Source organism: Hypanus sabinus, assembly GCF_030144855.1.
Source record: "Hypanus sabinus isolate sHypSab1 chromosome X2 unlocalized genomic scaffold, sHypSab1.hap1 SUPER_X2_unloc_1, whole genome shotgun sequence".
Classification (NCBI taxonomy): Eukaryota; Metazoa; Chordata; class Chondrichthyes; order Myliobatiformes; family Dasyatidae; genus Hypanus; species Hypanus sabinus.
In genome coordinates, this window is record NW_026778979.1 from 1,176,406 (window position 1) to 1,320,584 (window position 144,179).

The following is a 144,179-nucleotide window of genomic DNA, read 5'->3' on the forward strand; positions in this document are numbered from 1 at the left end:
ACTATTTCTTATCTGAGCCTGGAAAAAATTAGAAGCACTATTTTTGACTCATCAATTAAATTTGAAGAAACTTGGAGACCGTTTATTCGACATTTTCATATGAATTAATTTGGCCCTTTCCAGACCTTCTTTCTGCTTATTCACGTTCTGGTATGGAGTTCCGGAGTTTGTTGACACTATCATATACTTATAAACTGTTATTATTGCCCATGTTAGTTTAGTTTAGAGTTTTATTTTTCTTAATATATACTTTTTTTTCACATATTTTCAAATTTTTTTTTCTCTTTTTTAATCGTTATTTTTGATTTTTTTCCATATATAATCATATGGACTTGATTGATTAAGGTATTTTCTTCTGTTGATGTTTAATAGGATATTGTTATCTTATTATCAACGTGATTTCAAGTTTATTGTATTCATAATTTACTCATTATTATGTTATGTTTTTTTGTGTATATGTGAAAATCAATAAAAAGATTGAAAAAGAAAGAAAAAGGATGCACATTCAGTGGGGTCTTCAACTTTTTTTAAGAATTGGTGAAATGGAGGCATCATAAAAAGATTGTGGTTATTTACTTACAGTTAACGCATCTTTAAAAATTTTACAAAGCCAAGGAGTGAATGTAGAAGAAAAGGATTTTAAAAATTCAGCAGTATAACAGTCTGGACCAGTGGCTTTAACTGAATTCATTGAAAAAGGGAGTGGGTTCCCTTTTCCAGACCCTGCCCGGGGACGTGCCTCTCCTCAGGGTTATATTTTGAACCTCTCGGACAGGGACAGGGACTGGGTTCCCCTTTCTAGACCCTGCCCGGGGACTTGTGCCACTCCTCAGGGTTATATGTGGAACCTCTCAGGCAGGGACAGGGAGTGGGTTCCCCTTTCTAGACCCTACCCAGGGACTCGTGCCACTCCTCAGGGGTATATATGGAACCTTTCTGACACAGACAGGGAGTGGGTTCCCCTTTCCCAGGCAGATGCCTGAAGGTGACCGGGAGCCACCAGAGGGTCTGATGTAATACAAGCCCTGGCACGGTGGGTCACTGAGGTAAGGGAACCCATTTGAATGACAGCCCGACTGCATGCGGATTTTGAGAATTTATCCGTTAGATGCAGAAAAAAGGAGAATCCCTTGCGTACTTTATAGCTCGTTTTAAGGATATGTGAGAGTCCAATGCCGGCAAACCCCTGGACAGATCAGTATGTCCAGCTGGCAGTGCAGACTTTTCTAAACTGTCTCAGGCCGAAGCTGTGTCAGACCTGGCCCCGGGTGACATAAATTCTGATGAATAGGGAGCGCAGTTGACTCTTTAAAGGGACTGTGGAAAAGCGAGAGTGTGCACAGGGAACTGGTAGTGAGGAGATGGAGTTCGGGTACTGGCGAAGAACCCAGAACGGGTGTCAGGATCGTGCGGACAGTGCAGATGAAGAGGACACTTGGCTAAGGACAGAAACGGGGTTTGTAGAAAGAGGGGACATTGGGCCAGAGATTGTCGCACTGCATTCACAGACAAGAATAATAAGCGGCAGGAAGAGAGCCTGGATGACAGTGATACTCGACAGAGTACCACATTTACTCTCCACAATCGCTTTGGTCCTGGATAGGACAGGCCAGAGGGGACAGATCACAGTGATACTCGACAGAGTACCACATTTACTCTCCACAATCCCTTAGGTCCCGGATAGGGCAGGCCAGAGGGGACGGTGATACAGGCAGCTGTGATCTGGCTCACCACACAGACAGGCTCTTTTCTTACTGCTGCAATCAGGTAGAAGGTACAAGACCCTCAGGACTCGCCCCACCAGGGTCAGGAACGGTTACTACACCTCAACCATCGGGCTGTGGAACAACACAGGATAACTGCACTCACTGGTCCATAGAGAGGCTCCCACAACAAATCATCGTACTGGGACTGTATCAAAATGAGTGAAATTGGAGGTGGTTTGACTGAGACAGATCACATTCCTGTCTCAGAATTAGAGAAATAGAATCTCACAGGATATTTACTGCGGAAGAGCTGGAATGAAGTTTCCCATAAGGTGTGGAACCAGCGCTCAGATTCTGTGACACCGGTTCCTCAGCACAGCCAAAGGAAACATCATTCCTGCCTCTACCCTGTCAATACACTGCGAGACTGTGTCTGTCTCAGTCAGACGGCCTTTTATTTCTCCAATATTGAGAGAGACCCGGTCAGTATAATCTCTCCGAGGACACTACCTCACCTCCTAAATCAATCTGGGAAATCTCTTCATTCCCTTCATCCCACAGGCTGACTCCGGGAGGGAGACCAGACCTGAGCACAGTGTTCCATGTACGCTCTCACCAGGACCCCATATACCTTCAGAGGAGATCTTTATTCTTCTATTCAACCTTCCTTCCCATTCAATGTTCTTCATTTAATATCAGACTCAAACAGTGAGCAGACAGAACACAGCCTCAGCCATGAATTTAAAGGGCAGGTGTTGCAACAGTTTGAGCTTCATACCGGAGCAAACAGGGTGTCACAAATGGAGGAATGTGGGAGTGTTGTATGTCTGAGCCCAGCCGTGTGTGTTTGTGTATCAGAATCAGTTTTAATATCAGCGGCGTATGTGGTGAAATTTGTCAGCAGCAGATTGCATTATTTAATAGTAAAACCTACGGATTACAATAAGCATGTATAAAATTATATTTAAAGTGTAGTGCAAAAAGCGAGGGAAAATCCTGAGGAAGTGTTTATCGGCTCATTGTCCATTCAGAAATCTGACAGTGGGGAAGAAGCTGTTCCTCAACCGGGGAGTGTGTCTTCAGGGTCCTGTACATACTCCTTGATAGTAGAAATGAGAAGAGGTCATGTCCTGGGTGATTGGGGTCCTTAATGATGGATGTTACCTTTTTGTGGCATCATCTTTTGAATGTGTCCTGGATGCTGTGGAATCCAGTGCCCATGAAGGAGCTGGCTGAGTTTACAACTTTCTGCAGCATTTTCCGATCCTGTGCAGTGGCCGCTCCACACCAGGCAGTGATGCAACCAGTTAGAATGCTCTCCACAGTACATCTGTAGAAATGTGCAAGTGTCTTTAGTGACAGACCGATTCCCCTCAGTCTCCGAATGAAATATAGCCGATGTTGTGCCTTCATTGTAACTACATCAATATGTTGAGCCCAGGATAGTCCCTCAGAGATGTTGACAGGCAGGAAATGGAAACTGCTCACCCTTTTCACTTCTGATCCCTCGATGAGGACTGGTGTGTGTTCCCTCGACTTCCCCTTCCTGAATCCACAATCAATTCCTTTGTCTTCATGATGCTGAGTGCAAGGTTGTTGCTGTGACACCACTCAACTTGCTGATCTATCTCACTCCTGTACTCCTCCTCGTCACCGTCTGAAATTCCAACAACAATAGTTGTGTCATCAGCAAGTTTATAGATGAGCCTAGCAACACAGACGTGGTGTTGAGAGAGTAGAGCAGTGGGCTGAGCGCGCATCGTTGAGGTGTGCCAGTGTTGATTGTCAGCAAGGAGGAGATGTTATTTCTGATTCACACAGTCTGGGGTCTCAATAGACAATAGACAATAGGTGCAGAAGTAGACCATTCGGCCCCTCGAGTCTGCACCGCCATTCTGAGATCATGGCTGATCATTCACTATCAATACCCAGTCCCTGCCTTGTCCCCATATCCCTTGATTCCCCTATCCATCAGATATCTATCTAGCTCCTTCTTGAAAGCTTCCAGAGAATTGGCCTCCACCGTCTTCCGAGGCAGTGCATTCCACACCTCCACAACTCTCTGGGAGAAGAAGCCCTTCCTCAACTCTGTTTTAAATAACTGACCTCTTATTCTCAATCCATGCCCTCTGGTACTGGATTCTCCCAACATCTGGAACATATTTCCTGCCTCAATCCTATCAAATCCTTTTATTATCTTAAATGTTTCAATCAGATCCCCTCTCAATCTCCTCAATTCCAGCATGTACAAGCCCGATCTCTCCAATCTCTCTGCGTAAGACAGCCCTGCCATCCCAGGAATCAACCTAGTGAATCAACGCTGCACTTCCTCAATTGCCAGAATGTCCTTCCTTAAACCTGGAGACAAAACTGTACACAATATTCCAGGTGTGGTCTCACCAGGGCCCTGTACAAATGCAAAAGGACATCCTTGCTCTTGTAATAAAGGCCAACATTCCATTTGCCCTCTTCACTGCCTGTTGCACTTGCTCATTCACCTTCATTGACTGATGAACTAGGACTCCTAGGTCTCTTTGCATTTCTCCCTTACCTAACTCGACACCGTTCAGACAATACTCTGCCCTCTTGTTCCTGCTTCCAAAGTGGATAACTTCACATTTACTCACATTGAATGACATCTGCCAAGTATCTGCCCACTCACCCAGCCTATCCAAGTCTCCCTGTATTCTCCTAACGTCCTCTTCTCATGTCACACTGCCACGCAGTTTAGTATCGTCTGCAAACTTGCTGATATAGTTTTCAATGCTCTCATCTAAATCGTTGACATAAATCGTAAAGAGCTGTGGTCCCAATACAGAGCCCTGTGGTACCCGACTAGTCACCTCCAGCCAGTCCGAGAAACACCCATTCACTGCTACCCTTTGCTTTCTATCTGCCAACCAGTTTTCTATCCATGTTGAAACCCTGCCCCCAATGCCATGAGCTCTGATTTTACTCACCAATCTCCTATGTGGCACCTTATCGAATGCCTTCTGAAAATCTAGGTACACAATATCCACTGGCTTACCCTCATCTAACATCCCTGTTACACCCTCAAAAAACTCCAACAGATTAGTCAAGCATGATTTGCCCTTGGTAAATCCATGCTGGCTCGGCCTAATCCTATTACTGCCATCAAGATGTGCCACTATTTTGTCCTTAATAATGGACTCAAGCATCTTCCCCACGACTGACGTTAGGCTAACAGGGCGATAGTTCTCCGTTTTCTCCTTACCTACCTTCTTGAAAAGTGGGATAACATTAACACTCTCCAATCTTCAGGAACTGATCCTGAATCTAAGGAACATTGGAAAATGATTACCAATGCATCTGCAATTTCCTGAGCCACCTCTTTTAGAGCCCTCGGATGCAGACCATCTGGACCAGGGGATTTATTAGCCTTCAGTCCTACCAGTCTACTCATCACAGTTTCTTTCCTAATGTCAATCTATCTCAATTCCTCTGATAACTTATGACCCTGGCCCATCCATACAACTGGGAGATTGCTTGTGTCCTCCCTGATGAAGACAGATCTAAAGTACGCATTAAATTCTGTTGCCATTTCCCTGTTTCCCATAACAATTTCTCCCAATTCATTCTTCAAGGGGCCAACATTGTTCTTAACTATCTTCTTTCTCTTTACATAGCTAAAAAAGCTTTTGCTATCCCCTTTTATATTCCTGGCTAGACTGAGCTCATACCTGATGTTTTCTCTCCGTATTGCTTTTTTAGTTAAGATCTGCTGTTCCTTAAAACTTTCCCAATCATCTGTATTCCCACTCATTTAGCCCTGTCATACTTCTTTTTCTTTAATGCTATACAATCTCTGACTTCCTTTCTCAACCACTGTGGCCCCTTGCACCTCTTTGAATCCTTCCTTCTCTTTGGAATGAACTGCTTTTGCATCTTTTGTATTATCCCCAAGAATATCTGCCACTGCTGATCCACTGTCTTTCCTGCCAGGGCATCCGCCCATTTAACTTTGGCCAGCTCTTCCCTCATGGCTCCGTAGTCTCCTTTATTTACTTGCAACACTGACACCTCTGATCTGCCCTTATCCCTCTCAAATTGTAGATAAAAACTTATCATGTTATGATCACTACTTTCTAATGTCTCCTTTACTTCAAGATCACTTATCAATTCCTGTTCATTACACATCACCAAGTCCAAAATAGCCTCGTTCCTGGTTGGCTCAAGCACAAGCTGTTCCAAAAATACATCCCTCAGACACTCCACAAACTCCACAAAGTCCTCCTGGTGAGGATCCAGTGGCAGAAGGAGGTACAGAGGCCCAAGTTTTGGAGCTTGTTGATTACAATTGAGGGTCTGACTGTGTTGAATGCTGAGCTGTAATCATCAGCCTATCTTGTGTATTGCTATTGTCCGGGTGATCTGATGCTGATTGTGAGCCAGTGAGAATTGTTGACCGATTGTAGCGATTGGCAAATTGCAGTGGATCCCTGCACACAGACAGGAATTGATTGACCATGACCAACCCCTCAAAGCACTTCATCACAGTAGTGAGCGTCACTGGGCGATGGTTGTTGAGGCAGGTCACCCAGGTATTTTTGGGCACTGGTATAATTGTTGACGTTCTGAAACGCGCCCGTGTGTGTGTGTGTGTATGTCTACGTGTGTTTGCATGCTTGAGCAGAGAGACAGAGTACTTGAGGCTTTCCAGTTCGATGCAGGAATATTTCCAGTAATTGGTGTGCCTTGAAAGACGGGTCACAGTGTTGGGCCGACTATTCAGATCAGAACAAAATCATTTACCCAGCAGACTGAGCTCTCAGCCCGCTCTTGTGTTTCAGAGTTATTTACAAATTGAAATGTAAAATTTAAAATGTGCAAAGTAAATTTATTATCAAAGTATAGGCACATCACCATGTATAATCCTGGGATTTGATTATGTTGTAAATTCAGTGAACTCAGGAACCATTATAAAATGAATGAAAGATCGCCCCCAACAGGACAAACAAAATAACCATGTGCAGAAGACAACAAAATTCAAATACAAAAGAAATAAAACCAAAAAATAACCCAGAAATAAACATCAAAGACATGAGATGAAGAGCTGTTGATAGTGTCCATTCGTTGTGGGAATAGCAAAGTTTAGGGATCTGGTCTCAATTTAGAATTTTTTTTGGTTTAGCGAATTTTTCATTATCATCTCCCAATCTCCTTAATTATTTTTTTTTAATCCCTTCCATGACTGACAAAGTCTTTAAGGATTGGGATGAACTAGGTATTAAGTGTTTTTGGGACTTGTTTATCTCAGGATCTCTTGCATCATTTGACCAATTGTCAAATCAATTTGCACTCCCAAAATCACATTTTTCCAGATACCTTCAAATTAGAGATTTTCTACGTTTCCAATTAGCTACTTATCCTATAGGTCCTGATAAAAATTTACTGGAAGATCTTTTAAATTTAACACCTTTTGTTAATGGTTCTATTACCAGTATCTATAACTTGTTGATTGATTCTAGACAAGACTTTTTAGATAAAATAAAAAAACGCTTGGGAGGATGACCTAAATTGTCAGATTTCTGATGATAGATGGAATAAAATTTTTAAACAGGTTAATAAATCATCTTTCTGTGCTCGTCATTCTCTTCTACAATTTAAAGTGGTTCATAGAGCTTACATTTCTAAACAGAAGCTGTCCAGTTTTTACCCGAATGTTTCCCCACTTTCTAATAAATGCAACTCTGCTGATGCCTCTTTAATTCATATGTTTTGGTTTTGCCTTACAATTGAAAAGATTTGGCGGGAAGTATTTCATACCTTCTCCCAACTTTTTAGGATCCAATTTGACCCAAATCCCCTTACTTCCTTGTTTGGTATTATTGCAAATGAAGACATAACTTTAAATACTCCTAACCTACAGGTTTTAGTTTTTACCTCTCTTTTAGCAAGAAGAGCAATCTTGCTTAAATGGAAGGAGTCAACCCGTCCTACACATCTTCAAAGGCTACGTAATATTATGTCGTATTTAAATTTAGAAAAGATCCGCTGCTCAGTCTTAAATTCGAAACAATCTTTTTATGATATTTTGGGACCTTTCCTAAATAACGTTTCCAATTTATAAAGTTTAACAGTGCAAAGACTTTGATGTATATTTTTATCTTCTCTTCTTAAGTGAATATGTTTTTTTTTTCTAATCCATTGTCATCCATCAGCTTTTTTCTTTGGTAGTTGGTAGGGGGTTGACTTTTTATATATATAACATTTATTTTATGATTTGATCTGTCTTTAAATTTTTGATTACCGAGTGCTATACCTTTATGTGTTATGCTATAACATCTTGATCAATATTATTACAATATATGAATGTACACGTTATGATGAGATGTATCTATGTGTTGCACTCTGTAAATCTTTTTTTTTCTTCTGAATAAAAATATTGTAAAAAGAAAGCAGGACCTGTTGGTTGAGTGTAATAACTGTTCCTGAACCTGGGGTTGATGCTCCTGAGACTCATGCACCTTCTTCCTGATGGCAGCATTGAGAAGAGAGCATGGCCTGGGTGGTGGGGGTCCTTGATTATGGATGCTGATTTCCTGCAACAGCACTCCACAGAGATGTGCTCAGTCGTGAGCAGAGTTTTACCTGTGATGTGCTGGGCCACATCCACTATGATGTGCTGGGCCGTACTACTGAGGACAGAGAGTTCCCGCTTTCTTGTAATTGCACTTGTGTCCCGGGCTCGGGACAGATCCTCTGAAATGTTCACACTGTGGAATTTAAAGTTGCTGAACGTCTCCACCTTTGAGCCCCGATGAGGATTGCCTCATGGGTTCCTGTTTCCTCCTCCAAAGTCCAGAACCAGCTCATTGCTCTTGCTCTCATTGAATGAGAGGCTGCTCTTGGACCATAAGAAGCAGAATTACGCCATTTGGCCCATCAAAACTGCTCTGCCGCTTCGTCATGGTAAATCCATTATTCCTCCCAGCCCCAATTTCCTGCCTTCGCCGCGTATCCTTTCATGCCCTGACCGATCGAAAGTCCTTCAACGTCTGCCTTAGCAAAAGGAAAAGCAGCATCCGTCATCAAGGCAAGATGAGATGAGGCACCTCCCACTCCATACCCATCCATTTCTGTCCCTCCGCCCTCCCCACTCTCTTGCCTACAAAGCTCACTTTCACTCCTTACCATTACCTACCCAGGACTGTTTACAGTGCAGGCATTACAATAAATAATAAACAGGACAGTAGGGCAAGGGGTCAGTCCAGGCTCTGGCTATTGAGGAGTCTGATAGCTTGAGGGAAGAAACTGTTACATAGTCTGGTCATAGTCTGAATGCTTCGGAGCCTTTTCCCAGACGGCAGGAAGGAGAAGAGTTTGTATGAGGGGTGCATGGGGTCCTTCATAATGCTGTTTGCTTTGCGGATGCAGTGTGTAGTATAAATGTCTGTAATGACGGGAAGAGAGACCCCGATGATCTTCTCAGCTGACCTCACTATCCGCTGCCGGGTCTTGCGATCCAAGATGGTGCAATTGCCGAACCAGGCAGTGATGCAGCTGCTCGGGATGCTCTCAATACAACTTCTGTAGAATATGATGAGGATTGGGGTGGGGGGGGGGGGGTGAGATGGACTTTCCTCAGCATCCGGAGAAAGTAGAGACGCTGCTGGGCTTTCTTTGCTATGGAACAGCTGTTGAGGGTCCAGGTGAGATTCTCCGTCAGGTGAACACCACGAAATTTGGTGCTCTTAACAATCTCTACCGAGGAGCCGTCGATGTTCAGCGGGGAGTGGTCGCTCCGTGCCCTCCTGAAGACAACAACCATCTCTTTCGCTTTGCTCACATTCAGAGGCAGGTTGTTGGCTCTGCACCAGTCCGTTAGCCGGTGCATCTCCTCTCTGTAAGCTGACTCGTTGTTCTTGCTGATGAGACCCACCACGGTTGTGTCATCGGTGAACTTGATGACGTGGTTCGAGCTGTGTGTTGCAGCACAGTCGTGGGTAAAGCAGACTGAACAGCACTGGACTGAGCACACAGCCCTGGGGGACCCCCGTGCTCAGAGTGATGGTGTTGGTGATGCTGCCTCCCGATTCGGACTGACTGAGGTCTCCCAGTCAGGAAATCTAGGATCCAGTTGCACAGGGAGGTGTTCAGGCCCAGCAGGCTCAGCTACTGTATGAGGTTGGTGGTGGGTGCTGGGAGATCCCCAGAGTCAAGATGGTTGGTGATGGTGTGGGAGACGATGTCCTGGTGTTCCTGGGGTCCTGTTCGAGGGGTAAGTAGGAGGAGGTGTCTGAGAGTTGGTGATAGGCCTCTGCAAGGTAGGGGTCAGTCCGACAGACTACTACAGCACCTCCCCTATCTGCAGGTTTGATGGTGAGTTTAGGATCAGTGAAGTGGGGGTGGAGAGTCCAACGTTCAGACGGAGTGAGGCTGGAATTGGAGAGAGGACGTTGAAGTCCAGACGGTTAATGTCCCGTCAACAGACTTAGTGGGGTCCTGTTCAAATTCCTGTGGCTTCTTTATGCCCCTTCCGATGTCAGCACATCTTTTCTTAGACATGGGGCCGGAAACTGCTCACAATGCTCCACGTGAGGCCTCACCAATGCGTCCTTGCTTTTCCTCTCGAAGTGAATGTCAACATCACAGAAAACTTCCTCAACATCGACTCAACCTGCAAATTATCCTTCAGGGAATCCTACAGGAGGATTCAGAAGTCCCTTTAATTTTTTATGTTTTTAAATATTTTTTCCAGTTACAAAACTGTCTGTCCTTTTATTTCTTCTACCAAAGTACACGACCATGCCGTCCCCGAAATTCAGTCCTTCATCCATTGGTGTCCTCTGTAAATCTTTCTACAGGAAAGGAACAGCAATTTGTGTCCGGGAATTCTCAAATTCCGGACACATCTATGTCCGGATATTTAAGGAGTGACCAGATATTTCCATTGAAACACCGATATATCAGTTGTTGATCCTTGAAGTAGTGTCTCATCTCAGCCGGAGACGTGACTGAAATATTTTCGATGTAACTCAGTGAAATCCACTGGAACCGGGCGCTGAGAACACAAGTAACAGAAGTAAGGCTGTTTACAAGAAGGGGATGAGCGGTCTCCGTTTTCTAAAGAAGCCGAGATCCTTGAATGTGTCAGGCAGGATGCTGGAGATGTTTTACCAGTCTGTTGATGTAACTGCAGTTTTCTTTGCCGCTTTACGTAGGGGGAGCAGCATCGGTGCAAAATAAACTCATCAGAAAGGTTGGAACCGTCCTTGGCCACAACCGGGGCTCTTTCGAGTGAGTGGTGGAGAGAAGTGGTGTCACTAAACAAATGGCCATCCATTACGGACAATCGGGCACATCCTCTCCATGACCGACTGCACAGGCAGCGGAGCACCCTTTCGAACAGACTCACTCAGCACCGCTGTCACAAGGACCGTTACAGAAGCTCTTTCCTATCAGATGTAATAACCACATACAACAGTTCATCTGCTAACCGGCCACCCACAGCTCCAATCTGTTCATTAAATTTGCCGACAGCACCACATTGATTGGCCTAATCTCAAACAATAATGAGGTGGCCTGCAAGGAAGAAGTCATCTCTCTGACACACTGGTGTCGAGAAAACAACCTCTCCTTCAATCTCGAAAAATCAAGGGAGCTGGTTGTGGATTACAGGAGGAATGGAGACGAGCTAACCCCTAGAGACATCAGTGGATCTGGGGTTGAGAGGGTAAACAGCTTTAAGCTCCTCGGGACCCTCATCACTGAGGATCTCACGTGGTCTGTACACACAAGCTGTGCGGGGAAAAAGGCACAACAGCGTCTCTTCCACCTCAGACGGTTGAGGAAGTTTGGTATGGGCCCCCCCAAATCCAAAGATCTTTCTACAGGGGCATAATTGAGAGCATCCTGACTGTCTGCATCACTGCCTGGTATGGGAACTTTACCTCCCTTAATGGAAGGGTTCTGCCGAGAGTGGTGCGGGCAGCCCTGCGCATCTGTAGTTGTGAACTTCCCATGATTCAGGAAATTTACAGAGACAGGTGTGTAAAAAGGGTCCGTAGGATCATTGGGAACCTGAGTCCCGTCAATCACAATATATTCCAGATGCTACCGTCGGGGCAAAGCTACCGCAGCGGAAAAGCCAGGACCAAGGCTCCGGGACAGCTTCTTCCACCAGGAATCAGACTGCTTAACTCACGCTGATTTGAGTGCATTTCTATGTCACCTTGACTGTTCTGTTTATCATACATTATTATGAATTACTATGATTGCACATTACACATTTAGACGGAGTAACAGTTTTACTCCACATGTATGTGAAGGATGTAAAAAAATAAAGTCAATTTAATACATCTTTCTGCGACAGATTATAGTTCAATAGTCTCTGCAATATTGTTTCATGCATTATTATTGCACATTGGTACAGTATTACTGTGTATGTTATTATTCTCTATTTTTTGTAAAGTCTTCACACTGTTAAGTCCGATTTTAAATATTGCTGCTGTAACGAAAGAATTTCCCACTCGGGATCAATAAAGTATTTATTATTATTATTCTCCAGCCCTATATCTCTTTCACCGACTTCACCGCTCTTGACTTTACGCCTCCCCCTTTCCCGTTTTCACCTATCACCTCATGTCGCCCCACAACCTGACTCCCGCCCTTCCTTTCCAGTCCTGAAGGGTCTCGGTCTGAAACGCCGACTGTTCACTCCTCTCCAAAGTCGCCGCCTGCCCCCCTGAGTTCCTCCAGCATTTTGTGTCTGTTGCTTTGGGTTCAGGATCTGCAGATTCTCGCCTGATAAATCATTGCGCATGCGTGGTCGTCGCCACCAATCCCGACTATCGCGCATGCGCCAAGTAGCAGAGGCTGACAACGACCGGACAAAGGTAAGAGCGGGTTCCGGCCGGGTTCTGATTCACCGGCGTCTGAAACGCGACCGAAGGACAATTACTGTGATTTCCAGCAACATTGGTGCTGCACTCCACGACGGTCCTGGTCCTCTCCCTCTCTCTCAGCCCCATGATCCGTACCCGGCCCCGGAGAGATTTCGACTCCCCGGCGTTGGTGCCGCCGCCGCTTACTTTGCGGCGCATGCGCATTCTCGGGCCTTTCGATGCGGCCAGGGAGGTTTCTCTCTCCCTCCCCCTCTCTCTCCCTCCCTCCCTCCCCCTCTCTCTCCCTCCCTCCCTCTCTCTCACCCTCCCTCCCTCTCTCTCCCTCCCTCCCTCCCCTCTCTCTCTCCCTCCCCTCTCCCTCCCTCCCCCTCTCTCTCCCTCCCTCCCACCCCCTCTCTCTCCCTCCCTCCCTCCCCCTCTCTCTCCCTCCCTCCCCCTCTCTCTCCCTCCCTCCCCCTCTCTCTCCCTCCCTCCCACCTCTCTCCCTCCCTCTCTCACCCTCTCTCTCTCCCTCCCTCTCCCTCTCTCTCCCTCCCTCTCTCCCTCCCCCCTCTCTCCCTCCCTCTCTCACCCTCTCTCCCTCCCTCCCTCCCCCTCTCTCTCCCTCCCCCCTCTCTCCCTCCCTCCCTCCCCCTCTCTCTCCCTCCCTCCCCCTCTCTCTCCCTCCCTCCCACCTCTCTCCCTCCCTCCCTCTCTCACCCTCTCTCTCTCACTCCCCCTCTCTCTCCCTCCCCCTCTCTCTCCCTCCCTCCCTCCCTCTCTCACCCTCTCTCTCCCTCTCCCCCTCCCCCTCCCCCTCCCCCTCCCCCTCCCCCTCCCCCTCCCCCTCCCCCTCCCCAGCTTAATGGTGCATTACCGCCACCTTCTGCTCCGGAGTATGCGATGGATTCACATTCTAAATCCCGTCACCCAATCGCACACATACACATACCCTAACCTAAACTTTATCCTCCCCATCATAATATCCTATTTCTGTTTATCCATCATATCCTATAAAAAAAAACCATGTACCCCTTAAGAAAGCTAAAAATACCCTGACCTGTGTTCTCCCACCCATGCCCAGCAACCCTTTTAATGTGAATTCCTACACCCGCAATTCCCTTAGATTAATTCTCATCATCTCTCTCTGTATCCCATACTTCCTGCAACTCAGAACTACATGCTCTACTGACTCCTCTTCCTGACATTGCTCACACAGTCCTGTCTGGTGTTTCCCTACCAATTTCATTGTTTGGTTTAGTGCACAGTGCCCCAGCCTTAACCTTGTCCACACAATTTCCTCTCTTCTGTATCTACTTCCTACCCTAGAACCTGCAACACTTTTATGTATTTGATATAAATGCCTCCCTTTCCCCTCCCTGTCCCATCTTTCTTGCCACATTCGGTTAATTTTTTCCCCGATTACACACTTAACCTCTGCTTTACTAATACTAATGTGCATTTCTATATTTTCTTTCTTTATTGCCCTCTTTGCCAACTCATCCACCCTTTTGTTGCCCTTTAACCCCTACATGAGCTGGAACCCATAGAAATTTAACCTGACCTCCCTGATTTGGAACTCTTGTGACTGACTGAAGGACTTCATGAAGTACATCTTGCTGGCTGTTTGAGTGAGAAGACCTTAAACTCGCTAGTACTGAAGATGAATCTGAGCATATCAATGCTTTGACTAGTTTAGATTTCTCCACCCATCACAATGCAACCAACACTGCCATCATCTCCACTGGACACACCGCTAACTTATCAGATGTTCTTCTGCTGATTGCAATTGCTTTTGCTGGTATAGCCACCCCAAACCCTGTCACTCTGGTCTCAGGTTCCTTCGCACCATCTGTATAGACCTGAGTATAATCACTATACTTTTCCATCACATAACAGTTAAATGCACTTACCAAATCAGTTTTATACTTTCCTTTCCTTTTTCCCTCTAACAAATGCCAGTCTACATCAGGCCATACCAGCTTCCATGGAGCTACAACTGGATTATCTCCTGAAGGACTTATCCTTAAATCGAACACCACATGATCTAGCAATATCATTCCCTACACGACTAAAGTTTTCCCTCTGTAACTACCCATTTAACACTCATTAAGAAGGGTGAGAATCATTGTGTCCCTGCAAATTAACCCAGTAGTTTCCCATCAATTGCGTCCTTCTCAATTCCAAAGGCATTGTTCCCATTTCTAACTGCAGGGCTGATACTGGTGATGTTTTAAAAGACCCACTGCACACTTTCAAAACCTGAGCCTGAATCACATCCAGTTTCATTATAAGAGACCTGGCTGCTGATCCATATGCTACACTTCCATAATCCAACACAGATCTTACTAAAGCCACATACATTCTCTTCAATGCTGAACAACTTGCTCCCCATTCCCTAGCAGTCAAACATCTCATCACGTTTATTACTTTTTTACAATTCTCGTCAACTTTTCTGATATGGTCTGCCCATGTTAATCGTGAATCAAATATAACTCCCAGAAATTTAAATGATCCAACCCTTTCTAATTCAATCCCATACATCCTTAACTTCTTCCCTACTTCAATTCTTTTCCTAGTGAAAAATACAGTTTGAGTTTTTTCCACTGAAAATCTACATCCCCAATCATAACCACACTCTACCAATTAATCAATTGCTCCTTGTAGTTTCCTGATTATATGCTCCGTGTTCCTGCCTCTTTTCCACAAGCCCCATCATCTGCAAACAGTGACCTACCAATATCCACTGGTATCTTTGTGAAGACATCATTGATCATGATGATGAAAAGTAACAGGCTAATCACACTACTCTGAGGTGTGCCATTTCCCACTGTGGACTGTATTGACAATTCTGATGCAATCCGAACTTGAATTTTTCTACCAAACAAAAAATCTTTAATCCAATTAAAAACTCTCCCTCCAACCCCCATCTTGTGCAGTTTAATTAATAATCCTTCCTTTCGCGTCATAATGATAGGCTTTATCAATGTCAAAAAACACTGCAACTACTGATTCTTTACTTGCCTGGGCCTTTCTTATTTCAGTCTCTAAACTTATCACTGAGTCCATGGAATTCCTTCCCTTCCTAAAACCACTCTGATAACTTGCCAGCATTCCTCTCTTCTCAAGATCATATGATAACCTTTCAGTTATCATCCTTTCCATTACCTTACATATACTTGATGTTAGTGCTTTTGGCCTGTAGCTAGTGGGTTTTGACGGATCCTTGCCAGGTTTCCTTATTGGAATTACTACTGCTTCTTTCCATGCACTTGGCAATCTTCCCTCCTCCCACACTCTGTTGTAACAATGCAGTAACTTCAAGAGCGCTCCTTCTCCTAGATTTTTTAGCATAATGTAGCGTATTAGATCTTTCCCTGGGGAGGTTGGTCTCGATCTCTTTATTGCTCTCACCATTTCTGCCAAAGTAAATGGATCATCAGTTATATCATCTGTTTCTTCCCTCCTGTTTAACGCACCTGGGTATTGACTCATTGTTCTTTCCCTTCTCCTTCTCCCTTCTTCAGAGAAATCTTCTGAACTGTGTATCTTTACAAATGACTTGGCCATGATCTCAGCCTTATCCCTGCTGGAGACTGCTGTTTCCTCCTCAGATATCATTACTGGATGCTCCCAATCCCTTCTATTGCCCCCCATCCTCTTAATCATTCCCCATTCCTCTCCCACAGGCGTTGTTCTTCCTATTTTGTTGCAAAAACTCCTCCAACTTGCCCTTTTAGCCTGACGTATACTTCTCACCACTGCCTGTGCCTTCTTATATTGAAGCAAATGCTGCATATTATGGGTTCTTTTAACTAGCCTGAATGCTCTATTTCTGTTTTTTACAGCCTGACCACATTCCTCTGCCCACCATGGCACTATTTTTCTATTCATCCTATTTTTAGTCCTGGGTATAAATCCTTCTGCTGCCATAATAATTGCTGAAGTCACCTGACTGTTTAATTCATCTATATCTCCAGAAATGTCAATCCTTGTCAATGCTTCTTCAGTTAACTTCTGGAACTTACCCCAATCTGCTTTTCCAAACACCCACTTTGAGACTACCCCACCTGGTATTATTTCAACTCTTTCACCCACTGAACATAAAACTGGGTAGTGATCACTACCTACTGTTGAAGCAGTCCAAACTCCCCAGTTACTGATGACAGCCAAGACATAAGACACTAACGTAATATCTAATACCGACTCAGTTCCTGTTGTTATGTTTATCCTTGTTCCTCTCCCATCATTCATACATACCAAATCCCTTTCTTCCATCAAATTTTCAATTACAGTTCCATTTGAATCTGTAATCGGATCCCCCATATTGTGCTGTGAGCATTGAAATCTGAACACCGCACTACTTTATGTCTATTTTGTCCTTGTATCCTTAGTAGGCTGTCCAAATCCAACCTTTTACATGGATTGTAGTAGTTAATTATAACCACTCCCTCCCCTCTCTCCCATATTTTCACCACTATGTATTCCTGATCGTCTCCTTTTTCCGGTACTCTATACGGTGTACCTTGCTTGATTAACATAGCACAACCTCCTCCTCCCCCTAGATTTTTATCTTTTCTTATCATTGTATACCCATGTACCACAAAGTCTAAAGCTGGTTTCAACCAAGTTTCCTGAATACACACTACATCTGATTTTACAACCATTTCCTTAATAAATTCCTTAAATTCCTAGCCATTGGCCAGTAAACTCCCTGCATTCCATTCAAAAGAATCACCATAATGAGTACTAACCAAACTATGACACGTCCTGGCTTGACTGATTAGTGAGGTTCTCCCTGACTTCTTCCCATGTCAGTCCTACTAACACTAAATGGTTTACTGCTGCCTTGACCACCAGCAGAATTTTGTCACTTTTTGACTTTACCTCTACCGTACAATTAATGACTCCTGCAATGAATGTTACCAGAGCTTTTTTTCCCACACATAAATCCTGTCTGCATAAACTCTTCACTGCATCTCTTGCATCCCAATTGCTCTCTGGTCATTAGGAGCATTATTCTGTTCTCTGGACATTCTTACAGCTCCTGCATAAGTGATCTTTATTTTCACTCTTATTTCTTGAATTTTATTCTCCCGTCTCATAACCTCACACCCACTATATGCCACATTATGAGCTCCTCCACAATTACAGCATTTTGGTTGCACTCCTGTTTCGCACTTTCCATATTCATGAACATCCCCACATCTAGCACATCTCCTCTGCCTTTTACAGTTTTTAGCTATGTGTCCAAACCTTTGACAATTATAGCACCTCAATGGCTTTGGCACATATACCCTTACTGGGTAACTCATGAAACCCAGGAAAACTTTACTTGGCACTCTTGCTTCTTCAGATTCAATCAATACTGTTTCACTTTCCTTTTTCATTCCCTCCTTTGTTGTTTTCAGTCTTCGAACATTAATTACATTCCCCCCTTTGATATTCCTCTTCAACTCTTCCATGTTTATACTCATTGGTACACCCGTGATCACTCCCTTACAACCACCATTTTGTGCTCCCACCCTCCCTGTATATTCCACCTTGCATTTTCCTATCTCTTTTAGCTTGAGTGCTTTCTCAAGTTGTTCCTCATTCGCACATCTTACCAATAGATTGCCATCATTAAGGACTTTTGCAAATACTATTTCCCCTATCTTATTTGCCAGAGTTGTTGTTAGCACAAACGGGTTAATTTTTTTCATGTGTCCTTGCGCCTTCTCATTAAACCCATTTATGACAACACCTCCCCTCTCAACTTGTTCATCTTCCTTACTTTCAGCACTCTCTCCACGTCATTTCTTATTCTTTTATTCCCTTTGTCTTGGTTTTCATTCATCCATCCCCTCACTATCTCCTTATTCCTTTTTGTTTCTCCCTTCACAATAATCCATTTCTCCCCAGCTGCCTACCTCTGCTCCCAAATCCCTATCCCACTCCTTCTCCACTCTCTTTCCCTCAGCCCCTCCTCTCACCTTGTCTGCCATTACCAGACCCAGGCAACCCGCTCCCAGCAATTTCCACTCCTTTCCCACTCTCTTTCCCTCAGCCCCTCCTCTCACCTTGTCTGCCATTACCAGACCCAGGCAACCCCCTCCCAGCAATTCCCGCTCCTTCCCCACTCTTTTTCCCTCAACAAGTTCCAAACCACATTCACACATGCACCACCACCTTCCAACCTCTCAGCCCAGCCCACAACCAACCCAACAACACCGGGAGGTTTCTCTTCGTGAGGGTTTCTGGGTAAAGAGGTCCGTACATTCGAAGGAAGTGCGAGCGGATGTATCTCCTGAACGTCGCCGTGCTCCACTATGTAAATCCGAGGATTATGAACTCCGAACGAAAGCTCGGTTGAAGAGTTTACCTTCCAGTCAGTGAAAATGTCAATTAGTGCTGTACGGAAATAAAACCTTCCATCGGATTTAGTTCTCTCTGGGTCAATAACGATATGAAACACCTTTGCCTCGATGACAAGTGACTTCTGGCTTTCAGATCACAAAGGTGCCGCACTCCAATGAGAATAACCACTGCCCTCCACTATATATTCATTGGCATTGCCATCGATGGGTTCATCACTGTCAATCAGCAGATGGGGGGGGGGGGGGGCGATCCAAGTAATTAGTAAATCTCCAGGATCGTACATGCAGTAACACGTGATCTTTGTAGTATTGTGGAACATGACCAGAACTTGAAATAATCCCAAAGGAGAGAGACAAATTGGGCCAAGTCACAGGTTGATTGTAGTCAGAAACAGCCCATTCTCATAAAGACAGGGATATAGTCAGATAATTTGATGGTCAGTCAGAGTGTCTGATCCGAGCCTTGTTAGAAGATGAGTGCTTATGGAAACATGGAAATCTACAATATAATACACAGTGTGCCGTCCATGTAACCTGTTCCAGAAACTGCCTCCTATTTCCCAACTGCATTGCACTCTGTGTATTCTGAGCTCCATGAAGTTATCTGAATCTCTCAAAAGACTGCATAGTATCTGTCTGTACTGTCATCGCTGGCTGTGTATTCCATACACCTGCTACTCTGTGTGAGAAACCTATCTATGACATTCCAATCGACCAAGCACCTTAAAACAATGCCCCTTGTGTTTGCCAATTCAGCCCCAGGAAAAAGCCTCTGGCTGTCCACACGATCAATGCCTCTCATCATCTTTTACACATCTATCAGGTCACCTCTCAACCTCCTTCGCTACAAAGTTCACTCAACCTATTGTCATAAGGCATGTTCTCCAATCCATGCAACATCCTTGTAAATCTCCTCTGCACTCTTTCTATAGTATCCACATCCTTCCTGTAATGAGGAAACTGAACAGAATACTCGAAGTGGGGTATAAATCAGGTCTTGTACAGCTGCAACATTACCTCACCACTCGTGAATTCAGTTCTATGTCTCAAAATCAGCAAAGTTTCCTGAAGGGAATATCTTGCCTGACAAATCTGTTGGCATTCTTGGAAGAACCACAAGCAGGATCGACAAAGGAGAATTTGTTTCCTCAAGTGAAACTCGTGCTGGAAAAGCAACACGAATGAAGAAATAGATGTTGTATACTTGGATTTTCAGAAGGCCTTTGACAAGGTGCACCACACTAGGCTGTTGAATAAACCCACGGTATTACAGTGGAGACTCCAGCATGGGTTAAACAGTGGCTGTGCCATAAGGTGGGCGTTGGGAACAGACCCAAATGCAAGACACAGACACTGAAGTGCTAGGGGGAGGACTAGGTGTATCAAGCAAGAAGTGGGGAAGAAACGACACTGGACAAGACTAGGCATTGGCTAGGACAAGGGTAGGAAGGTGAGGCCTGGACGAGGAACTAAGAACTGGGAACGAGGAACCTGGACAAGGATTCCGAGCCAGAGATTGGACAGGGACCCGGATCCTGGGTCTTGACTCGGGCTCGGACTCCGGATCCAGACGAGGACTGGACGTGGCAAGGTAACAGGACTGGGAACCTCCTCGGAGCCTCGAACATGGAGTGGAAACCTCCTTGGAGACTTTGACCCGGACTGGACTTGACTCGAAGCCTGAGACTTGGACTGGACTTGGGACACGGAACGACAAACAACAACAGTCCACTCGAGTAGCAGCAAACAGTCTTCCTACTGAGCCTTGGACTCAAGCAGAGGAACACAGAACACAGAGTCAGGACCCCTCCTTGGGGATAGGACGTAGGGCCGGGGCTTTACACAGAGTCAGGACCCCTCCATGGGGACAGGACGTAGGGCCGGGGCTTTACATAGTCAGGACCCCTCCTTGGGGACAGGACGTAGGGCCGGGGCTTTACATAAAGTCAGGACCCCTCCTTGGAGACAGCACGTAGGGCCGGGGCTTTACATAGAGTCAGGACCCCTCCTTGGGGACAGGACGTAGGGCCGGGGCTTTACATAGAGTCAGGACCCCTCCTTGGGGACTGGACGTAGGGCCGGGGCTTTACATAGAGTCAGGAACCCTCCTTGGGGAAAGGACGTAGGGCCGGGGCTTTACATAGAGTCAGGAACCCTCCTTGGGGAAAGGACGTAGGGCCGGGGCTTTACATAGAGTCAGGACCCCTCCTTGGGGACAGGACGTAGGGCCGGGGCTTTACATAAAGTCAGGACCCCTCCTTGGAGACAGCACGTAGGGCCGGGGCTTTACATAGAGTCAGGACCCCTCCTTGGGGACAGGACGTAGGGCCGGGGCTTTACATAGAGTCAGGACCCCTCCTTGGGGACTGGACGTAGGGCCGGGGCTTTACATAGAGTCAGGAACCCTCCTTGGGGAAAGGACGTAGGGCCGGGGCTTTACATAGAGTCAGGAACCCTCCTTGGGGAAAGGACGTAGGGCCGGGGCTTTACATAGAGTCAGGACCCCTCCTTGGGGACAGGACGTAGGGCCGGGGCTTTACATAAAGTCAGGACCCCTCCTTGGAGACAGCACGTAGGGCCGGGGCTTTACATAGAGTCAGGACCCCTCCTTAGGGACAGGACGTAGGTCCGGGGCTTTACATAGAGTCAGGACCCCCCCCCCCCCCTTGGGGACAGGACGTAGGGTCGGGACTCATACACGGACACTAAACACGGGGACACAAAGAGACAGTTCCAAGCTCATCGATAAACAGTTCCTTCTGTTGGCATGACAAGGCTCCAGTCTCACTCTAGCGGTTAAACTTGATGGTGATTCAGGCGATGACACAGGCGAGGTTGCAGGCAAGGCTTCAGGAGTGGGTTGCTGAAAGATGGGGAAGGGATGTAAGGGAAGGGAAGGGAACAGTCCAGGGAAGGGTAACGGCAAAGCCGGCCTGTCTTACCCAACGGAGGCGAGGACAGGGAGGGACAGAATCAACCGCAGGGCAATGGCAAAGACGGCCTGACCTACCCCACAGTGGCGAGGACAGGATACTGACAAGACCAACCCGAACCTACAGTCGAACCCAGGGCCACTGATATTCCAGCCCCAATTTGAGAATCAGTGCCTGTGATTAAACAATGAAACAATGGACAGCCAGAAGACCCGGAGTCCAGAGTCCACGGACCGGACCGTGAACCAGAACGCAGACGTCATGGACTGGACCATGACAAGCTGAATGGTAGGAGGCAAAGACTGGGAATAAAGGGAGCCATCTCTGGTTGGCTGCCAGTCACTAGTGGTGTTCCTCGGGGCTCTGTGTTCGGACTGGTGATTTTTGTAATATTCCAATAGTTTGGAAGACAGAATTGCTGGCTTTGTTACAAGGTTTGCAGATGATATGAAGACATGAGGAGGGGCAGGTAGTTTTCGGTAGAGAGGGTGCAGAAGGACTGAGATAGATTTAGAGAATGGGAAAAAAAAACAGCAGATGGGATACAGTGCCGGGAAGTGTATGTTCATGCATTTTGGTAGAAGAAATGAAAGTGTTAACTTCTTCGAAATGGACAGAAAATACCGAACAACTGAGGTGCAAAGGGTCACGGGGAGTCCATGTTCAGGATTCCCTGAAGGTTAATTTGCAGGTCGAGTCTGTGGTGTGGAAGGCAAACGCAACGTCGGCATTCATTTCGAGAGATCTACAATATATCAGCGAGGATGTAATTTGGGAAGTTGGTCATCACTGGTGAGGCCTCACTTGGAGGGCAGGTCTGGGCCCCTGATCTTGGAAAGGATGTGCCGAAACGGTTCAAAGTATGTTCACAAAAACAGATTCCAGGATTGAATGGATTGTCATATGAAGAGCGTTCAATGGGCCTGAGCCTGGATCAGCAGAGGAATTAGGGCTGACCTCATGGAAACTTATCAAACTGTGGAAGGGCTTGATAGAGTGGATGTGGAAAGGATGCTTCCTGTGGTGGAAGAGTCTGCGACCAGGGAACAGAGCATCAGAATAGAGGGGCGTCCTTTTAGAACGGAGATGACAGAGAACGGACAGAGAGTGGTGAATCTGGGGAATTCCGTGCCACAGGCAGCTGTGGAGGCCAATTCTTTATGTACATTTAGGGCAGAGGTGGATAGAATCTTGATTGATCCGGGCATGAAGTGATACAGGGACAAGACAGGAGATTGGAGTGGAGAGCAAATTTGGATCAGCCATGATAAAATGACAGAACAGACTCGATGGGGTAAACAGCCTCATTCTGGTCTTAAGTCTTATAGTCTGACGGTCTGTCCCCAGTGTGAACTCGCTGATGTAGCTTCAAGTCAGATGACTAAGTGAATCCCTTCCCACAATCTGAGAAAGTGAATGGTTTCTCCCCAGTATGAACTAACTGGTGTCTCTGTAGCTTGGATGACCGAGTGAATCCCTTCCCACATTCAGGGCAGGTGAATGGCCTCTCCCCAGTGTGGATTCGCTGGTGTGACAAAAGGGTGGATGAGTGAGCGAATGCCTTCCCACAATCTGAGCAGGTGAACGGCCTCTCCCCAGTGTGGATTCGCTGGTGTGACAAAAGGTTGGATGACTGAGTGAATCCCTTCCCACATTCAGAACAAGTGAATGGCCTCTCCCCAGTGTGAACCAGCTGGTGTCTCTGTAGGGTGGATGAGTGAGTGAATCCCTTCCCACACACAGAGCAGGTGAACGGCCTCTCCCCAATGTGAACTCGCAGATGTATTTTCAAATCCGATGACCCAGCAAACTCCTTTCCACAGTCTGAGCAGGTGAACGGCCTCTCCCCAGTGTGAACTCGCTGATGTATTTTCAAGCCAGATGATCGAGCGAACTCCTTTCCACAGTCTGAGCAGATGAACGGTTTCTCCCCAGTGTGAACTAACTGGTGCCTCAGTAGGCGAAATGACAGAGTGAATCTTTTCCCACAGTCTGAGCAAATGAACGGTTTCTCCCCAGTGTGAAAGCACTGATGTGTGTTCAGTTGAGATGACCGAATGAATCGCTTCCCACAGTCCGAGCACGTGAATGGCCTCTCCCCAGTGTGAACTCGCTGATGTACTTTCAAGTCAGATGACAGAGTGAATCTCTTCCCACATTCAGAGCAGCTGAACGGTTTCTCCCCAGTGTGAAATCGTTGATGGACGCTCAGCTGAGATGCACGAGCGAACTCCTTCCCACAGTCTGAGCAGGTGAACGGTTTCTCCCCAGTGTGAACTCGCTGATGTTCCTTCAGTTGAGATGACCGTGTGAATCCCTTCTCACATACTGAGCAGGCAAACGGTTTCTCCCCAGTGTGAACCAGCCAGTGTGTCTGTAGTTTGGATGACTGAGTGAATCCCTTCCCACACTCAGAGCAGGTGAATGGCCTCTCCTCAGTGTGAACCAGCAAGTGTCTCCGTAGTTTGGATGAGTGCATGAAACCTTTCCCACATTCAGAGCAGGTGAACGGACTCACCCCAGAATGAACTCGCTGATGTACCTTCAGGTCAGTTGACCGAGTGAATCCCTTCCCACATTCTGAGCAGCTGAACGGTTTCTCCCCAGTGTGAGTTTGCTGATGTTCCTGTAGTTGAGATGACCGAGTGAATGCCTTCCCACAGTCTGAGCAGGTGAACGGTTTCTCCCCAGTGTGAACCAGCTGGTGTCTCAGTAGGTGAGATGACCGAGTGAATCCCTTCCCACATTCTGAGCAGCTGAATGGTTTCTCCCCAGTGTGAGTTTGCTGATGTTCCTGTAGTTGAGATGACTGAGTGAATGCCTCTCCACATTCTGAGCAGGTGAACAGCCTCTCCCCAGTGTGAACTCGCCGATGTACCTTCAATTGAGATAATGAAGTGAACTCCTTCCCACAGTCTGAGCAGGTGAGCGGCATCTTCTCAGTGTGAACTGGTGACGTTCGTTCATTTGAGATGACTAAATGAATCTGTTTCGACATTCAGAGGTGGGGAAAGGCCATGGCACCATGTGAATTTGCTGGTGTCTCTGTAGTGTGGTTGATGGTGTCAGTGCCTTCCTGCACTCTGAGAAACGTCTCCTCACTGGTGAATTTTTGGATATATCTTCAGCATCAATGACAGAATGAATTGCTTCCCGCAGTCAGAACAGGTGGAGCATCTCACTGTGGTGTGAACTTGCTGATGTATCTTCAGGCTGGTTGACTGAGTAGTTCCCCTCCATCACACAGAGCAGGTGAATGGCCTCTCCCCACTGTGAACTCACTGGCGTGTCTGCGGGTAGGCTGTGAGTGAATCCCTTCCCACACTGAGAGAAGGAGAATGATATCTCACTGCGATCAATCATCTGGCAATTCAGACAGTCAGATGTTTGAATCCCTTGTACAATCAATGAGTTGAAGAACTGATCTCCAGCGAACAAATGCTGGTGTGTTCTCAGCACCCCGGTTCCTGTGGATAACACGGAGTTACAAAAGAAAATTTCCCTTCAGACACAGATACAACTCCAACTGGATCAACAACAATGCAAAATACATCAATGGGAGAAGGACAATATCCATCCGACCTTATCTCAAACAGATTTACTGAGGTCGCCTTCACTGCTTCATTAGGCAGAGAAATCCACAGGTTCACCACCCTCAGGGAAAAGCAGTTCCTCCTCATCTCCGTCCCACATCCCCTAATCTTGAGGCAATGTCCTCTCGTACTAAGCCTCACCTACCAGTGGAAGCAACTTTCCTGCCTCTGGCTTATCTACCCCTTTCATAACTTTACATGTTTCTGTAAGATCTCCTCTGAATGTGAGCGCTGGAATCACAATTTTACCCAATTCAACTCAAGCTGGAGCAACTCAACCTGAGATATACTGTGGGAAGCGAGGGAGGAGATTGCTGAGCCTCTGGCGATGACCTTTGTATTACCACTCAGGAAGGGAGATGTACCAGAGGATTGGAAGACCTTGTCCCCTTGTTAGGGAATGGAGTAGAGGGAACCCAGGAATTATAGACCAGTGAGTGGAGAGTGCCCCAGTGGCCATCTCCCTCAGTAATCGTTACCTCACTTTGGATGCGGTTGAGGGGATGACCTGACAGAGGACGACCACGACGATCGGGTCTCTGGCACTGAGCCTGGTTCCGTGGTGCAGAAGGGAAAGAGGAAGTTGAGGAATGCAGTAGTCATAGGATTCAATAGTGAGGGGAATGGACAGGAGGTTCTGCACGCCTGATAGAGATACGTGTGTGGTGTGTTGCCTCCCAGGTGCCAGGGTATGGGATCTCTCAGATCGGGTGCAAGGTATTCTGAAGGGAGCGGGTGACCAGCCAGAAGTCTTGGTACACGTTGGTATATATGACACAGGTAGACAAAGAGAGGAGGGCGTGAGGAGAGAATTCAGGGAGTTCGGTAGGAAGCTGAAAGGCAGGACATCTAGGGTAGTAACCTCAGGATTGCTGCCTGTGCCACGTGCTGGTGAGAGCAATACTAGCATGATTAGGTATATTAATGTGTGGCTGAGGGACTGGTGTAGGGGGCAGGGCTTTAGATTCCTGGATCATTGGGATCTCCTCTGGGGGAGGTATGACCTGTACAAAAAGGACGGGTTACACCTGAACCCAAAGGGGTCCAATATCCTAGCCAGCACATTTAATAGAGCTGTTAGGGAGGGTTTAAACTGATTTGGCGTGGGGATGGGAATCAGAGTGATGGGGCTGAGGAAACGGGAAACAGAAATAAATCGAAGATAGTGTGCAACAGGGCAACAGAGATGTGGGGCAGTGAAAATAGAAAGCAACAAATCCTGGGCTGAGAGAGTTATTTGAATGTACAGAGCATGAGGATTAAAATGGACGATCTTGAAATTCAGCTGCAAATTGGCAAATTGGTCAATCTCTGAAACTTGGATAAAAGGTGGCTGCCGATGGGAGTTGAATGTCCAAGAATACACGGTGTATCAGAATGATAGGTGACCGGGCAGAGAGGGTGGTGTGGCTCTCTGGATAAAAAAATATTAAATCATTGGAAAGAGATGACATAGGATTGTAAGGTGTGACCGTCTAACCATATAACAATTACAGCACGGAAACAGGACATCTCGGCCCTTCTAGTCCATGCGAACGCTTACACTCACCTAGTCCCACTGGCCCGCACTCAGCCCATAACCCTCCATTCCTTTCCTGTCCATATACCTATCCAATTTTACTTTAAATGACAATACCGAACCTACCTCTACCACTTCTACTGGAAGCTCATTCCACACAGCTACCACTCTCTGAGTAAAGAATTTCCCTCCTTAAGCTTTTGCCCCCAATTCTCAAATCATGTCCACTTGTTTGAATCTCCCCTATTCACAATGGAAAAAGCCTATCCATGTCAACTCAATATATCCCCCTCATTATTTTAAATACCTCTATCAAGTCCCCCCTCAACCTTCTATGCTCCAAAGAATAAAGACCTAACTTGTTCAGCCTTTCCCTATGACTTAGGTGCTGAAACCCAGGTAACATTCTAGTAAATCTTCTCTGTACTCTCTCTATTTTGTTGATATCGTTCCTATAATTCAGTGACCGGAACTGTACACAATACTCCAAATTCAGCCTTACGAATGCCATGTACAGTTTTAACACTACATCCCAACTCCTATACTCAATGCTCTTATTTATAAAGGCCAGCATAACAAAAGCTTTCTTCACCACCCTATCCACATGATGGGGTCATGGGTCTGTACGGGTTGAGTTACGAAATGGGGAGGGGAATGGCAGTTGTATACAGATCTCCATACAGCAGTCGGGATGTGGATTACAAATTACAGCAGCAGATAGAAAAGGCCTGTCAGAAAGGCAATGATAACATTGATAATCATTGGCAATTTTAACATGAAAGTGAATTGGGAGGACCTCGAGAGAAAGAATTTGTAGAATATCTAAGGGATTGCTTTTTAGAACAGCTGGTTGTTGAGCCCACGAGGGGATCGGCTATGCTGGACTGGGTGATCCCAATATGATCAAATTCACATTGAAATTTGAGAGGGAAAAAATAAAACCAATGTGTCAGTATTTCAGTGGAATAAAGGAAATTGCAATGGATGGGAGGGGAACTGGCTGAAGTCGACTGAAAAGGGACATTTGCAGGAAGGACAGCAGAGCAGAATGGGTGGATTTTCTGCAAATAATGAGGGAAATACAAGACAGATATATTCCAAATAAGAAGAGATTTTCAAAGGGAAGAAGGACACTACTGTGGCTGACAAGTGAAGTCAGAGCCAAAGTAAAAGCAAAAGAGAGGGCAAACAAGGAAGTTGGAGCTAGTGGGAAGACAGCTTCACCAGCTTTTTAAAACTTGCAAAAGAAAACTCAGAAGGTCAATCGGAAGGAAAAGATGAATTATGAGAGTAAGCTGGTGACTAATATCGAAGAAGATACTGAAAGCTTTTTTAAATATATATATATAAAGGGTAAAAAGAGTCGAGGGTAGATTTAGGACCAATACAATATATCGCTGGACTTATTGTAATGAGAGTTGCTGAGAAGTAAGAGGAACTGAATGCGTACCAGACATTCAAGGGTATCAGGGAAGTGAAGTTTGTGCACTGACAATTACGACTCAGAAGGTGCTCTGGAAGTTTAATGGTCTGAGGGTGGATAAATCTCCAGGACCTGATGCAATGCACCCTCCGGTTCTGAAGAAAATAGCTGGAAAGATTGTGGAGGCATTAACAATGATCTTTGAAGAATCAATAAATTCTGGCATTGTACCAGATGACTGGAAAATAGCAAATGTTACTCCGCTATTTAAGAAGGGTCAGAGGCAACAGAAAGGGAACTATAGACCTGTTAGCATGACATCAATGGTTGGCGGTTGATGGAATCGATTGTTAGGGATGAGATTATGGAGTACCTGGAGGCGCATGACAAGATAGGCCAAAGCCAGCATGGTTTCTTGAAAGGAAAATCCTGCCTGACAAAACTACTGCAATTCTTTGAGGAAATTACAAGCAGGGTAGACAAAGGAGATGCAGTAGACGTGGTGTACTTGGATGTTCAGAAGGCCTTTGACAATGTGCTGCACATGAGGCTGCTTAGCAAGATAAAAGCCCATGGTGTGACAGGGAAGTTATTAAAGTGGGTGGAGCATTGGCTGGTCGGCAGAAAACAGAGAGTGGGAATAATGGGATCCTATTCTGGCTGGCTTCCTGCTACCAGTGGAGTTCCACAGGGGTCAGAGTTGGGACCACTGCTTTTTACAATACCTGTCAATGATTTTGACTATGATATGAAAGGATTTATGGCTAAATTTGCCGATGATAAAAAAATAGGTGGAGGAGCGGGTAGTGTTGAGGAAACAGAGAGCCTGCAAAGAGACATAGATAGTTTAGGGGAATAGCAAAGAAGTGGTAAATGTAATACAATGTTGGAAAGTGTGTGGTGATGCAATCTGGTGGAAGAAATAAGTGGACAGACTATGATTTCAATGGGGAGAGAATTCAAAATGCAGAAATGCAAAGAGACTTGGGAATCCTTGTGCTAGATGCACTAAAGGTGAACCTCCAGGTTGAGCCGGTTGTGAATAAGGGAAAATTCTAGAGGTATAGGATATAAGAGCAGTGATGTGATGTTGTGGCTTTATAAGGCACTCGGGAGACCACACTTGGAGTATTGTGTACAGGATTGGGCTACTCATTTTGGGAAGGATATATTGACATTGGTGAATGCTCAGCGAAGATTCACGAGAATGATCCCAGGTATGAAATGGTTATTGCGATGAAATCTTAAGTTTTATTCATTATGGACTGTGCCTTTAAGAATCACGCCTGTAAGAGAGAGAGAGAGAAGTACAGTGCAAGTAGAGGGAGAGGGAGTGAGGGGGAGAGAGAGGGGGAAAGGGGAGAGAGAGGGAGTGATGAAGGTAGAGCATTGGATGCAGTGGACGTGGCTTTCAGTAAGACTTTCAATAAGGTTCCTCAAGCAAAGCTCATTGAGAAATTAATGAGGCAAGGATCCAAGGTGACCTTGCTTTGTGGATCCAGAATTGGCTTGCCCACAGAAGGCAAAGGGTGGATGTAGATGTTGTATGAAGGACGGTGACCAGTGCAGTTCAGCAGGGATCTTTTCCGGGACCCCTCCTCTTTGTAACTTTTACAAATGACCTTGATGAGGAAGTAGTGTATAAGATGATGAGAGGCATGATAGTGTGGATAGTCAGAGGCTTTTACCCAGGTCGGAAATGGTTGCCACAAGAGGACACAGGTCTAAGGTGCTGGGGAGTAGGTACAGAGGAGTTGTCAGTCGTAAAGTCTTTTACTCAGAGAGTAGTGAGTGTGTGGAATGGGCTGCTGGCAACGGTGGTGAAGGCAGATATGATAGTGTCTTTTAAGAGACTTTTGGATAGGTACATGGAGCTTAGTAAAATAGAGGGCTAAGTGGGCCGAATGCCTGTATCGTGCTGTAGGTTTCCTACGTTTCTAGAAGGGTGGGTTTGTAAGTTTGTCGATTACACAAATGTTGAGGTTGTTGTGGATAGTCTGGAGGTTACCGCCGGACATCAATAGGATGCAGAACTGAGCTGAGAAGTGACAGATCGAGTTCAACCCAGTGGCTCCTTTCAGTAGGTAACATTTGAAGACAGAATACAACAATAATGTTAGGACTCTTGACAGGGTGGAGGATCAGTGAGATCTTGGGGTCTGTGTCAATCGTGCACACAAAGCTGCTGGGTAGGTTGACAGTGTTGCTAAGAAGGCCTTCATCAACAATGAGACCGAGTTCAAATGCCAGAGGTAACTTTACAGATATAAGGACATAGTTGGACCTCACTTTTGGTACAGTGTTCAGTTCTGGTCCCCTCAATACAGGAAGGAAGTGGATACTATAGACAGAGGGCAGAGGAGATTTACAGATATAAGGCCTTAGTTAGACCTCACTTTTGGTACTGTGTTCAGTTCTGGTCCCCTCAATACAGGAAGGACGTGGATACTATAGACAGAGGGCAGAGGAGATTTACAGATATAAGGCCTTAGTTAGACCTCACTTTTGGTACTGTGTTCAGTTCTGGTCCCCTCAATACAGGAAGGATGTGGATACTACAGACAGAGGAGATTTACAGATATAAGGACTTAGTTAGACCTCACTTTTGCTGCTGTGTTCAGTTCTGGTCCCTCAATACAGGAAGGACGTGGATACTATAGACAGAGGGCAGAGGAGATTTACAAGGATGTTGCATGGATTGGAGAATATGCCTCATGTGAATAGGTTGAGTGAACTTCGGAGCGAAGGAAGATGAGAGGTGACCTGATAGAGGTGAATAAGATGATGAGGGGCATTGATCGTGTGGATAGCAAGAAGCTTTTTCCCAAGAGTGAAATGGCTGACATGGGTGGGGGGCATAGTTTTATGGTGCTTGGAAGTAGGTACAAGGGTGATGTCAGAGGTATGTTTTTCACACAAAGGGTGGGTACAATAGGAACTTTTCAGAGACTTTTAGATAGGTACATGGGCGATGTGGTAGGGAAATTGTAATTACACTGTGGATTTCTGTCTCTATATGAACTCCTCATCTTCTAACAAGGCACGGATCAGTTATCCTGGCTGACCATTAAATTCTCTGTATTCCTGTCTGTACGAGGATGTTTCTGCGTTCAATCAACCTATGACTTGGCTCAATTTGTCTCTGTCCTTTGGGATTATTTCAAGTTCTGGCCATGCTCCACAACACTACCAAGATCACTTGTCACAACATATAGAATCCCAGAGATTACCTAATTACTCAGATCCCCACCCCAGCTGATTGATAGTGATGAATCCATTAATGTCAATGCCAGCAATCCTGAATGGGAGGGCAGCAGTTATTCTCATTGGAGTGTGGCACTTTTGTGATGTGAAAGCCACAAGTCACTTGTCCTCGAGGACAAAGGGGTTACTTACCCAGAGGGAACTAAATCTGACGGAAGGATTTTTTTTTGCCATACAGCACTAATTGACAATTTAATTGATTGGAAGGCAGGCTTTTCATCCAAGATTAACTAGAAAACATATTTTTGTTCCGAATTACTAATCCTTGCATGTATACAGCTGGACCTCGGCAGAGTTTGAGAGAGACATTCGCTCTCATTTCCTCCGACTGTACTGGGACAACGCTGGCAGAGTCACGCATGGCTGCCGCTTTACCCAGAAGGCCGCACGAACGAGAAACCGGTCTGTCAGCCACCGAACGTTCTCGCGATGCGCATGCGCCGCAGAGATGGCGGCGGCTCCAGCGCTCGTCAGCTCCCCGAGGCCCGGGTACGGATCGTGGGGCTGAGGAAGAGGGACCGGACCGGGGCTGTCCTGGGGTGCAGGACCAGTGCGGCAAGAGCTCACAGTAATAGCCCTTCAATCGCGTTTCAGACACCGGAGATTAATTCCCTCCCGGAGACCCTCCTACCTGCAGCCGGTCCTTGTGAGCCTCACGCCGACTGAGCGCATGCGCGATAGGTCGTACCGCCTCAGACCTCTGCGCATGCGCATTTGAGCAAACGAGAAAATCTGCAGATGCGGAAATCCAAAGCAAAAGAGGGGAAATACTGGAGGAAATTCAAAGGGGCCGGCAGCAACTATGGAGAGGAGAGAACAGTCGGCGTTTCAGACCGAGACCCTTCTTCAGGACTGGAAAGGAAGGGAGGGAGTAAGAATCTGGGGGAAGGTGAGGTGATAGGGTAAACAGGGAGACGGGGAGGAGTGAAGAGCTGAGAAGTTGATTGGTGAGAGTGATAAAGGGGTGGAGAATTATTATTATTAAATACTATTAATCCAGAGTGGGGAATTCTTTCGTTACAGCAGCAACATATAAAAACATACTTAGCACTGTGCAGACTTTACTAAAAATAAAGATTTACAATATACACAATAATTATATATTAAATAATAACGCAGAGACTATTGAACTACGATGTGTGTTCTCCTGTTGCAGTAAATGAACGGTTGTATTCTGATTACATTTGGTGGGAAAGAGTTTCTGTAACAATCCTTGTGATGTCGTGGTTTTTCGTGCCTCACAAGTGACCAGGAGACGCAGAAGATTCTTCAAGAAGGGTTAAACTTTAATTTGCAAATCAAAGCTGAGACAGTCATTGAACTAGTCGCTGATTGCCCACCGATCCCCGGACACAGCATTTTTATATCAATCCCCTGGTCCAGTTTCACACGTACTAAACGTACGTCCCATTGACCCAATCGTGTTCTAATCTACATCTCTTAGCTGCCTCTCGTTAACACACCATTGTCTTCTACATTCTTAAGATTTCATTCTCCTACTAAATTGGGTACATGTATAGCAAATAGCAAACTCAGAACGGACCAATGTTCTAATCTACATCTCTTTAGCTACCTCTCATTAACACACCATTGTCTTCTGCATTTTTAGGATACATGCATAGCAATTAGTCGTCCTAGGATTATGTGACTTAATTATGTTCGAATCTACATCTCTTTAGCTACTTCTCATTAACACACCATTGTCTTCTACATACTTAAGATTTCATTCTACTAGGAGAATAGCAAATAGCAAGTTTCAAAACTGACTTCATAGTTTTGGTTACACAGCAAAATTTATACTTTTATACTCCAATAGTGACATCGGAGCTGAGTACATGTACCCAATTTAGTAGGAGAATGAAATCTTAAGAATGTAGAAGACAATGGTGTGTTAATGAGAGGCGAGCTAAGAGATGTAGCTTAGAACATGATTAAATCAATGGGTAGAAACAATAGTGGTGGACGTACTTGTGATACGCAACTGTAGACCGATCGGATATGCTAATGCAACTAAACCAAGAGATTGCTATAAAAATGTTATGTACAAGGATCGGTGGGCAATCAGCGACTAGCTCAATGACTGTCTCAGCTTTGATTTGCAAATTAAAGTTTAACTCTTCTTGAAGAATCTTCTGCGTCTCTTGGTCATTTCTGGGGCAGGAGAAACCACGAAATCTCCTACCCTGAGCTGCGGTCACTGTCAGATGGGTCAGTAGATGTAGTCTCTCCGGCTGTCTCCTACCCTGACCTGCGGTCACTGTCAGACGGGTCAGCAGATGTGGTCTCTCCGGCTGTCTCCTACCCTGACCAGTCACTGTCAGACGGGTCAGCAGATGTAGTCTCTCCGGCTGTCTCCTACCCTGACCAGTCACTGTCAGACGTGTCAGCAGATGCAGTCTCCCCGGCTGTCTCCTACCCTGACCAGTCACTGTCAGACGGGTCAGCAGATGTAGTCTCTCCGGCTGTCTCCTACCCTGACCAGTCACTGTCAGACGGGTCAGCAGATGTAGTCTCTCCGGCTGTCTCCTACCCTGACCAGTCACTGTCAGACGGGTCAGCAGATGTAGCCTCTCCGGATGTCTCCTACCCTGACCAGTCACTGTCAGACGGGTCAGCAGATGTAGTCTCTCCGGCTGTCCCCTACCCTGACCAGTCACTGTCAGACGGGTCAGCAGATGTAGTCTCTCCGGCTGTCTCCTACCCTGACCTGCGGTCACTGTCAGACGGGACAGCAGATGTAGTCTCTCCGGCTATCTCCTACCCTGACCAGTCACTGTCAGACGGGTCAGCAGATGTAGTCTCTCCGGATGTCTCCTACCCTGACCTGCAGTCACTGTCAGACGGGTCAGCAGATGTAGTCTCTCCGGCTGTCCCCTACCCTGACCAGTCACTGTCAGACGGGTCAGCAGGTGTAGTCTCTCCGGCAGTCTCCTACCCTGACCAGTCACTGTCAGACGGGTCAGCAGATATAGTCTCTCCGGCTGTCTCCTACCCTGACCAGTCACTGTCAGACGGGACACTCCAGGCTACTCACACTCTAAGATGGTGCTGCGCTTGTGACAGCTCGTTGCTGCAGCTCCTACGTTTCGCCGTTTTTTTCTGTGTTCTGTGAGTCATTCTGGATTACTGTGTGTCAGGAGTGGACAATCCCATGTGCTGGAGCTTTTGGAAAGCATCTGTTGGATAAGTCACCGGCACCCAATGGGATGTACCCCAGGACACTGTGGGAAGTGAGGGAGGAGATTGCTGAGCCTCTGGCGATGATCTTTACATCATCAATGAGGACGGGAGACGTTTCAGACGATTGGAGGGATGCAGATGCTGTTCCCTTTTCCAAGAAAGAGAGTAGAGATCGCCCAGGAATGTCACAGCTTACAATGGGACATTGATCGGATGCAAAACTGGGCTGAGAAGAGGCAGATGCAGTTCAACCCAGAGAAGTGTGAGGTAGTTCATCTGGTAGGTCAAATATGATGGCAGAACGTAGAATCAATGGTAAGACTCTAGGCAGTGTGGAGGATCAGAGGGATCTTGGGATCCGGGTCCACGGGACACTCAAAGCTGCTACACAAGTTGAATTTGTGGTAAAGAAGGCACGCGGTGCATGAGTTTAAGAGCTGAGAGGTAATGTTGCACCTATATATGACCCTGGTCAGACCTCACTCTGATTACTCTGCTCATTTCTGGTCGCCTCACTACAGGAAGGATGTGAAAACCATAGAAAGGGTGCAGAGGAGATTTACAAGGATGTTGCCTGGATTGGGGAGCATGCCTTATGAGAATCGGTTGAGTGAACCTGGCTTTTCTCCTTGGAGCGACGGAGGATGAGAGGTGACCTGATGGAGGTGTACAAGATAATGAGAGGCATTGATCATGTGGATAGTCAGAGGCTTTTCCCCAGGGCTGAACTGGCGAGCACGAATGGAGGTATTCTGAAGGTGCTTGGAAGTAGATACAGAGGAGATGTCAGGGACCTGTGTTTTTTTACGCAGAGAGTGGTGAGTGCGTGGAATGGGCTACCGGCGACCGTGGTGGAGGTGGAAACGGTAGGGTCTTTTCAGAGACTCCTGGACCGGTACATGGAGCTATGGGCAAGCCTAGGCAGTTCTACGATAAGGACATGTTGGGCTCAGCTTTGTGGGCCGGAGGGCCTGTGTTGTGCTGCAGATTCTCTTTGGTTCTGTGTTCTGTCATCCACCTGTTGCTGTGAGCTTACTCCCACCGGAATGATGCTGGTGGCATTGTGAGAATCATAATTTTAAATCGCTCTAGTGCCTTCAGTGTAATCCATCCAGTCTTCTGAGCAAGAAATTGCAAAGAATGGGTGTACACAAATCCACTCTCTCCTGGATCACTGCCTTCCTGGCAGACAGACCCCAGTTTGTACCGCTGGGTGTTCTGTGCCTGAGGTGGAGGTGAGTGTCACTGGAGCCCCACAAGGGACTGTCCTGTCTCCTTTTCTGTACACACTGCACTCCTCAGACTTTCAGTCCAACTCTGAGTCTGGCCAGTTGCAGAAGTTCTCTGATGACTCTGCGGTAGTTGGGTGCATCAGAGATGGGCAGGAGTCGGAGAACAGAGGACTGGTGGACAGGATTGTGGAATAATGAGGGAGGAATCACCTGCTCCTGAATGTGGCCGAAACCAGGGAAATGGTGATTGATTTTAGGGGGAAGAGGACAGTGACGAGTCCTGTACACATTCTGGGAGAAGAGGTCACTGTGTTGGAGGACAATTAGTTGGGTGTTCACCTCGGGTAAAGACATGACTGAAAAACCAACAGAAAGGTTGTTTTGAAGAAGGGGATGAGTAGACTTTGTCTTCTATGAAGCCGAGATGCTTTAATGTGTGAGGCAGGTTGGTGCAGATCTTTTACCAGTCTGTTGTAGCGAGTGCAGTCTTCTTTGCTGCTTTCTGTTGGGGGAGCAGCATCGGTGCAAAATGACAAAATAAACTCATCAGGAGACATGGATCCATTCTTTGATAAACTTACCGATTATGGACAATCTGTCATATCCTCTCCATCACCTACCCGACAGGCAGCAGATTCCCCATCCCTCTTTCTAACAGACTCACTCAACCCCGCCCTCTCAAGCATAGTTACAGAAATTGTTTCTTACCAAATGCAAGAGTTCATCTTTCTGCGATAGGTGAACACACATCTTAGTTCAATAATCCCTGCATTATTATTTTATGCAATATTATTGCACATTGGTACAGTATTACTGTGTATATTATTATTTTCTACTTTCTTATTAGTAAACTCTGCACACTGTTAAGTGTGTTTCTAAATGTCGCTGCTGTAACGGAATGAATTTCCCACTCAGGATCAATAAAATATTATTGTTCTCCAGCCCTTTATCTCTCTCACTCATTAACTTCTCAGCTCTTTACTCTTCCCGTCTCCCGGTTTACCCTATCACTTCATCTCCCCCCACATACTGACTCCCTACCTTCCTTTCCAGTCCTGAAGAAGGGTGTGGGTCTGAAACGCCTACTGTTCTCTCCTCTCCATAGTTGCTTTCTGCCCCCCTGAGTTCCTCCAGGTGTTGCTTTGGATTTCCGCGTCTGCAGATTTTTTATCCTGTTTAAACCAATGCGCATGCGTGGGCGGCACAGCCCGTCGTGAACATTGCGCATGCGCTCAGCAGACGCGAGGCTCTCGGGGATCGGACGCAGGTAGGAGCGGGGCCGCGGGTGGGAACTTAATCACCGGCGTCTGAACCGCGATTGAAGAAAAATTACTATAAGCTCCGTCCACACTGGTCCCGCACCTCAGGACAGTCCCAGTCCTTTCCGTCTCTCTCAGCCCCACGATTTACCCGAGCCACGGGGAGTTTACGGCGGTTGGGAGCTGGCGGCGCCGCCATTTCTCCGGCGCATGCGCATCGCTGGGTCCTTCGATGGCTGATGGACAGGTTTCTCCGCCGTGGTGTCTTCTGGGTAAGGAGGCAGCCATGGTTGACAGGCCAGCGTTGTCCCCATAGAGATTGTCCCTAACGCAGCGACTTCCAGCCATGCAAATCCGAGGATCAGAACCTCGGAACAAAAATATAGTGTCCAGTTACTCTCAGATAAAGAGTCTACCTCCCAGTCAGTGAGAATGTCAATTACTATTGTATAGCATAAAAAATCCACCGGTCAGCTTTAGTTCTCTCTGGGTAAATAACGATATGAAACACCTTTGTCCTCGATGACAGGTGAATTGTCGCTTTCACATCACAAAAGTGCCACACTCCAATGAGAGTAACTACTGCCCACACCTTCATAGTCATTGGCATTGCCATCGATGGGTTCATCACTGTCACTCAGCTGGGGGGAGGGGATCCCAGTAATTAGAAAATCTCCAGGATCAGACATGTAGTAACAAGTTCACTTTGTCGTGTTGTGGAACATGAACTTGAAATAATACCAAAGGACAGAGACAGACTGAGCCAAGTCATAGGTTGATTGAAGGCAGAAGTAGAGCCCTTTCTCATACAGACAGGAATACAATCAGAGATTTTGTTGGTCAGTCAGGATACTTGATCCATGCCTTGTTAGAAGATGGGGAGTTCACATATAAACACAGAAACATAAGTCTGCAATTCATTACAGGCCCTTCGGATGACAACCTCATGCCGACCATATAACCAACTCTAGAATCTGCCGAGAGTTTCACTGCCAAATATCCCTCTATTATTCCCAGCTCCACGTACCTACTGAACAGTGTCTGAAAAGACCCTTATAGTATCCACCTTTTCCACCGTCACTAGCAGTGCATTCCATGTACCTGCCACTCTCTGTGTGAAAAGAGAGTGAAAAAAAAGCTTACCTCTGGTATCCCCCTTGTACCTACTTCCAAGAACCTTAAAACTATGCCCCCTCATGTTGGCTCGTTCAGCCCTGGGGAGAAACCTCTGGCTATCCACACGATCAATGCCTCTCATCATCTTATACAACTCTCTCAGGTCACCTCTCATCTTCCATCGCTCCAAAGTTTACTCAGCCTACTCCTGTAAGGCATGCTCTCCAATCCAAGCAACATCCTTGTCAAACTCCTCTGCACCCTATTTAGAGTGTTTTTTCCTGTAGTGAGGTAATCAGAATTGAACACAGTGCTAAAAGTAGGGCCTACCGAAGGCCTTTTATATCTGTAGTAGTACCTCACCACTTTTGAATTCAGTCCCATGGCTGATGAAAGCCTTCTTAAAAACATTGTCCAGCTGCGTAGCAGCTTTGCATGAACTATTGACACAGATCCCACGATCTCGCTGCTCCTCCAAACTGCCAAGAGTCCTATCATTAATATTGTATTCTGTCTTCAAATTGGACCTATCGAAATGAACCACCAGGTTGAACTCCATCTGCTTCCCACAGTCACCTGTGGTATATCTCAACATGAGATGAACTAGGTGATATTCTGATGCCAGAGCTCACATTGAGAGATGATCTTATAGAAACATGCAAAATTATGATTCAGATAGTTAAGGTAGAGGTAGAAAAGTTGTTTCCACTGGTAGTTGAGAGTAGAACTAGAGGACATCACTTTAACTTTCGGGGCATTTGGGATGGAGATGAAGATTTCCCCCAAGAGTTGGGAATCTATAGATTTCTCTGCCCAATGAAGCAGTGGAGGCTACCTCAGTAAATGCATTTGAGACGAGGTTGGATAGATGTTTGCAAAGAAGGGGAATGAAGGGCGATGGGGAAAAGGCAGGTTGGTGGAGACGGGCCAGATGATGTTCTCCTGCTCCTTTTTCTTATGTTCTCACCACAGACTAAAATCTCACCTGAAAAACTGTCCTTCACCTATTGATGTCCTTTCAAATATTTTTACAGGTTTGAAATGGCAGAACACTTGTGCATGGGCTGTCTATTTACGGATATATAAGGATTGGCCAAATATTTTCTTTGCAAGACCGACACATCTATTGTCAATCCTTGGAGATGAAGAATTATCTCATCCCAGCTGGAAATGTGTTTTGTGTCTGAAATGAAGTTTTCTGTTGTAACTCAGTGTTATCCACTGGAACCGGGAGCTGAGAACACACCAGCATTTGCTCACTGGAGATCAGTTCTTCAACCCATTGATTGTAGAAGGGATTCAAACATCTGACTGTCTGAATTGCCAGATGATTGATCGCAGTGAGATATCATTCTCCTTCTCTCAGTGAGGGAGGGGATTCACTCACAGCCTACCCACAGACACGCCAGTGAGTTCACAGTGGGGAGAGGCCATTCACCTGCTCTGTGTGAGGGAGGGGATTCACTCACAGCCTACCCACAGACACGCCAGTGAGTTCACAGTGGGGAGAGGCCATTCACCTGCTCTGTGTGAGGGAGGGGATTCACTCACAGCCTACCCACAGACACGCCAGTGAGTTCACAGTGAGGAGAGGCCATTCACCTGCTCAGTGTGAGGGAGGGAAACTACCCAGTCATCCAGCCTGAAGATACATCAGGAAGTTCACACCACAGTGAGATGCTACACCTGTTCTGACAGCGGGAAGCAATTCATTCTGTCGTCGGTGCTAAATATACATCTGAAAATTCCCCAGTGAGAAGACAGTAACCTGTTTACATGGTGGGAAGGCATTCACACACTCAACCATGCCACAGTGACACCAGCAAGTTCACACCGGGGAGAGGCCAATCACCTGCTCTGTGTGCGAAAGGATTCACTGAATCATCTCAACTGAATGAACACCAGTGAGTTCACACTGAAAAGATGTCGTTCACCTGCTTAGACTGTGGGAAGGGATTCACTCGTTCATCCACACTACAGAGACACCAGCGAGTTCACACCGGGGAGAGGCCATTCACTTGCTCTGAATGTGGGAAGGGATTCAGTGACTCATCCAAACTTGTGAGGCACTACCGAGTTCACACTGGGGAGAGGCCGTTCATTTGCTCTGAATGTGGAAAAGGATTTGCTCGGTCATCTCAACTGACTGAACATCAGCGAGTTCACACTGGGGAGAAACCGTTCAGCTGCTTTCAATGTGGCAAGGGGTTCACCCAGTCATCTCATCTGAAAGTACATCAGCGAATTCACACTGGGGAGAAACCGTTCAGCTGCACTGAATGTGGGAAGGGATTCACTGATTCATTCTCCCTTGTGAAGCACTGCCGAATTCACACTGGGGAGAAGCCATTCACGTGCTCTGAATGTGGGAAGGGATTCACTGACTCATCCCACCTTGTGAAGCACTGCCGAATTCACACTGGGGAGAAGCCATTCACATGCTCTGAATGTGGGAAGGGATTCACTCAGTCGTCTCATCTGAATGTACATCAGCGAATTCACACTGGGGAGAAGCCGTTCAGCTGCTCCGAATGTAGGAAGGGATTCGCTGATTCATACTCCCTTGTGAAGCACATCCGAATTCACACTGGGGAGAAGCCATTCACGTGCTCTGAATGTGGGAAGGGATTCATTGACTCATCCCACCTTGTGAAGCACTGCCGAATTCACACTGGGGAGAAGCCGTTCACGTGTTGTGGATGTGGGAAAGGATTCACTGCGTCATCCAACCTGGTGAGGCACTGCCGAACTCACACTGGGGAGAAACCGTTCACCTGCTCAGATTATGGAAAGGGATTCACTCGGTCATCAGGCTTCAAAGTCCATCAGCGAGTTCACACTGGGCGATGCCAGTCACCTCTTCTGATTGTGGGAATGAATTCGCTCAGACATCTCAACTGACTGAACATCAACTGCTCAGACTGTGGGAAGGCATTCACACACTGATCCACACTGCAGAGACAGTGGTGGGTTCACACTGTGGGGAGGGTGGTCACCTGCTCAGACTGTGGGAAGGCATTCACACACTTATCCACACTGCAGAGACAGTGGTGGGTTCACACTGTGGGGAGGGTGGTCACCTGCTCAGACTGTGGGAAGGCATTCACACACTGATCCACACTGCAGAGACAGTGGTGGGTTCACACTGTGGGGAGGGTGGTCACCTGCTCAGACTGTGGGAAGGCATTCACACACTGATCCACACTGCAGAGACAGTGGTGGGTTCACACTGTGGGGAGGGTGGTCACCTGCTCAGACTGTGGGAAGGCATTCACACACTGGTCCACACTGCAGAGACAGTGGTGGGTTCACACTGTGGGGAGGGGGGGTCACCTGCTCTGACTGGGATGGGTTTCAATCAGTCATTCATCCTTGTGTCACCGTATCAAGCTTTGACCCAACGTGAATCTGAGAGATCATAAGCTTCAGAGGACGTAATTCACTCAGGTTCACCAATGGAGTATTAAAGGCAGTGGTTCAGGGCAGGTTATTTTTGAGCTTTCAGCAGTGGCCACTCCACAGTCAGGATGAATTATCAAGAAAACCTTTATTAGCAGGAGCAAGTGGAGCGGTCACTGTTGGCGTGGACAGAGTTGGAGCGGATACTTTGAGGCTTTAATTCTTTGAGGTGTCAGTGGGGAGAGCAGTCAGTCAGAGAAGGCAAAATCATAATGGAGGTAGAATTTTTTTTGCCCCTTTACATTTTCTTAGTTGAAACAGTGGAGATGACAGGCGGGGTGGTGGAAAGCTGTTTTGTGGAATGTGGGAAGGCAGGGGACCCTCCTGTGTCCCTGATAACTACACCTGTGAGAAGGGCATCCGGCTTCAGCTCCGAACAATCCACATTACGGAGTTGGAGCTGGAACTGGATGAACTCCAGATCATTCCGGAGGCTGAAGGGGTGATAGGTAGGACATTTGAGAGGTATTTGCACCCAAGGTGCACGGCACAGGAAACTGGTTGACAGTGAGGAAGGTGAAAGGGGAAACAGTGCAGTTTCCCCCTGTGTCCATCCCTCTGAACAACACAGGTATCTCTTTAGGTACAGTCGGGGATGGTGGGATGACGTGGCAAAGGAAAGTCACAGCATTAGGGGCTCTGGCACTTAGCATGGCTCTGAGACTGAGAAGGGAAGGGAGGAGAAGAGGTGAGCTGTGGTGATACGTGGCTTGTTAGCTCAGGGAACTGACAGGATGTTCTGTAGGTGAGAATGAAATTCCAGGATGGTGTGTTCCCTCCTGCATGCTGGCATCTGGGTCATCTCCGGTCGAGTGCTCAGCATTCCTCAGGAGGGAGGACAGTGAAGGTCGTGGTCCATGTGGGTAACAATGATATGGGCTGGTAGAGTAACGAGGTTAAGTTAAGGGAGTTCAGGAAGTGAGGTGCTAATTGAAAGGACAGCTCCTCCAGGCCTGTGATCTCAGGACTGCTGTCCGTGTGATGTGGCAGGGATCAGAAGATTATACAGTTTAACACGTGGCTAAAGAGTTGGTGCAGGAGGGAGGGGATAAGATTTTTGGATCATTTGAGCTTGTGAGGATTGTTGTGTACAGAGGAGTGTGAGTGTGTAGGTAGGGACAGCACATCACTAACGGAATGTGACTGGGCACACAGGTCTCTCTGTCTCTCTCACAAACACATCAGTGGAGTGGGAGGGAGGGGAGTGAGAAGGGGAAGGGGAATCAGGAGGATGGAGTTCGGACTCCTTCACAAAGTCCCACACTCACCCAACCCTCCCCTCTGGAATTGGTCCCATTCCCTCCCCCAGGCTGGGGGTGAGCATTGAGTTACCTTGCCAACAAGAAAAGGAATTGTTCGATAACTTCTGATTAACACGTTTTGATAATAAATTTACATTGAACTTGAACTTTGAAATGTACTGTTGGTAAAACATGTACTGATGGGAAATGGTCTCAGTGAAGGTCCGAGAGTGGAAAACGAACCGATGTTCAGCCCCACTGCTCCGTGCCAGACAAGAGCCCCTAAATGAGTCTGCCCGCGTGTCTTTTATTTCCCTTCTCAACCCCATTCCCTGCCCTCTCCCCATGACCTTTGATGCCTTTACTGATCAAGCACTGATCAACCTCTGCTTTAAATAATCACTTGGCAACTGTGCCGTCAGTGGCAATAAATTCCACAGGCCCCTCATCTACTTAAATGCATGCTGTCTGGTATTAGGTATTTTGACCCGAAGATTTAAAATGGCAGCTATCTACTCTACCTATATCTCTTTTAATCTTATCAAGCCGTATCAGGGCACCCTGAGCCTCCTCCACGTCAGAGAAGCAGCCCAAGTTTGTCCGAACTCTCCTTACACAGTAGCTCATGCCTCTAATCCAGACAACATCCTGGTGAACCTCTTCTGCAAACTCTCTAAATGCTTGATCTCTGCTATTGGACATCTTGACGCAGAAGGTTAAAAGTGGCAGCTATCTACTCTGTCTATACCTCTGGTAATCTGATCAAGCTCTCTCAGCTCACCCTGAGCCGCCTCCACACCAGAGAAAACAGCCCAAGTTTGTCCGAACTCTCCTTACACAGCAGCTCATGCCTCTAATCCAGACAACATCCTGGTGAACCTCTTCATTGCTGTCCTAAACCCAGCGGAGTAATGGGCTTTAAGTAAATAAATGGTGGGTAGTTGATTAATAAGAGTGTCAAAGGTGACGGGGCAAAGCAGCAGAATGGGGTTTAGAGGGATAATCCAACAGTCGTGATTGAATGGTGGAGAAGACTCAATGGACGGAATGAGTATTTCAGTTCCTATGACTTGTGGTATTGTGGTGAGATGGCGAAGCGGTGGGGAGTAAGGTGAGTGTCAAGTCAAACTTGAGTTTCTAGAAAGCATTGGGACCTAGAGGCAAAAGAAAATAATATTTATATGGTTAAAAGCAAGAACAAGAATTTACTGATAGACCAGACAGAACCTACTGCCTGAAACAGTTTGGCGGACCCTGCATCATCACGCCGGCAGTCCGAGAGCAGCGTTGGAATCTGCGGTAAGATGCCGAACTTTAAATAACTGGAGACCGTTTCATGGAGAAGAGCACCGCTGTCACTGCGTTTGAGTTAACTCCGACACGGGGCCCATCGCGCGCAGGCGCTTCTTGGAGATGACGTGGGGCTTAAGAGCTCGCGAACCTTCGAGAGAGTTCGCCCGGTCGGAGGCCATAACGGTTCAGTAGAGAAACCGAGGTGCAGGTCCGAATTCGTCTACAAAATCCGAGAGGCAGCCAGTTTTTCACCTTAACCTTAACCTAATGACAACATGACATTTTTTATGACTTATGACTAAGAACTAATGGAACTATAAGACTGCCACAGTTGCGAAAAATGAAAGGAAAAGTTGTTTGGTCATTGAGTGGAATCCGGTTAAAAACCTTCAGGTAGGCGCATTCAATCTCTTTCAAGTGGGGAGGCTGCACATATTCAAAAAACAGAATAAGAACTCCGACTTGACAGTGAAAAACTGGTTGACAGTGAAAAGGCAAACACGAGGAAATCTGCAGGTGCTGGAACTTCAAGCAACACACACAGCGCTTCTCCTTATAGATGCTGCCTGGCCTGCTGCGTTCCCCCAGCGTTTTGTGTGAGTTGACAATGAAAACACTGCTTTACAGTGAAAATGCTTCTTGACAGTCGGGGGAAAAACTTTTTGTCCGGGAAACTGGAGGACCAGGAAACAGAAATCTGGGAGCCTTGAGCTGGAGCAATAGCAGCAATAACTTGGAATCCTTAAAAAGGAAGAACATCAAGTTGAGATAAAACAACATCAAAGCGCCATTAAAAAGTTGTACTTGCCCTTTCACCTGTGAACAGCCTGCAGGCGGAATCAAACATGGCTGATCAGGCTATTGGGAAATCAGTTGAGCAATTCAAGGTAAAGCGAACGACAGCAAAATGATTATTTTCTCGTCTGGCCAACAGTATTACCAGGGCCCATCAAAACATGTCTGAAGAGGATCTCAGAGTCAGTTTCAATAAACTCACAACAGAAGCCGAGAAAGTCATGGAAGCCAATGATGATGTGGGGGCCGGATTCATTGCGGAATGGGAGGCGGAGCTGAATGCAGAGAAAGTAGCCGTGTTAACTGAACAGCAAAAAGCCGACCTGGCAAAGACGGCAAATGAGTGTGAGTTGAAACTGAAGGACAGAAGCCTAATCCAGGAGTCTCTTTGGACAACTTTGGAAATGTTGAACTGTTCACAGCACTACAAGCAGCAGAGGATGAATGTGAAAACGTCGCTGCTGTACAACCCGATGGCCACCAGGAGGCGTATGACTTCATGCATAACCACCTGCAAGGACTGGTACAGACAGCGAAGGAGGTGCATGGTCGGTGGAAATGATGGATCCCGCCAGGTGATCGGAAGCACCTTCTGCGTCACCTAAAGTGGCTCGAACTCCACATCCCCAAGTTGGTTTCCAAGAAAGAAAGGAGAAAGGGGTATGCTGAAATATTAACACCAACAGCGTTGGGCGTTTCCTCCAATGTTCCCACGCCAGCCATCAGACTGAAACCGACGACGTTTACTTGCAGAGAACGTGATTTTCACAGATGGAGAAAGGACTGGGAAGCACTCCAGAGGCAGGGAGAGCCGACCTGTTCAAGAACGGTGATAGAGATTCAACTACCGGACAGTCTGGACCACAAAATCAGAAGAGACCTTCGCCTGACTACTTATCACACTGCTGATGACATCTTCCCTGTTCTAGAAAACCGCTATTGGAATCGAACGTGCATTGCTGTTGAAATTGTGGAGGAGTTACAGAAAATGCCAGAAATCGTCAGACACGGAAAATATTGGAATTAATTCAAACTGTGGAGAAGGCACGTCAAGACTTGAGTGGCCTTGGAGACACGGGTGCTATCAAAAATCCACTGGTGACAAGTTGAATTGAAAGTAAACTTGCAGAAACACTCAAAAAGGAATGGCTGGTCTATGTCGCTGACAGGGGAAATGCTGTGGCACCAGATAATCGGTTTGACAGTCTCTTGGAATTCCCCAAAGAGCAAGAGAGCATATATGAGCTGCTGGAGTAACTGAAGGTTGAAGAGCCGAGTAGAAGAGGAACCAGGGCTGAGCCAAGTCTACCAAGTCGGGCGGCGACCATGCGCGGTGTGTCGTCTGCGGTGAAGGAAAGCACAAAAGGAAGCTCCACTTTTGCAAACGGTTTCGAGCGCCAAAGCTACGAGAGAAAAAGGCTGCAGTAAGAAAGGTGGGGGCAGTAAGAGGTGTCTCGAGGTCCATGATGACTGTTCATACTGCAAACCCGCCTGTCTTTGTAAAGACCAAGACTGCAAGGATGAGCGTACTCCCGAGCATCATTACTATCTGTGCCCCAATGCTGAAATGAAGAAAAGCAGCGCAGGTCAGGAAAAGAGCAGATTCGGTCCAGAGGAAGATAAAGGCAGGAAGAAATATGGAGAGGATCAAGAGGAGTTCTTCAGCAAACTTGCACCGGAATTGGCCAAACAGTGTTGCGATGTATTTTCAAACACCGTATCCAGAGCCTTCAGCACTGTGACAGATAAGCCGGGCCTTCCGGTGGAAAGTGGATTGTAAGAGATGCCGGTGAATATGATGCTTCTCGAAGTCACAGCTAATGCTGGACAAAAAATCGGGACGTTAATTGACTTGGCTTCAGACAGCAATTTTACAACCCAGAAGGCTGCAAGTAGACTGAACCTCAGGAGTGAGGAAATCACTCTCGTCGTCCATGGGGTCGCGGGGATGAAGATTCAGGTGGAGACAAAGCGGTACCTTCTAAACGTCACTCCCAAGGTCACTCTCAAATCACATCAATCGGTTTGTTATTGTCTAGACTCCACAAATCTCCACAAACTTGTGACTCCGAAGCAACTGCAGAAATTCTTCCCAGACATACCGCCTGATGAACTTGTGCGACACAGAGAAATAGATTTACTCATAAGCCGTAGAGAAGGTCAGCTGGCGTCTCAGAGAGTCAGAGCTGTTGGGGACCTCGTGCTGTGGGACGGACCCCTGGGGAAAATGGCCAGAGGAGCACATCCTGACCTCTTTGAGGAGCTGTCTGTGTCGGTCCCCATGTCCAAGTCACAGTTTGCAAGGTCAATGAGAGCGGCTGCTGTCCAGTACGAGGAGCTCACCAGGGAATCCCGGAGCAACTTCCACCAAACAGACAGGATGGCATCAAGCTCCAGGAGTCAGGTACTTCAACCACCAACCGGGACTTCCTGGAGTGGAGGAAGTGGGATCGTATTGACGCAGCATGCGAGCCAGAATGCCGGTGTTGTCGCTGCGGAAACCGCCAGCCGTGCGGCAAAAGAATGAATGACTCTTGCTGAAGAGAGGGAACCTGAAGTTGTAAGAAGAGGCCTCACCTATGTCACAGGTGACCGCCACAGTAAGGAACCACATTGCCCCGCCAGGTATCCTTGGTTAGAAGATCCAGCTTCCTTGCCAAACAATAAAAGAACAGTCGAGGCTACGTTTCTCCGGACGGAAAAGCAACGAGCCAAAGAACCGAGAGGAAACCTGCGAACACTGCTCAAGTGCGCGACATGGTTGATCGAAGGGTTGAAATGAAATTGTCCGAGGACACAGTGTTCAACTGGAACGGGCCAGTTCCAGTCACATTATTGCTCCGAACCCGCCCTCTGTCACGACCCCAGTGAGACTCGTGTGGAACAGCAGCCAAACGTTCAGAGGCGTGAGCTTGTACGACCTGCTAATGAAAGGTCCAGATGTCCTCAACCAGATTCGATCTGTCCTACTCGGATTTAGGAGTAGGAATATACGCTGCTCTGGGTGACATTAAAAAGATGTACAATTCGGTTTGGTTGGAAGACCGGGAAGTGCACCTGCATAGATTCCTCTGGCGAGACTCCGAGGACGAGGAGCTGGGAGAATATGCAATCACAAGAGTGAACATCTGAGACAAACCAGCAATGCGCGAAACTGCTAACCTCCCTCCTTTCACTCACCTCAAAGAGGAGCGGCAGGTGCTCCAACTCGACAGATACGTCAGTGACATTCTCACATCTCACAACAACCTTGACCAGCTAAAATCCATTACGGCAAATGTGGAGCAGATCATGAAGGACGGAGTGTTGAAGCTCAAGCCTTGGGTCTTTTCTGGGCAAAGTGGGAGGAAAGAGTGCAATGACAAGCTGGTCCAAGGCAGGAACCATGGTCATGTCAAACTTGGAGGCGACGCTACTTTGTATAAAAACCAACAACCCATCTACCAGGAGTGACCTCCTCGCGTGGGTTGAGTACGCCCACAACTCTCTGGTTAATGCGGCCTTCGGAAGATCTCCCTTCGCGTGCTCCTTTGTGAACCAACCTCCGCTGTTCCCCGAGCAAGAAGAGCAGATCGTGGTGCCGTCTGTTCAGGCCCATATCTATAGGTGCCGCGACTTTGGGAGGACACACGCACGACCCTGCTCAGATCAGCCGATCGCAATGGGACGATTGCCGATCGACACCGGACTCCTACGCCTGATTATCGACCTGGGCAGATGGTGTGGCTTTCATCCAAAGACATCCCTCTAAAAATCGAGCAGAAGAAACTCACCTCTCGCTTCCTGGGACGTTTCGAGTCCGAAACTGTCATCAACCCCACAGCGGTCCGACTTAAACTACCAAGATCTATGCACGTTTCCTAGTTAAATCCACTCTCCGTCAGCCCCTTGTGTCCTCCGACTGAAACCCCTACACCCTCCCGGATCATCGCCAACAATCCGGCGGCTACTAGATGTGAAACGTCGGGACAGGGGTCGACTAGGCCCAGTGTTCCTAGGTTTCCAGTTCCTTTATCCTGGACACTTCCGTCATCCAACACTTCCACCGCGACCATCAGGACAATCATGGAGGATCTTGCCTCGAGGCTTCCGTTGAGGGGAAGGGTACTGTCATTGTTCCTTCGGGTAATTTCCCATCTTGCTACTACCTCCTTAATCGCTATGTATCCGTCTGGGGAGGCCAGAATGAGTATAACACTGACCACGGTCGATGCCCTCTGATCCTTTGTATGGAAGGTTTGAGCACATCCGATGTGGTGTTCAGTAATAACCAAGATCGCCGTGTTGCTGGAACCAGACTCTATTGATAGGAAATCCATACACACTGGAACAAGTGGCCCCACTCTCTGCAAAGGAGATAACGGAATGGGCCTTGTTGGCAGCGTCTTCCTCCGAATACATCGAATGCGCGGTTTACACAGTCTTTACGCAGTCACGGTTTACAGTACACTTCGACCATAGTTTTCATTCGGGGTCAGTAGAAACGATCTAATCCCTAGATCTTTTCAACCCCCAAATAACCTGAATTATCATCAAATGACTTCAACACAATCCCCGATACTTCTCAGACAGAATCAACTGGGAACGCGGAGACCTGTCTGGAGCAGACGTGACCCGGCACAGAATCTGGTTCCTCAACTGCCGTTTCGGCCAGTCTCTCCGCAGTAGAGATACTGCAGGGTGTTTCTTCATTTCAGCTTGGGCCATATCCGCTTCCGCAGCAGCCGCCAAACGGTGATTACACAAGGGTCATCTCGCTGAGCGGAGGTCACTCCCTCTGGAAGCAGCTCAGAGAACTGCTTTGCATCCAGAGTGGTCAGGCTTGTGGAATGGCGCAACCAGAAGTTCCCAAATGACCCACCGCTCAAACCTGCTCCGTGATGGAAAACAGGCACATTGCTTTAGATCCAGGCTCGGGAACGCTCTTCCACTCTCAGTCCATTTCCAGATCTCCATGCTCACGTGGGACAAAACAACTGGATCAATGTTCCGGCTGCCCGGCCGGTACTTCAGGCTGAAATCATAGGCAGACAACGCGACGAACCAACGATGAACTTTGGCATCCAACTTTGCCAAGGTCAGGATGTAAGTCAATAGATCGGCTTCACAGACTATCTCAATGTTAGAAACTCTAATTTTTGCGTGAAGCGCCCCCTTTCTGCCCGGGCGTCTCAGGAAACATCTCGCTGGCAGAGCCCCAGTTCAGGACGTGCATGTAAATGAATTTAGGGGTGTCGGTAGATTTGGTTGAGTAACAAATATAAAGGTTGTTTCCTGTACGTTGATAATGAATGTACACAGCTTTTTGAAGGTGGTGGAAGCTATTCTGAGAACTGCTTGAAACCATTCTAATGTGCGTGTTAGATTTTTAGGGGGTTTGTTGTTTGGTGATGTGCACATATTTGAGGGTGCGCACCCAAATGTTCGCAGATTTAGTGTGCGTTGTCGAACATGGGAATAGTGATGTCCGCTTTCAAATATCGGGGTGCGTACGTGGCAGCACGTGATGGTCTTGCACTTCAAGATTTCCACACGGATTTTGGACTGGGTTCGGATTTTTTACGTCGAGGCAGATTTTCAATGCGACTCAATTTTTGTTCTGAGATAATCTCATGCACATATGGGGTTGTCAGCAGGTCTGTTGTGGGGACTGATTTGGAACGACAATCGTGGCCTTGGTGGTGCGCATGCGTTTAGGGTTGCACACGAGTTCATGGCTGTATTCCCGAACATGTGGGGGCGCACTTACCTGGGGACCAGATTTAGCGGTTTGTCGGCAACTATGGAGGGCACACGGCTTTGGGTGGGGTGATTTGGATTTGGGGGTGCACGCAGATTTAGGATTGTGCTGTCGGAGGTAGGACTGCACACAGATTTAAGGTTGCATCCAGATTTGGGGTTTCGGCCGATCGGGAGGTCCAAACAAACAACTGGGTGGCTGGGGTTTTTTTTTTATGTTGATACAGCCATTTTCTAAACTGTTTGAAATGATTCTTGCTCTGAGACAAGCTATTATGCATGTGAGGTGTTTGGGGTGCGCACTGATTTGGGGCTGGCACAGATTTTCATTGCTTTCGGGCTTTATGACAATGTTTACTGAGTTCGGTGTTCTCACAGATTTTTTGGAGACTGCGGATTTGGAGTTGTGACGGGTTTTAATTTCCGATACTTCTATAACCCCTGTACTTTGTCCTTTCAACGGGTGCACATAGATTTTGTGGTGTGCTCTTATTTCTGTGTTGTCGAATATGCCAACGGATTTGGATTTGGATTTACACAAGAATTGTGGGTTGCGTGCGAGTGCTTAATATCGAGTCAGCCGTTTTGTGTACTGTTTGAAAATGATGCTTTGGGATTAGACGAACTGCATGTGGAGCTTTCACCTGGTTGGTGTGCAAAATGATTATGGAGTGCGCTCCTGTTTCAGAATGTGCGCAGATTTGTGGGTGCACACGGATTTGGGTGTTCACACTGATTTGCGGGTTGCTTGCGGATTTGGAGGGGCACACATATTTGGGGTTGAACATGGATTTGGGGTGTACACAGATTACGGAATGCTTCGGCCAATATGGGATGCACAGTAATTTGCAGATGTACACAGTATGTAGGCCATATACGGGGTACACACCGATTTGCGGATGTGAGCAATTGTGGTTCATTTGTCGAATATTGTGGTTCACTTGGATTGGGCGTCCATTCAGAATTGGGTGTGAATGAACGGGTTGACTATTTCGCTGCAAAAGCTGTTGAAGATTCAACTGTAGATAAAGACCTTCCACTTTGCAAATCAGAAGCTGTTTCAGGTTTTGCAGGGTTAAGAATTAGGGCTTATTATAAATTTCGTGGGATACTGGGCACAAGGGGAGGCACCTTTAGAGAACCCCTGTGTTCGGTTCATGGGAGATCCGGGTAAAAACAAGAAGGGAAGGAATTATATTGATACGAGCTGAATTAGCCCGACTATAACGAATTATTCCTTATGTCGTGTTGGAAAACTCCATACTGGGTCATGTAGTTTTTGTCATTATGAAGCACTTGAACACACACTATTCAGGGTGAAGGTGATCAGGTAGACAGAAATGAAATACAGATTTCATTACAATCGTTGGGGGCGGATATCTTTCATTTCAGTCGTGGGAATGAGTTTAATTTGATTCTCTCTATTGGGCTTCACGTGGTACAATCTGTAGGATTTTTGGAGTGTAATTCAGTTTTCATTAGAACAAAGAAGCAGCAAGGGTTTTATTTCCCAATCCTCTACACCATATTCCAGTCCAGTTAGTGGCGGGAACGTGCATTAATTTGGAGTACCAACCACAATGTATCCAATACCGGCCCTATTTATATGCACGTTAGCCAATCATTCAAGCGTAAGGCGGAAACTGGTGTGTTTGACATTTGATTATCCAACCAGAATCAGACTAGAACACCAGCTGTCTTGTGGGAAAGTCGGTCTGTGAGGTTGGTGGGTGGGAATAGGAGTAGATGGACATATTCCCAGACCAATGGATGGCTGGCATTTCAGAGTAGTTCGTTGACTGACATCTGGCGAGTCCAGGATAGTGCTTTGCCCCTCCCCAGAAACACACTATCCTAATGTCCCAGACCTGCTGGTCAAAGGGACAGTCGGCCCCGGAATAACAACTGCGAGATCAGGCGGTGAATGTGAGGAGTTGGCCTCCGGACTGGAGAAATTGTGGCCGCGTCCGGCTTGTGCTCAGGACGCAGCTTTATTAATAAAATGAAGCACCGAGGGGACAGAATATTTCACCGCGCTGATCATCTGTTCCCTGAATTTTGACTGTGTCACTCCGTAAATAAACGTGTTGGTGCAGCAGCTGAAATCACTCAGCAAAACCCCGACGTAGATAAAGATGCATTCAGAATCATTGAAACTGAATCCTTCCCCTGAGACATGATAATATATGAAATTTACAACCAATGTCATCCACAGGAGGATGAAGCTGCCGGAGAGGGTGAAGAGTAAAATCACAGACCTCCTCCTGCTCTCCATCTCCGGGTCACTGCGGTTCTCCCCCATGCTCTGACCCTTCAGCCCCTTACGGACCCGACTGGCCACTAAAATGTGTCTGACTGTCAGAGCGTTGGGCAGCAGGATCCCAGCAAAAGGGAGGAACGGAATTAAAACCGTATCGAACCAGTCATACCCTACCCACCTGGGGTCAGTGAAATAACTGTCCATCACTTTACAGAACCACGGTACATTGTCGATGATCACCCTGGGTTGCCGTGTGAAGTATCGGGGAACATTTTTCAGACAGAACAGTGCGCCGATTGTTGTTAGAACCACAGCCGCAGTTTTCCCGGTGCAATATTTTGTTTTCAGCTTCTGACAGCAAATGACGACAAACCGGTCAAAGGTGAAAGCGACGGTGAACCAGACAGAACAGTTTGTGGCTGTGCATCTCAGTACATCGATAACACGGCACACAAGGGTGATGTCCAGAAAACTCCACTGGAAGTAATAGGATTTGATTCGCCACAAAATGACCGCGGTGACAACGGTCAGTAGATCGGCCGCTGCCATGGCAACCAGGTAGCGAGTGGAGCAGGTAGACAGGCCGCACTTTCCCCGAGACAGGATCACGATCGCCACTACATTCACTGCGTGTGGGGAAAGGGGGGGGGGGAAGGTGAGGGAGAGGGGGAGGGAGACAGGGAGAGGGAAGGGAGGTGGGAGGGCGAGGGGGCAGAGAGAGTGGGGGAGAGAGAGATAACAGACAGAAGGCATTACTGAACGCATTCCTCAAGGGATCGGGTTTCAGCTAAAGACCAGGAGTTGTGGAGTCAGTACACGGCTGCTAATCTAACATGAGACACTGGTCACACTGTCTCTGACCTGCCTTCTTCAGTGTGGAGGTTAGACAATGTGTGGACAATTGTCGGCGATAAAAGCGATCTGCATGAACTACATCGGTCAGTGCTGAACCCGATTCCAGTCCCTGTCGTGGCGGGTTTCATTGATTTAACCGTGACTGACTTGGCCCCTGGAAACTCGAAAATGATGGGGCCGATAAGGCATGCAGAGGAGAGGAACAGACACAAAACACTGGAGGGACTCAGCAGGCCAGGCAGCATTCTGTACATGGAATTGAACAAACTTTGGTATTGGGCCGAGACTATTCTCCAGGACGAAGAGGTGTCCTGGAGAAAATTTACTACGCGTCTCAGAGGGAAAGCAGGAACAACTTTGTATCGTGAGGCTGAGCGGCTCCGTTAATGGATTAATTTCACAGCGCAGTTCAATTCGATATCTCTCGTCAGCAGATCCGCGGACACTGGTTCAGGTGATCAGACCCGATAATTGACCGACAGGCAGTGGGATCCGACTGTGACAGACTCCACAGGGAGATATGAAACACAGGACCAGGGGTTCTCTCTGATCGATAACTCAGAAACAGTGAACTTTACAATGTAAACCCATTCCAGTCACAGCTTGCGGGAGAGCTGCCTGTCCCCACACTGGGACAACTCCGGACAGGGTGTCATTGAAGGCAAGAACAACGTTCGAGTCGATCACGTGAGTTTGATGAGAGACAGGAGTTTAGTTCCGCTTGTCCTTAAATATGAAAAATCAGAGTGTTGAACTGACAGGATCAAAATCTCTGACGGATATTTCTACAATGATCAACAAGTTAGAAGCTTGTCAGATTCACATGGTTAACACACAGAAATACCAAACATGAATTGCTCTGCTCACTCACCAGGAACTCCAATGACGGCGATGAACACGTACAGTATTTTCTCCACACTTCTGTACCTATCCAACATTGCAGGCATTTTCTCTGTCCATTGACCTGTCCGCACTGTGCTACAGGCGATCTCTTGGAATGAAATGTAAAGGCAGCCCATGCCTGCGGTTTTTAATACCATTTAGCGACTCCACAGGGACACATTATAACAGATTTAAAAATAGCTGTTTTAAAATTATTTACAAACCAATTACGTCAGGCATATGCAATCCCCGTGGTGACAGATTGCGATTGAATAATTAACTAGTGCAATGTGTGGACTGTTTGTGTGAATTAGTTTGTCCCAACAAAGGTGACTCAACCTTCAGTGGTTTTTTTATCAATTCAATATGCTCCCACTCTAAATATGTACTTCAATGGAGCCAATTGAGAAACATAATACTGAAGTAAATTATGTCATTGTAGCTTGTCAAATTGTATTGAATCACCTACTGTTACCATTCTCCTCGAGAGTATGAACTCTTGGATTAGTTTGTGTTTGGGGGACTCTAACCAAGATGTCAAAAGTCTTGAACATCTTTTCTGTTCTATAAAAGAAAAATATCTTGTTAGTTAAGCAATTTTTAGGATTGCTCTCAAATTATTCCAGTCTTAACAAAATAGTTAATTTCAAATTCCCAAACGTAACGGTACACCAACGAGTAATATTCTCCTGAAATGTAGGCATCTCATATCCGAATACAGATGCACGGATTTCCATCTGCTCAACCAGGATTTCACATTGCCAGTGTGGAATTCGGGTGTCTTTAATATCAATTACTTGGAAAACAAATAAGGAAACACAACGAAACACACACGCACACACGCACACAAGCACACACACTCTCTCTCTCTCTCTCTCTCTCTCTCTCTCTCTCTCTCTCTCTCTCTCTCTCTCTCTCACACACACTAGACAGTACAGAAATCCATGTTTGTATCATTCTTTCATTCCTTCATTTCATTATATTTATTATCAGAATATGTATGCAGTACACAATCCTGTGATTCTTCTTCACCATATAGCCTCGAAACCAAGAAAAAAACATCAACAACTCCTCTTCCGCACGAAATGCACAAAAACAAATAAAAACGGCAACAGAAACATTGTCCCCACTCCCACAGTTGTTTCGTGCCACAAAATAATTGCAAAACTTAAAATAAACAGTGCATGTTCACACATGTTACAAAGAAACGGGGGTGGGGGGGGGGTGGATACAGCTGCGTGGGGCCCTGACACAAAAATGCATTTTCAACACAAAAGTGATTTCAGGTCATAATAACATTTTTACTTCGATCATCTGATTTTTTGTCTTTCGAAGCCAAAGTCACACGCCTCCCGCCACGTCCTCACTTAGCATACAGCAAAGCACTCTGGGATAATGTAGGGTCTATTGAGCACATTAAAAGATTAAATACATTAAAAAATCTCAAGGTTTCGAATGTATTTTAACGGTACTCCCACACGTGAGTGTCACGTAAATTCATCAATAATAACTGCATCTTCTGTTTCCCAATGTGTTGCATTGAATGTAGCCATGTTTAGGGTGGTTCGAGACTCTCCTGCATTATGAACCATATGTATATATATACACTACTATTTCTACTTCTACTGGAAGCTCATTCCACACAGCTACCAGTCTCTGAGTAAAGAAATACCCCCTAGTGTTTCCCTTAAACTTTTGTCCTTTAACTCTCAAATCATGTCCTCTTGTTTTAATCTCCCCTACTCTAAGTGGAAAAAGCCTATCCTCGGCAACTCTATCTATCCCCCTCATAATTTTAAATACCTCTATCAAGTCCCCACTCAAACCTCTATGCTCCAAAGAATAAAGACGTAACTTGTTCAACCTTTCCGTGTAAATTAGGTGCTGAAACCCAGGTAACATTCTAGTAAATATTCTCTGTTCTCTGTCTATTTTGTTGATATCTTTCCTATAATACGGAGACCAGAACTGTGCACAATACTCCAAATTCGGCCTTACTAATGCATTGCACAATTTTAACATTACTCAATGCTCTGATTTATAAAGGCCAGCATACCAAAAGCTTTCTTCACCACCCTATCCACTTGAGATTCCACCTTCAGCGAACTATGCACCATTATTCCTTGGTTCTACTGCATTCCTCAATGTCCTGCCATTTATCATTTATGTCCTATTTGGATTATTCCTACCAGAATGTAGGACCTCACACTTATCAGCATTAAACTCCATCTGCCAACGTTCAGCCCACTCTTCTAACTGACCGAAATCTCTCCGCAAGCTTTGAAACAAGCTTTCCACAACACCATCTACCTTATTATCATCTGCAAGAAATTTTATGGGGCGGATTCCTACTTTAGTTTCAACAAGGGGTCCAGCTGCACCATCCGACCATGTGGTGAACGCACATGTAACTTGGAGACCCCCTGGGTAACTCTGGATTCAAGTCGTGGCTTTTCATCAGCACCATGGGCATTATATTGTAGGTAACACAGTTGACCTTCTTGGAGCAATGTTACATGCTGACAAGTCCCAACCCACCTGGGTTGTGGGTAATCAATGTCAAAATAAACTTCATGTCCAGAATTGCATCATTTCTTTGTGGATCCAGTATTCGTAACAGGGGGAACGTAGATATTCCAACCACGTCGTTGACTACCCAGCCATTAGGTGGCGTTGTTGAGCTCATCCTGATTGGCCATCCCCACCCCCTTCTCCCTTCATTCAGCCACTGCAAACTTTGTTCTGTGATAGGGTCGTTTTCGAACCCTGTTTCCCCTTATCCTCCTCAGTACCTTTCTCCCTCACTCCCTTTCCCTCATTCGCATCATCCTTCTGAGAGCCCATGCTTCAGCATGTGTGGGATTTGAATGGATCAATCATTTCACACACCCTTCTGCTTTCCTCGGTACTGTGCGATACCAAGTTTCTCGGCCAGTTCCTACTCTGTCACGGCGTCAAATTCTGCGTATCCAAAGTAGGACCCAAGACACTCTAGAAAACTGGCCACAACCTTGTCACAAATACAGAAGTTTCCTTACCTTTCCACCGGCTGCAGTTATGCAAAACCTCACTGTCACCTCTATTAGTCCAGCAGCTTCTAATGGTGCCTTCTGAACATCACCCCATGTCCCCTGGGAGGGTGCCTGTTCCTCCGGCAGGGCTGAAGGGAAAGCTAAAGTTAGACAGAGAAGGGTTAGCTTCCCTTCCTCCGTTTCATATAAACCGTGAGTTATCCTGTCTGCTGAATGCACTGGGAAAGTTTCCGAGAATCATCTCATTCACCACTCCAGCACTCAATTGGGCCACGTCAAAGGGTCAGAATACCGTGTCACACAAGCCCCACACCCCCGGCTCTGGTGTGTCCTGCAGTCCCTCCATTACTACAGGTACCATTGGGGCACTGGGTGTTGAAGGTTCCACCCACTCTCGGAAAAACCTGCTGGGAGGCGGGCCACTTCCCCAGTAATCCTGGCTTTGACACTGTTAGTCCCGGAGTGCAGGGACAAAGGTGGCGGACGTGGCTGTTCCTCATGGAGATCGACTGTAGTGGGTTCCCGGCACGGTCAGCATGGAGGCTACTGTCTGTGCTGGGCCTTGATGAAAAGAACAACAAGGAAGCAGGATGGGGGAGGGAGCAGAAAGAGCCCCATACTGGGTACGGAGCTGGAGAGAGGGGTTGAGCTCGAGGTCAGGAACAGATGGGAGGAATGGACAGGATAGGAGTGGAGGGTTATGGGCTGAGTGCGGGTAGGTGGGACTAGGTGAGATTAAGGGTTCGGCACGGACTAGGAGGGCCAAGATGGCCTGTTTCCGTGCTGTGATTGTTATATGGTTATATGGGCAGTGACTTGGCCCTGACTTCTGATCCACCAGCTGGACAGTGTAGAGGTTAAGGGTTGAAACACTCTATGAAATTTGGACACTACCTGACCATATCTGACTCAGGCCAAAGGCTACGATTACCTCATCAGCGTCTCTTCATACGTTAAATCACCCCAATCTGCATCACCATCATCGTCAGTCCTCGCAGATATCACTCCTCTCCGAGCTGAGAGTTCACTTTGCAGATTTTCCATCTGCTTTAAACACTTGCGATCAGTGCAGCCTTTCCTCTCATCTGCCGATTTCTTCATGACATTCACAACAGCCGTAAATCCCGACCCTGACTTTTCCTTTCTCTAATTCCGTATCCGCCTGTTTATACTCCTCTTCAGTTTTCTCATTTTCTCTTGTTAACGCTTCACACTGAGCCTGAAACTGACTCATGTGGATCAAATTCACCTGATGCTGCTCCGTCAGAATTTCTAACTCTTCCCTACACTTACACAATTCCTCCGCCAGTTTCAGTTTTTTCTCCCTTCACTTCAATTGGATCATCCAACAAACATCACATTACAATATTTTTAATCCCCTGTAATTTCTTTAATTTATTTTCACTAAATACTTTTCACAATTCTTCCTCCACAGTCCCGGACCCTTGGCTGTCAAACTTTTCTAACCACTCCTCATAATCTGACCAGTTCCTTCATAATTAACCATGAAAGTAATCTCTGAAATCCTCTGAATCCTTGGGTTCTGCCCGTCCTTTCCCTTTCACATTTTAATATCCTAACCTACTGTGTGGTTCAACTCGTCACCAGGGTCCCAGACCACTTTTCTTTCTTTTCGAGTTCACCCAGGGCGCAAAAATATGTTCACCGTTCATCAACTGAGATCAGTTTGGAAACTCACCAGGCAACTCGTAATCAATCTCAGCTCGCATTTTATTTTTCCTGCACAAACAACAAAGTAACTATGTTGACCCCAGGCTAACAACTTAAAACATGAATTCCACTGCTCCCTCTGTACTAATACACACCCTGACCACTTCTCAAATTCACAACACTGAAACAGGGGATCCCACTGTATCCAAATGATCGATCATTTCTCCTCCAATCCCTTCCTTGGGGGTTCTTCCTTGTGATAGTTAGTCTCAGGAGTTATCACACCTTTGCATTTGAAACTCTTTACTTGTTTTGAAACAAGCCTTATTTGAAACATTTGAAACAAATCTTATCAGTTCAGAGGACGCATCTCATTCTTGTTGGCTGAAGTCCATCAGGCTGATGACTAACAGATTTCCATTGGATGTAGTCCAAGGGCTACACAACATCATGCCAAAGGTAATTTCTTTTGTTCTCCTCCACTATGGATCCAAACAGACAAACTGTGTCGCTCAGACTCTCAGCAGAAATATCGAGATTCCTTCTGCAGAACTGCCACTGTACGTAATACACACCTTATCTCAGAGTGACTTCAGGTTCAGAGATAACGAAATTGCTTCTGCAAACCTGTCAGTGTACATGATACACAGATTATGTGAGAGTGATTTCAGGCTTACAATGAGCAGACCAGTAACTTCTTGTGTTCAGTTGATCTGATTAGGTTATCCCATAGTAATCAGTTCACAAAATGCGGGTTACAGAGCAGCTTCATAAAATGGCAACATCTATTCCTTCGACCTCATGGCAAAAACACAGACAGTTGAACACTCTACTTCCACTGTCATTGACCCATTCACGTTCGATGTTTTCTTGCATATGTTAATTCATTCAGACAGTGGTGTATTTTGGTGCAGGGCAGTCACGATGGGATGCTCCTCCTGTCAGATGTGGGAACTCCGGACATCTGACAGTTGTCCGATGACTATTTGCAGGAAGTGCACCCAATTACATCGCCGGACTGACTGGTTCAGAGCGTTGGATGTACTCAGGATCATTCGGGAGCCTGAAGATACTATCAATGAAACATCTGAAGAGATGGCCACACCCAGAGTACAAGCTTCGGACAGGAGAATCGTGACCACCAGCAGAGGTAAGGGTCATTAGGAAGTCAGTGCAGGGCTGTCCTGTGGGCATTCTCCTCAGCAGAACACCTTGTTGGATACTGCGGGGTGGGTGGGGAGTTGATCCGTTGGGGCATGCAAGCAACAGAAAGGCCGGCAGCACTGTCCACTCTGAAGCTTAATAGGGAAGTGTAAATTTAGCCCTTGTGGCAGTTATAGGAGATTATAGTCAGGGGAGAGAAAGGAGATTCTGTTGATGTGGACAGGATTTAAATTAGAACTGATTTCTGCATCACAGATCCAAACCATTAAACTCCAGTCCCATTAAACGGGAACATTAGCCGAGGAATATCTCCCACGCCCAGTGACCAGAGTGCGGAACTGGGTTTGTTAAACAGCAGCAGTAATTGCCGAGTTCGGCACCAACAGTCACTTTTGAACTTGATTCAGCAACTGTGATGGTGAAATATCCAGCCTGTAGCCTGTCGCCTGTTTAAACAGTTTCCCCAGTGTGAACTCGGTAGTGCGTCACAAGGTGGGATGACTGAGAGAATCTCTTCCCACATTGGGAGCAGGAGAATGGCCTTTCTCCAGTGTGGACTCGTCGGTGTGTCTGTAAGTCGGATGACTGACTGAATCTCTTTCCACAATCAGAACAGGCGTACGGTCTCTCCCCAGTGTGAATACGCTGATGTATCATCAGTTGAGATGACTGAATAAATCCCCTTCCACAGTCTGAGCAGGTGAACGGTCTCTCCCCAGTGTGGACTCGTTGATGCACCTTCAGTTGATATGACCGAATAAACCCTTTCCCACAGTCTGAGCAGATGAACAGCCTCTCCCCAGTGTGAATTCGCTGATGTGTCTTCAGTTCAACTGACCGAGTAAATGCCTTCCCACAGTCTGAGCAGGTGAACGGCCTCTCTCCAGTGTGGACTCGCTGGTGCACCTGCAGGTCAGATAAATGAATAAATCTCTTCCCACATTCAGAGCAGGAAAATGGCCTCTCCCCAGTGTGAATCCGCTGATGTACCATCACTTGAGATGACCGAGTAAATGCCTTCCCACAGTCTGAACAGGTGAACGGCCTCTCTCCAGTATGAACTCGCTGGTGAGCCTGTAGCCTGGATGAGTCAGTGAATTTCTTCCCACAGTCAGAGCAGGTGAACGGCCTCTCCCCAGTGTGAATTCTCTGATGCACCTTCAGTACAGATGAATGAGTGAATCCTTTCCCACAGTCTGAGCAGGTGAATGGCCTCTCTGCGGTGTGAATTCGCTGATGTTCCTTCAGTACAGAAGACTGAGTGAATCCTTTCCCACAGACTGAGCAGGTGAACGGTCTCTCCCCAGTGTGAGTTCGCTGATGTACCTTCAGTTGAGATGACCGAATAAACCCTTTCCCACAGTCTGAATAGGTGAATGGCCTCTCCCCAGTGTGAGTTCGCTGATGTATCTTCAGTTCAGCTGACCAAGTGAATCCCTTCCCACAGTCTGAGCAGGCGAATGGCTTCTCCCCAGTGTGAAGTGACTGGTGTCTCCGCAGTTGCGATGACTGAGTGAATCCCTTCCCACAGTCTGAGCAGGTGAACGGCTTCTCACCAGTGTGAACTCGCTGGTGTGTCAGAAGGCAGGATGACCGAGTGAATCCCTTCCCACAATCAGCGCAGGTGAAAGACATCTTATCAGTGTGAACTCGCTGTTGTGCATGCAGGTGAGATGAGTGAGTGAAGAGTGAATCCCTTCCCACAGTTCTTTGTCAATTCACAAATCAAATATCAGATGTAGTAAACCCCTTGCACAATCAATGTAGTTGAAGAACTGATCTCCAGTGAACAAATGCTGGTGTGTTCTCAGCTTCCCGGTTCCAGTGGATTTCAGTGAGTTACAACAGAAAACTTCATTTCAGACACAAAGCACTTTTCCAGCTGTGATGACAAAATTCTTCATCTCCAAGGATCAACAGTGGTACATTGTTAAATATCTAGTAACTCCTTAAATATCTGGGCAGAGACAGCAAACTGACATGTTGTTCTGTTTAAAATTCCCGTACACAATTTTTGTCATTTCTAACCTGTAAAAAAGATTTACAAAAGACATCAATGAATGAAACTCATCATTCAGAGAAGTGTATGGTCATCCACTTTGTTAGAGGCAATGAGAGTGCAGACTGTTTTCTCAATAGAGAGGAAATAATGTTGAAGAGTAGGAGAATATAAAAGCCAGGATGTGTTGTTGAGTATTTATAAAGTGTGGCCTCACTTGGACTGTTGAGAGCAGATTCAGGCCCCTTAAGTAGAACAGATGTACTTACATTGCAGAGCGTTCAAAGGAAATTTACAAAAATATTTCAGGACTTATAAGGTTTGTCAGATGAAGAACATTTGATGGCTCAGGGCCTCTACTCACTGGAGTTCAGAATAATGAAGGGGCCCTCATTGAAATCTATCGAACATTGAAAAGTCTCGATAGAGTGGATGTGGAGAGTATGTTGACAAGAGTGGGGGAGTCGAAAACCAGAGGACGCAGCATCAAAATCGAGCTTTGTTCTTTCAGAATGGAGATGAGGAGGAATTTCTTTAACCGGAGCGTGGTGACTCTGTGGGATTTGCTGCTATGAGTTGCTCTGGAGTCCAAGTAATTGGGTCTATTTTTGGGAAGAGGGTGATGGATTCTTGATTAGTTAGGGCAGGAAGGGATATGGGGAGAAGGCAGGAGAGTGCAGCTGAGTTGGAAATGGATCAGCTGTAATGAAATGGTGGAGCAGACTCGATGGGCCAAACGACCTCATTCTGCTCCTGTATCTGATTAATTTTCACAGCCGATATATTATGAAATAATTTTAATCTCCTTTCTGAACTCTGACATCACACTGTTACAGCGAGGATCAACCCAAGTTGGGGGAAAAACTCTCCTTCCAACTGCTCATGATGCCGGCAACTGGTCTGTCCATCTAATTCCCCAACAGTATTCCTGTCTGTGTGAGAATGGGAATTTCAATCTGTGACTTAGCTCAGGCTGATTCCTTCCATTAGTATTATTCTCTGTCCCATATTATTCCGAGCTGCGCAGTGACTGAAATGTTCCCACACAGACAGCCTTTGCTGCTGCACAGCTGGTGTTTTGTTGATGCCGTGCTGTTTTCATGATGTTTAAACATTTAACTTTCAGACAAATACTCGGTCCATACGTTCTGAGAAAAATAAATTAGAGAAAACATAGGTATTTTTTCAAGTTCTGGTCATGTACGACAGCACTGCAAAGAGCATGTGATGTTACATGGCAAACCCTGGAGAGTTTCAAATTACTCTGCCCCTCCGCACAGGTGATTGACGGTGGAGAGCCCATCAGAGGCAATGCCAATGAACATGATGGGGAGGGCAGTCCTTGTTCTCATTGGAGTGTGGCATATTTGTGATGAGAACGCTACAGGTCACTTGTTACTCAGGCCAAAGGTAATTGGTATCATTATGTACCCAAAGCGAATGGTACTAAACAAGTTCTCACAGGGAGAAAGGTCCAGATCAAGATAGAACAAAGGTGATTTCCACAAGGACTAAAGCTGATGTAAGGATTTTGTTTCCTTCTTTTCATACAGTAAAAATTGACATTTTTATTGACTGGAAGGTCAGCTCCTCAGTGCTCGGTGGTGCCCGAGTGATCCATCTATTCCCCTTCCCTCCCCCTGCGATTCCAAATACGGCCTACGGACTAACGGGGAAAACGCTGGCCCTGTGATCAATGGCTACCTCTTTACCCAGAAACCTACACGAAGAAGAGACCCATCTATCCGCCACGGCTCCAGCGTCTGCGCTCCTCAGCAGCAAGTTCCCCGGAGCCCGCGTAGAGAGAGGGGTAAGCACTTGGACTACCCGGGGTGCGGAGGAAAGGTGTGGCCGGTCGCGGTTCGGACGCCGGTACCGATAATAATCCGCCAGGATCCCCGCTCCTACCTGCCGCCGAGTCACCGAGCCTTTTGTCCACCGTGCGCACGCGCGAAACCCCTGCGACCCTTACGCATGCGCATGTGATCGTCTGGTCACGGACGGCGATTTCTGGAACAAACAGAAGAAAGTCTGCAAATGCTGGAAATCCAAAGCGACTCACACAAAACGCTGCAGGAACTCAGCACCTCAGGCAGCATCTGTAGAAAATTATAAACAGACGGCGTTTTTTTGGCAGAAAGCCTTCTGCAGGGCAGAGAAGCACGGGGGAAGGTGCCAGAAGAGAAATGTGGTGGGGGAGAGGAAGAGGCGAGCTGGAATTTGATGCCGGGTGGGTGGGGAAGGTCAAGAACGGGTGGGCTGGAGAATAAAGAATCTGATAGGAGGGGAGAGTGGACCAGAGAGAGGGCAGGAGGAGGGTCCCGGGAGGAGTGTACGAAGGTGAGAAGTACAAGGTCAGAGTGGGGCATAGAGGAGGGTGACGGTAATTTGTTCTCCTGAGTGGAAATCGATGTTCATGCCATCAGATTGGAGGGTACCCAGACGGAATATAATGTGTTGCTCCTCCACGGGGAGAGGAGCTCATCTTGGCACAAGAGGAGTCCACGGATCGACACGGCGGAACAGGACTGGGAATGAAGAATTAAAATGCTTCCTGACTGGTGAGTCAGACTTGTGGAGGATGGTGCGAAGTTGCTCCTAATTGATGACTGCACCCTCAGGGTGGCGGAGCAACAACTTATATTCTGCCGTGGTACGAGTGCACCAGTCTTGTCTGTTTGAATCCAGAGCCCAAGAAAAGCTCTCTTTCGTGTCTCAGTCGTCTTTGACCCCATGAAGAACTGTTTCTGAGTGACAGCTAAGATCCACCTGCAATTCCTCGGCCCACTTTCCCAACTGGTCTCGATCCCACTGTAACCTTAGACAACCCTCACTTTCTCCACACACCGGTTTTGGTGACATCCACAACCTCACTAATTGTTTGATCTGCATTCTCCAAATAATTAACACATCTCATTGTCCAGTTGTAAGTGGGTGAATTTACTTTCTCTTTCATCTCCCAGGGGGACGAGACTGCCTGGATCCGGGGTGGGGGGGGGGGGTGCAGGTAAACACGGGCTTTCAGTGTCTGAGCCGGTGAGGAAGCCGTAAGTGGCCAGTCCACAAGACAAGACAGCAGATCCCCTCGGCAATCAAACCGACCCTCATCAGGCCTTTCCCTCCGTGTCCAATCCCCCTCTCAGTGCGAACTCAATCGCCACTGCCACTCCTTCAATGGGGCGACTGAGTCGTGCAGACGGTGTGAAACCACCTCATTTGCGTCGGGACCATTTCCATTCCACCCATCCCCAGGCAAAGGAGCTGGTTTTAAATTTGTTTTTACTTTGGTTTATTTCTGATTTTAAAAGTTGTCATTTCTGTGCACTGATGTCTGTTTGTCATCCTGAGCAGTTCTGCCTGAAGTTGTTTGGCCTGATTGTTTTTGGTGAAATTTGACAATGGCGTCACCCCGGGTTTGGACCTTCATGTCCGTAACCCAACAGGAACCGTCCCTGCTCCCTCTCCAGGCTCAGCTGAGAGTGATTGTACTGGCACTGGAGACGGCCCAGTCCCTGACCTCCCAGACTGCACCGTCGGGTAAACCCCGTTACAACTGATACCAGGACATCCCAGAATAAAGGACGAGCCCTTGTCTGGCATCTACTGGCTCTGAGATATCTCTACCCACCCGTACAAGTACAACACTGACACCCCCCCCCCCCACCCAGCGCCGACACCTACCGTCAGTGTGTCCATCACCAGGGGCACACATCATGTTCTCTGGCGGCAACAAACCAGCCCGAGACCCCGGTCTCCGGTTGGCAGCAGCTCATTTGAGGGACCCGCCATTTGGGCTCCACCTCATTCGGGGGCAGACGTTGTGGGTGGGTGAAGCTCATTTCACAGTCCTGTGACCCTCTGAGTGAAGAGGTATCCCCTCATGTGCCCCATAAACTCCGCACCTTTCACCCTTAACCCCCTGTCAAGTATCTCTCTGCTGAGACTCACAGAACACAATCCCAACACTGAGTGTTTCTTCATCAAGCAGCTTTATTCTTTATTACCTGCCGGGTAATATCATCAGAACTTACGAGGTAAATGATGTCTTTAAAGTGAAAATACTTCAGATCTCAGGGCTTTCTTTTCCCCTTTACCCCGTCCATTCCCCATGAGGAGCCAGAACCCTGATGTCTCCTCCTTTTCAGACTCCCAACTGACCTCAAACACAACGTTTACAAAATATTCCCTCTGTACATAAGAACGAGTCGAGGTTACTGTTCCCAGCGAGCACCGTGTTCCCGATACATTTGTTGTTGCTGCCATCTCCGGTTGAGTCGTCTCTGCTACTTCCTCATTCCTGCACAGCGTTCAGTGTTTGCAGTCACGAGTTCCTTTAGTAAGCACATTTCTTGTCGTTTCCTCCTGCTACTTTAGTCACCTACATATATTGCATATACTAGCTCAGCACTCTGGGGTTTGTAGAACTTTATTTTGTCTCATGAGATACTTACAATAAAATGCAAAGTTCAATACATATTTCCCCATTCCCTCCTCTTTGTTGTCCCATGACAACAGACATTCAATATCATCAGAACTTACGAGGTAAATGATGTCTTTAAAGTGAAAATACTTCAGATCTCAGGGCTTTCTTTTCCCCTTTACCCCGTCCATTCCCCATGAGGAGCCAGAACCCTGATGTCTCCTCCTTTTCAGACTCCCAACTGAGCACGAGAATCGTAATCAGATTGTTTGTATTATTATTCCTCCAATGGTTATTCCATCATGCAAACCAGTATCCCAGCATCCTCCCAGAGTCCCAGATGGCCACCGGCTTCATGAGGGGTTATCATTGTGGAACTGTACAATGTAAACCAGTATCCCACCATCCTCCCAGAGTACCAAATGGTCAACGGCTTCCTGAGGGGTTATCATTGTGGAACTGTACAATCTAAACCAGAATCACACCATCCTCCCAGAGTCCCAAATGGCCAACGGCTTCCTGAGGGGTTATCATTGTGGAACTGTACAATGTAAACCAGTATCCCACCATCCTCCCAGCATCCCAAATGGCCATCGGCTTCCTGACGGGTTATCATTGTGGAAATGTACAATGTAAACCAGTATCCAACCATCCTCCCAGAGTCCCAAATGGCCACCGGCTTCCTGAGGGGTTATCATTGTGGAAATGTACAATGTAAACCAGTATCCCATCATCGTCCCAAAGTCCCAAATGGGCACCTGCTTCCTGAGGGGTTATCATTGTGGAACTGTACAATGTAAAACAGTATCCCACCATCCTCCCAGAGTCCCAAATGGCCATCGGCTTCCTGAGGGGTTATCATTGTGGAACTGTACAATGTAAACCAGTATCTCACCATCCTCCCAGAGTCCCAAATGGCCACAGGCTTCCTGAGGGGTTATCATTGTGGAACTGTACAATGTAAACCAGTATCCCACCATCCTCCCAGAGTCCCAAATGGCCGCCGGCTTCCTGAGGGGTTATCATTGTGGAACTGTACCATGTAAACCAGTATCCCACCATCCTCCCAGTGTCCCAAATGGCCACCGGCTTCCGGACGGGTTATCATTGTGGAAATGTACAATGTAAACCAGTATCCCACCATCCTCCCAGAGTCCCAAATGGCCACTGACTTACTGAGGGGTTATCATTGTGGAACTGCTCTCCCACTTCTCTCATTCTATCTGCTGCCTCTCAAATATAATCCATCAGGTGAGTTACATTTTCAGATTTGTCTGGTGTGTTGGTGCAACATTCTTGCCCAATTAAAGCACAGGTACCCCAATTTTTATCTAATATAAAGTCTCGGGTGGCTGGAGAACGATGCTGGAGAGGCAGTGACGGGAGACAAAGAAATGGCAGACAGACTGAATAAGTATGTTGTGTCTGTCTTCACAGAGGAAGACACCAGCATAATGGTGGGACTTCCGGGTGTCAGCAGTCAGAAGTGTGCAAAGTTACCAGAACCGGAGTGAAGGTTCTTGAGGAACTGGAAGGCCAAGTTAGATAAGTCACGTAATCCAGATGGTGTACACCCCAGCGTTTCGAAAGAGGTGGCTAAAAAGATTGTGGAGCCATTAGTAATGAACATTCAACAATCACAAGATTCTTGAAGAATTCAGCAAGAATGGAAAATTGCCAATGTCACACCACTCTTCAAGAAGGGAGAGAGGCAGAAGCAAGGAAACTATCGGCCAGTTAGTCTGTCCGCAGTGATTGGGAAGATGTTGGAGTCGATTATTAATGATGAGGTCTGAGAGTACCGTGTCACAAGATAAAATAGACCACAGTCAGCATGTTTTCCTGAAGGGAAAATCTTGCCTGACAAACATGTTGAAATTATTTTAAGAAGTAACAAGCAGGACAGACAAAGTAGAATCGATTGATGGTGTTTACCTGGATTTTCAGACGGTTTCTGACATGATGCCACACATGAGGCTGCTTTAACAACCCACGAGCCCATGGTAGTACCGGAAAGATTCCAGCATGGACAAAGCCGTGGCTGACTGAGAGGAAGCAAAGAGTGGGTACAAAGGGAGCCTCTTGACGAGTGGGTTCCACAGTAGTCTGTGTTGGGACTGATAGTCTTTATGTTAAATATCACTGATGTGCATGATGAAATTGATGACCTTGCTGCAAAGTTTTCAGATGATATGAAGATGGTTGAGGGTCAGGTTGTTTTGAGGACATGGAGGGGCTATGGAAGGTCTTCAACAGATGAGGAGAATGGGCAAAGAAGTGGGAGATGGAATGCAGTGTCAGCAGAGGGTATCAGCATGCACTTTGGTCGAAGAAATGACAGTGCTGACTATTTTCCAATTTGCAGATTGAGTCTGTGGTGAAGAAGGCAAATGTAATGTCAGCATTCATTTGAAGAGGAATAGAATATAAACACAGGGATGTAATGTTGACATTTTTGTAAGCACTGGTGAGGCCTCAGTGGGAGTACTGTGAGCAGTTGTGGACTCCTTATCTGAGAAAAAGATGTGCTGAAACTGGAGAGTATCCAAAAGAGGTTCACGTAAATGATTCCAAAATTAAATATGTTGTCATATGAAGAGTATTTGATGGCTCTGGGCATGTAGTGAGTGGAATTCAAAAGAATGAGAGGAGACCTAATTGAAATATATCAAATAGTGAAATGATTAATAGAGTGGATATGGAGAGGATGTTTCCTCTTTTGGGACAGTCTAAGACCAAAGGGCACAGCCTCAGAATAGAGGGGTGTCTTTAGAATGGAGATGAGGAGGAACTTATTTAGCCAGAGAGTAATGAATCCATGGACTCTATGGATAATGTATCTTTGGCAGCTGTGGAGGCCAAATATTCATGTACACTTAAGGCCGAGGTTGATAGTTTCTTGATTGGTCAGGGCATGATGGGCGACCAGGATAAGGCAGGAGATTGGGGCCAAGAGGGAAATTGGATCCGCTAAAATGAAATGGTGGAGCAGACTCGATGGGCCGAATGGCCTAATTCTGCTCCTATATCGTATGGTCTTAAAGCAACCTCTCATTTAACGTCAGCAAGAGCCAGGAGGTGATTATTTGACTTCAGGAGGAGGAAACAGGAGAACCGTGAGCCAGTGCTCATCAGAGATCAAAGGCGGAGAGGGTCAGCAACCTTAAATTCCTCAATGTTATCACTTTCCAGGATGTGTCTTGAGCCCAGCATGGAAGTGTAATTACAAAGAAAGCACCACAGCATCTCCATTTCCTTACAAGCCTGCAAAGATTCAGCATGACATCTACAACCTTGATAAACATCTACAGATGTGTGTGGAGAATATGTTCAGTGCTTACATCGTTGCCTGGTATGGAAACACCAAAGCCCGTGAAAGGAAAATCCTACAGAAAGTAGTGGATACGGCCCAGTACATCACAGGAAAAACGCTCCCCCCACTGCGCACATTTCTCTGGTGAGCTGTCATCGAAAAACTACATCTATCATCAAGGAACCCATCATGTGGCACATGATCTCTTCTCACTGATGCCATCAGGAAGAAAGAGCAGGAGTCTCAGGACACACACCACCAGGTTCAGGAACTGTTATCACCCTTCAAACATCAAGTTCTTCAAACAGAGGAGATAATCCTACTCCAATTCAATTGCTCCATCACTGAACTGTTCCTATAACACATGGACACATTCACGGATTCTTCATCTCCTGTTCATGGTAATTATTTATTACTTTTTTTTCTTTTGTATTTGCACAGTTTGTTGTCTTTTGCACATTGTATTTTGTCTACCATGTTGGGTTCGGGCTTTCATTGATTCAATCATGATTCTTGGATTTACTGAGTTCGTCCGAAAAAAAAATAATCTCAGGATTGAACATCGTGACATGTGTAAACTTCGATAATAAACTTACTTTGTAAATATTGAATCCTACATTTAAATTACTCTCTCAAACACACATGTGCTTTGTAATTTCTAAAGGTTCAGCATCGACTGGCTAAATGATTTGGCTCAGATCAGAATGGTCGTCCCATCACAATGACCCCTCTTTTGAGATACCCAGCTACAGGAAAGATTCCTGAATTAAACTAGGATCACTGTTTCCAGCGTGCACGTACACACACAGACACGCAGCTGTGATGAAGTGCTTTGAGGGGGTTGGTCCTAACGAGAAACACATCCTCTCTGTCCTTGGACCTGGACCCACTGCAATTTGCCGATCACCACAATCTGTCTACAGCAAATGCAATCTCACTGACTCTCCACTCAGCCTCAGATCACCTGGACAACTGCAATACACAAGTCAGGCTGCTGATTACAGCTCAGCGTTCAACACAATCAGACCCTCAATTGTAATGAACAAGCTCCAAAACCTGGGCCTCTGTACCTCCTTCTGCAACTGGATCCTCACCAGGAGACCCCAGTCTGTGTGGATCAGAAATAACATCTCCTCCTTGCTGACAATCAACACCGGCACACCTCAACGATGCGTGCTCAGCCCACTGCTCTACTCTCTCTGCACCACGTCTGTGTGTCTAGACTCATCTACAAACTTGCTGACAACCCAACTATTGTTGTTGGAATTTCAGACGGTGACGAGGAGGAGTACAGGAGTGAGATAGATCAGCAAGTTGAGTGGTGTCACAGCAACAAAGGAATTGATTGTGGGTTCAGGAAGGGGAAGTCGAGGGAACACACACCAGTCCTCATCGTGGGATCAGAAGTGAAATGGGTGAGCAGTTTCCATTTCCTGCCTGTCAACATCTCTGAGGAACTATCCTGGGCCCAACATATTGATGCAGTTACAATGAAGGCACAACATCGGCTATATTTCATTCGGAGATTGAGGGGAATCTGTCTCTCACTAAATACACTTGCAAATTTCTACAGATGTACTGTGGAGAGCATTCTAACTGGTTGCATCACTGCCTGGTGTGGAGAGGCCACTGCACAGGATCGGAAAATGCTGCAGAAAGTTGTAAACTCAGCCAGCTCCTTCATGGGCACTGGACTCCACAGCATCCAGGACACATTCAAAAGATGAGGCCACAAAAAGGTGGTATCCATCATTACGGACCCCCATCACCCAGGACATGCCTTCGGCTCATTGCTACAGGACCCTGAAGAGACACTCAATGTTTCAGGAACAGCTTCTTCCCTCCACCGTCAGATTTCTAAATGGACAATGAACTCTAGAATACTTCCTCAGTATTTTCCCTCACGTTTGCCACTACATTTCAAATTTAATTTTATAAATACTTGTTCTAATTTATAGTTTTTATTACTATGTATTGCAATGTACTGCAGACACAAAGGAACAAATTTCACCACACATGCCGGTGATATTAAACCTGATTCTGATACACAAACACACACAGCTGGGCTCAGAATACAACACTCCCACATTCCTCCCTTTGTGACACCCTGCTTGCTCCGTGGCCCCCGGTATGAAGCTCAAACTGTTGCAACACCTGCCCTTTAAGTTCATGGCTGAGGCTGTGTTGTGTCTGTTCACTGTTTGAGTTCGATATTAAATGAAGAGCATTGAATGGGAAGGAAGGTTTGAATAGAAGAATAAAGATCTCCTCTGAAGGTATATGGGGTCCTGGTGAGAGCGTACATGGAACACTGTGCACAGGTCTGGTCTCCCTCCCGGAGTCAGGCTGTGGGATGGAGGGAATGACGGGATTTCCCAGATTGATTTAGGAGGTGAGGTAGTGTCCTCGGAGAGATTATACTGACCGGGCCTGTCTCAAAATTAGAGAAATAAAAGGCCGTCTGATTGAGACAGGCACAGTCTCACAGGGTATTGACAGTCTTGAGGGAGAAATGATGTTTCCTTTGGCTGTGGTGAGGAATGGGGGTCACAGAATCCGAGTTCACCTCAGCACGACTGAAATGAGGAGGAATTTCCTCATCCAGAGGGCAGTGAAACTTTGGAATTTTCTCCACAAGGTTTCTAAATTTGAAGGACAATTTTTAGGGCTCTGCGATGCTGGGAACGTTGCGCGAAAGTGGCACTGAGGTCAAAGATCAGGCATGTTCTGTGTGAAACGCGGAAAAGACGGAAAGTCTGTTTATTTGTTTCTATAGTCCGAGTTTACCTTTGCGCCTGGTTCTCCCAGCTGGAGCTGTCAGTCAAGGTTTGATATCAGAAACAAAGCAAGTTCCCAAAGGCTCAAAGTTCAAAGTAAAATTTATTATCAGAGTACATATAAGTCGCCACATACAACTCCTACAAACATACAGAGAAAAGCTACAGAATGGTAACTATATCTGGATCACTGAAAGATCAACCAGAGTGCAGAAGACAACAAACTTTGCCAATGCAAATAAACAACGAGAACATGAAATAACCACAGCGGCTGCCGATAGATGTCCGGTGCTCTCAGCTCTCCCTGTTCAATCTGTCAGGACAAGAAACAGTGAGGCACAAAGGTAAACTTGTGTTTCAGAAAATAAGAAATAGAGAAGGTGTGGCCATTCGGCCCCTTGCACCTCTTCTGCCCTTCACTCAGAACATGCTTGACTTATGACCTCAGCACCACTTTCCTGCAACTTCCCATCACCGCTGAGCCCCAGGATATGTCTATTCAATTTAGAAACCTTGTGGAGATAACTGCAATGATTCACTGCACTCTGGGTGAGGAAATTTCTCCTCATCTCAGTCCTGCTGAGTTGTCCTCGGATTTTGAGTCTGTGACCGCTGGTTCCACACCTTATGGAAAACATCATTCCAGCCCTTCCGCTGTAAATATCCTGTGAGATTGTATTTCTCTAATTCTGAGACAGGAATGTGATCTGTCTCTGTCAAACCAGCTCTCATTTCACTCATTTTGAGAAAATCCCAGTACGATGATTAGTTGTGGGAGCATCTGTATTGACAGCAAGTGAGTGCAGTTATCCTGTGTTGTTCCACAGACCGAAGGCTGAGGGGTAGTAACTGTTCCTGACCCTGGCGGGGCGAGTCCTGAGGCTCTTGTACCTTCTACCTCATCACAGCAGTGAGAAAAGAGCCTGCCTGTGTGGTGAGCCTGATCACAGCCGCCTGTATCACCGTCCCCTCTGGCCTGCACTATCCAGGACCAAAGGGATTGTAGAGAGTAAATGTGGTACTCTGTCGAGTATCACTGTGATCCGTCCCCTCTGGCCTGCCCTATCCGGGACCAAAGGGATTGTGGAGAGGAAATGTGGTACTCTGTCGAGTATCACTGCGATCCGTCCCCTCTGGCCTGCACTATCCGGGACCAAAGGGATTGTGGAGAGGAAATGTGGTACTCTATCGAGTATCACTGTGATCCGTCCCCTCTGGCCTGCCCTATCCGGGACCAAAGGGATTGTGGAGAGTAAATGTGGTACTCTGTCGATTATCACTGTGATCCATCCCCTCTGGCCTGCCCTATCCGGGACCAAAGGGATTGTGGAGAGTAAATGTGGTACTCTGTCGAGTATCACTGTGATCCGTCCCCTCTGGCCTGCCCTATCCGGGACCAAAGGGATTGTGGAGAGTAAATGTGGTACTCTGTCGATTATCACTGTGATCCATCCCCTCTGGCCTGCCCTATCCGGGACCAAAGGGATTGTGGAGAGTAAATGTGGTACTCTGTCGAGTATCACTGTGATCCGGCCACACTGGCCTGTCCTATCCAGGACCAATGGGATTGAGGAGAGTAATTTTTTTACTCTGTCGTGTATTACTGTGATCCTGGCTCTCTTCCTGCCTCTTATTATTCTTGTCTGTGATTGCAGTGCGACAATCTCTGGCTCGATGTCCCTTCTTTCTACAAACCCCGTTTCTGTCCTTAGCAAAGTGTCCTCTTCATCTGCACCGCACGATCCTGTCACCCGTTCTGGGTTCTTCGTCGGGACCCGAACTCCATCTCCTCACTACCAGTTCTCTGTGCACACTCTCGCTTTTCCCCAGTCCCTTTAAAGAGTCAATTGCGCTCCATATTCATCAGAATTTATGTCACTCTGGGGCCAGGTCTGACACAACGAATTGAGATTAGTTAACTTAAAGGAGTGGGCAGGCTTGGGTCTGAGACAGTTTAGAAAAGTCTGCACTGCCAGCTGGACATACTGATCTGTCCAGGGGTTTGCCGGCAGTGGACTCCCACGTAACGAGCGATAAAGTATGCAAGGGATTCTCCTTTTTTTCTGTAGTTATCGGGTAAATTCACCAAAATCCGCGTGCAGCCGGACTGTCATTCAAATGGGTTCCCTTACCTCAGTGACCCACCGTGCCATGGCTTGTATTACATCAGCCCCTCTGGTGGCTCCCGGTCACCTTCGGGCATCTGCCTGGGAAAGGGGAACCCACTCCCTGTCCCTGCCCGAGAGGTTCCATATATAACCCTGAGGAGTGGCACAAGTTCCCGGGCAGGGTCTGGAAATGGGAACCCACTCCCTGTCCCTGTCTGAAAGGTTCCATATATAACCCTGAGGAGTGGCACAAGTCTCCGGGCAGGGTCTGGAAAGAGGAACCCACTCCCTGTCCCTGTCCGAAAGGTTCCATATATAACCCTGAGGAGTGGCTCAAGTCCCCGGCCAGGGTCTGGAAAGGGGAACCACTCCCTTTTTCAATGAATTCAGGTAAAGCCCCTGGTCCGGATGCTTATACTGCTGAATTTTTTAAATTCTTTTCTTCTATACTCGCTCCTTGGCTTTGTAAACTTTTTAAAGATGCGTTGACATAGGTAAATAACCACAATCTAACATTAGAAAATTTATTAATATAATTTATACTTCTTCATCTAAAATAGCAGAGTCATTTCCTTAGATGCTGAGAAAGCGTTCGATAGAGTTGAATGGCTATATTAATTTTATACGTGGCAGAATTTTAATTTTAGCTTGAAATTTATATCAGGGATTAAATTAATGTATTATAAACCTTTGGCTTCGGTTCTTACCAATAATCAAAGATCTTTTTTTCAGTTGTCCTGTGGTACGAGGCAAGGCTGCCCTTTAAGTCCTCTATTATTTGACATTGCTTTGGAACCTTTAGCCGTTGCCATTCGTGAATCACCTAATATTTTTGGTATTGGGACTTGTAAGTTATCATTATATGCTGATGATTTGTTACTATACATATCTGACCCTGAGAGATCTATTCCTGCTATTTCATCCTTGCTTGCACAGTTTAGTAGCTTTTCTGGCAACAAACTGAATTTTAATTAGAGTGAATTATTTCCATTAAATATGAAAGTTCCAATTTATAAAAACTTACCATTTAAAATTGTCACAGATCATTTTACTTATTTGGGTATTAAAATTACCAAGAAACATAAGGGTTTATTTAAAGTTAATTTTTTACCTTTAATTGAACAAATCAAGCAACTTGTTACAGGTAGTCCCCATTATCTCTGTCATTGGTTGGTTGAATTAATACTATCAAGTTGATAGTATTACTCAAATTTTTATATTTATTCCAACCATTACCAATTTTTATTCCTAACTCTTTATTTGATATTATTGACTCCAAAATATCCTCGTATCCTCGTAGCAGAATAAAAAATCCTAGATTAAGTAAAAAATATTTACAGAAGCCTAAGAAGGAAGGTGGTTTTGCTTTGCCAAACCTGAGATTTTACTGTTGGCCAGTTAATATTCAATATTTAATATTTTGGACACAAGAATCGGTCATAGTACCTTGCCCACAATGTGTAAATTCGGAGTGTAAATCTGTACAAGACTTCTCATTGTTTTCTATTTTAGGATCTTCGCTTCCTTTTGCTTTATCTAAACCGAATAAACAAATAACTAATCCTACAGTTAAACATACATTAAGAATATGGTTTCAATTTCGTAAATTCTTTGGCTTGAATAATCAAGCCCTATTATATCCAACTTCTTTTTCCAGCCCTCCTTTAAGGACCAAGCCTTTGTGTTAAAGAAAACAAAAGGTACAACATGTTTTTGTGATCTATTTTTAGATAACAGTTTTATGTCCTTTGAACAGCTATCCAGACTGAAACTCATTTTTTTAGATACTTGCAAGTTAGAAATTTCTTGAAAGTTAGTCTTTTCTGAAATTATGTCCAATGGGCATTACAGAAAAAAATCAGGCTCTGAATCCTTGCCAGAAGGGTTTTGTAGCCATCATTTATAATATGATCATGAAAATACAGCCAGGAGTATCAGAAAAAAATTAAGGAATGGGTAAAAGAACTTTACTGTCTTATACCCACAGAGCAGTGGGAGAAAATTTTACAATTAGTCAATTCTTCTTCTATTTGTGCTAAACATGCCTAATACAAGTTAATATTGTTCATAGGGCTCACATGTCCAAGGATAAACTCGCTCTATTTTATTCTTATGTTAATCCAACCAGTGACAGATGTCATTCTGAAATCGCTTCATTGACCCACATGTTCTGGTCTTGCACCTATTTGCAAAATTACTGGAAAGATATTTTCGGTATTATTTCAACAGTTCTGAATATCAAATTACAAACGCATCCTATTAATGCAATTTTCGGTTCACCAATGGTGGTTAATAGTCGTTTATCCCCCCTCAGCCCGGCGGATGATTGCATTTGTTACATTAATGTCTAGAAGATCTATCCTACTGAATTGGAAAGAAATTAGTCCTCCAGCTATATTTCAGTGGTTATCTCAAACTATTTCTTGTTCGAGTTTAGAAAAAATTACAAGTGTTGTCTTTGACCCTTCAGTTAAATATGAAGAAACTTGGAGACCATTTATTCAACATTTTCATATAAGCTAACCTGACTTTTCCTAAACCTTACTTTTATTGTCCTTAATTATTTGGATGGTGGTGCGGAGTTATTGACGCTACTGTGTATAATTGATATAATGCAATGGCCCATGTCGGTTAGGATTTTTTTCATTTTTTGGGGGGCGGGAGAGGGTTTCTTATGTTCTCCATTTTTTGTAACCACTATGAGATTGGGAGGTTAATACCCTGAACCTATTAATTATGTACTCTCAAGCTATTTGTATTCATGTTTCATTTATGTTTGTTTAAAATCAATAAAAAGATTTTTAAAAGGACTACTCTGAGGAAAGGGTGGAATAGGCGCAACGGGCCGAGTGGCCTGGCCTGCTCCTGTTACTTATTTTCTAAAGTCCGAGTTTACCTTTGCGCCTGGTTCTCCGTTGACCTTCAGCCTGTCCTTTTGCACAGGGGAGCGCTCACACACCGGAGCTCCATCGGCAGCCGCTGCGGGCCAGCTCCCGGATCCCAGCAGCAGGAGTTAACTCCCGACGGCAGGCCCCGACCCACGGCGGGGAAAGACCGGGCACCCCCTGTGTGGCCTAAACATCTCACGGAATCTCCGCCCGAATCTTCACCTCCGCCATCGGAAGGGTTCAAAGCTCCGGCCGCTGTTGCAGCCTTTACCCGGGGATCTGCTCCCAATCTCGGGTCTCTCACCGGGTCCACTCGTTCCCGGTTCCAAACTTCGGTCCGCCCAGCGTCCCGCCCACTGACACTCCTCAGCCAATGGAGGCAAGATTCTCCCAGCGGTGTTCGCTGATTGGCTGTGAGTGTGTCCGAGGGCGGGCTGTTACCGGGAACCGGAGATGTCAGTCACAGTTTGATCTCAGAATCAAAGCAAGTTCCCCGAGGCTCAAAGTTCAAAGTAAATTTTATTATTTTTTTTAATAGTTTAATTTTTTATTGAACACAAACAAAAACAGAAACGCTAAACATATGCTAACAAAGCCAGGGAATTACACAAAAGCAGCAACGAATATATAACGATTAACTTTAAATATACAAGTAAACGAGGAAACCCACTCTAAATACTGTTGTGCAGAAGTGACTGTATCTAAGAGGAGTCACAAAACAAGAACATTTACAGAGATAACACAAAACTTTGACAGATTTGTCCAGTCTTTATAGCTTTCTGGTTACGGGAAGTTTTCAGAGTATAAACGTATAGTTTGAAGTCTGAGGTAAAAATCTAAATGAAGGATTCTTATGGCTGTGGTTGCATTTATGGATATAAAATTTGCTGTAAATTAACAAAAGATTTATGATACAGAAATGATCCTTGTGAGATTTGGTATTACTAGAAAACCCAATAAGACAATTTCAAAAGAAAAAGTAAAATCCACATTAATATATTGATCTATAAATTGACAAACATCAACCCAAAATGTTTTAACATATTCGCAATCCCAAAACAGATGAAATAAATCCTCTGGGTATAAACCACAAAAAGAACAGTTAGTTTCAATATCAGAATTAACCCTTGTCAAATAAACATTGTTTGGATAATATCTATGTATATTTTATATAAGCCCCAGATACTCCTCCACCTCAGATTCCCCAAGCGTCTATTCCAAAAACTAACAGAGTAAATATAAGTCGCCACATACAACTCCTACAAACATACAGAGCAAAGCTACAGAACGGTAACTATATCTGGATCACTGAAAGATCAACCAGAGTGCAGAAGACAACAAACTTCGCCAATGCAAATAAACGGCGAGAAGATGAAATAACGGCAGCGGCTGCCGATAGATGTCCGGTGCTCTCAGCGCTCCCTGTTCAATCTGACAGGACGAGAAACAGTGAGGCGCAAAGGTAAACTCGTGTTTCAGAAAATAAGAAATAGAGGTGTGGCCATTCGGCCCCTTGCGCCTCTTCTGCCCTTCACTCAGAACATGCTTGACTTTTGACCTCAGCACCACTTTCCTGCAACTTCCCATCACCGCTGAGCCCCAGGATATGTCTATTCAATTTAGAAACCTTGTGGAGATAATTGCAATGATTCACTGCACTCTGGGTGAGGAAATTTCTCCTCATCTCAGTCCTGCTGAGATCTCCTCGGATTTTGAGTCTGTGACCGCTGGTTCCACACCTTAAGGGAAACATCATTCCAGGCCTTCCGCTGTAAATATTCCGTGAGATGGTACTTCTCTAATTCTAAGACGAGACTGTGATCTGTCTCAGCCAAACCACCTCTTATTTCACTCATTTTGAGACAATCCCAGTACGATGATTTGTTGAGGGAGCATCTCTATGGACAGCAGGTGAGTGCAGTTGTCCTGTGTTGTTCCACAGCCTGGTGGTTGAGGGGTAGTAACTGTTCCTGACCGTGGTGGGGTGAGTCCTGAGGCTCTTGTACCTTCTACCTGATCACAGCAGTGAGAAAAGAGCCTGCCTGTGTGGTGAGCCTGATCACAGCCGCCTGTATCACCGTCCCCTCGGGCCTGCCCTATCCGGGACCAGAGGGATTGTGGAGAGTAAATGTGGTACTCTGTCGAGTATCACTGTGATCCGTCCCCTCTGGCCTCCCTATCCGGGACCAAAGGGATTGTGGAGAGTAAATGTGGTACTCTGTCGAGTATCACTGTGATCCGTCCCCGCTGGCCTGTCCCATCCGGGACCAAAAGGACTGTGGAGAGTAAATGTGGTACTCTGTCGAGTATCACTGTGATCCGTCCCCTCTGGCCTCCCTATCCGGGACCAAAGGGATTGTGGAGAGTAAATGTGGTACTCTGTCGAGTATCACTGTGATCCGTCCCCTCTGGCCTGTCCCATCCAGGACCAAAAGGACTGTGGAGAGTAAATGTGGTACTCTGTCGAGTATCACTGTGATCCGTCCCCTCTGGCCTGTCCCATCCGGGACCAAAAGGACTGTGGAGAGTAAATGTGGTACTCTGTCGAGTATCACTGTGATCTGTCCCCTCTGGCCTGCCCTATCCAGGACCAAAGGGATTGTGGAGAGTAAATGTGGTACTGTGTTGAGTATCACTGTGATCCGTCCCCTCTGGCCTGCCCTATCCGGGACCAAAGGGATTGTGGAGAGTAAATGTGGTACTCTGTCGAGTATCACTGTGATCTGTCCCCTCTGGCCTGCCCTATCCGGGACCAAAGGGATTGAGGACAGTAAATGTGGTACTCTGTCGAGTATCACTGTGATCCGTCCCCTCTGGCCTGACCTATCCGGGACCAAAGGGATTGTGGAGAGTAAATGTGGTACTCTGTCGAATATTACTGGGACCCGTCCCCTCTGGCCTGTCCCATCCGGGACCAAAGGGATTGTGGAGAGTAAATGTGGTACTCTGTCGAGTATTACTGGGACCCGTCCCCTCTGGCCTGTCCCATCCGGGACCAAAGGGATTGTGGAGAGTAAATGTGGTACTCTGTCGAATATTACTGTGATCCGTCCCCTCTGGCCTGCCCCATCCTGGACCAAAGGCATTGTGGAGAGTAAATGTGGTACTCTGTCGAGTATCACTATCGTCCAGGCTCTCTTCCTGCCTCTTATTATTCTTGTCTGTGATTGCAGTGCGACAATCTCTGGCCTAATGTCCCCTCTTTCGACAAACTCCTTTTCTGTCCTTAGCCAAGTGTCCTCTTCATCTGCACCGTCCGCACGATCCTGCCACCCGTTCTGGGTTCTTCGTCGGGACCCGAACTCCATCTCCTCACTACTGGTTCTCTGTGCACACTCTCGCTTTTCCCCAGTCCCTTTAAAAAGTCAATTGCGCTCCCTATTCATCAGAATTTATGTCACCCGGGGCCAGGTCTGACACAGTCAATTGAGATTAGTTAACTTAAAGGAGTGAGCAGGCTTGGGTCTGAGACAGTTTAGGAAAGTCTGCACTGCCAGCTGGACATAGTGATCTGTCCAGGGGTTTGCCGGCATTGGACTCTCACATATCCTTAAAACGAGCTAGAAAGTGCCCAAGGGGTTCTCCTTTTCTCTGTAGTTATCGGATAAATTCTCCAAATCCGCCTGCAGTCGGGCTGTCATTCAAATGGGTTCCCTTACCTCAGTGACCCACCATGCCAGGGCTTGTATTACATCAGCCCCTCTGGTGGCTCCCGGTCACCTTCGGGCATCTTCCTGGGAAAGGGGAACCCACTCCCTGTCCCTGCCCGAGAGGTTCCATATACAACCCTGAGGAGTGCAGGCAAGTCCCCGGTCAGGGTCTGGAAAGGGAAACCCACTCTCTTTTTCAATGAATTCAGGTAAAGCCCCTGGTCCAAACGGTTATACTGCTGAATTTTTTAAATCCTTTTCTTCTATACTCACTCCTTGGCTTTGTAAAATTTTTAAAGATGCGTTAACTGTAGGTAAATAACTACAATCTTTTTATGATGCCTCCCTTTCTCCAATTGTTAAAAAAGATAAAGAACCCACTAAATGTGCATCCTGTGGGTCAATATCCCTGCTGAATACGGATTCTAAGGTTTTTACCAAAATTTTGGCCACTACATGAGAAAATGTATTACCTCAAATTATCTCTGAAGATCAGACCGGATTTATTAAAACCTGTTATTCATCTTTTAACATTAGAATAAATTAATATAATTTATACTTCTTCATCGAAAATACCAGAATATCATTGCCCGAGATGCTGAAAAAGCGTTTGATAGAGTTGAATGGTTATATTTATGTAATAATTTGCAGAATTTTTATTTTAGCTTGAAGTTTATATCATGGATTAAATTAATGTATTATAAACCTTTTGCTTCACTTCTTACCAATAATCAAAGATCTCCTTTTTTCAGTTGTCCCGTGGCACGAGGCAAGGCTGCCCTTTAAGTCCTCTATTATTTGACATTGCTTTGGAACCTTTAGCCGTTGCCATTCGTGAATCACCTAATATTTTTGTATTACCCGTGGGTAAGGGACTTATAATTTATCATTATATGCTGATGATTTGCTACTATACATATCTGACCCTGAGAGATCTATTCCTGCTGTTTCATCCTTGCTTGCTCAGTTTAGTAGCTTTTCTGGCTACAAACTGAATTTTAATAAGAGTGAATTATTTCCATTAAATATGCAAGTTCCAATTTATAAACACTTACCATTTAAAGTTGTCACAGATCATTTTACTTATTTGGGTATTAAAATTACCAAGAAACATAAGGCTTTATTTAAAGTTAATTTTTTTACTTTTAATTGATCAAATCAAGCAACTTGTTACCAGGTGGTCCCCATTATCTCTGTCATTGGTTGGTCGAATTAATACTATCAAGATGATAGTATTACCCAAATTTTTATATTTAATCCAAGCATTACTAATTTTTATTTCTAAATCGTTTTTTGATATTATTGATTGCAAAATGTCTTCATACATGTGGCAGAATAAAAATCCTAGATTAAGTAAGAAATATTTACAGAAGCCTAAGTAGGAAGGTTTTCTGGCTTTGACAAACCTAAGATTTTACTACTGGGCAGTTAACATCCGATAGTTAATATTTTGGACACGAGAATTGGTGTAATGGGTAAATTTGCCCACAATGGGTAAATTTGGAGTGTAAATCTGTACAAGACTTCTCATTGTTTTCTATTTTAGGACCTTTGCCTCCTTTTGCTTTATCTAAACTGAATAAACAAATAACTAATCCTATAGTTAAACATACATTAAGAATATGGTTTGAATTTTGTAAATTCTTCGGCTTGAATAAGTTTATCTTATCAAACCCTCTTATATCTAACTTTTTTTCCAGCCCTCTTTTGTGGACTTTGTGTTATTGTGTTTATGGCCTTTGTGTTATGGATTTCTGATTTACTTTTAGATAACAGTTTTCTGTCCTTTGAACAGCAATCCAGCCTAAAACCCTTTTTTTTAGATACTTGCAAGTTAGAAATTTCTTGAATGTTAGTCTTTTCTGAAATTATGTCCAATGGACATTACAGAAAAAATTCTGGCTCTGAATCCTTGCCAGAAGGGTTTAGTAGCCATCATTTATAATACGATCATGAAAATACAGCCAGGCGTATCAGAAAAAATTAAGAAGGAATGGGTAAAAGAACTTTACTGTCTTATACCCACAGGGTAGTGGGAGAACATTTTACAATTAATCAATTCTTCTTCTATTTATGCTAAACGTGCCTAATACAATTTAAGGTTGTTCATAGGGCTCACATGTCCAAGGATAAACTTGCTCAATTTTATTCTTATGTTAATCCAACCAGTGACAGATGTCATTCTGAAGTCACTTCATTGACCCACATGTTCTGGTCTTGCCCCTATTTGCAAAATTACTGGAAAGATAGTTTTGGTATTATTTCAACAGTTCTGAATATCAAATTGAATCCTATGACTGCAATTTTTGGCTTAACAATGGTGGATAATGGTCGTTTATCCCCCCTCAGCCCTGCAGATGATTGCATTTGTTACATTAATGACTAAAAGATCTATCCTATTGAACTGGACAGAAATTAATCCTCCAACTATCCTTCAGTGGTTTTCTCAAACTATTTCTTGTTCAAGTTTAATAAAAAAATACAAGTGTTGTCTTTGACCCTTCAGTTAAATATGAAGAAACTTGGAGACTGTTTGTTCAACATTTCCATAAAAACTAAACTGACTTTTCCTAAACCTGACTTTTATTGTCCTTAATTATTTGGGTGGAGGTGCGGAGTTATTGACGCTACTGTGTATAGTTGATATAATGCAATGGCCCATATCGGTTAGGATTTTTTTCAATTTTTTTGGGAGGGGAAGGGTTTCTTATTTTCTCCATTTTTTGTAACCACTATGAGTTTGGGAGATTTATATTAATATGGTATTTATACCTTAACCTATTAATTATGTACTCTCCAGCTCTTTGTATTCATGTTTCATTTATGTTTGTTTAAAATCAATAAAAAGATTTAGAAAGGTCTACTCTGAGGAAAGGGTGGAATAGGCGAAACGGGACGAGTGGCCTGGCCTGCTCCTGTTTCTTATTTTCTAAAGTCCGAGTTTACCTTTGCGCCTGGTTCTCCCTTGACCTTCAGCCTGTCCTTTTGCACAGGGGAGCGCTCGACAACAGGCCCCGATCCGCGGCGGGGAAAGACCGGGCTCCCTCTGTGTGGCTGAAACATCTCACGGAATCTCCGCCCGAATCTTCACCTCCGCCATCGAAAGGGTTCAAAACACCGGCCGCTGTTGCAGCCTTTACCCGGGGAGCTGCTCCCAATCTCGGGTCTCTCACCGGGTCCACTCGTTCCCGATTCCAAACTTCGGTCCGCCCAGCGTCCCGCCCACTGACACTCCTCAGCCAATGGAAGCAAGGTTCTACCAGCGGTGTTCGCTGATTGGCTACAATTGTGTCCGAGGGCGGACTGCTGCCGGTAGCTGGAGATGTCAGTCACAGTTTGTTCTCAGAATCAAAGCAAGTTCCCCGGGGCTCAAAGTTCAAAATAAATTTTATTTTTATTTTTTAATATTTTAAAATTTTATTGAACACAAACAAAAACAGGAACACTAAACATATGCTAACAAAACAGCAACGAATATATAACTATTAACTTTAAATATACAAATAAACAAGGAAATCCGCTCTAAATACTGTTGGACAGAAGGGACTGTATCTAAGAGGAGTCACAAAACAAGAACGTTTACAGAGATAACACAAAACATTGACAGATTTGTACAGTCTTTACAGCTTTCTAGTTACGGGAAGTGTTCAGAGCATAAACGGATAGTTTGAAGTCTGAGGTAAAAATCTAAATGAAGGATTCTTATTGCTGTGATTGCATTTATGGATATAAAATTTGCTGTAAATTAACAAATGATTTATGATAGAGAAATGATCCCTGTGAGATTTGGTATTACTAGTAAACCCAATAAGACATTTTCAAAACAAAAAGTAAAATCCACATTAATATATTGATCTATAAATTGACAAACATCAACCTAAAATGTTTCAACATATTCACAATCTCAAAACAGATGAAATAAATCCTCTGGTTATAAACCACAAAAATAACAGTTAGTTTCAATATCAGAATTAACCCTTGTCAAATAAACATTGGTTGGATAATATCTATGTATAATTTAAAATAAGCCCCAAGTACTCCTCCACCTCAGATTCCCCAAGTGACTATTCCAAAAACTAACAGAGTACATATAAGTCGCCACATACAACTCCTACAAACATACAGAGCAAAGCCAGAGAACGGTAACTATATTTGGATCACTGAAAGATCAGCCACAGTGCAAAAGACAACAAACCGCCAATGCAAATAAACAAGGAGAACATGAAATAACCGCAGCGGCTGCCGATAGATGTCCGGTGCTCTCAGCTCTCCCTGTTCAATCTGACAGGACAAGAAACAGTGAGGAACAAAGGTAACCGAGTGTATCAGAAAACAATAAATCGAGAAGGTGTGGCCATTCGGCCCCTTGCGCTACCACTGTCCTTCAACTCAGAACATGCTTGACTTTTGACCTCAGCACCACTTTCCTGCAACTCTCCATCACCGCTGAGCCCCAGGATATGTCTATTCAATTTAGAAACCTTGTGAAGATAATTGCAATGATTCACTGCACTCTGGGTGAGGAAATTTCTCCTCACCTCAGTCCTGCTGAGTTGTCCTCGGATTCTGAGTTTGCGAGTGCTGGTTCCACACCTTCTGGGAAACATCATTCCAGCACTTCCACTGTAAATATCCTGTGAGATTATATTTCTCTAATTCTGAGACAGGAATTCAATCTGTCTCAGTTAAACCACCTCTTATTTCGCTCAGTTTGAGACAGTCCCAATACGATCATTTGTTGTGGGAGCAACTCTATGGACAGCAAGTGAGTGCAGTTATCCTGTGTTGTACCACAGCCTGATGGCTGAGGGGTAGTAACTGTTCCTGACCCTGGTGGGGCGAGTCCTGAGGCTCTTGTACCTTCTACCTGATCACAGCAGTGAGAAAAGAGCCTGCCTGTGTGGTGAGCCTGATCACAGCAGCCAGTATCACCGTCCCCTCTGGCCTGCCCTTTCCGGGACCAAAGGGATTGTGGAGAGTAAATGTGGTACTCTGTCGAGTATCACTGTGATCCGTCCCATCTGGCCTGCACTATCCGACCAAAGGAATTGTGGAGAGTAAATGTGGTACTATGTCGAGTATCACTGTGATCCGTCCCCTCTGGCCTGACCTATCCGGGACCGAAGGAATTGTGGATAGTAAATGTGGTACACTGTCGAGTATCACTGTGATCCGTCCCCTCTGGCCTGCACTATCCGACCAAAGGAATTGTGGAGAGTAAATGTGGCACTCTTGTCGAGTATCACCGTCATCCAGGATCACTTCCTGCCTCTTATTATTCTTGTCTGTGATTGCAGTGCGACAATCTCTGGCCCAATGTCCCCTCTTTCGACAAACTCCTTTTCTGTCCTTAGCCAATTGTCCTCTTCATCTGCACCGTCCGCACGATCCTGCCACCCGTTCTGGGTTCTTCGTCGGGACCCGAACTCCATCTCCTCACTACCGGTTATCTGTGCTCACTCTAGCTTTTCCCCAGTCCCTTTAAAGAGTCAATTGAGCTCCCTATTCATCAGAATATATGTCACTCTGGGGCCAGGTCTGACACAGCGAATTGAGATTAGTTTACTTAATGGAGTGGGCAGGCTTGGGTCTGAGACAGTTTAGGAAAGTCTGCACTGCCAGCTGGACACACTGATCTGTCCAGGGGTTTGCCGGCATTGGAATCTCACGTATCCTTAAAACAAGCGAGAAAGTGCCCAAGGGATTCTCCTTTTTTCTGTAGTTATCGGGTAAATTCACCAAAATCCGCATGCAGTCGGGCTGTCATTCAAATGGGTTCCCTTACCTCAGCGACCCACCGTGCCAGGGCATGTACTACATCAGCCCCTCTGGTGGCTCCCGGTCACCTTCGGGCGTCTGCCTGGGAAAGGGGAACCCACTCCCTGTCCCTGACCGAAAAGTTCCATAGATAACCCTGAGGAGGGCAGGCAAGTTTCCGGTCAGGTCTGGAAAGGGGAACCCACTACCTGTCCCTGTCCGAGAGGTTCCAAATAAACCTTGAGGAGTGGCACAAGTTCCCGGGCAGGGTCTGGAAAGGGGAACCCACTCCCTGTCCCTGTCCGAGAGGTTCCATATATAACCCTGAGGAGCGGCACAAGTCCCCGGGCAGGGTCTGGAGAGGGGAACCCACTCCCTGTCCCTGCCCGAGAGTTTCCATATATAACCCTGAGGAGTGGCACAAGTCCCCGGGCAGGGTCTGGAAAGGTGAACCCACTCCCTGTCCCTGCCCGAGAGGTTCCGTATATAACCCTGAGGAGTGGCACAAATCCCCGGGCAGGGTCTGGAGAGGGGAACCCACTCCCTGTCCCTGCCCGAGAGGTTCCGTATATAACCCTGAGGAGCGGCACAAGTCCCCGGGCTGGGTCTGGAAAGGGGAACGACTCCCTGTCCCTGTCCGAAAGGTTCCATAGATAACCCTGAGGAGTGCAGGCAAGTCCCCGGTCAGGTCTGGAAAGGGGAACCCACTCCCTGTCCCTGTCCGAGAGGTTCCAAATAAACCTTGAGTAGTGGCACAAGTCCCCGGGCAGGGTCTGGAAAGGGGAACCCACTCCCTGTCCCTGTCCGAGAGGTTCCATATATAACCCTGAGGAGTGGCACAAGTCCCCGGGCAGGGTCTGGAGAGGGGAACCCACTCCCTGTCCCTGTCCGAGAGTTTCCATATATATCCCTGAGGAGTGGCACAAGTCCCCGGGCAGGGTCTGGAAAGGAGAACCCACTCCCTGTCCCTGCCCGAGAGTTTCCATATATAACCCTGAGGAGTGGCACAAGACCCCAGGCAGGGTCTGGAAAGGGGAACCCACTCCCTGTCCCTGTCCGAAAGGTTCCATATATAACCTTGAGGAGTGCAGGCAAGTCCCCGGTCAGGGTCTGGAAAGGGGAACCCACTCCCAGTTCCTGCCCGAGAGGTTCCAGATATAACCCTGAGGAGTGCAGGCAAGTCCGCGGGCAGGGTCTGGAAAGGGGAACGCACTCCCTGTTCCTGCCCGAGAGGTTCCATATATAACCCTGAGGAGTGGCAGAAGTCCCCGGGCAGGGTCTGGAAAGGGGAACCCACTCCCTTTTTCAATGAATTCAGGTAAAGCCCCTGGTCCAGACGGTTATACTGCTGAATTTTTTAAATCCTTTTCTTCTATACTCGCTCATTGGCTTTGTAATATTTTTAAAGATGCGTTAGCTGTAGGTAAATAACCACAATCTTTTTGTGATGCCTCCATTACTCCAATTGTTAAAAAAGATAAAAACCCCATTGAATGTGCATCCTGTCGGCCAATATCCTTGCTGAATACGGATTCTAAGATTTTTACCAAAATTTTGGCCACTACATGACAAAATGTATTACCTCAAATTCTCTCTGAAAATCAGTCCGGATTTATTAAAACCTGCTATTCATCTTTTAACATTAGAAAATAAATGAATATAATTTATACTTCTTCATCTAAAATACCAGAATGTCATTGCCTGAGATGCTGAAAAAGCGTTTGATAGAGTTGAATGGTTATTTTTATTTAATACGTTGCAGAATTTTAATTTTAGCTTGAAGTTTATATCATGGATTAAAGTAATGTATTATAAATCTTTGGCTTCACTTCTTACCAATAATCGAAGATCTCCATTTTTTCGGTTGTCCTGTGGCACGAGGCAAGGCTGCCCTTTAAGTCCTCTATTATTAGACATTGCTTTGGAAACTTTAGCCGTTGCCATTTGTGAATCACCTAATATTTTTGGTATTACCTGTGGGTAAGGGAGTTATAATTTATCATTATATGCTGATGATTTGTTTCTATACGTATCTGACCCCGAGAGATCTATTCCTGCTATTTCATCCTTGCTTGCTCAGATTAGTAGCTTTTCTGGCTACAAACTGAATTTTAATAAGAGTGAATTATTTCCATTAAATATGCAAATTCCAATTTATAAACACTTACCATTTAAAGTTGTCACAGATCATTTTACTTATTTGGGTATTAAAATTAGCAAGAAACATAAGGGTTTATTTAAAGTTAATTTTTTAACTTTAATTGACCAAATCAAGCAACTTGTTACCAGGTGGTCCCCATTATCTCTGTCATTGGTTGGTCGAATTAATAATATCAAGGTGATAGTATTACCCAAATTTTTATATTTAATCCAAGCATTACTAATTTTTATTTCTAAATCATTTTTTGATATTATTGATTGCAAAATGTCTTCATACATGTGGCAGAATAATAATCCTAGATTAAGTAAGAAATATTTACAGAAGCCTAAGTAGGAAGGTTTTTTGGCTTTGACAAACCTAAGATTTTACTACTGGGCAGTTAACATCCGATAGTTAATATTTTGGACACGAGAATTGGTGTAATGGGTAAATTTGCCCACAATGGGTAAATTTGGAGTGTAAATCTGTACAAGACTTCTCATTGTTTTCTATTTTAGGACCTTTGCCTCCTTTTGCTTTATCTAAACTGAATAAACAAATAACTAATCCTATAGTTAAACATACATTAAGAATATGGTTTGAATTTCGTAAATTATTCGGCTTGAATAAGTTTATCTTATCAAGCCCTCTTATATCTAACTTTTTTTCCAGCCCTCTTTTATGGACTTTGTGTTATTGAGTTTATGGCCTTTGTGTTATGGAAAACAAAAGGTATAACATGTTTTTCTGATTTACTTTTAGATAACAGTTTTCTGTCCTTTGAACAGCTATCCAGCCTAAAACCCTTTTTTTTTTTAGATACTTGCAAGTTAGAAATTTCTTGAATGTTAGTCTTTTCTGAAATTATGTCCAATGGACATTACAGAAAAAATTCTGGCTCTGAATCCTTGCCAGAAGGGTTTAGTAGCCATCATTTATAATACAATCATAAAAATACAGCCAGGAGTATCAGAAATAATTAAGAAGGAATGGGTAAAATAACTTTACTGTCTTATACCCACAGGGCAGTGGGAGAACATTTTACAATTAATCAATTCTTCTTCTATTTATGCTAAACATGCCTAATACAATTTAAGGTTGTTCATAGGGCTCACATGTCCAAGGATAAACACGCTCAATTTTATTCTTATGTTAATCCAGCCAGTGACAGATGTCATTCTGAAGTCACTTCATTGACCCACATGTTCTGGTCTTGCCCCTATTTGCAAAATTACTGGAAAGATATTTTTGGTATTATTTCATCAGTTCTGAATATCAAATTGAATCCTATGACTGCAATTTTTGGCTTAACAATGGTGGATAATGGTCGTTTATCCCCCCTCAGCCCTGCAGATGATTGCATTTGTTACATTAATGACTAAAAGATCTATCTTATTGAACTGGACAGAAATTAATCCTCCAACTATACTTCAGTGGTTTTCTCAAACTATTTCTTGTTCAAGTTTAATAAAAAATACAAGTGTTGTCTTTGACCCTTCAGTTAAATATGAAGAAACTTGGAGACCGTTTATTCAACATTTCCTTCAAAACTAAACTGACTTTTCCTAAACCTTACTTTTATTGTCCTTAATTATTTGGATGGAGGTGCGGAGTTATTGACGCTACTGTGTATAATTGATATAATGCAATGGCCCATATCGGTTAGGATTTTTTTCCATTTTTTTGGGAGGGGGAGGGTTTCTTATTTTCTCCATTTTTTGTAACCACTATGAGTTTGGGAGATTAATATTAATATGGTATTTATACCTTAACCTATTAATTATGTACACTCAAGCTCTTTGTATTCATGTTTCATTTATGTTTGTTTAAAATCAATAAAAAGATTTAGAAAGGACTACTCTGAGGAAAGGGTGGAATAGGCGGAACGGGCCGAGTGGCCTAGCCTGCTCCTGTTTTATTTGTTTCTAAAGTCCGAGTTTACCTTTGCGCCTGGTTCTCCCTTGACCTTCAGCCTGTCCTTTTGCACAGGGGAGCGCTCACACTCCGGAGCTCCATCGGCAGCCGCTGCGGGCCAGCTCCCGGATCCCAGCAGCAGGAGACAGGACCGGGAGGAAACTCCGGACAACAGGCCCCGATCCACGGCGGGGAAAGACCGGGCACCCCCTGTGTGGCTGAAACATCTCACGGAATCTCCGCCCGAATCTTCACCTCCGCCATCGGAAGGATTCAAAACTCCGGCCGCTGTTGCAGCCTTTACCCCGGGAGCTCCTCCCAATCTCGGGTCTCTCACCAGGTCCACTCGTTCCCGGTTCCAAACTTCGGTCCGCCCAGTGTCCCGCCCACTGACACTCCTCAGCCAATGGAAGCAAGATTCTACCAGCGGTGTTCGCTGATTGGCTGTGAGTGTGTCCGAGGGCGGACTGCTGCCGGGAGCTGGAGATGTCAGTCACCGTTTGTTCCCAGTCTCATAGCAAGTTCCCCGAGGCTCAAAGTTCCAAGTAAATTTTATTTTTATTTTTTAATATTTTAAATTTTTATTGAACACAAACAAAAACAGAAACACTAAACATATGCTAACAAAGCCAGGAAATCACACAAAAGCAGCAACGAATATATAACCATTAACTTTAAATATGCAAATAAACAAGGAAATCCGCTCTAAATACTGCTGGACAGAAGGAACTGTATCTGAGAGGAGTCACAAAGCAGGAACATTTACAGAGATAACACAAAATGTTGACAGATTTGTCCAGTCTTTACAGCTTTCCAGTTACGGGAAATTTTCAGAAGTCTGAGGTAAAAATCTAAATGAAGGTTTCTTATTGCTGTGATTGCATTTATGGATATAAAATTTGCTGTAAATTAACAAAAGATTTATGATAGAGAAGTGATCCCTGTGAGATTTGGTATTACTAGTAAACCCAATAAGACATTTTCAAAACAAAAAGTAAAATCCACATTAATATATTGATCTATAAATTGACAAACATCAACCTAAAATGTTTCAACATATTCACAATCCCAAAACAGATGAAATAAATCCTCTGGATATAAACCACAAAAAGAGCAGTTAGTTTCAATATCAGAATTAACCCTTGTCAAATAATCACTATTTGGATAATATCTATGTATATTTTAAATAAGCCCCAAATCCTCCACCTCAGATTCCCCAAGCGTCTATTCCAAAAACTAACAGAGTACATATAAGTCGCCACATGCAGCTCCTGCAAACAAGCAGAGCAAAGCTACAGAACGGTAACTATATTTGGATCACTGAAAGATCAGCCAAAGTGCAGAAGACAACAAACTTCGCCAATGCAAATAAACAAGGAGAACATGAAATAACCGCAGCGGCTGCCGATAGATGTCCGGTGCTCTCAGCGCTCCCTGTTCAATCTGACAGGACAAGAAACAGTGAGGCACAAAGGTAACCGAGTGTTTCAGAAAACAATAAATCGGGAAGGCGTGGCCATTCGGCCCCTTGCGCTACCACTGCCCTTCAACTCAGAACATGCTTGACGTTTGACCTCAGCACCACTTTCCTGCAACTTTCCATCACCGCTGAGCCCCAGGATATGTCTATTCAATTTAGAAACCTTGTGAAGATAATTGCAATGATTAACTGCACTCTGGGTGAGGAAATTTCTCCTCACCTCAGTCCTGCTGAGTTGTCCTCGGATTCTGAGTTTGTGAGTGCTAGTTCCACACCTTCTGGGAAACATCATTCCAGCATTTCCACTTTAAATATCCTGTGAGATTATATTTCTCTAATTCTGAGACAGGAATTCAATCTGTCTCAGTTAAACCACCTCTTATTTCACTCAGTTTCAGACAGTCCCAGTACGATCATTTGTTGTGGGAGCAACTCTATGGACAGCAGGTGAGTGCAGTTATCCTGTGTTGTACCACAGCCTGATGGTTGAGGGGTAGTAACTGTTCCTGACCCTGGTGGGGCGAGTCCTGAGGCTCTTGTACCTTCTACCTGATCACAGCAGTGAGAAAAGAGCCTGCCCGTGTGGTGAGCCTGATCACAGCCGCCTGTATCACCGTCCCCTCTGTCCTGCCTGAAACTGGCCCAAAGGGATTGTGGAGAGTAAATGTGTTACTCTGTCGAGTATCACTGTGATCCGTCCCCTCTGGCCTGTCCTATCCGGGTCCAAAGGGATTCTGCACAATAAATATTTTACTCTGTCGAGTATCACTGTGATCCGTCCCCTCTGGCCTGCCCTATCTGGGACAAAAGGGATTGTGGATAGTAAATGTGGTACTCTGTCGAGTATCACTGTGATCCGTCCCCTCTGACCTGCACTTTCCGGGACCAAAGGGATTGTGGACAGTAAATGTGGTACGCTGTCGAGTATTACTCTGATCCGTCCCCTCTGGCCTGCACTATCCGGGACCAAAGGAATTGTGGTGAGTAAATGTGGCACTCTTGTCGAGTGTCACTGTCATCCAGGATCACTTCCTGCCCCTTATTATTCTTGTCTGTGATTGCAGTGCGACAATCTCTGGCCTAATGTCCCCTCTTTCTATAAACTCCGTTTCTGTCCTTAGCCAAGTGTCCTCTTCATCTGCACCGTCCGCACGATCCTGCCACCCGTTCTGGGTTCTTCCTCGGGACCCGAACTCCATCTCCTCACTACCGGTTCTCTGTGCACAATCTCGCTTTTCCCCAGTCCCTTTAAAGAGTCAATTGCGCTCCATATTCATCAGAATTTATGTCACCCGGGGCCAGGTCTGACACAACCAATTGAGATTAGTTAACTTAAAGGAGTGGGCAGGCTTGGGTCTGAGACAGTTTAGGAAAGTCTGCACGGCCAGCTGGACACACTGATCTGTCCAGGGGTTTGCCGGCATTGGACTCCAATGTATCCTTAAAACGAGCTAGAAAGTGCCCAAGGGATTCTCCTTTTTCCTGTAGTTATCAGGTAAATTCACCAAAATCCGCGTGCAGTCGGGCAGTCATTCAAATGGGTTCCCTTACCTCAGCGACCCACCGTGCCAGGGCTTGTATTACATCAGCCCCTCTGGTGGATCCCGGTAACCTTCGGGCATCTGCCTGGGAAAGGGGAACGCACTCCCTGTCCCTGTCCGAGAGGTTCCATATATAACCCTGAGGAGTGGCACAAGTCCCCGAGCAGGGTCTGGAAAGGAGAACCCACTCCCTGTCCCCGTCCGAGAGGTTCCATATATAACACTGAGGAGTGGTACAAGTCCCCGGGCAGGGTCTGGAAAGTGGAACCCACTCCCTGTCCCTGTCCAAAAGGTTCCATATATAACCCTGAGGAGTGCAGGCCAGTTCCCGGTCAGGGTCTGGAAAGGGGAACCCACTCCGAGTCCCTGTCCGAAAGGTTCCATATATAACCCTGAGGTGTGCAGGCAAGTCCCCGGTCAGGGTCTGGAAAGGAGAACCCACTCCCTGTCCCCGTCCGAGAGGTTCCATATATAACGCTGTTGAGTGGCACAAGTCCCCGGGCAGGGTCTGGAAAGGGGAACCCACTCCCTGTCCCTGCCCAAGAGGTTCCATATATAACCCTGAGGATTGGCACAAGTCCCCGGGCAGGGTCTGGAAAGGGGAAGCAACTCCCTGTCCCTGCCCGAGAGGATCCAGATATAACCCTGAGGAGTTGCACAAGTCCCCGGGCAGGGTCTGGAAAGTGGAACCCACTCCCTGTCCCTGTCCGAGAGGTTCCAGATATAACCCTGAGGAGTGGCACAAGTCCCCGGGCAGGGTCTGGAAAGGGGAACCCACTCCGTGTCCCTGCTCGAGAGTTTCCATATATAACCCTGAGGAGCGGCACAAGTCCCCGGACAGGGTCTGGAAAAGGGAACCCACTCCCTGTCCCTGTCCGAGAGGTTCCAAATAAACCTTGAGTAGTGGCACAAGTCCTCGGGCAGGATCTGGAAAGGGGAACCCACTCCCTGTCCCTGCCCGAGAGGTTCCATATATAACCCTGAGGAGTGGCGCAAGTCCCCGGGCAGGGTCTGGAGAGGGGAACCCACTCCCTGGCCCTGTCCGAGAGTTTCCATATATATCCCTGAGGAGTGGCACAAGTCCCCGGGAAGGGTCTGGAAAGGGGAACCCACTCCCTGTCCCTGTCCGAGAGGTTCCGAATAAACCTTGAGTAGTGGCACAAGTCCCCGGGCAGGGTCTGGAAAGGGGAACCCACTCCCTGTCCCTGTCCGAGAGGTTCCATATATAACCCTGAGGAGTGGCACAAGTCCCCGGGCAGGGTCTGGAGAGGGGAACCCACTCCCTGTCCCTGTCCGAGAGTTTCCATATATATCCCTGAGGAGTGGCACAAGTCCCCGGGCAGGGACTGGAAAGGAGAACCCACTCCCTGTCCCTGCCTGAGAGTTTCCATATATAACCCTGAGGAGTGGCACAAGACCCCAGGCAGGGTCTGGAAAGGGGAACCCACTCCCTGTCCCTGTCCGAAAGGTTCCATAAATAACCTTGAGGAGTGCAGGCAAGTCCCCGGTCAGGGTCTGGAAAGGGGAACCCACTCCCAGTTCCTGCCCGAGAGGTTCCAGATATAACCCTGAGGAATGCAGGCAAGTCCGCGTGCAGGGTCTGGAAAGGGGAACGCACTCCCTGTTCCTGTCCGAAAGGTTCCATATATAACCCTGAGGAGTGCAGGCCAGTTCCCGGTCAGGGTCTGGAAAGGGGAACCCACTCCGTGTCCCTGTCCGAAAGGTTCCATATATAACCCTGAGGTGTGCAGGCAAGTCCCCGGTCAGGGTCTGGAAAGGGGAACCCACTCCGTGTCCCTGTCCGAAAGGTTCCATATATAACCCTGAGGAGTGCAGGCAAGTCCCTGGTTAGGGTCTGGAAAGGGGAACCCACTCCCAGTTCCTGCCCGAGATATTCCAGATATAACCTGTGGAGTGCAGGGAAGTCCCCGGGCAGGCTCCAGAAAGGGGAACCTACTCCCTGTTCCTGCCCAAGAGGTTCCATATATAACCCTGAGGAGTGGCACAAGTCCACGGGCAGGGTCTGGAAAGGGGAACTGACTCCCTGTCCCTGCCCAAGAGGTTCCATATATAACCCTGAGGAGTGGCACATGTCCACAGGCAGGGTCTGGAAAGGGGAACCCACTCCCTTTTTCAATGAATTCAGGTAAAGCCCCTGGTCCGGATGGTTATACTGCTGAATCTTTTTCATCCTTTTCTTCTATACTCGTTCCTTGTCTTTGTAATATTTTTAAAGATGCGTTAGCTGTAGGTAAATAACCGCAAACTTTTTATGATTCCTCCATTACTCCAATTTTTAAAAAAGATAAAAACCCCACTGAATGTGCATCCTGTCGGCCAATATCCTTGCTGAATACGGATTCTAAGATTTTTCCCAAATCCCACTACATGACAAAATGTATTACCTCAAATTATCTCTGAAGATCAGTCCGGATTTATTAAAACCTGCTATTCATCTTTTAACATTAGAAAATAAATGAATATAATTTATACTTCTTCATCTAAAATACCAGAATGTCATTACCTGAGATGCTGAAAAAGCGTTTGATAGAGTTGAACGGTTATTTTTATTTAATACGTTGCAGAATTTTAATTTTAGCTTGAAGTTTATATCATGGATTAAATTAATGTATTATAAATCTTTGGTTTCACTTTTTACCAATAATCGAAGATCTCCATTTTTTCGGTTGTCCTGTGGTACGAGGCAAGGCTGCCCTTTAAGTCCTCTATTATTTGACATTGCTTTGGAAACTTTAGCCGTTGCCATTTGTGAATCACCTAATATTTTTGGTATTACCTGTGGGTAAGGGAGTTATAATTTATCATTATATGCTGATGATTTGTTTCTATACGTATCTGACCCCGAGAGATCTATTCCTGCTATTTCATCCTTGCTTGCTCAGATTAGTAGCTTTTCTGGCTACAAACTGAATTTTAATAAGAGTGAATTATTTCCATTAAATATGCAAATTCCAATTTATAAACACTTACCATTTAAAGTTGTCACAGATCATTTTACTTATTTGGGTATTAAAATTACCAAGAGACATAAGGGTTTATTTAAAGTTAATTTTTTTAACTTTAATTGACCAAATCAAGCAACTTGTTACCAGGTGGTCCCCATTATCTCTGTCATTGGTTGGTCGAATTAATACTATCAAGATGATAGTATTACCCATATTTTTATATTTAATCCAAGCATTACTAATTTTTATTCCTAAATCGTTTTTTGATATTATTGATTGCAAAATGTCTTCATACATGTGGCAGAATAATAATCCTAGATTAAGTAAGAAATATTTACAGAAGCCTAAGTAGGAAGGTTTTCTGGCTTTGACAAACCTAAGATTTTACTACTGGGCAGTTAACATCCGATAGTTAATATTTTGGACACGAGAATTGGTGTAATGGGTAAATTTACCCACAATGGGTAAATTTGGAGTGTAAATCTGTACAAGACTTCTCATTGTTTTCTATTTTAGAACCTTTGCCTCCTTTTGTTTTATCTAAACTGAATAAACAAATAACTAATCCTATAGTTAAACATACATTAAGAATATGGTTTGAATTTCTTAAATTCTTCGGCTTGAATAAGTTTATCTTATCAAGCCATCTTATATCTAACTTTTTTTCCAGCCCTCTTTTATGGACTTTGTGTTATTGAGTTTATGGCCTTTGTGTTATGGAAAACAAAAGGTATAACATGTTTTTCTGATTTATTTTTAGATAACAGTTTTCTGTCCTTTGAACAGCTGTCCAGCCTAAAACTCATTTTTTTTAGATACTTGCAAGTTAGAAATTTCTTGAATGTTAGTCTTTTCTGAAATTGTGTCCAATGGACATTACAGAAAAAAATCAGGCTCGAATCCTTGCCAGAAGGGTTTAGTAGCCATCATTTATAATATAATCATGAAAATACAGCCAGGAGTATCAGAAAAAATTAAGAAGGATTGGGTAAAAGAACTTCACTTACTTATACCCACAGGGCAGTGGGAGAACATTTCACAATTAGTCAATTCTTCTTCTATTTGTGCTAAACATGCCTAATACAATTTATGGTTGTTCATAGGGCTCACATGTCCAAGGATAAACTCGCTCAATTTTATTCTTATGTTAATCGAACCAGTGACAGATGTCATTCTGAAGTTGCTTCATTGACCCACATGTTCTGGTCTTGCCCCTGTTTGCAAAATTATTGGAAAGATATTTTTGGTATTATTTCTAACAATTCCGAATATCAAATTGCAACCGCATCCTATTACTACAACTTTCAGTTTACCAATGGTGGATAATAGTCATTTATTTCACCCCCCCCCCTCCACCAGCCCGGCAGATGATTGCATTTGTTACATTAATGGCTAGAAGATCTATCCTATTGAATTGAAAGAAATTAATCCTCCAACTATATTTCAGTGGTTTTCTCAAACCATTTCTTGTTTGAGTTTAGAAAATATTAGAAGTGTTGTCTTTGACCCTTCAGTTAAAATTAAAGAAATTTGGAGACCTCTTATTCAACATTTTCATATGAGCTAAACTTACTTTTCCGAAACCTTACTTTTAATATCCTATATTATTTGGGTGGAGGTGCAGAGTTATTGATCCTACTGTGTGTAAGTGATATAATGCAATGGCCCATGTCGGTTAGAACTTTTAAAATTTATTTTCTCCAATTTTTGTAACCACTATGAGTTTGGGAGGTTGTTATCATCTATTTGTATTTATACTTTAACCTATTAATTATGTTATCTCAAGCTCTTTGTATTCATGTTTCATTTATGTTTGCTTAAAATCAATAAAAAGATTTAAAAAGAAAGGACTACTCTGAGGAAAGGGTGGAATACCACAACAGCTGTCATGACGAAGGGTCTCGGCCCAAAACGTCGACAGTGCTTCTCCCTACAGATGCTGCCTGGTCTGCTGTGTTCCGCCAGCATTGTGTGTGTGTTGTTTGATTCCCCGAGTCTGCAGCGCGCGTAGTGGACAATCGCGGTACTGCAGAGGATCAGCAGCTCCCTGAACGTGAAAGCATTCTGAATAAGCAAGTGCTGGAGTTAACATGGCTTCGAAAAGAAAGGCCGAGAGTTTGAGCGAGGAGGCAATTTGTCCCGTCTGTCTGGATTTCTTCATCGATCCGGTTATACTGGAGTGTGGACACAACTTCTGTCGCTCTTGTATCACACGGTGCTGGGAAAGGGAGGAGAGAAACTCCTGCCCGGAATGTAGAGAGGAGTTTGCTGACCGCACCCTCAGGGTGAATCGGGCCTTAGCAAATCTGGCTGAAAAAGCTCGAAATCTAAACCTGAATCCGAAAGGGAAGGAAAGTAAACGTCACTGCGAGGAACATGAGGAAGAACTGAAGCTGTTTTGTGAAACGGACAAGACACTGATCTGTGTGATCTGTGCAGTGGCGGAGGAACACAGAGAGCACTGCTTCAGGCCGATTAAAGGAGCTGTTAAAATCTGCACGGTAAAAACTAAACGTTAATTTAATACTTAACATATTTCCTTTGTCCTACATACCATCGCACGAGCCTCTATAACTAACACATCATTCTCTGCAACTTCCGCCATATCCAACGGGATTCTAGCACCTACCTGTCCCACAGCCAACCGCCGCACCCCGCAACTCTCCGCTCTCTATACGGATCGCGCTTCCCGTACTGTATCGCCCTAATCCACTCGCTCCTCCCCACTGATCTCCCTCCTGACACTGACACCTGCAAGCGGGACAAGTGCTACACCTGACTCCTAACCTCCTCCCTCGTCACTATTCAGGGCCGCAAACAGCCCAGTCCCTCCCGTTGCTTCCATGGTCGAATGTCCTCTCGTATTAGATTCCTTCTTTTCCAGCCCTTTACCTCTTCCACCTGTCCCCTCTCAGCTTCTCACTTCATCACCCTCCCCCACGTTTCCCCTCACGTTGTCTCACCCGTCACCTGTCGGCGGATTCTCATCCCCAACCTTTTTATTCTGGGTCCTGTCCCATTCCTTCCCAGTCCTAATGAAGGGTCTCATCCCGGAACACCGACTGTTTTATTTCCCCTGAATAGATGCTGCCTGACTCACTGAGTTCCTCTGGCATTTTGTGTGATAATCGGGTTTGATCACCTGTTTCTTTTGATGCATCTTTGTTTCCATTTCCTTCACTCACTGACTTCCAGGATCAGCTAAAATCTTCCTTAGACTCTCTCACAAAAAAGAAATCAGACTTCCAGGAAAAGGAGCAGCAACAGAAAGAGAAGATATCCGGAGTTCAGGTGAGGCTTTCTGAGCGGAATTTCTGATTTTACTGTCGAGTTTTGCTCCCTTTAATGCAGAATAGCCGAGTAGAGCAGCTCCAGTGACCTGGGTTCGATCCTGACCTCTGCTGCTGTCTGTGTGGCGTTTGCATGCTCTCCCTATGGCCACAAGAGACTCCGACACATCCCAATGACATGTCCGATGAATGGCTAATTACCGTTGACCCTGTGAAGGTGGGAAGGTTGTGTGTGTGAATCAGATGGGAGTTTACGGGTCAATCAGTGAGAGTAGGTTTCATGAAAAGGTGAGGGAATGGTGTTAACGGGAATGCTTTCAGAAGTAGCATGGACTCCAATTGACCGAACTGAACGACAAAAGGAAACAGAGCACAGCAATGCAGTATATTAATCTTCACCTTTCATTCGACAGGAACAGTCACACAGTGTTCAGTCCCACATCACATCCCAGTTTGCTGAACTGCGCCAGATTATCACTGAGAAAGAGCAGAGTTTACTCAGGGATCTCAGGGAAGAAGAGAAGAGGATTCTCAAACCAATGGAGAAAAATCATTGGAAGATTCAAGAGAATATAAGGATTATTCAGGAAGAAATCACTAAGTTAAAGGAACAGATGGATCAAAAAGATAGTGTGATGTTTCTCAAGGTGAGGGATTATATTTCAATTTGTTTCTGTCAAAGGGCACTAAATGAACAGTGGTCTATTTGAAATAAACACAGCACCGAAGCCAATTCTAACAAATCAATTGCCGCTGCTGGCGACCTCACACAGAACGCAGTGAAGGCCAGGTCTCTGGATGCTTTCAAGAGAGAGTTAGATAGAGCTCTTATAGATAGCGGGGTCAGGGAATATGGGGAGAGGGCAGGATCGGGGTACTGACTGTGTACCATCAGCCATGATCACAGTGAATGGCGGTGCTGGCTAGAAGGGCCGAAAGGCCTTCTCCTGCACCTATTGTCTATTGTCCCAAAAGTGGACTTCCACAACTTCTGTACATCCCAGGACAGAATGCAAATCTCTCTGAAATTATTTACTCTGATCATAACATACAGCTGCTGACTGTCTCCTTAATTCCTCATTAAATATCCTCTAAAACTCTCATTAACTCCCATTTCCAGTCACAGGCTGTGAGTGTGTCTGGTGCGGTGGGTGTGAGGGTCTCTCTGTCAATCAGTGAGAACAAAGAATTTGACCCACACATCAGACTTATCTTCTGTATCCGGTTTCCATTAAATTAGGGAAACTATTATTGTCTCTTTACTTTTACAGATAACGTTCAATCGTTCAAAACATATCCAGGCCATTCGGCCCATTTTCTCCTCGCAATTTCCCTGCTTCACAATCCTCCTGCCACCTACTCACCACAACCAGCAACAGTGTCATGAACTCCCTGGTCCCTCACGTGTTTATCCAGCCTCCCCATTACAGTCAATCTCAGCTGTTCCATTTCAGCCACTCCTGTGGCACTGAGTTCCTCATCCTCTTCACAAAATTTATTGTGGAATTTGTTAAAATCCATCTGGAATTACATCTCCCCACAAGTCTTCCCATAAATAGAGGTACTTCCTCCACCCGCACACAATCACATACATCACTGATCATAAATTCCTCGATCCTATCACACTGACGTCATATCCAGATGAAAATGCACAGCCTGTCCTGTCTTCCCTGTACGTTTCATCCTCTCAGTAATGGTTTCACATTCAGAAACTTTCCCTGTAATTTACCCCATGGTTCTGTATTGTCTGTGTGTGTGAGTGACTGTGGGAGTTGGAATTTTCAACACCTTGTAATGATTTGGATGAAGTTCAGGATGTGGACAGTAAGTCCAAGTCTAATCAGATTTGTGTTTTATTTATTTCAGGAGGAAGCTCGTCGGAACAGCAGGTAGGACACGCTCTTTACTGAAACCCTGAATGGATTTGTAAAGTAGTTCAGAATAGCAATTTATAACCAGCAGTTTAATATTTACAGGATTAATGACAATGTCCAGGAATTGGCAGTGACAGATGAGACCCTACCGGTTGAAAAATTCGATCACCTCTATTTATTGAACACAGTGCTGAGAGAATCACTTGATGCTATTAATCGAGGTAAAACTTACAAAGATTCATTTCCCCTTGTTTATGAAGCTCAATTTCGTTCCAATTTGAGGCAAAGATTGTCTGTAATACTGGGCTGAAGGGGAACTGAAGTTTATTCCACATCTGCCCCACTAACTGGGAGGCATCACTGTCACATGGTCAGCTGGAGATGTCAGACCCCTGGACACACCAGCACAGGGTCACAATACAACCAATACACGGGACTGGCAGATGAACCACTGTGTCCTGATCCCAGGCACAATGCACTAACACACCAGGACATGTGTTTGGATCAACCAGAGGAACTGGGAATTTAATACTAACGATAATATTGTAGGGAATAAAAGCAGGTATCAGGAACAGACAGTAGGATCTATTGATGTGAACGGGACACCCGAATGGTTTGTTGCCTCCTGGGTGCCAGGGTCAGGGATGCCTCGAATTGGGTCCGCAGCATTTTAGAGAGGGAGGGAAAAGAGCCAGATATCTTGGCAAATTTTGGGACAATGATATTGGAAGTAAAAGCAAATAGGTCCTGAAAATACAATTTGGAGAGCTTGGTAGAAAGCTCAGAAGCAGTACCCCCCAGGGTAGTAATTTCTGGATTGCTGGTGAGGGTAGAAATGGGATAATTTGACAGATAAACATGGCTGAGGAGATGGTGCTGGGGGCAGGGATTCAGGTTCTTGGATCATTGGGATCTCTTCTGGTGGAGGAATGACCTGCTCAAAAGGGATGGGTCGCACCTGGACCCGAGGGAGAACAATATTCTCACAGAGAGGTTTGATAGAGCTCTCGGGGAGGGTTTAAACTAATTTGGTGGGGTGAGGGGTTGGAAGTGGAGTGAAGCGATAGAACTGATGGTAAAATGCAAAGATAGCGTGCAGTCAAACTGTCAGATAGGATGGACAGATGTGATGAGAAAATTGCAGCTAGCAAGGTGAGTATCAGTGCATTAGGGATGCAGAATTAAAAAGGGTAGCAGATACAGTACACAAAGTGTTATATCTCAATATATGGAGTATGAGAAATAAGGTGGATGATCTTGTTGCACTATTATTGATTGTCAGGTATGATGTTGTGGCCATCACGCAATCGTGACTGAAGGATGGTTGTAGTTGGGAGCTGAATGTTCAAGATTACACAATGTATCGGAGGAAGAAAGGAAGGCCGATGGGGTGGTGTGGCTCTGCTGGCAAATCAGCTGCAAGATGTGACATAGGATAGGGGGATGTTGAATCCTTGTGGGTTGAGGTAAGGAACTGCAAAAGTAAAAATGACAATGACACCAGTCATATACAGGCCTCCCAACAGTCAGTGGGTTGAGGCCCACAGATTACAACTGGAGATAGAAAAGGCTGATGAAAAGGACATAGTTATGATAATCATGGGAGATTTCAACATGCAGGTCAATTGGGAAAATCAGGTTGATAAAGGATCTCAAGAGAGTGAGTTTGTTGAATGCAATGTGATGGCTTTCTAGAGCAGTTTGTCGTTGAGCCTACTCGGGGAACAGCTCTACTGGATTGGGTGTTGTGTATTGAACCAGAGGTGAGTAGTTAAAAGAAACCTTAGGAGGCAGAGCTCACAACGTGACTGAGTTCAACTTGAAATCTGATAAGGAGATAACGAGGTGGGGGTGTGAGACAGTGACGAGGTGGGCGGTGAGACAGTGACAGGGTGGGGGGTGAGACAGTGACGAGGTGGGGGGAGATCTGAATTTCAAAATCCTCTGAAATTGTAGTATTTCAGAGGAGTGAAAGAAATTTCAGTGGTCTGAGAGAGGAGTTGGCCAAAGCAAATTGGAAGGAGATGCTGGCAGTGATGTGAGCAGAGCAGAAATGGTGTCAGTTTCTGGGAAAATGAGGAAGGTGAAGGATAGATGTATTCCAAAAATAAATAAATACTCAAATGGCATAATAGTAAAACCGTGGCTGATAAGGGAAGACAAGTTAATGTAAAGGCAAAAGAGAGAGCATACAACTAAACAAAAATTAGCAGGAAGACAGAGGATTGGGAAGCTTTTAAATATGTACAGAGAGGAACCGAAAGAATGATTGAGATGAAAAAAATAAACAAGAAATTGATTTGAATTGAATTGACTTTATTACTTACATCCTTCATATACATAAGGATTAAAAATCTTTACGTTACATCTCCGTCTAAATGTGCAATGTGCAATTTATGAAGAATAATATGCATAACAGACTGGTTAATATAACAGAGAAATACAGCTGTGTCCACATGAGTTAATCAGTCTGATGGCCTAGTTGAAGAAGCTGTCCTGGAGGCTGTTGCTCCTGGATTTTAATCTGCGGTTAAACCCTAATGTTAGCATTCAATCCAAGAGCAGGGATTTGATGAAGCCTCACCTTGAGTATTGTGAACAATATTGGGCTCATCATCTAAGAAAAGATGTGCTGGCATTGCAGAAGGTTCATTTCATAAGGATGATTCCAGGAATGAAAGGGTTATCATACCAGGAACGTTTGATAGCTCTGTGTCTGTACTCGCTGGAATTTAGAAAGATGAGGGGGGATCTCATTGAAACCTTTCGAATGTTGAAAGTCCTAGAAACCTTTTGAATGTTGAAAGTCCTAGACAGAGTAGATGTGGAAAGGATGTTTCCCATGGTGGTGGAGTTCAGGACAAGAGGGCACAGCTTCAAGATAGAGGGGGGGTCTATTTAAAACAGAAATTTGTGCCAGCAGCTGGTGAATTTGTGGAACTTGTTGAGTGTATTTAAGGCAGAGCTTGATAGGTTCCAGATTGGACACAGCATCAAAGGTTACGGGGAGAAGACCAGGGAGTGGGGCTGAGGAGGAAAAATAAGGATCAGCCATGATTGAATGGCAGAGCTGACTCGATAGGCAAATGGCCTAATTCTGCTCCTATGCCTTGGTGATCAGACCACTACATTGAAGTGTTGAGAGAATGAGCTCGGACACACCAACAAGCATTGACATGGGTCAAGATTTCATCTCGGGAGAAGCACACACAGCATAACCGGCCTGGCAAAGCTCCCTCACACACACACACAGGAAGGATTGGCAGATTGTAGTCAGAGCCTCAGCAATGTACGTTGTTATTTCCCTCAGTAACCTGGAAACCAATCTCTTCAGCGACAGTCATTTATTGATTTAAACAACTCAATCACGTGTGACACATTGTCAACACACACCAGACATGTGATGACTCACTGTGACATACAAATTCTTCAATGTGCACACTCTCCTTCAATGTGTATACGCACCAGACGGATATTTAGCACAATCAACACGCGCGCGCGCCCACACACACACACACACACACACACACACACACACACACACACACACACACACACACACACGGATATACTATCAGAGTGTGACACACGGCCACAGAAATAGGCACAAATTCCCATTTGGGATTGAAATCTGCCGTCCTTACCCAGCCTGTCTGTTCTGTGTCACTGAGCTGCCCTCTGACGTGACGTCACATCAACACTTCACAGACAGACTCCCGGGTGAGATTCTTCAGGAATGTTGATGGATGTTGAACTCACAGCCCACTTCATCAATCTGCAAGACTAAGATGTCTTCTTGAGCATGGCCCATTTGTGTGTGTTTCCCCCCACCATTCCTCTAACCATTTCCCATCTGTGTACCAGCCGAAATTTATTTTAAAATATTTTATTTTTACCTGTTTCTACAGTGTCTGACGGCAAATTCCATTTACCAACCTCCCTCTCTATGAGAATGTTACCCGATAGACCACTCAGAAAAATTTCCCGTCTCACATTCAGTCTGAGGCCTCTGGTTCTGTGCTCCCAGTTCTTGGAAAAAGAAACTTTATTTAAGCTCCTTATGAATTATTTACCTCGATAAGGGGTCAACCCTGAACATCCTACACTACAGGTGAATAGCCCAAGCTTATCCACCCTCTGCTTTTAACCCAAGCCCCCAGTCCTGGTAACGTCCTCCTGAAGCCTCCTGTCCAGTGTAATGACATCCTCCCCATATTCGGGAACCGGAAATGCAGACAATGCTCCAAGTGTGGTCTGTCATCGACATCAAAGGCCTTGCTGAATTTCATGTGGACAGTGTGGAATAGGCTGATGAATACAGGACTGAAGGTTTCTTTTTAGATTGGGACAAGAAGGGCGGCATGGGAGCTAAATTCTAAAGGAAGGCAGTTTTTTAAAAAAACTTTGCGTACAAGAACGGCGAGACTGCGCAGGACAGCGCGGAGAGTTTAAAAAAGATGACCACCCTATACAGCGGGCAGCGGAGTGGGTGGCAGCAGAGTGTAGGGCTTTGGCTCAACGGGCTTAGGCGGTAACGGGAAGAGGCGAGAGCGAGGCACCGACTCTTTTTCTCCCCTTGGCAAATCGGCCTGGACGGACGGGGGAACAGCAGGGCACATTAGCTAACGGTTTAAAAAGTCCGTGTGCTTGCCGAAGTAAGTGGGTGAGTAGACCTATCTTTCTTTGTTTCATTCCTGTAGAATTAGGTAGCATGTCTGCAGGGTTAGTGCTTTGTTCAGGGTGTCAGATGTGGGAATCCTGGGAGACCTCCAGCCTCCCTGATAGCCACATCTGCACCAGGTGAACCGAGATTCAGCTCCTCGGAGACCGTGTTAGGGATCTGGAGCTGCAGCTTGATGACCTACTGCTTATTAGAGAAAATGAAGAGGCGATAGACGGGAGCTACAGGGAGGTAGTCATCCATAGGCTACAGGGGTCAGAAAACTGGGTGACTGTCAGGAGAGGGAAGGGAAATGCCCGGAGAGTGGAGAGCACCCCTGTGGCTGCCCCCCTCAGCAACAAGTATATCGTTTCGGATGCTGTTGAGGGGGATGACCTGACAGGGGACGGCCACGGTGACCGGGTCTCTGGCACGGAGTCTGGCGCTGTTGTGCAGGAGGGAAGGAGGGAGAAGAGGAATGCGGTAGTCATAGGGGATTCCATAGTCAGGGGAACAGACAGGAGATTCTGTGAGCCTGGTAGAGATACCCGCATGGTGTGCTGCCTCCCAGGTGCCAGGGTACAGGATGTCTCGGATCGGCTCCAGAATATTCTGAAGGGAGAGGGCGAGCAGCCAGCTGTCTTGGTACATGTTGGTACCAATGACATCGAGAGGAAAATGGAGGAGGTCCTGAAGAGAGATTTCCGGGAGTTAGGAATGAAGCTGAGAAGCAGGACCTCCAGGGTAGTAATCTCAGGATTGCTACCTGTGCCACGTGCTAGAGAGGGCAAGAATAGTAGGATCAGGCAGATGAATGCGTGGCTGAGAGACTGGTGCAGGGGGCAGGGCTTCAGATTCTTGGATTATTGGTAATACTTCAGGGGGAAGTATTACCTGTTCAAAAAGGACGGGTTACACCTGAACCATTGCGGGAATGTTTAATAGAGCTGGTAGGGAGGGTTTAAACTAATTTGGCAGGGGGGTGGTAAACCGGAATGATAGAGTGGAGGAGGGGGAAAGCAGAAATAAATCTAAGATAGTGAGCAGTAAAGATGTCAGGAAGGACAGGCAGGTGATGGAGCAAATTTGGAGCCACTGGGATGGGTTGCAGTGCAAACAAAAGAAAAAGTACCAAATACTGGGCTTAAGGTGTTATACTCAAATACACACAGCATAAGGAATAAGGTGGATGATCTTGTCGTACAGCTACAGATTGGCAGGTATTATTTTGTGGCCATCACTGAGACGTGGCTAAAGGATGCATGTCTCTGAGAGCTCAACGTCCAAGGATACACGGTGTATCGGAAGGATAGGCAGGTAGGCAGAGGGGGTGGCGTGGCTTTATTGGTATGAAATGATATTAAATCATTAGAAAGAGGTGACATAGCATCAGAAGGTGCAGAATCTTTCTGTGTTGAGCTGAGCAATCGCAGGGGTAAAAGGACCCTGATGGCAATTATTTACAGGCCTCCTAACAGCTGCAGTGATGTGGACTACAAATTACAACAGGAAATAGAAAAGGCTTGCCAGAAGGGCAGTGTTATGATAATTGTGGTGGATTTTAACATGCGAGTGGATTGGGAAAAACAGGTCGACACTGGATCTCAAGAGAGAGAATTTGTAGAATGTCTACGAGATGGCTTTTCAGAACAGCTTGTTGTTGAGCCCACTAGGGGATCAGAGATACTGGATTGGATATTGTGTAATGAACCAGAGGTGATTAGAGAGATTGAGGTGAATGAACCATTAGGAGGGAGTGATCGTAACATGATAGAGTTCACTGTGAAATTTGAGAAAAAGAAGCCGAAATCCGATGTGTCGGTATTGCAGTGGAGTAAAGGAAATTACAGTGGAGACAGAGAGGAACTGGCCAAATTTGACTGGAAAGGGACACTAGCGGGAGGACGGCAGAGCAGCAGTGGCTGGAGTTTATGCGAGAATCCAAAAAAGATGAAATTTTCAAATGGAAAAACGTTGCGACCGTGGCTGACAAGAGAAGTCAAAGCCAAAGTAAAAGCAAAGGAGAGGGCATTCAAGGAAACAAAAATTAGTGGGAAGACAGGGGATTGGGAAGTTTTTAAAAGCTTACAAAAGGAAACCATGAAGGCCATTAAGAGGGAAAAGATGAATTATGAAAGGAAGCTACCAAATAATATCAAAGAAGATACTAAAAGCTTTTTCAAGTATATAAAGAGTAAAAAACAGGTGAGAGTGGATATAGGACCGATAGAAAATGATGCTGGAGAAATTGTAATGGGAGATAAGGAGATGGCTGAGGAACTGAACGAGTATTTTCATCTGTCCTCACTGAGGAAAATATCAGCAGTATACCGGACACTCAAGGGTGTCAGGGAAGAGAAGTGTGCGCGGTCATAATTACGACAGAGAAAGTACTCAGGAAGCTGGATAGTCTAAGGGTAGATAAATCTCCAGGACCAGATGGAATGCACACTTGTGTTTTGAAGGAAGTAGCTGTGGAGATCGCGGAGGCATTAGCAATGATCTTTCAAAAGTCAATAGATTCTGGCATGGTTCCGGCGGAGTGGAAGATTGTAAATGCCACTCTGGTATTTAAGAAGGGGGCAAGGAAGCAAAAAGTAAATTAGCCTGTTAGCCTGACATCGGTGGTTGGGAAGATGTTGGAGTCAATTGTCAAGGATGAGGTTACTGAGTATCTGGAGGCCAAGCTCAGCATGGTTTCCTTAAAAGAAAATCCTGCCTGACAAACCCACTGAAATTTTTTGAGGAAATTACAAGTAGGCTAGACAAGGGAAATGCAGTAGATGTTGTGTATCTGGATTTTCAGAAGGCCTTTAACAAGGTGCCGCACATGAGGTCGCTAAACAAGATAAGAGCCCATGGAATTATGGGAAATTTACATATCCTGGATAGAGCGTTGGCTGATAGGCAGGAAACAGAGAGTGGGAATAAAGGATCTCATTCTGGTTGACTGCCAGTTACCAGTGGTGTTCCACAGGGGTCCGTGTTGGGGCCGCTTCTTTTTTACGTTGTATATCAACGATTTGGATTATGGAATAGATGGCTTTATGGCTAAGTATGCTGATGATACAAAGATAAGTGGAGGGGACAGTAGTGCTGAGGAAACAGAGAGTCTGCAGAGAGTCTTGAATAGATTAGGAGAATAGTCAAAGAAGTGGCAAATGAAATACAATGTTGAAAAGTGTATGGACATGCACGTTGGTAGAAGAAATAAACGGGCAAACTATTATTTAAATGGAGAGAGAATTCAAAGTTCTGAGATGCAATGGGACTTGGGAGTGCTCGTGCAGGATACCCTTAAGGTTAACCTCTAGGGTAAGTCGGTGGTGAAGAAGGCGAATGCAATGTTGGCATTCATTTCTAGAGGAATAGAGTATAGGAGCAGGGATGTGATGTTGAGGCTCTTTTAGGAACTGGTAAGACCTCACTTGGAATGCTGTGTGCAGTTTTGGGCTCCTTATTTAAAAAAGGATGTTCTGACATTGGAGAGGGTTCAGAGCAGATTCACTAGAATGATTCCAGGAATAAGAGGGTTAACATATGAGGAACATTTGATCACTCTTGGACTGAACTCCGTGCAGTTTAGAAGAATGAGGGGGGAACTCACAGAAACATGTCGAATGTTAAAAGGCATGGACAGAGTGGATGTGGCAAAGTTGTTTCCCATGGTGGGGGAGTCTAGTACGAGAGCATGACTTAATGATTGAAGGGCGAAGATGCGAAGAAATTTTTTTAGCCAGAGGGTGGTGAATCTGTGAATTTCTTGCAGCAGTGGAGGCCAGGTCATTTAAGACAGAGATTGATAGGTATGTGTGTAGCCAGGGCATCAACGGTCATGGTGAGAAGGTGGGGGGCGGGACTAAATGGGAGAATGGATCAGCTCATGATAAAATGGCAGAGCAGATTCGAAGGGCCGAATGGCCGGCTTCTGCTGCTTTGTCTTATGGTCTTATTTGAATGCACCAGTATACGGAATAAGAATCTTGTAGCACAGGTAGAGTTTGACAGGTACAAACTTAGGCAGGTATGACTTTGGTCGAAGGAATAAAGGCAGAGACATGGGTGTCCTTGTGCGGGATTCCCTGAAGGTTAACTTGCTGTTTGTGTCAGTGGTAAGATCGGCAAACTCAATGTTTGCTTTCATTTCGACAGGATTAGAATACAAGTGGAAGGATGTAATTCTGAGGTTTTATAAGGCATTGGTCAGACCACACTTGGATTATTGTGAGCAATTTTGGTTCCCTTCTATCGGAAAACATGTACTGGCATTGGAGAGGTTCCAGCAGATTTACAAGAATGATTCCAGGAATGAAACAGTTAACATATGAGGCGTGTTAGATGGTTCTGGGCCTGTACTCACCGGAGTTTAGCAGAAAAGCTGATTTACTATCCCTCTCAATCCTATTCTCCGGCCTCCTCCCCATACGATCAAGAAGTTTACTTATTAACTTCCGCTTTAAAAATCAAACAGGAGAAAATCTGCAGATGCTGGTAATCCAAGCTACACAGGTCCTGATGAAGGGTCTCGCCGGATCTCTCTGACATCTGTCCTAATGAGGGCCTGCGGGGCATGGGTTGTGGGAAAGGGGACAAAGTCATCCTCATCTGCCATCTTTGCCCCCTCTATCTTCTCATTACGTCTACATACACAGTTCACCTACGGGGTTTCCACCCCTCCCCCTCCTGGTCCAATCTGCCATTCATCTCTCCCTTACTGGTTCCCATTATCACCTCCTTTACTGTCTCAAACCATCACACTGCCCCACTTCCCACTCACAAATGAATGTGAACATTGTATGACGGGTCTGTTCCTGTGCTGTACTGCTCTATGTTCTCTGTTCCCAGTTTCGGAAAATGAGAGGAGATCTCATGGAAACACAAAATTCTTTCAGGGGTCAACAGGCAGGAATGAGGGAGGATATTTCCCCTGTCTGAGGAGTCAAACGCCAGGGGTCTCTCTGCTCTCCGGCCAGCGTAAAACCCTTGGGGAGACATTAGTTTTCCACCCGCTTTTGTCCACCCCCCCCCCCCGATCCCCGGGGCCGCGCCGTCCCAGTCTCCGTCACCCCCCATCCCCGGGGCCGCGCCGCCCGAGTCTCCCCCCGATCCCCGGGCCGCGCTGTCCCAGTCTCCGCCACCCCCCATCCCCGGGGCCGCGCAGCCCGATTCTCCCCCCGACCCACGGGACGGCGCCGACCGATTCTCCCCCCGATCCCCGGGGCCGCGCTGCCCAAGTCTCCCCCCGATCCCCGGGCCGCGCTGTCCCAGTCTCCGCCACCCCCCATCCCCGGGGCCGCGCCTCCCGAGTCTCCCCCCGATCCCCGGGCCGCGCTGTCCCAGTCTCCGCCACCCCCCATCCCCGGGCCGCGCTGTCCCAGTCTCCGCCACCCCCCATCCCCGGGGCCGCGCCGCCCGATTCTCCCCCCGATCCCCGGGACGGCGCCGACCGAGTCTCCCCCCCCCCACCCCATCTCCTGCGCCGCGCTGCCCGTGTCTCCCCCCGATCCCCGGGGCCGCGCTGCCCGAGTCACCCCCCGATCCCCGGGGTCGCGCTGTCCCAGTCTCCGCCACCCCCCATCCCCGGGGCCGCGCAGCCCGATTCTCCCCCCGACCCACGGGACGGCGCCGACCGATTCTCCCCCCGATCCCCGGGGCCGCGCTGCCCAAGTCTCCCCCCGATCCCCGGGGCCGCGCTGTCCGAGTCTCCCCGCCGATCCCCGGGCCGCGCTGCCCGAATATCCCCCCGATCCCCGAGGCCGCGCCGTCCCAGTCTCCGCCACCCCCCATCCCCGGGGCCGCGCCGCCCGAGTCTCCCCCCGATCCCCGGGACGGCGCCGACCGAGTCTCCCCCCACCACCCGATTCCCGGGGCCCCGCCGTCCAAGTCTCCCCCCGATCCCCGGGCCGCGCTGTCCCAGTCTCCGCCACCCCCCATCCCCGGGCCGCGCTGTCCCAGTCTCCGCCACCCCCCATCCCCGGGGCCGCGCCGCCCGATTCTCCCCCCGATCCCCGGGACGGCGCCGACCGAGTCTCCCCCCCCCCCACCCCATCTCCTGCGCCGCGCTGCCCGTGTCTCCCCCCGATCCCCGGGGCCGCGCTGCCCGAGTCACCCCCCGATCCCCGGGGTCGCGCTGTCCCAGTCTCCGCCAACCCCCATCCCCGGGGCCGCGCCGCCCTATTCTCCCCCCGACCCACGGGAAGGCGTCGACCGATTTTCCCCCCGATCCCCGGGGCCGCGCTGCCCGAGTCACCCCCCGATCCCCGGGCCGCGCTGTCCCAGTCTCCGCCACCCCCCATCCCCGGGGCCGCGCCGCCCGTGTCTCCCCCCGATCCCCGGGCCGCACTGTCCCAGTCTCCGCCACCCCCCATCCCCGGGGCCGCGCCGCCTTATTCTCCCCCCGACCCACGGGAAGGCGTCGACCGATTCTCCCCCCGATCCCCGGGGCCGCGCTGCCCGAGTCTGCCCCCGATCCCCGGGGCCGCGCCGTCCGAGTCTCCCCCCGATCCCCGGGCCGCGCTGTCCCAGTCTCCGCCACCCCCCATCCCCGTGGCCGCGCCGCCCGATTCTCCCCCCGATCCCCGGGACGGCGCCGACCGAGTCTCCCCCCCCCCATCCCCGGGGCCGCGCCGTCCCAGTCTCCGCCACCCCCCATCCCCGGGGCCGCGCCGCCCGATTCTCCCCCCGATCCCCGGGACGGCGCCGACCGAGTCTCCCCCCCCCACCCCATCTCCTGCGCCGCGCTGCCCGTGTCTCCCCCCGATCCCCGGGGTCGCGCTGTCCCAGACTCCGCCACCCCCCATCCCCGAGGCCGCGCTGTCCGAGTCTCCCCCCGATCCCCGGGGCCGCGCTGCCCGAGTCTCCCACCGATCCCCGGGGCCGCGCTGTCCGAGTCTCCCCCCGATCCCCGGGGCCGCGCTGCCCGAGTCTCCCCCCGATCCCGGGGTCCGCGCTGCCCGAGTATCCCCCCGATCCCAGGGGCCGCGCCGTCCGAGTCTCCCCCCGATCCCCGGGGCCGCGCTGCCCGAATCTCCCCCCGATCCCCGGGGCCGCGCTGCCCGAGTCTCCCTCCGATCCCTGGGGCCGCGCTGCCCGAGTCTCCCCCTGATCCCCGGGGCCGCGCTGACCGAGTCTCCCCCCGATCCCCGGGGCCGCGCTGTCCGAGTCTCCACCCCGATCCCCGGGGACTCTCTAATTCTCTGCTTCTCCCCCCAGTCTCTGTCAATCTGGATGTGGAAACGGCGGGTCCGTGTCTCGAGGTGTCTGAGGATCGGAAGAGTGTGAGACGGACCGAGACCTGGAGGAATCTCCATGACTCCGGGAAGAGATTCACAATCTGGCCTTGTGTGCTGGGATCGGAGGGATACACATCGGGGAAACATTACTGGGAGGTGGAGGTGACGGGGAATCGGTTCTGGGGTCTGGGAGTCGCCGCAGAGTCTGTGGAGAGGAAGGAATGGGTCAGACTGAGTCCGGAGACCGGGTTCTGGGTCATCGGGCGGTATTGTGACGTGTTACATCGTGATTGTGACGTGTCCCGTGATCTTACCTCCCCCGGGGCCCGTCTCCCTGCCGGTCCCATCCCCGGGAGGGTGGGAGTTTATCTTAGTTACGAGTCCGGGACAGTTTCCTTTTACAACGCGGAGACTATGTCCCATCTCCACACCTTCACTGGGAATAAATTCACGGGGAAACTTTATCCTCTCTTCCGGACTGTGGATGTGAATCAGTGGCTGAGAATCTGCTCCGGTTCCGCTCCGGGTCTGTAAACGGGTCGTGTCCCGGGACCGGCGTCCGGAGTAAAGTCCCTGTAAATATAAATGTGCGGAGAGTGCAGCTAAATACATGGTGCAGGAGGGAGGGCTTCATGTTTCTGGACAATTGGGCTTTGTTCCCGGGAAGGTGGGACCTGTTCCGACGGGACGTTTTGCCCCTGAACTGGAGGGTGCTAACATCCTGGCAGGTAAATTTGCAGTTCCGCTGGGAGCGGGGGGGGGGTGTAAAAATGACTTGCAGAAGGAGGGGAACCAGAGTGTTAGAGTAGATAGTGAGGTGGAGGAGGCTAAAGGTCATGCGAGGACTGCATATATAGACAGAAATCAAAGGTGTGTACATTAGGTTGTAAATTAATTTTCAGAGCTTTAGAAATTGTAGAAAATAAAGATTTCCAGAAAGATTTTGATGAAGAACATGACCAGAACATATGTGAAAAAGTGGCTACTTCAGTTTTATACCTATTGCAATAATTGTCTATGTTAGGAAATATTTTGGATAGTCTCTCCTTTGTTCAATAGTAACAGTAAACAATTTTAAATTGAATTAAACACTGATTGGCACATATCAAAGAAGAATTGACCATCTTCATTAACAAAGGTCATATTAAGTTCTCTCTCCCAAACTTGTTTAATCTTTAGTGATTAAGGGGATCTGCTTTCTTTTGCAGATTTATTTATTTTTATTTTCATTTATTTTGTGATGGTCGATTGATGACTTTTGATTAGCAAATATTCTCTCTCTCATACACACTTACTGCAAGATCCTCAGGTTAGATATTTTTTACAAAAATAATTATCCCAGTTTCCATATATGCAAGAATCTGATTTGTTGGATACTATTTTGAATATGAATCCTTTAGTAAGAGGCTCCATTGGTAGAATTTATAATTTATTTTTAATACATTAATACAAAAAGATAACCTCTCACCTAAGGTTTATACATGATTAAAATATTCGTTGTTACAGACATGATAGAGGGGGAGGGATGAAAGGGGAAGGAGTGGCATTACTAGTCGGGGAAAATATCACAGCTGTGCCTAGACAGGACAGCCCGGAGGGCTTGTCTACAGAGGTCATATGGGGGGAGCTGAGGAACGGGAAAGGTATGACCACACTAATAGGGGTGTATTATAGACCGCTCAATAGTCAGAGAGAATTGGAGGAGCAAATCTGTATAAAGATAGTAGACCGATGTAAGAAACAGGAAGTTGTAATAGTAGGGGATTTTATCTTTCCACATATTGACTAGGACTCCCTAACTGTAATAGAGCTAAATGGCTTGGAATTTGTGAAATGTTTTCAGGAAAGTTTTCTAAATCAATATATAGAGGTACCTATGAGATTGGATGCAATACTTGATCTCGAATTAGGAAACCATACAGGTCAGGTGACAGAAGTATCTGTAGGTGAACATCTTGGGTCCAGTGACCATAATGTCATCAGTTTCAAGTTAATTATGGATAAGGATAGGTCTGGTCCTCGAGTTGAGCGCCAACTTTGTAGAAATGAAAAAAGATCTAGGAAGAGTGGATTGGGATAATTTTTTTTTTCCTGACAAGGATGTGTTCAGTAAGTGGAAGGCCTCCAAATGTGAAATTTTGAGGGTGCGGAGTTTGTATTTTTCCTGCCAGGATTAAAGACAGAGTTAAGAGGCATAGGGAACCTTGGTTTTCAAGGGATATTGGTGATCTTGTTAAGAAAAAGAGAGAAGTGTATCGCAGGTAGACGCAACAAAGTGCAAATGAGTTACTTAAAGAGTATAGAATACGTAAGAAAATACAAAAGAAGGACAAAAAGAAGACATGAGGTGGCTTTGGCAGATAATGTGAAGGAAAACCTGATGGGTTTCCAAAAGTAAATTAAGAGTAAAAGGATAGTAAGGGACAAAATTGGTCCCCTAGAAGATCAGAGTGGTCGTCTATGTGTGGAGCCTCACGAGATGGGGGAGATCTTAAACAGTTTTTTTGCATCGGTATTTACTCAGGAAACTGGCATAGTGTATATGGAAGGAAGGGAAACAAGCAGTAGTGTCATAGAACATCTGTAGATTAAAGAGGAGGAGATGCTTGCTGCCTTACAGCGCATAAAGGTAGATAAATCCCCCGGGCCTGACTTGATATTTTCTCGGACCTTGAGAGAGACTAGAGTTGAAATTGCAGGGTCCCCGACAGAAATATTTAAAATGTCCTCAGCCACGGGTGCAGTGCCGGAGGATTGGAGGGTAGCTCTTGTTATTCCATTGTTTAAAAAACGCTCCAATAGTAAACCAGGTAATTACAGCCCAGTGAGCCTGACATCAGTAGTGGGTAAATTATTGTAAGATGTTCAGAGAGATTAGATTTACAAGTATTTGGACAGCCAAGGGCTGATTAAGGATAGTCACTATGGCTTTGTGCATGGTAGATCGTGTTTAATGAATCTTGAAGAGTTTTTCGAGGAGGTTACCAACAAAGTAGGTGAAGGAAAGGCTGTGGATGTTGTCTACATGAACTTTAGTAAGGCCTTTGACAAGGTCCCACATGTGAGGTTAGTTCAGAAAGTTCAGACATGAGGTATCCATGGAGAGGTTGGAGAGATTGAAAGAGTGCAGAGATTTACTAGGATGTTGCCAGGTCTTCAGGAGTTGAGTTACAGGGAAAGATTGAACAGGTTAGGACTTTATTCCTTGAAGCGTAGAAGAATGAGGGGAGATTTGATAGTTTACAAAATTATGGGGGATATAGACAGAAACTGCGAGTAGGTTCTTTCCATTTAGATTAGGAAATATGAGAGGACATGGCTTTAGGGTGAAAGGGGAAAGGTTTAGGGGAACATTAGGAGGAACGTCTTCACGCAGAGAATGGTGGGAGTGTGGAATGAGCTGCCATCTGACATGGTAAATGCAGGCTCACTCTTAAGTTCTCGGAATAAATTGGACAGGTACCTGGATGGGAGAGGTCTGGAGGGTTACGGACTGGGTGCAGGTCAATGGGACGAGTGGAATAAAAGTTTCCGCACAGACTAGAAACACCAAATGGCTTGCTTTCTGTGCTGCAGTGTTCTATGGTTTTATGGAGTGAAATAAACACAACATGAGAATTATCGATCAATTAATTTTAACTTGTTCACCGCATCTGTCAACCGAACAGAAACACCGGGGAATCAGCAGCAGCTGCGGGCGGCCGGTCCTGAGCTCCCCCGGGTCCTATATGCCATTTCCTGAGGTTTAACACAATTATTACAAGCCTTTTCCAGCTCAAACGGTGAATTAGTCATTCCCATAATTTAATTAAGTTTTTATCTGGAACTATCTACCCTCGCAAAGATTGTACTGAAGACTGCATTTGATTTTTCTTCAGCCTTGTACGCTTCACATTGAAATAGTATGTGTTTCGACGGTTTCATAATGACAAAATGTACACGACACAGAATGAAGTTTTCCAATTAGTTACAAGGCATAATTAAGCATAGTGTGGATATTTCTGTCATGTGAATATCATTCCTTCAGTTGTTTTAAGCCCTTCTTCTATAAACCCAACAGGTTTATGTATTCTGGAAAGGTGTCTGTCTTTACGTCCATTATCCTACGTCTTGCCATAAGCCCCTAATTCTTAACACTACCAACCTTTTAGCTTCTAATTTGCTAAGTGGAAGATCTATATCCACAGAACATTTAACAGCTTTTGGTGCTAAACAGTCAACATCATCATTTCCCTCAACAGTGTGATGTGCAGGGCCCATAATGTGCAGACATATAAATCAAACTTTATATATGAAATACCGTTTGACAAGTTTCCAACAGTCAATCTGACCTACTGCCAGAATGACCTGTTTAAGAGTCATCAAAACCGAAATGTATTCTGAACAAATTATAAGGACCAATTTCCTATTGGGAAAGAATTCTGCTTCCTGTGTTGATAAATGGCTATAAGTAATTTCTTTATCATTACCTGCAATTCAGGCACACATAAACAGCCACACCAACATCCCCAGTTAACTTACCTTTTGATTCATCTGTAAAAATGGCTACTGTATGATAATAACTTTCATGAATATACTGATGAACCAACAGACTCTCAGGCAGAACTGAATCCGATCGTGTAACATAAAATCAATTGAAGTCATTGGAAAAAACAAGGTGGGGTTACGGAGAAAGCTACAGTGGGACATACTGTATCATCAAATACACCCATATTCGCAGCGTGGTAAGAACCAAGCCACACAAAACAAAAAAAAAAAACACTCTTCTTGTGATGTCCCCAACCATCCTCCAGCACACCTTTAACAGGATGATCATTTCCTTGCCCCTGCAAATTAATCCAGTATATTGACATCAACTTGAACCTCTGTTACTTTGAGGGCAATTGTCCCATTGCAATCAGTAAAGCCAAAACAGGAGATAATATTACCACACCAGAACATAATCTTAAAGTTTGTAATTGTATCACATACAAACATTTCTAATTTGAAGATGAAAGTGATCCACAAGCCACACAGACATAATCAAGAACAGATAATATAACATAATCATGTTGCACCCCAGAATACCCACATAGATGTCTGAGGAGATTTAAAGCTCCTTTACATTTATCAATTATTTCACTGATAGGTGCTTCCCCGTTAGCTTATTATCCATCCATACACTTCCTCAGGATATTAATCATATAATTTAAAATCAAGTGCAAGCCTATTAATGCTGTTTGTAAACCACATAATGTGTTTTAACAACTGAAAGCTTAAAATCCTCATCAATCTGTCCACTGTGACCTATTAATTGCAAATTACGATTAATACCTCTAATCTATAAAGCTACGTCATCTGTATATTGTGATTTACCCAGGGAATCCCATTTTCCCATCATAATATTAAATAATAAAGGGCTACAAATACTGCCTGTAATTGTATCACATACAAACATTGTTAATTTGAAGATGGATCCCATTCTCTATCTCATAGAAACACACACATAACATGCTGACCGGTACTTGGACAGTCCATCCAAAAAAAAAACTCAGAAAAATTATACAATGTCCCCCTCACTCCTAATTTAATCAAAAGTCCTTTCTTCCATATCATTTCCCTTTTCAGTATCAAGAAATACTGCTATTACAACATCGTTATTTAATTGTGTTTTCCGAATATCATCTTCCAAACCTAAAACTGACTCTTATGTCATTTCACCCTTCAAAAATCAACTCGAATAAAAAACTTCATTACCACTCTTTCCAAAATATACTGGATTACCATACATTCCATAAGTTTACTTAAATGAGACATTCACGATATAGGCCCATGACTAGAAGGATCAAATGGGGATCAGCCAGGTTTTAGAACAGGCACTGCTATTTCCATTTTCCATGAGGAAAGTAGATGCACAATTCAAACATATAATATTTTACAAAAGTGAATTATATACAATTACAATTTCAAATATCACTCTTTCCTGGAGACCCCTGACCTGCATTATTAATAGACTTCTTAAATTCAAACAAAGAAATCTCTCCATCAGTGATACTGTCATTGCTACAGCTGACTTCCAGCACAACAGGGTATTCAGTGAAAATCGTATCCCTACATTGTTTAATTTCTTCACTTAAATTATCCTGACTATGAATCTCAGCAAATGACCCAGCCAGTGACACAACCTTCCCTGTTTCAGTAACAATCATTTTGCCCTCATTAATCAACACTGGAATATTATGATCCCCATAACTCTCACAACTTTCTAAATCATATCCCAAACAATTCCAAGTTTAATATCGCTTCCAATATTATTTCCATGTAACCCCCTGAGTCGCCTCAGGCTCGCTCAGCTCATTCTTGTCTAGGGGGAGCAGCCTCCGGTCCCGTCAAACTGGGTAATTAGCTGGTGTGGATGCTGTGTGATGTCCCCGCCTCGCACAAAAACAGACAGTACACTGAGAGAAATGATTAAATTAAAGACGGTACTTAAGGAGTCCATTTAGAATGTGCTGACACAGAAAGAGCGTGCAAAGCAACTTGCAGGGCAACGTATAAACCAATTTGCAAAATGAGGATGAAACAATAGCTTGCTGATTAAAGAAGCGATACGGGTAACGGGAAGACATGCTTACCGGTTGAACAATAACGGTCAAAATGCGCTGAGGCTGATAAGTGGGCCAAAGGGTAATCACATTTGTAATTTTGTAATGAGATTAAGGAAGAATGTCTGCACCTCACATGGGTGCAACTCACAAACTCGTAAACAAGTAGGGTATAAAAAAACTGTGCAAAGTGTAATTCGGCACTCAATCTAGCAGGAGCTGGTTGGGTCCGACTCTGCAGACTCGAAAAATAAAGTTTACCGTTCTGCAAATTGCTGAGACTCAGTGTGTTTCTGACAACGTGGGGGCTCGTCCGGGATCCACACACCGGCCGCGGTGGACACGAGGAAGGACATCGGAGACGGTGCACCCCGCCGAGTTTGGCGATCCCTGACTCCGTGCTCGTCGCTCCGGCGCGGCTTGAGCGAGTGATATCCGGACAGCGCAGAGCGGTAAACGGGGAGAAGGGGACAGTACCTGGTACTGGAAGTCCCCAGGACGCACCGGGTAAGTGCCTACTATTATAGTAGAAGGGTGCGGGAATAAGTAAGGACGGAGAAGACCGGGATAGCTACGCGGGGGTCCTCCTGATAAAAGTCCTTGGTACGCACCGGGTAAAGTGCCTACTGTTGCAGTAGAAGGGTGCGGGATTAAGTAAGAGCGGAATAAGATGGGAGGGGTGGCTCTAAAAAGAAAGAGGAAACGGAAAGACCGGGACCATACCCGGGGGTTCCTCCTGATAGCCCCCTCGGTAGAATGTTTGAGAATTGGGGATGTGGAAGACTAAAAGGGAAACAAAAGAAAAAAATGATACAGTACTGTTTAATTTGGTCGAAACAGCCGATAGAAAAACCTGCGGTCTGGTGGCCGCGGCTTGGGTCTGAGGAGGATTGAGTACGACAAGCCTTAAACATTTACGTTAATTCAAAACCAAATGTAAAACCGGAAGAAATTGCTTACGCTTTTTGTTGGGCTCCCTGGCCAGGAATAACAACAAAGAGTTTTAAATTGGGCATTAAAGGGGAGCGGAAGTGGGACCCACTCGATCATTTACCCCCTCCCTATGTCCAGCCTTCTGCGCCCCTTGCGGGAGCAGAGGGAGGACGTGAAGAAAGTGAAAAAACAGAAGAAATAGACCCGGAGAGGGATGTTAGGGAAAAAGCAAAAGCAAGGATCGAAACAAGGAGTGTGACAGGAGCAGATAAGAAAAAGAAAGACGAATTAAAAAAGGAAGAGGTACAGCTGTGTCCGCTTCGAGAGGTTCCAATGGGAGGAGCACGAGGAGGGACAGGATTTGTAAACGTCCCTCTGACAAGTACCGAAGTACGAGGATTTAAGAAAGATATGAAAACTTTATTAGAAGATCCAATGGGACTGGCAGAACAGTTGGATCAATTCTTAGGACCTAATGTTTACACTTGGGAAGAAATGCATGCGATTATGGGAACGCTATTTTCTGCACAAGAGAGGCAAATGATACGACAAGCTGCAATATCAATTTGGGGAAGGGAACAGCCGAATGAGTTACCGGGGGACCGGAAATTTCCAGTAAACGACCCACAGTGGGACAAACGAGCAGAAGAGGGAAGACGCAATATGCGACAGTGGCGAGAGTACATCATTAAGGGAATAAGGGAGGCTGTGCCAAAAGGTCACAACTTTGCCAAGGCGTTTGGAAACCACCAAGGGAAAGATGAGAGCCCAACCGACTTCCTCGACAGGGTGCGGAAAAATGTGCAGCAGTATGCGGGGGTGGACCCTAATTCGGCAGTAGGGGAACAATTCATACGAATTGAATTTGTATCAAAAGCATGGCAAGACATCCGGAAGAAGCAACTCCGGTGGACCGTCTTGCCCCAAGGGTTCACGGAGTCCCCAAACCTATTCGAACAGGTACTGGAGCAAGTATTGGCTGGATTCCATTGTACCGAAAAGAACCAACTATTACAGTATGTCGATGACCTATTACTATCGGGACCAGCAGAGGAGGTAGTGCGAGACGATACTATAAGACTCCTGAATTACCTAGGAGAAAAAGGATTGCGGGTGTCCAAGAAGAAACTGCAATTTGTCGAGAAGGAAATAACATATCTCGGACACGGAGTCAGTAAAGGGCACCGCCAAATAACCCCAGAAAGAATAGCGGGAATAACTAAAATACCGCTTCCCAGGACAAAGAAGGAAATAAGACAATTTCTGGGCTTAGTGGGCTATTGCCGGATTTGGATAGAGAATTATACCTCCCTGGTGAAGTTTATGTACGACAAATTGGCAAAGGAAGACCGGGGAATAATCAGCTGGACCGAAGAAGAAGAACAGAAGATCAGGAAAATAAAAGGGCAACTAATTCGGGCCCCGGTATTAACACTGCCAGCACTGGAAAAGCCCTTTCAGCTGTATGCAACAAACAATGAAGGAACTGCGTTAGGAGTACTAACCCAAGAAAAAGGAGGAAAGCGGCAACCTGTGGCCTTTTTATCAAAAATGTTAGACCCGGTATCCCGGGGATGGCCGACGTGCATACAAGCCGTAGCGGCAGCAGCCGTACTAGTAGAAGAAGCACGGAAATTAACCTTTGGGGGAAGAATGACGGTGTATACCCTGCACTCCGTTAGCACCCTCTTAGCCCAAAAAGCTCAGCGGTGGTTGACGGACTCTCGCATACTGAAATACGAAACCATTCTGATGGTCGGGGATGATTTAAGCTTTGAAAAGAACAATAGTTGTAACCCGGCACAGTTCTTATACGGGGAATCAACAGGGGAGGAAACCGAGCATAACTGCGTGGAGCTAACAGACCTTCAGACAAAAAGTAGGGAAGATCTACAAGAAGTTCCCCTAATTGAAGGCGAGGAACTATATATCGACGGCTCCTCCAGATGCATCAATGGGGTACGACACAGTGGATATGCTATTATAAACGGGAGGACTAGGGAGACGGTGGAGTCCGGCCGGCTCCCGGGTAATCGGTCAGCGAGGTCTTGTGAACTATATGCATTGCAGAGGGGACTACAACTGTTAAGAAACAAAATAGGCACTATATACACCGATTCTAAGTATGCCTATGGAGTGGTACACACCTTCGGAAAGATTTGGAAAGAACGGGGGTTGATAACAGCCAGGGGAAGGGAATTAGCTCACGAACAAATGATAAGCATGACTCTGGAAGCCCTAACATTACCTCAAGAAATTGCAGTGGTTCACGTTCCAGGACATCAACGAGGAACAGCCCCGGAAGCAATAGGAAACCGGCTCGCAAATGAAGAAGCCAAACGGGCAGCAATGGAAAAAACGGTCCGACTTCTAACCCTGATACCAATAAGGGAAGGGCTTAACAAACTACCAGTCTTCACCCAAGTAGAAATAGACGCTATGAGCCAGCTGGGAGCCCGACAAACATCAGAAGGTGAGTGGAAGACCCCCGACGGACGGCAAGTACTGAATAAGGAAGTAACTCGTCATATACTGCAACAACAAAGCCATTGGGGAGTGCAAGCTATGTGCGACACTATCCTAAGGGACTATGTTTGTAAAGGGATATTCACACTAGCTCAACAGGAGGTGTGGGGCTGTTACACCTGCCAAAAGGTAAACAAGAAAATGATGCGTGCCACCCATAAGGGGGGACAAACATTAGCCGTCCGGCCGTTCCATCGGATCCAAATAGACTTTACGGAACTACCACAAGTTCAGAGATGGAAGTACCTGTTAGTAATTGTGGATCACTTCACTCGGTGGGTGGAAGCATTCCCAACCACTAAAGCGGACGCCCCTACAGTGGCATGGATCCTATTAGAAAATATAGTCCCGAGATATGGAATAATGGGGTCTATTGATTCAGATAGGGGAACACACTTTGCCTCAAAAACACACCAGCTAATCTGTGACGCCTTAGGAATCCAGTGGAAGCTGCACACCCCCTGGCACCCTCAGAGCTCAGGAAGAGTTGAGAGGATGAACAGTACTTTGAAGACGCAATTGACAAAACTAATGATGGAAACCAAGCTACCCTGGACCAAGTGTCTACCCCTGGCCCTACTAAGAATCCGCACGGCTCCTCGAAAAGATATAGGAGTATCCCCTTATGAAATGTTGTTTGGCCTTCCATATTGGAACAAGGTGGAGGGCTATCCTTCCCTGCAAGGGGGAGATGTCTTTGTAAGGGACTATTTACAGGCACTGTCTCGTTCTTTTGCAGAATTGCGCAGGAAGGGGTTACTCGCACAAACCCCACCTCTGGACTTCGCACTCCACCGAACTCAGCCCGGTGACTGGGTCCTGATTAAGACTTGGAAGCCAGAGAAGTTACAGCCGCAGTGGGAAGGCCCATTCCAGGTGCTACTGACCACCGAAGCCGCAGTAAGGACAAAAGAAAAAGGGTGGACCCACGCCGCGAGAATCAAGGGACCCGTAAAGCCCGAAGAAGGTGCAGAATGGACTTGCGTCCAGGGAGAAGACCCGATGGTGCTAAAGCTCAAAAGACGGACAGAATGAACTTTGGGACTGTAATGTATATACTGCTATTGTTGAGAAGCGCTGAAGGGGGATGTGATAAGTGCAGGACGACGGTAAGGGTGGGCATGACGGTTTTTCCAGGGTCCTTTGTATCACACTCGCATGTAAACGAGAAATGTTATGACTACAACAAAAAGGAGGAATGCCTGGAAAACGGAAGGCGATATTATCAAGTAAGAAATAAGGGATATGTGTGGGGGTTTGAGGGCCAAGGATTAGGGGTATATGGGAGTGTTACCACTTGTCCTCCCAAGGATAAATGGCTATGCATTAACAAGGGAGGACAGTGGGATATTCCCTCGATATTGGTAGACGATTATGTGGATAAAGTTAAGGAAACTATAATCCAGAATGAGAAAAAGAAATAGAGCTAGAGGAAGAAGCCTATGTAAACCCGTGGCAAAAGCCCAATTGATAGCACATTCTAAAAAGAAAAAGGGTGGATTGAGAGAAATGATTAAATTAAAGACGGTACTTAAGGAGTCCATTTAGAATGTGCTGACACAGAAAGAGCGTGCAAAGCAACTTGCTGGGCAACGTATAAACCAATTTGCAAAATGAGGATGAAACAATAGCTTGCTGATTAAAGAAGCGATACGGGTAACGGGAAGACATGCTTAACGGTTGAACAATAACGGTCAAAATGCGCTGAGGCTGATAAGTGGGCCAAAGGGTAATCACATTTGTAATTTTGTAATGAGATTAAGGAAGAATGTCTGCACCTCACATGGGTGCAACTCACAAACTCGTAAACAAGTAGGGTATAAAAAAACTGTGCAAAGTGTAATTCGGCACTCAATCTAGCAGGAGCTGGTTGGGTCCGACTCTGCAGACTCGAAAAATAAAGTTTACCGTTCTGCAAATTGCTGAGACTCAGTGTGTTTCTGACAACACCATATGCGATTAAATGAGTACAATTTATAAAGGTTACTATAACTAAGTGATTAATAACGATACAGTATATATGAAGAAAAAAAATAAAGAAAAGTCGCCAAACTTATCAAAGTCCAAACCACTTCGTGCACAACCGTTGGAGATCAATTCGATCCCCTCCGAACTCTCGACTCGCAGCTGAGGGCCCCCTTTACATCCATATAACCTCCAGTAAATCACCTCCTTCCTCATCACGGCCTTTGCCCTTTTATTGTTAATAATATAACTCGGAGACTGATGCACCATCACATAAAAACTCACATTTCTCCCAATTTGCTTCCTGTCCCGTTATAAATCCAAATCCAAACTCATAAAGACGGGAAGGCTGACTGAAGTTCACAGAAACTAATCACCCTCTGCGTTCCCATTTGAGCGACAGGCACTACAACCAATGACAACAGGGGCCAGTGTTAAGTCTGAGCTACGATAGGCTGGAGGAAATCGGCCCGGGGGCATCCCTGCTCTTCCGCTCCATCGCCATGGTGGAGATTAGCGAGTCGCTTCTGTCGGTGTCGCCGGCCTCGGCGCCCACAAGGACGGGTGTGATTCCCCTTCGCGCCTCGGTGGGTCTGTTTCGGTGCCGTCTGTGGTGGCTGACGAAACATGCTTTGACAGGGAGCGAGCGAGAACCAATGACTACAACTCCCAGAAGGCCCCACTGATGACGTTGCGGTGTTCTTTACGGGTAAGGTATAAAAGCAAAATGGAGGAAAATGTAATGCATTACGTTTTCTGTACGGTGTCGTGCCTTCAATGAAAAATTCAATTAAAAGAGAGATTCCAGCGAGAAATAGATAGAACACAGAACAATACAGCACAATACAGGCCCTTCGGCCCACAATGTTGTACCGACCCTTGAACTCTGCCTCCCTAAGCTTAAATTCCTCCAGATACCTGTCTAGTAGTCTCTTAAACTTCACTAGTGTTTCTGCCTCCACCTCTGACTCGGGCAGTGCATTCCACACACCAACCACTCTCTGAGTATAAAATCTTCCTCTAATATCCCCCTTGAACTTCCGTCCCCTTATCTTAAAGCCATGACCACTTGTATTGAGCAGTGGTGCCCTGGGGAAGAGGCGCTGGCTCTCCACTCGATCTATTTCCCTTAATTTTAACTATACCTCTATCATTTCTCCTTTCATCCTCCTTCTCTCCAGAGAGTAAAGCCCTAGCTTCCTCAATCTCTGATCATAATCCATACCCACTCTCTAAACCAGGCAGGATTCTCGTAAATCTCCTCTGTACCCTTTCCAATGCTTCCACATCCTTCTTATAGTGAGGTGACCAGAACTGGACAGAGTAGTCCCAAGTGTGGCCCAACCAGAGTTTTATAGAGCTGCATCATTGCATTGTGACTCTGAAACTCTATCCATAGACTTATGAAAGCTAACACCCCATAAGCTTTCTTAACTACTCTGTGTACCTGTGAGGCAACTTTCAGGGATCTGTGGACATGTAGCCCCAGATCCTTCTGCTCCTCCACACTTCCCAGTATCCTGCCATTTACTCTGCCTTGGAGTTTGTCCTTCCAAAGTGTACCACCTCACACTTTTCCAGGTTGAACTCTATCTGCCACTTCTCAGCCCACTCCTGCATCCTATCAATGTCTCTCTGCAATCTTTGACAATCCTCTGCACTATCCACAACACCACCAACCTTTGTGTCTTCTACAAACTTGCCAACCCATTCAGGTTGTTAATAAAAATCACGAAAAGTTGGGATCCCAGAACTGACCCTTGTGGGATACTACTAGTCACAACCCTCCAATCCAAATGTACTCCCTCCACCACAACTCTCTGTTTTCTGCAGGCAAGCTAATTCTGAATCCAACTGGTCAAACATCCCTGGATCCCATGCCTTCTGACTTTCTGAATAAGCCTTCCATGAGGAACCTTATCAAATGCATTACTAAAATCCATGTAGATCACATCCACTCACTACCCTCATCTATATGCCTGGTCATCTCCTAAAAGAACTCCATCAGGCTTGTTAGACACGATCTGTCCTTCAAAAAGCCATGCTGACTGTCACTGATCAGACCATGATTCTCTAAATTCCAATAAATCCTATCTTTGTGAATCTTCTCCAACAGCTTTCCCACCACAGATGTAAGGCTCAATGGTCTGTAATTATCTGGACTATCCCTGCTACCCTTTTTGAACAAGGGGACAACATTCGCCTCCCTCCAATCCTCCGGTACCATTCCCATGGACAATGAGGACATAATGATCCTAGCCAGAGGCTCAGCAATCTATTTCCTTGCCTCGGATGCAGAACCGGGAAGTGGCAGATGGAGTTCAACACAGATGAAGAGATTCATTTCTGCAGGTCAAATTTGAACACTGAATATAATATTAATGGTAAGACTCTTGGCAGTGTGGAGTGTCAGAGAGATTTTGGGTCCATACGACACTCAAAGCTCCTGTGGAGGTTGGCAGTGTTGTTAGGAAGGGGTCTGGTGTGATGCCCTTCATCAACCGTGGGATTGAGTTCAAGAGCTGTGAGGTGATGTTGAAGCGATATTTCTCCTAACCTGTACATAAGTAATTGTAATAAGATGATGAGAGGCTTTGACCATGTGGATAACCAGAGGCATTTTCCCAGGCTTGAAGTGAATAACATGAGGGGATGTAGTTTTAAGCTGCTTGGAAGTCGGTACTGAGGGAATGTCAGGGGTAAGTTTCTTACACACAGAGTGGTGGGTGCGTGGAATGCACTGCCGGCAGCGATGGTGGAGGTGGATACAATAGGATATTTTCAGAGATTCTTAGATAGGTTCATGGAGCTTAGAAACATAGAAGGTTATACGATCAGGAAATCCTAGGCAGTCTCTAGAGTAGGTTACATGGTCGGTACAACATTGTGGGCTGAAGAGCCTGTAATGTGCTGTAGATTTCTGTGTTCTGTGTCAAGGAAAATTTGGGCTGAAGGGCCTGTGTTAGTGCCGTAAGTGATGGGTTCTGTCCCAGTCATCGACTCTATTCCCCTCAACAGATGCGGCTCGACTTGACAACGTTCTTGAAAAGTTGCATTCAGTTCCGCTTAGCATTCTGTACAAAGGATGTTTTGTGCTGGAAGAGTGCAGAGGAGATTCATCATGATTGAGGGGGCTTCTGTTCATAAGTCCATAAGGCATAGGAACAGAATTAGGCCATTCAGCCCATTGAGTCAGCCACCTTTTCATCATGGCTGATCCCAGATCGCACTCAATTCCATATATCTGACCTCCCGTCATATCCTTTGATGCCCTGACCGATCAGGAAACGATCAACTTCCGCCTTGAATATACCCACACACTCGGTCTGTGGCAGAGCATTCCACAGATCCAATACACCTTGGATAATAAAAAAAATAAGCTGTTTACCTCTGTTTGAAAAGGTGGCTCCTCAACTTTGAGGCTGTGCCCCACCACAGGAAATACCTTCTCCTCATCCACCTTATCCAGTCCTTTCAACATTCGGTAGGTTTCAATGAGATGCCCCGCATTTTTCTGAGTTCCAGTGACCACAGGGTCAAAGCTGCCAAGTGCTCCTCATTTTAACCCCTTCATTCCCGAAATAATCCTTCTGAACCTCCTCTGGACTCTCTCCAATGACAACACATTCTGTCTGAGATGTGGGGCCCAACACTGTTGACAATTCTCCAAGTGTGGCCTGACTAGTGTTTTATAAAGCCTCAGCATTATCTCTTTGCTGTTATATACATTGGGCGAGATTGGACTGTGTTGATCTGCAGGGGGATCTTGGAATCCGAGTTCATAACTCCCAGACAGTGGTTCCATTGTCAGGCAGTTATGTTGCAGCTGTATAAATCTCTTGTTTTACCACATCTGGAGAATTGCATTCAAATGCAGGAATAATGCAGAGGTTTTGGATGGTGAGCCGAAGAGGCTTAACGAGATGCTGCCTGGATAAAGTGAGACCGGACAATCTCGGGGAATTTTCTGCGGAGTGGCAGAAGCTGAGGGAGGTCTGACAGACGTTTACAGGAATGTGAGAGACACAGACAGAGTGGAGAGCCGGGATTTTTTCTCTAAGGTGGAAATGTCCAATGCCAGTGGGCATGAACTTCAGGAAAAAGGGGGAACACATCCTCATTGGACTTTTTGCAGTATTGAGGTATTTTGTAATTTAGTGCATTTTGTATCTTTTCTCTGCAGCGCTGCTGTTGAAAAAAAAATTGAAAAGGCAATGATGTTAAAAACCTGACTCAGGATGTTTAAAGGATATTTGCGTTTCGAGTTTTGCTTTTCATTCCCATAGTGGTGGGTGTCTGGAGTGAATATCGGGTGGTGGTGGAGGCAGGTGCAAAAGAGGCTATTAGATACCACGTGGATGTGAGGAGAATGGAGGGATGTGTTCCTTCTGTCGTCAGAAGGGCTTGGTTTAGTAAGGCATGAAGTGACAATTGGTTCAGAACAACACAGTGAGCAGAAGGGCCTGTTCAAGGACAAGTACAGCAAGCAGAGCAGGTAAACTGGATAAAGTGATCCCACTCAGAGTACAGACTGTGATGTCAGTGGATATATGCCGGCATCACAGTTCTCTCACCAAAGATACTTCACTGCTGGTTAAAGTGAAGTTTGTGATGTTTATAACGGATGCGGTAAATTGTACACGTCAGACATCTCATCAGACTGAGGGAATTAAAATCATTGTGAAAGCTGCAGAGAGGTATCTCGATGTAACTGGTGTTATGTGGGAAGCTGTAAATGAAGCTCTGATTTGTGGGGGTTTCTGCATCCCAGTCTACTTGTGAAGATATGTAATGGGATTGAAATATTGAAGTGAAATGCAAGAAGCCTGATTTTACATGGCCAACACTTTCAGCAGTTTATTTCTGAATTGTCAGATTCTTCCAATGTTATATCTGTTCAGGAAACCTGCACATTTTAAGTTTTATTCCTGTGCAGGATTACATTGTCGTTTGGCTTGACAGGTCAGTTGGTAGAGGGGTGATGTTGTCAGTTTTATATGGAAAAGGGGCAGAGTATAGTGTTGTGAATGGGAATAGACTACATCATGAACTTGTAGAAAATCTTGATTTTAACTTTCTGAATCGTATTTGGAGGTTTGGCCATCTACTTTTTACATGGAAAATGGTTGTAGTAGTTCCCATTCTAAAACCTGGATCTCCCCGTCTGATCCTCCTTGTAGGCCAATATCATTAAAGTCTCATTTATGTAAACTTGTAGAATGTATGGTAATCGAATGTTTGAATTATATTTTCGATAAAAGAGGTAATTTCACGTTTTATCAGAGGGGAATTTGGAACGGTAGAATAAGACCATAAGACAAAGGAGCAGAAGTCGGTCATTCGGGCCATCGACTCTGTTCTGCCAATTCATCATGAGCTGATCCATTCTCCCATTTAGTCCCACTCCCCCACCTACTCCCCATAACCGTTGATACCCTGGCTACTCAGATACCTAGCAATCTCTGCCTTAAATAACATTGGAATCAGTTTGGGTTTGTAAGATCATATTAGGAAAGTACAGTTAAATAAAGATGTTGTAAAGCAATATTTTTGATATTGAAAAGGCAAATAATATTTATTGAAGGACGAACTTTTGATTAATGTTTGGATATGTAATTGAGAGGGCTATTGTACAATTTTTATCTAATTGTTTCTATTTGTACATCTTGTAAAGGTCTGGATGGGCAAGTATGACATTGAATTCATTTTTATATTTGGAAGATGGTATTAGTAAAGCCAGTTGAATATAGACGTTGTAACAGTAGTATTTTTACTATTCAAAAGGCAAATGGTATTTATGGAAGGAAAGAATTTTTAAGAAATTGTGAAAATGAGGATGGAGGGGCTATTATCTAACTTTGAGTTGTTTTAATTGAACATTTTGTGTCAGGTATGGGTGGGACAAGTTATGTGTTTTTCAGACAGGATTAATGAACCTGCACTTGATTGGAAATGATATGGTCAAACATGTTAAAAGGTGTCAGTGGTAAGATTTCCAGGCATGTGGACGGATAATAAGCTGACATGAAAGCACTGGATCAGAAAATAATTGATAAATATAATGAAACATTAAATACTCTCAGTTATCCCTGCGGATATTCTAGAGTGTTACATGAAAGTATTTGTTGACCAATCTCATTTGTTTAATTGGATCTATTCTTGATTATGGTTGTGGTTTATAGATCAGCTTCAGCTTCATACTTTATTATGTTTGTGTGTGATACAAGCACAGGCTTTGAGATTGTGTTGTGGTGCAGTCAGGTCGTCCCCTGTTTCGGCTTTATTGATTGAAATCATGGAGTTTGAATTTAATCTTAACATATTGGATTATTTTAAGGGGGAAACATGAGTATGCTGTTAAAGGTGTGCTGGAGGACTTTTGGGAACTTCACAAGAAGAGTGTTTTTAGTTTTCGTTGCCTGGGTTCTTATCACATTGGAAATATGTGTTTGTTGGGTTATGCAAAACGTCCCACAGTTGTGTTCTCGGTAACCCCACCTTGTTTCTGTCAAGCCCTTATTTGATTATAGGATACACAATTTAATGAAGTCTAACAATTCTGTTCTGCCTGAGAATTTGTTGGTTCAGTGTATATTAAGGAAATTATTGAGAAAGTTTAACCATTTTCCAGAGGATCAAAATATAATTTAACTGGGATTGTTGATGTTGCTGTGTTCTGCGTGAATTATTGGAAACGATAAAAAATGACCTACCAGCTATTTATCAGGTGCAACAGAATCGCTTGTCATCATTTCACGCTTACAGTGGGTGAGGAATTTTTTTGCTGCAAAGTTGTAATTTGTTCAGATTCCCTTTCGGTTTCCAAGAGTCTTAAAACAGGTCATTCTTGCAACAGGTCAGATTTACTGCTGGAAACTCATCCAACATTGTTTCATATTCAAAGGTTTGAATTCGGGGTGTGCACTGATTTGGGGTGCATGAAGTCACGGGTCCTGAGGAGTTGGTAGACCAGAGGGATCTGTGAACACAGATTCATAATTACTTGAAAGTGGCGTCACGGGTAGACAGCGTCAAAATGAGTGCTTTTGGCACATTGGACTTCATAAATCAAAGTATTGAGTACAGGAGAAGGGATGTTATGTTGAAGTTGTATAAGACATTGGTCAAGCCTAATCTGGAGTATTGTGTGTAGTTTTTGTTACCTGCCTGAAGGAAAGTTATCAGCAAAATAGAAAGAGTGCAGAAAAATTTACGTTTGCTGGGACTTGAGGACTCGAGCTTTAGAAAAAGTTAAGGACTTTATTCCCTTTAGTGTCGGAAAATGCAGGCAGGATTTTTCATCTGAGGTTGGGTGAGATGGGAACTGGAGGTCGCAGTTTAAGGGTGAAAGGTAAAATAATTATAAGGAATCTGAGTGGGAATTCCTTCACTCAGAGGGTGGTGAGGGTCGGGGAAGAGCTGCCAGTGGAAGTTATGCATTTCATTGTAGAAAAGTTTGGATCAGTACAGGGACGGGAGGGGTATTGAGGACCATGGTCCAGCTGCGGTTATGGGACTCAGCAGAATAACAATTCGGTGCGGACTAAATGGGAAAAAGGGTTTGTTTGTTTGTTATAGTGCTCTCTGACTCCAAATAAAGTGTCGATGAAGGGGAATTGGTTGGGGCTGTTGTCGGGAAGCTTTCAGGATTTCCTGCTAGGGACAGATGTGAATAGATACTGGATATCCATGGTCAAAGTGTGGCGATCAGAGGCAGGGATTGTAAAGCAGTTGAAAACAAACAAACACATACATCTCTCTCTCTCTCTCTCCCCCCCTCTCTCTTTCTCTCTCTCTTCCCATTGCCCTTCACCCCGCTTCCAAAAAATTGCTCGTTCCTCCTCCTTGCCTCAAACTCTCCTGCCCCCATTTTCACCCCTTCCCTCTCTTGCCACCTCTGCTTCCCCGTTCCCTCACCCTTTCTCTCCATCTCATGTCTCCCACTCCCTCATCCTTTCTCTTCCTCCTCTCACCTCACCTATTTCCCTCTCTTTCACACACTCTCTCTTCTCTCTTCATCCATTCCCTTCCCTACTGACACACCCTTGTTCTCCGCACATTCCTCCCTACCCTACTCACTCACTCACTCCCCTTCTTCTCTCCCTTATTGTCTCTTTCTCCCTTTCTACCCAATGCTTCCCCTACCTCTCACCCTCACCACAATTCCTCCTTTACTGCAGCTCATTTTCTGGGCCACCCTCCCGTCCCCACATCCCCCACCCGCACTGTGATGACGGTTGACTCGCACAGTGAATTGTCTGATGTTGTACAATTCTTCGTTGTTTGGACAGTGACAATGTTTTCTCGGAAAATGAAGGCTTGTGGTTTCCGGGAGAGGCCAGTTTGTTCCCTTTTTATGTGCTACAGAATAGGCCGGGTTAGGGAGTGAGGAGGAGAGAGGAGAGAGGAGAGAAAGAGAGAGTGAGTGAGAGAGAGAGAGAGAGAGAGAGAAAGAATGAATAAATATAGCCTCAATCTCTTTCCCCTGTCCTCCTCTCTTCATCCGTTCTCATCCACACTGCCCAACTCTTTCCTCCACACATTCCTCCCTAATCTTCCCCCTTTCCTGTCGCCTTTTTCCCCGCCACCCACCCGTCCCCACATCCCCCACCCCGCACTGTGATGACGGTTGACACGCACAGTGAATTATAGATGTTGTGTAATTCTTCATAGTTTGGAAAGCAGCAATGTTCTCTCAGAAGATAAAGGCCTGTGGTTTCCGGGAGAGGCCAGTTTGTTCCCTTTCTGTGTGCTACAGAATAGGCGGGGGAGGGGATGTGGAGTAGACGGGATAGCCGTGTGTTCTCAGTAGCTACGCCGTCACGACAAAGACCGAGCGCCATCTGTGACCTGGTCTCTGACACAAACACACACAGACACACAAAGAGATTGACAGACACATACGAGGACGCAAAGGAACAAATAGAGATGCAAACAGACAAATTCTTTAAAAATGAATGCAGTTTGCTTTTTCAACGTTTTAAGATGGAGGCAGCTATTCTGTGAACTGTTTGAAATGATTCTTTCTCTGGGATAATCTAATGTGCTTGTGGGAATGTCAGCGGGTTTGGGGGTTCACATGGAAATACAACATTCTGTAAAGTTGTCTCCATTGATGCCCTTTATCCCACCAATCTTGATTTAATTATCAATCCAACAACCCCTTCGCTTATGTGCTAGTTGAAATTTCAACAGCTTTTGTAACTGATCCGCTGTGTGCAGGGACCCATAAGAAGTGGAAATAGAAACCAATACTCTGCGTATGAAATAATGTTTGATGAGTTTCCAACAGTAAATCTGTCCTACTGCAAGAACTCCCTGTTTTAAGACTTATCAAAACCGAACAGGCATCTGAACAAATGACAACTTTACATGAACAAATTTCCACCACCCACTGTAAGCCTAAAATGATGGAAACAAATTCTACTGTATATACTGATAAATGGTTGGTAAATTGTTTCTTTATCGTTACTTGTAATTCAGGAACAAAAAACAGGCCGGTTAAGTTATCTTTTGATTCTTCTGCAGCAATGTTTAACACATCATTATAATTTTCCACAATATACAGACGAATCAAGATTGTCAATCCTGAGACCTCATTAAATTGTGTATGCTAAAATCAACTAAAGGGATTGAGAAAAACAATGTGGGGTTACCAAGAACGCTTCAGTGGGACATATTGCATAATCCAACAAACTCATATTCCCAGAGTGATGAGAACTCAGTTCGTGGACAACAAGCTGTGTGAACTGACAGCTGAAATCTCTCACCAGCGGGAAACAAAAGAACATAATGTTTTGTGTTTTGTGGAGACCTGGTTGACGGAGGAGACACCGGACCACGCCATCGAACCCTCTGGGTTCTCCCTGTTCCCTGTGGACAGGTGGAAACCCCTCACAGGGAAGAGTAAAGGAAGTGGGGTATGCTTCATGGTCAACAATGCTTGGTGCAACCCCCAGAATATGCATGTGCTCCAATCCTTTGTTGCCCAGATGTGGAGCAGCTGTTTAGACCCTACTGGCTGCCCAGGGAGTTCACGGTGTTTTCATCACAGCAGTGTACATTCCGCCCCAGGCTGATACTGACCGGGCTCTCAAGGAACTGTATGAAACCCTCAACACGCTGAAGACTGCCCACCCAGATGCTGCCTTCATTGTCGGCGTGACTTTAATCCAGCATCGCTGACTGAAATCCCTCCGAAGTGTTGTCAGCACATCCAGGTGAGCGCTCGGGGAGCTGGCACTCTCGACCTTTCCATAACGCTGACAAAGTGCTTCTCCGACCACACTTCAACAATCAGATCACTCTCTGATCCGGCTTCTGCCGATGTACAGGCAAAAGCTGAAACAAGAAGCGGCCAAAGATGATCCGTCCACTGTTGGTCCGACCAATCGGTCTTCATGCTGCAGGACCGCTTGGATGACATCAATTGGATTGTCTTCCATGATGAGGATGTGACCAAGTTCACGATGGGGTCACGTGCTTCATCTGAACGTGTATCGAGAATGTTCTTCTCCAGAAATCAGTCAATGTCGTTTCTTTATCGTTAGCTATAATGTGGGCACAAAAACAGCCACACCAACAATCCCAGTTAAATTATATTTTGATCCTTCTGAAAAATGGTTAACACATCACAATAAATTTCCTTAATATACCAATGAACTAACAGATTCTCAGACATAACAAAATCCTGAGGCCTTATGAAATCGTGTATCCCAAAATCAATAAAGGCATTTAAAAAACAAGTTGGGGTTACCGAGAATGCCACAGTGGAACATATTGCATAATTCAACGAACCCATGTTCCCAGCGTAATAAGAACCCAAGCACCCAAAACTATAACACTCTTCTTGTGATGTTCCCAACAGTCCTCCGATACACCTCCAACAGGATGATCATTTCTTTGCTACTTCAAATTAATCCAGTACGTTAACATTAAATTCAATCTCCGCAAAATCAATCAGTAAACCTGAAACAGGAGACGACCTTACTGCACCATAACAGAATCTTAAAGCCTGTGCTTGTCTCATAGCCAAACATTTGAAAGTTGGAGAGGAAGCTGAACCATGAGCCACAGAATCAAGACAAAATCTAATGAAACAAATGTAAATGGTCAGCAGAGATTTTCATGTCGCACCCGAAGAATATCCACAGAGACACCGAGAATATTTACTGCTCCTTTATATTTCTCAATTATTTTACTGATACGGTGCTTCCATGTCATCTCATTGTGCATCCACCTGCCTGGAAATCTCACCACTGACACGCCTTCAGGAGTTTGATCAGATGATTTCAAATCAAGCGCAGGTCTATTAATCCTGTTTATAAAACACGTGACTTATGTTTTTCCACTGAAAGCTCAAGTCCCATCTATTTACCAGCTGATTAATTGCTAATGGCATCCTATATACAGTTAAACTGACATTTCTACCTCTGATCCATAAACCTCCATCACCTGCAAATAGGGATTTACCCACATCTGTACCTATCTCAAAGAAAATATTATTAATTATAATAAGAAATAATAAATACTGCCTTGTGGGATCCCAATCTCTATCTCAGAAACCCGTGTATAACTTGCCCACCGGCACCTGCAGAAGGCGTCTAAATAAAAAAAAAATCTCATAAAACTTTACAGTGTTTAACTATGATCAAAAGGCCTGTGTAAAGGCTAAGAAACCGGCATGTAAGTAGTGAAATAAGGATTTCAGCTCATCATTATATCCCATTTATCTGCCTTCTCCATTTCAGCCTTTGGTCTATTGCCTTCTCTGCCTTGGTGATTCAAATGCTCAAAGAGATGGTCTTTAAATACCTGCCTGCAACATGTCCTCCGTCATTATGTTCCTGATGGTAACCTTCTGAGGCAATTATTCCTCAGATCCCCTCTAAACTTCACACTCTTCTTCTTAAATCACTCCTTGTTATTCAGACCTCTGTCTGGAATCACAGAATACCAATGAACAGAAAGTGTGGCTCCTTCCAAATGGTCCATGCCCACTTGCATTCGCTCCATTTGCCTGCGTCTAGCCCATAACCCTGTGATCAGCCTGTAAATATATCCTTTAAACCCTCTAGCTGAACTCCACCCTACCACTTTCTATAGTCGCTCTTTCCACATCCCCATCATTGTCTGTGGATAAAATGTCCCCTTTTAGTCTTTCTTCTCTTACGTAAAATCTTTGCCCTTGAGTTTTACAACCACCCCCCTGTGCTTGAAAAGGCGGTCTCCATTTATATTATCGATGCACCTCATGATCCTTGTCTTCTTTAAGATCACCGCTCAACGCTGGATGCTCCAGGAGAACATTGTTCCCACCAATGCGGTCTCCCCTTGTACCTCAGCCCACCCCATACATTCTGATGAATCTCCAGCGCAATTAAACATCTTCTGTCGTGAGGCACCAGAAGTATACACTTTTCAAGCTTTTCAAACAATTCATGTTTTAAGAAGTCATTCCAAGAGTTCTATTCAGTACTTTCCTAATATCGACAGGTATCCAACTGGATGCCTTCATTCTATTTACCTGTCTCAAGACCTTTAAGTACCGCTGTACCTCTGCGTCAATGCTACGCCTTCTGCAAGAAATTCAGAAGACGCAGGATAGATACATCCCGAAGAAGAAGTATTTTAAAGGGAAGATGAGTTTAAGCAAAAGAAGAGGCATAGAATATAGCAACTATTTGCCGAAAGCTAGAGGAATGGGAAGCTATTATAACTCAACAGTATCGACGTTTAGAAGTTCAAAGTACATTTATTATCAATGTATATATACTGCATACAACCTTGAGACACGTCTCCACACCGGCAGCCAGAAAACAAAGACATCTCCTAGTACTTATTAAAGAAAGAAGACCGTGAAACAACAGATGTGCAGAAAAATGAAACAGATCTTGCAGACAACAAAAGTCAGCACATAACATATTGAACTGAAGTGCTCGATAGTGAGCCTAAAGCCACAGAACCAGGCATCACTGTAGCCGATTCAGGAGCCCGTTTATTGCAGACCAGCGCAGAGACAAGTAAACCCCGCAGTGCTGTGATCTGAACTTACTTGTCCTGTCCTCCAGCCCCCACACCCTGACATTTTCAGTCTGCCCTCGTACTTCAACCTCCTGAATCCCAGGTCACTTCACGCCTCTGTTTCTGGGCCGTGCCGCGTCATAACGCTCTCAGCCATCTCAATGCGGAATGCAAAGAAAACAGAGCAGTGAGGTCAGAGAAGATGAAATATCAGGGAATCTAGGCAGTAACATATAAGAGGAAACCAGAAATTCCTTTTCTCAGATACACATTACAAGGCATACGAGAGAGGTAAAGTGGATATCAGACAACTGTAAAATGCTGCTGGAGAGGGAGCAAAGCTGAACATGGAAGACAGCAGCAGAACGCTTGAACATCGGAACATCAGACAGTAGAACTGTGTGAGCTGCCTCTACTAATAAGAAGGTATTTTGGAAGCTGAAAGGTTTGAAGGTAGATAGGTCACCTGGTAGCAAAAGAGATTGTTAAGTTAATATCAATGACTGAACTAGACTCGCTAAATTCTGGAATTGATGCAGAAGACTGGGAAGTGGCGAATGTCCCTCCACTCTTTAAGGGGGGGGGGTGAGGCAAAAGAAAGAAAATTATAGGTGGGTTAGCCTCACTCAGGTCAGTTAGGTTGATAAGTGCTAGAGTCCATGATTAAAGATGGGATTTCAGGGTACCTGGAGTCATGTGAGAAAGTTGGCCGATTAAAACAGATTGCTTAAGGGAAATCGTGCCTGAAGGATCTGATCTGTTGGAATTATTGCCTGGAAAATCGGTTGAATTCTTTGAGGAAATAACAGGTAGGATAGAGAAAAAGAATATGCTAACATGGATAGAAGATTGGCTGACTGGCTGTAGTTATGGAGTAGTGATGAAGGTGGTCTTTTCAGCTTCACTGTATGTGACGTTGTTCTGTTTATAAAAACTTTGATAATAAATTCAATATGATCTTTGCGCTCTATCTTGTTTTTTTTTAATGCAGACAGCCATTTTGTGAACTGTATGAAATGATTGTTGCTATGAGATCATCGTATGTGCATGCGGGAGGGTCAGAAGTCTTGGGGTGCGCACGGATTTGGGGGTGCACACGGATTTGAGAATATGCGCTGAATTAGGGGTGTTTTAGAGAACATAGGATGTACAAGGATTTGGGGATGTGCTGTGCACAGAAATAGCTTTTTGCCAGCGAATATTGGGGTGCAGGCGGATTGTGCAGTGTTGGAAGATGTGGGGCAAACACTGACTTGGGTGTGCACACGAGTTTTGGGGTACAGAGGAATTTGGGTTAACGTGCGGATCTGGGTGTGCAGAGATTTGGCAAAGTCTGCGGATTTGAGGGTGTACACGGATTTTGGGGATTGGTGGTTTTGGAGCAATATCATGGATTTGTGGTGCGCACGTGTTTCAGGGTTGTCAGTATATGGAGGGGTGACAACTGTCGAAGTTGTATTAGTCATAGATACTTCAGTAATAAATGCAGTTTGAATTGAAATTGCTTCTTGCTGTTAACTCAGGCGGACGCAGCCGTTCTGTGAACTATTTGAAATGATATTTGCTCTGGGATAATCCAGTCTGCATGTGGGGGTGTCTGCTGAGTTGGAGCCGAAACGAATCTCAAGATTGTCTCATTTGTTCATACATTAATCATGGTTAATTTGAATTTTGTTCCTTTTTTTATGGTTCAGGCAGACATTTTGTGAAGTGTTTGAAATGAGAGTTCGAGAGCAGGTGCAGTTTGCGGACACAGATGGGAAGGGACTGAACAAGGGGATAAAGTGAACTCGAAGTCTACGGACGAATGTTCATTCAGGCAGGGTCAGGCGGAGACAATGGGTTACCCACATATAGCCTCAGAAAAACAGTAGTACACACACAGTGAGACAAACAAGCTGACACAGACAGACAGACAGACACACACACACACACTCACATACACAAAACTACACTATCTTCACCGTCCAGAGAACATGGAAAAGAAACATAGAAAACCCTACAGCACAAAACAGACACTTCGGACCACAAATCTGTGCCGAACACGGCCTTATCGAAGAACCTACCTAGACTTGCACATAGTCCTCTATTCTGCTAAGCTCTCTGACCCAACCAGGATAATCTTATGAGACTCTATCGTTTCCGCCTCCACCTCCGTCGCCGGTAACCTATTCCACTTTCTCACCACTCTCTGGGTAAAATAACCTACTCCTGACATCAACTCTGTACCTTCTTTCAAGCACCTTAAAACTGTGCCCTCTCGTGCTAGCCATTTCAGCCCTGGGAAAAGACTCTGACAATCTACACGATCAGTGTCTCTTATCATCTTAGACACCTCTATCAGGTCACCTCTCATCCTCTGTCACTCCAAGGAGTAAAGGCAGAATTCACTCAAACTACTTTCATAAGGCATGACATCCAATCCAGGCAACATCCTTGTAAATCTCCTCTGCACCCTTTCTATTTTTCCACATCCTTCATGTAGTGAGGCGACCAGAACTGAGCATAGTACTCCAAGTGGGGTCTGATCAGGGTCCTATATAGCTGCAACATTACCTCACGGCTCCAAAACTCAGTCTCACGGCTGATTAAGGTCAATGCACCACTTGCCTTCTTGACCACAGAGTGAAACTGCGAAGCAGCTTTGATTGTCCTATGGACTCGGACGCCAAGATCCCTCTGATCCTCTACACTGTCAACAGTCGTACAATTAATACTCAATCCTCCATCATATTTGACCTAATAAAATGAACCACTTCACACTAATCTGGTTTGTACTCGATCTGCCACTGCTCAGCCCAGTTTCGCATCCTATCAATGTCCCGCTGTAACCTCTGACAGCCCTCCACACTATTCACAGCTCTTTGACACATAGGGGATGAGATGATTAGAACACACTCACCCTTACCACTAGATGGCTGAGTTTGATGGCCATGCATTAGGGTTAGGGTTGGACCCGGACGAGCCCCCTGATGTTCTGCCTGTGACTGTCACTGAGGAAACTGGAGGGTTTCTTCAATATGAAAGTGTTTGTTCATCACCAGAGACAGACAGTTTATTGGGGATCCTCTCGTTAGAGTGCGCCAAGCACAAACTACATCGAGAGTTTATATTCTTGAGGATAATGGCAACAGTAGGTGATTCAATACAATTTCACAAGCTGCAATGACATAATTTACTTCAAAATTCAGTGTCTCACAAATGCTTCTGTCACAACCACGGATACAGCAGCGCGGCAGATTCGGCAATTGCGCTCGCGAATATGCACGTGGCAGCCAATTATTATTTCATTGTGATCGTATTTAACCACATTCGTCCCGTCGTAGTTTTTGTCCGGACTTGAACCTCGGACACAGCAACACTTCCCTTTCCGCCTTGCCTGTGAAATTGGACTGTTGAGTCACCTGAATCTGAAGACTAGCGGTCTTCGTTTAATTCTCGCTTGTTCTTTTCAGCCGCGGTGTCGGCTTCGTTTTCCATTTGAGGGTTTTAGTTAACGGCCTCTTTGGCCGAGCGTTTTTGTTTGCTTTTCCCTTTAACATTGTTGGCGTTAAAGTCTGTGTGCTGTCGAACTGTTTCAGTGTCTCTTGCTGCGCACTCTGGCCATGTCCGCAAACTATCTCTTACAAATGCTCTAAATATTAAATCATTCATTTAATCACATTCTGTCACTGCGGGAATTTTACGTGTCAGACGTAAATGGTTTATAAATAATTTAAAAATTATTTATTTTTAAATCTGTTGCAACCTGTACCTGTGGAGTAGCTAAATGGTTTCAAAAACCCCAGGCATGTGCTGCCTGGGTGGTCAAGAAGGCCAATGGAATGCTGGCTTTTATTGCTAGGGGGATGGAGTATAAGAACAGGGAGGTCTTACTGCAGTTGTACCGGGTATTGGTGAGACCACACCTGCAGTACTGCGTGCAGTTCTGGGGTCCATGTTTTAGAAAGGACATACTGGCTCTCGAGGCAGTGCAGAGAAGGTTCACTAGGTTATTCCAGGGATGGGTGGGTTGATGCATGATGAGAGGTTGAGTAGATTGGGACTCTACTCATTGGAGTTCCGAAGAATGAGAGGCGATCTTATTGGAACATATAAGATTGTGAAGGGGCTTGATCGGGTGGATGCGGGGAGAATGTTCCCAATGATGGGTGAAACTAGGACTAGGGGGCATAATTTTAAAATAAGGGATGCCGTTCCAGGACTGAGATGAGGAGATGAGATGAGATGGGTAGTGGGGCTGTGAAATTTACTGTTCCAGAGAGCTGTGGAAGCTACTGCACTCAATAAATTCAAAATGGAGATAGACATTTTCCT

General features: G+C 45.7%; 4 protein-coding genes across 4 annotated transcripts; 2 read left to right on the forward strand and 2 right to left on the reverse strand.

Moving 5' to 3' along the window:
* Positions 1-22,638: 22,638 nt before the first annotated feature.
* Positions 22,639-78,446, reverse strand: LOC132385701 (zinc finger protein 850-like). Its single transcript, XM_059957913.1, has 3 exons — positions 78,336-78,446; positions 61,297-63,969; positions 22,639-24,723 (listed from the first exon to the last, which is right to left on the reverse strand). The coding sequence occupies exons 2-3, from the start codon at positions 62,455-62,457 to the stop codon at positions 23,227-23,229; spliced, it is 2,658 nt and encodes an 885-aa protein (XP_059813896.1). The 5' UTR covers positions 62,458-63,969; positions 78,336-78,446; the 3' UTR covers positions 22,639-23,226.
* On the forward strand, positions 40,057-41,450 carry LOC132385700 (gastrula zinc finger protein XlCGF8.2DB-like). The gene has a single exon (XM_059957912.1). It carries the CDS (start codon positions 40,355-40,357, stop codon positions 41,330-41,332), a length of 978 nt encoding a protein of 325 aa, XP_059813895.1. The 5' UTR covers positions 40,057-40,354; the 3' UTR covers positions 41,333-41,450.
* A 6,974-nt stretch (positions 78,447-85,420) lies between the features above and the next one.
* Positions 85,421-97,488, reverse strand: LOC132385679 (uncharacterized). Its single transcript, XM_059957882.1, has 4 exons — positions 97,469-97,488; positions 91,817-92,258; positions 89,571-89,708; positions 85,421-86,258 (listed from the first exon to the last, which is right to left on the reverse strand). Exons 1-4 carry the CDS (start codon positions 97,486-97,488, stop codon positions 86,124-86,126), a joined length of 735 nt encoding a protein of 244 aa, XP_059813865.1. The 3' UTR covers positions 85,421-86,123.
* Positions 97,489-98,235: 747 nt separating this feature from the next.
* Positions 98,236-116,236, forward strand: LOC132385680 (zinc-binding protein A33-like). The gene is made up of 8 exons (XM_059957884.1): positions 98,236-98,239; positions 100,215-100,276; positions 100,971-101,066; positions 101,479-101,712; positions 102,932-102,954; positions 103,042-103,090; positions 103,127-103,160; positions 114,812-116,236. The coding sequence occupies exons 1-8, from the start codon at positions 98,236-98,238 to the stop codon at positions 115,363-115,365; spliced, it is 1,056 nt and encodes a 351-aa protein (XP_059813867.1). The 3' UTR covers positions 115,366-116,236.
* The last annotated feature ends 27,943 nt before the right edge of the window (positions 116,237-144,179 follow it).

Bases quoted from the DNA above. Each gene is read 5' to 3' on its own strand.
- LOC132385700 (XM_059957912.1), top strand. From the start codon at position 40,355: ATGTCGTTCACCTGCTTAGACTGTGGGAAGGGATTCACTCGTTCATCC.
- LOC132385701 (XM_059957913.1), bottom strand. From the start codon at position 62,457: ATGTCTTTCACCTGCGCTGATTGTGGGAAGGGATTCACTCGGTCATCC. The intron at 24,724-61,296 runs GTTCACACTGGG...TCTCAATTGAAG, and splicing joins ACCTTGTGACGCACTACCGA to GTACATCGGCGAGTTCACAC.
- LOC132385679 (XM_059957882.1), bottom strand. From the start codon at position 97,488: ATGGAGATCTTCGATTATTG. The intron at 89,709-91,816 runs GTAAACTCGGAC...CCTTACCCACAG, and splicing joins AGGGAGAACCAGGCGCAAAG to GTAATACCAAAAATATTAGG. The intron at 86,259-89,570 runs GTAAGAAGTGAA...TTGTCCTGTCAG, and splicing joins ATGGAGATCTTCGATTATTG to ATTGAACAGGGAGAGCTGAG.
- LOC132385680 (XM_059957884.1), top strand. The intron at 101,713-102,931 runs GTGAGGGATTAT...TATTTATTTCAG, and splicing joins ATAGTGTGATGTTTCTCAAG to GAGGAAGCTCGTCGGAACAG. The intron at 103,161-114,811 runs GTAAAACTTACA...TTCTCCCCCCAG, and splicing joins ACTTGATGCTATTAATCGAG to TCTCTGTCAATCTGGATGTG.